At 36.9% G+C, this 144,179-nt stretch overlaps 3 long non-coding RNA genes across 3 annotated transcripts; all 3 read left to right on the forward strand.

The window, feature by feature from the left end:
- The first annotated feature begins 15,149 nt into the window (after positions 1-15,149).
- On the forward strand, positions 15,150-34,243 carry LOC130830298 (uncharacterized). Its single transcript, XR_009047776.1, has 4 exons — positions 15,150-15,213; positions 26,637-26,773; positions 31,703-31,791; positions 34,173-34,243. It is a non-coding gene; the product is annotated as an uncharacterized LOC130830298 (long non-coding RNA).
- An 800-nt stretch (positions 34,244-35,043) lies between these two features.
- LOC130830297 (uncharacterized) lies at positions 35,044-67,646 on the forward strand. Its single transcript, XR_009047775.1, has 4 exons — positions 35,044-35,103; positions 61,759-61,903; positions 63,070-63,241; positions 67,451-67,646. It is a non-coding gene; the product is annotated as an uncharacterized LOC130830297 (long non-coding RNA).
- Positions 67,647-92,382: 24,736 nt separating this feature from the next.
- LOC130830408 (uncharacterized) lies at positions 92,383-101,629 on the forward strand. Its single transcript, XR_009047789.1, has 3 exons — positions 92,383-92,571; positions 98,178-98,298; positions 100,839-101,629. It is a non-coding gene; the product is annotated as an uncharacterized LOC130830408 (long non-coding RNA).
- Positions 101,630-144,179: the final 42,550 nt, after the last annotated feature.

Genomic DNA, 144,179 nt, shown 5'->3' on the forward strand with positions numbered 1-144,179 from the left:
ATTATACATAATCTAGAGATGATTTAAAGAAGGTACATAGGTTACATGCAAATATATGTCATTTTTGAGCATCTCAGATTTTGGCATCCCTTGGGGTCCTGGAACCAATTCCCTGCAAATGCTGAGGGGGGACTGTGTGCTGCACACAGGGTGAGAGAATAGGCCTGGATTCTTTAATGCTGTAAATCCTGCAAGGGAGGAGTTAAGGTTCCTGCCCCTCTTCCCATCACTTTTTTTGTTTTCCATCAAGTGGATGAAATACAAATCTGATGGGCTGAATTTGCTTATTACGTAAGTGTGTCTCATAGGTTTCCAGAGATGGTTGGACAAGAAAGCCAGCAGATATCCTTTTTCTCTTCTTTGCTCTGTATGTAAACACTGGTTGCTTTAGTTTCTCGTGGAAAGATTCATTCTTGAGGGAAGAATAGGTTCCACTTGGGTCTAGTTTAAACCATCTGCTCAGTTCACTTTACCAAGTAACTGGGTTTTGTGGTTTAGCTTAGTTAATAATTAATGACATTTTGATTTCCCTTTTTATTTGTATCCCTTAGTTATCCCATCAGAGGAGGGATGGCTGGGCCATGACTAGACTCAGGTGTCCTTTGCAACTCTGGACAAAATCATATCTTATTGCCCTTAAGAGAATCTCTATAGCTTTATACACTCCCCAATCAATGGGGAGTAATAAAAAAATACTTGGTTGTAGATTTACACACATTGGTGTAATTACATAATCAAGACAACTATACACATTCTATTTTTCAAATTGTTTCATGTTACATGTGACTGATTTGATCATAATTAGCAATTTATATGGGATTTTTCTCCCTTCTCCACCACAATAGACTAACACACATGACTATGTAAACTGCATGGAGACCAGGCCATTGGTCCCAGAGATCTCACTTGTCATAAGACAGAACCATTCATCTGAAAGGCTTTTAAGGCATTCAAAGAATGGGAATCAATTATTTCTCTTCAGGGAGAAACTGGTAAAAGTTGGAGCAACTATTTTATTATATATAACAAAAGTTCTTGAATAGAGCTATTGTTAGACTGCAGGGATGATTATAAAGGGAAATGCTAAGCTTTCTTCATTGAAGACGTGCAGAAATTATCTTGCTTAGACAGAGTTCTTCCTGAAATAAACAGCACTACTTTTATGTAATTCTGTTTCCTTTCAATACCAAAATACTATGCCACATTAATACTTCTATGATTATATTTGATAACCTCATTTACCATAAAAAATTATAACTTAAAAAACCTGTTTTCTCCAATGTATACAGTGATACAGAGTCTGTAACCTATGCACTCCTTCCTGGGTACAGTTAATGATGACTTCATTACCCAAAGTGCTCAATAAACCAACTGTTTCATTATGCTGATGACTTGATCAACAAAACTGCTAACTTCACAAAATACAAAGGTTTGTACATAAATGAAAAGAGACTGTGGATTCTAGATGTTTTAGCCTCTTTACCTCAATTAAGAAAAATCCTCACAACCCCATGCATTTCCTGAGAAAAAAATTGTGTGTGTGTGTATCTGTGTGTGTGTGTGTGTGTGTGTGTTTGAGGGGAGGGGGAAGGGCAAAAGGATGACAGTAATTAATTTCCACAAGTCATTTATACTGTTTCAAAAATAAGAGGTCATTTTGTTTCCATAATACAAATGTGCAAAACACACACTTGCATTTTATCTTTGTTTTGCTGGAAAAGAATATACCTGCCTTAATTTTCCTTTCATCTTTGAAGTCCCTTTTTTCAGATAGTTGATCACACTTCATGATTGTGTGGTGGCTCTGCAAATTTGCATGTGGTTATTTCAAATTGTATACTTCATTTCAGTCCCAAACCTCAAATAATACATAATTCCTTGGGTTATTATTATTCAGCAATTTAGCATTTTCTAAAGATTTGCTGCTTTACAACTGTATGGGCACATAACATCATGACAAAACATTTTCAATAAGTTAGATAAGAATATGAATGGCATTAACACAACTTGCTCTCTGAACCTTTGTCGATTTTATGAAGTCCTTTGGTGTTCATAAATAAAACACGATTGTGCCTATCAAAGATTCAGTCCTCTTTTTCTGTATTCTCTTTAGCAAAAATCGAAACGCTATTCATTGAGGGTACATAAGTTTTTCTTACTTAATGTAATATTGCCCAAATAGAAAGTCTTTGAACTTCAAATATTATATTACAATTGATATGACTGATAAATAAATATAAATAATTCATATGCATGCATATATATGTATACATGTGATAAACTTACAAAATGACATGAGAAATATGGAGATTCTTTGTGCCAATCTGATGACTGGACATACAGACAGAGAAATGATTTAAGATAATATCTTTCCTAACACAATGAAAACTCCAAAATGTACCCAAATCCAGATGAAGTATTTAGAATGTTGGAAGGAAAAATGGTCATTTGTTGTCTTACACTTGTACTCTATCCAGTTCAAGATGGGAAGCAAAAATTATAAACTACGGGGAAATTGCTATGTTGGGCCATGGGGTCTACCCCCAAATTACAGACTGTCTTTATCCTGATCATCGTCCCCTATTTTCTAACTCAATTACTTCCAGAAGCCAAATCATTCTTCAGTAGTAAATTAGGCACTTAGGAAGATATATGCAATGTTTAGAATCCCTGAAAGAATCCCGTGGCCTGTGTGGGGGTATTTTACTCTGCTTTGCCGTATTGAGGGTCCTCACCAGACATCCTGGATGCATCCACTCAGCTGGAAGGGCAGTCATAGCCCTGGTTCTGGACATACTCAATAATGGAGTCTCTCCAGTTTTCAGTCCTGCGATACGGAGAGAATCTTGTGAATCTTACGGTGTAGTCCCCACATTGTGCTCTGTGCCACACCGGGGTGTAGTAACAAGGCTGTCTCTCATGACCCTTTCCAAGTCACGATGATAAACCAGTTCTGCATCCTGGGTCTCTAAAAATAAAGGACAAGAGAACATATTTTCCAAAGAGGAAATATGGTTTCTGTGTGGCAAAGTTTCTCTCAATATACACTTTTAGATAACTGTACAAATGCTGTGTATTTGGATTAAAATAAGAAATATTCATTTAACCAACAGATTCCAGATGTTCACTTGCTGTCACGTAGACCTCTCCAAAAGTGAGGTTTTAATAAGAAAGACAGTTTTGAGGCACAGTATCATCTTCCTTTTTCTACCTTATTTTTCTCTGCATGTTAAAGTTTCATGGGTTTTGAGATAGAGATACATGGAGAGTTCTATGAAGATTTTGACTGTGGTGTCATATGATAACATATTTTTCCTTTCAAATATTATTTTTTACTTTGATTGAAAAAGTACAGGCTAGCATCCTTATGGTCTTTGCTTTCCCTCTTGTTTCTCTCTACCTCCCATCATCCATCAACTTGGAACATGCCCAAAGTAGAAGAAATTGACATTAAGGTTTTTATTTTGTTCCAAGAATGCCTTTCTTTTTTTTCCCTTCCTCTCTTTCTTCTTCCCTTTTTAACTCCTTTCTGCCTTTACTCCCTCCCTTTCTCTTTTTCTGTTTCTCTTTTTTGTTTAATTTAATGTTCACAGGAGTAGAAAACAAGTTATCATATCAGTATATAGAATTCACATATTCAAATGTTGTGCTTAGGAAGTAAACTGAACTTGTAAGGGTTAGGCAAAGCTAAGTTTGAGTGCTTAAAATGTGTGAAAATGAAGAGTGTTAATTAATTCCATTCAGATGTGTATGTGTGGAAAATGGCTTTATAGAATCCAGCCTGTTTGCTGGGGTTTTTGTTTGTTTTATTTTTTTCTTGCACGTCAGTGTGATGGTTTCAAAAGCTCTTTGGCACCAATCAGTAACAGGCCACAACCGTAAAATGAACCTTTTGTTTGCTTCATTTGACTCTGCCCCATGTGCCCTCCCTCAGATCCCGACAACACGAAGGATGAAATAGCCAACGCTGGATCAAAACATACAGAGTAGTTCCTGTAACAAAGAGAACCATTCCAGTGCCCAGTCTGACCCCTCTAACTTCTGTTTTCTCTGGATCCACTCTAGCATTTTCTAGTGATAAAAAGGCAGTTCTCGTTAGGTTCTTATCATTGGTGCATGCAGAGTCAAGAGGAGAGAAAGAGGAATGCACTTCAGGTGCCTCCGGAGTACTGCAGTCTTGGAGTAAGGTTGCAGGTTACCAAGAGCCCGAGTGGAACACCTTGCTTTACCCTTTTCAGAAAATGCTTTCTTTATGTAGCTTAACTGCTGAGCCCTCAGGGCAGCCAGCTGGTGCACCTTGGTTGAGCAAAGGTCATGAAGGGGTGAGTGGAGCATAGGGAAACCTTTTAATACATATTTTATATACTTCAGATAACTAATGGGAGCTACACAAACATCAATTTGAATATCTACCCCTGAGGCTATATTTCTGTTATGAGTTTTCTGGTAAGAGCAGGGATCAAAAAACTAAGACTGTTGTTTTAAATACAGCTGACTAATGGAAAAATGCGTAAGTATTGCACACTGGTTTTGTATATTTTAAGTTAGACAAAGAAAAAAATAACCTTGGTTCCATGTATGTCGTCAAGAGAGTAAACAAATTATCAAAAAAATAAAAAGCAACAGAGAAAAGTTGTTTAAGAAGGAAAGAAATGCTACATATCGACAATCTTCTCTTTATTTTTGTGGCATATATGCCTTCTTATGACATTATTTTGAAGCTTCAGATTATGTCAAAGCCACTATATTCAAAAAATAAAAATAAAAAATTCCTTAACGTGGCCACTTTTTAAAAAACCTAAGCATATTCTGATACTTCAATAAAATCTCAATACTTTAATATGTCCCCCAATTTTTACACATGTTATTTTCTGTGATTATTATACTATCTTGCTGGGGAATTCTTGTCAGTTTCCATTTTACATAGGAGAAAGCAATGTCTCACAGAGGTTTTAGTATTTGGTCCTGGTGACAGAGTTAATGAAGAGTAGACATAGGGCTGAGGTCGTTCTTTTTATATCTCTGAAACTCTTTTGTATGTTTGAAATTTATTTTTTTAATTTTATTACAAACATTTTTTCCTTGCAGTTTTACTGAGATGCAATTGACATACAGCACTGTATAAGTTTAAGGGGAACAACATAATGATATGACTTATCTACATCATGAGGTGATTCCCACAATAAGTTCAGCAAACATCCATCGTCTCATATAGATACAAAAGAAAAGAAAGACAAATTTTTTCTTTGTGATGAGAATCCTTAGGATTTACTCTTTTAACTTTTATATATAACTAACAATATAACACAGCAGTGTTGTTAAGTAATACATTTAAAGATTTAAAACTATTTACATGTATCTTTCTTAAAGATAAACTATATCATGTTGTACATTACATCCCCAGAGCTTATTTATCTAACTGGAAGTTTGTACCTTTTGACTGCCTTCTTTCAATTCCCCACCCCCACCTCTGCCCACTTATTTCCCTCATCCCCACCACCTCCCTCCCCTCTGGCAACCACCTGTTGGTTCTCTGTATCTCTGACACTGTTTCTATTTTGTTACGCTTGTTCATTTGTTTTGTTTAGATTTCCACACATAAGTGAGATCACATGATATTTCTCCTCGACATATTTTACTTAGTCTGTGTGTAGAATTTGTTGGTGAATTAAATTGTCCTTCTTTTCTTTTTGCTGTAACATTGCCACAGTGACCACAAAAGAAACAGATTGACTCAGAGCAGTTTCCTCTAAGACTTTCTTCCTGACTGCTGACGTATCTGCATATCTCTGAGCTACCTCCACAGTGAGCTCCAGCAGCTCACCAAATTGAAAGGATTATGTAGTGCTGTATCTGTGAAGGAGCATCAATTAGCTGCAACATGCCAATAACGAGCCAGTGCTTTTCTGACTCTGCCAGCATCTACAGCCTCTCATGCCCAGCAGAGGTTTGTTAGACACATTGAACTTGGCTCCCAGCCCTTCTGCTCAGTTGGAAGCAAATTATAACAGAGAGACACACACTGTGAGACGTATGACCTTCTACAGCAAGATGGTAAACTTAAAGGAGAGAAGTACTCTCGGCAGCTCATGCCTTTCAAATGAATGCACACTTTCTTTCCGGTGAGAAAGAAGATGCCTATACACAGTAGCTTCTTTAAAAAAACAGGAGTGCATGCGTGTACAACAATACGGGAAGAAAACACAATGCATAACAAAACTTAAGAAACTTTGATGCTTTTTTAATTCAAATTCACCCAATGACTCTAGTAAAAATATGATTGAATTGGTAATGGAGTAGAAATTAAAACTCATAACTAATGCTTTGTGCATTTTGCTAAGTTCACCAAATATCAATGACTTTTTGGATTGAACCATTTTGTCCCTTATACTGCAAATTCTTGAATTACAAAAACTCTTGCATTTTGGTACTATGTAACCATACTGGAAATGATAAGAGGCAAAAATGAAAGAAAACAAAAATAATGACAAATTCAAAGGTTATATTTTATTATATCATCTTCAAAGGAAATTCCAAAAAGTAGAAGCTAAAGAGAAATTTCTCCCCATTGTATTCATATCTGTGCATAATATTCTAAATAAAGCATGTTAAAACTGGCATATACTATTTTCAAGAAGAATGAGACAGAAACAAGGTGAGTGGTTTAAACAAAATGAGAAGACTTGGCCTCTAGTAAAACCACCCTTCCTTGAGAGATAAAGTGTTGTAATGCAAGCAGCACGGTTTACCCTCTAAGCCATGGGATCTATAAGCTCTGCCTCTTTCTAAGTGACTTGGGGCAAATCACTAAACTTCTTTGAACTTTGTTTTCAATATACATTAAAAAGGGGGAATAATACACGTGAGAGTGCAGACTGTGAGGCAGGTTACTGGTGTGTGGTTCTATTATTATTGTTTATCAATAGATATCTGCACTCCCATATTCCAATGACCAAAAAATCTAAGGCATTGAAGCCCTGGTGTTATGGTGATTAGCATCTTAAAACAACTGGTAACAATATTCTTGTCCCTTAACACAAACTTCTTGCTCCGTTCCTGTAGCGCAGTGAAGTTTGGAGTTATTCTTGGCACCTTCTTGGAGGTATTTTCTAAAAGTCACTGAGTGGAAAATGCTCTGAGGAAACTGCCCAACCTCACCCCATAACCCTTCTCCAGGAAAGCAGCAGAACGCCTACAGCTTTCCCATATTCACTCACACTCCCACAACCCACACCTGTTACATCTGTGGTCACTGGAGAAGGCTTTGCCTTCTGGACCATCTGAGATCCCCACCACATTATTCACTTCACTATCTGGCCTAATATGGGATTTTGATGTAGTTCTTTTTCAACAATCCAGACTTCAGATAATAGAGATTTCCCAAGGGCCACTCTACTTAGCTCCTACTGCTGTGCATATTCCAAACAGCAAAATTACTTCAGCGTAAATACCAGACATTCTTCTAGTATGCGTGTGTGTGTGTGTGTGTGTGTTGTGTGTGTGACACATTAGAAATGCAAAAGAGAATGGTCAGAGTTTTTAAAAAGCAACTAAAATGAAGAAACAATATTAAAGTCTGGTTGGAATTATGAAATAGACCTACAGAGGAAATTCTAATTCAAAGGGCTGCTCAGCCCCATTCTTAGAATCCTGGAAATGCACACTTTTCGTGATGCCTCTGAATGTGCGTTCCCCTCCCGCTTCCTCATCCCCCTCCCCCTTCCTCGTCCTCTCCCCCACCCCCAGTCTGATAGAGCTTGACCTGCAGCTGCTGACTCAATTCTAAACTGGCTGCACATGGTTAGAGGAATGTTAATTATTGCCTGTAATCTGCACATTATCCTGGAGAAAATAACAAGGGTAACTACCCTTGTTGAAGAAATATAGACATTTAGAGAGGTAAGTGCCGCACTCAAGGGTATGGGCGTTTTGTGGGCACATATTTGGGCAGGAATGTAAACCCTTCCCTCCTACCCCCTATATGGGCACCTGAGACAGAGATTCACTGAGCCAGAGAATGTCAAGGCTATGTTCCAATGCTGAGGGGATCTTAGCAAGTATCTATTCCTTTCATAGGTAAGGAATCTGAGGCTCAGAGAGACTTAAGTCATTTGCCCAGTTAACAGACATACTAAAAGTTTAATGGAGGAGCAAAAGAAAATAAAAGTTATGAATTTTTACCTTAAGGAGAGATCTTCCTTAAAATTTGTCATTAGTTTTAATACTTTCCATTGACATTAACATACATTCATGCTTTTCTGCTGTTTTGTTGGGATCTGCAACACAGATAGGATTCTATTCTCTGTATCTTGTAGGTTCTGAAATGCAGCTCCCTGGGTGCATTCTTCACTCTCAGGCGATGGCTGATCCTGTCCTTGTTGTCCTGAACTTTTTAGCTTTCCTTAAGATGTGATAAATTAGGGAACAAAAGGAACGCCTTCTATACGACAGCAGCACTTTGGGGAGGCTGAACATGTGCCTCTGACTCAAGGCTGAGTTATTGTAAGAAAAACAGAAAAGGAAGGAAGAAGGTTTTAATTTCCCACTGTTGAAGACAGTTTGTCAGGATGAGAGGCAGACACACGAACGTGCACAGACTTGCACTTCTGTTCAGCGACGGATAGGGCAAGGATTTACCCATGTTGTCTTCAAAGCATTGCCTGGAATACAAAATGACATGGTGTTTCTGGAATACAATTCTGTTTGAAAGGCCAAGAAAAGGTGACAGGTTTTTTAATGCATGTTTGAGTGTTTTCAAGCTTTCCTTCTATAACCAGAATGGAGATGTTCCTGAAAAGCTGTCTACAGAAAAAAGCAATCTGGTTAAAATTCCATTATATATTTCTTTGGCTTGCATTGTATAATTGAAGATGTCTTCAAAACAGAAACAGATCGTTGCTTTGTGTGGGGGAAGAAAAAAACATACATCAGATTGCAGAGAAACAGAGAGAAACAGAAGCGCCTTGCCCCTCCCCTGCTAAGGAGCACGTCACTTTTACCTGCAAGTTCCCACTGCCTGTGCCTATGCCTCCTTCACGAAACCAATTCTTCTGTCTTTCTGCCACCAGAGACATCTTCCTAAATTGGTCTGACCTTGTATCTATTCTCAAAATCCTTTGGGTTGCTTTTTTCTTTTTCTTTTTTCTTTTTTTGAAATGTCCCAAACAAAATCAGATTTAATGGGAAAAATTAAAATATTACATACAGCACTTTTATGAATAACAGAGATACATCATGAAATGAAATAAACATGAATAACAAGTCACAAAACCAGTGGTATTATTGTTGTGGAAACTGGGGTCAAAGAAAGTAGCCTTGATGTGCTGTAAAAAATGGACATTTGTAAAACAGTTTTCTTTACTAATAGAATGTTCTCGCCACACACACAATAAAAGAAAACACTATGTGAGATGATGGCTATGTTAATTAGCTTGATTGTATACATATAGCAAACCATCAAGTTGTACACTTTAAATATATACAATTTTTATTTGTCAATTATACCTCAACAAGGCTGGAAAAAAAAATCCTCAGTGTGTTCCACTAAATACCTTAGCTTAATAATGTGTGATATAACTCCTTTTCATCACTGAAGAATGACTAAAAAGAGTTATTTATTTATTTATTTTTAAGAACTTTCATTGAGATACAATTGACATACAATAAACTGCATATGTTTAAAGTGTACAACCTGATATTTTTTTTCTTATTAGTCATGTGGATTGCTTTTTTCTTAATAGAAACTTCAGACTTAGTTCTACTATCTCCCCATCTCCCTTCCCTTCCTAGTGTCGCATCACTTTTCCCCAATAACTATCATTTTTTAAAAAAACTTTTTAATTCCATGGGGGCTTGACACAGATTTCCTCTTTTTCCCGGACGGTTTTACCCATTCTTCAAAGTTCTTTCCATTCCTCAAGGTCTAGCTGAGCTGCTAGATCTTTCAACAAATAGATCTCTAATTTTCTGGCATGAAATGAATATACCCATCCACTTAGGACCAGATGCATGGATGTGGGGCACACACAGCCACACAGGGCACCACGCTCAGAAGTGGCCAGTGCTTGGCTTAATGCTCTGCTCTTGCTATCTTGAAATTTGAAAAAGGGCCTCTGCATTCTCATTTTGCACTGGACTGGAATATTATACAGCCAGACTTTATTCCTGTACTCCTAATGTTAACAATTTTATACTTCTGCTCTAACAATTACACTGTGGTTTTGAAGCTATTTTTGTGCATATTTACCCCCACTAGAGAGGAAGCTCTGGAAAGTCACAGATCTCCGTTGTTGTGTTTCCACAAGTACCTGGAAGAACAGTTTTCACCGTGTAAAGGTGCTGAGGAGAAGGCAAGAATACTGCTCAGAACTTTCCAGGGAAGAACTGAATAAAACCAACATTGACAGAGAATAAAGCTAAAAAGGTAAAAAGTTTTGCAAACTTAATATGCACCAATCACTTGTGCTTTGTACAGCATAAGGAAACCCAATGTAATCCTCACAACATGAGGAATAGGTACTATTACGGTGTCATTTTCCAGATGAGGAAAGTAGGGCTTAAAGAGGGAAGGTGGCAGAGGTCACATAAGAAGTGGTGGAATCAAGAGTCAGAGTCAGGTCTGGCTCCTATAAAATCAATGAGTCTATGTTCTTAACTCCTAGAGGACTGTGAAATTTTCAAGCAAATGAAAAAAAAAAAAAATCTAAGTAATTCTATCTAGAACCAAGGCCAAAGCAACAAAATTGGCCCCTCTAGCAGTCCCAACCATGAGTTTATAAGATCTGCCTACACACCCAGACTTAAGTTGTTGAAGCAATTTCTAGTAAAAAAGCATTTTTTAGTTTACACAAACATTTTGCTACTGCCTGCAGCCCCCCAAACCATTCCTTCAACAAACATACTCTCGCTGTACTTTAAAGTTTCCTTTTAGTAATAAGATTCCATATGTAGAGAGAAAAAGTATTTCAGGTCACGAAAGGTAGAAAATCTAAGGAGAAAGGAATATTACAAAATTAGTTGAGCAAGGAAATCCAGCGAGAAGGCAAACCCCTGTCAGTTCTCTGTGCCAAGGAAGCCCATGGTCTTCCAGCCCTTTCCAGGCATTCGTAGGCACAGAGGAGACTGACTACTAAGGGTTAGTGTGAAAAGACATTTTACTGAGTTGAGTCCATTAGCAGTTTTTACTCACTGATTGTTAAATGACATGCTTCATATAATGAACAAAGCAGGCCTTCTGTTTCGCTGCTTAATCCAAATTTACACCATGGATGAGATGCACACAATGCCTTGAGTATGTTCCTTTAAGAATCTGCACTAAACACATCAAGATATTTCCAAACACAACATACATATGCCATAGCCTTGGATACGTATTAATTTCTTTAGCACAAGAAAAGATTTTTCAATAAAAACTTCATTGAGTTTGTCTTTCACATTTTTAAGGCAGTAAAATGTTCAAAAACTTGAGTCTTTGTGCAATTGTTATCCACCTCAATCATTTTCAGTAAAAGATACAGCTTTTGCTGCCTCATCCTGGAGGCACAATTATTACCATGTCCTTGAACTTCCTGGGGTTTTGAGTTGTTTTCATTGTTACTTCTTAAATTTTTTAAATAAATTGCTTTTCCTCCTCCCACCCCCCAAAAGACGTAATATAAAGAAACAAGAGGTTTGGTTTTCTACTTTGACAAAAGAATAAGGATACTGATACAGCCTGCATCCACTTTTGTAACTTCGCTGTAAGCTATCTAGATGCATACTTATTTTCAATCTATGAAAATCAAAGTTCCCTTTACATAATATTTCCTAAGAAACTCTAAGGGCAAGATATCCTTGCGTGTCATGTTCCCATTTGGTCCTTGTTGGATATCTTTTTAATCCTAATTTTGGAAACTTAGAGCCATGTATATAATGACAATTGGTCAAGATGTGATTTTTTTTTTTTTTTTGGCGACGCTGTGTGGTATGCAAGGATCTTAGTTCCCTAACCAGGAATCCAGCCTGTGCCCCCTGCAGTGGAAGTGCAGAATCTTAACCACGGGACCACCAGGAAAGTCCCAAGATGTGATTTTTATATCACATAAATGTTGATTTTGCTTGCGATGGAGAATTTATGAGGCATCAACTCTCTCTTACCCGTCTTAAGTTAGGAGGTTTATAGTTTTCCTAGCTGACTAATCTTTTGGAAAGAAAGACTTTTTTTTTACCACAAAAATGAAATTTATTGGACTTCAACCTGAGATAGTAAACAGGTCACAAGGCACCAGTAAAAACTGCCATCTAGAGCAACTATAAGTATTGTATATATTTTTTATTAATGCCAAACCAGTTGTAACCCAATCTACACCCACATTTTAAGGTGACAGTAAGAAGTTCAGAGATCTATTTCCAAATTAAACACTGAGTAACTCCTCTATCACCTTGCCAATGCATTATCCAAAAGAAATCTATTGTAGCAAATGAGAATGAAACTTGAGATTCTTGAGACCTAGAAATGGAAAAAAAAAATTTGAAAAACTGTACATATGTTGTAAAAGCCATTCCGAGAAAGACAGAAGCTTTCATTTTACTTAACATCCACCAGGTGTTCTTCTAGGTGCTGCAGATGACAAAGAATTTAACCTTTACCGAACTAATAGGCAGGAACTCTTTATTCTCTTGGCAGATAGAGAAACTGAGACTGAAGTTAAGTTACTTCCCTAAGACAGGACAGTTAAGTCTGGTTTATCTAATTCCAAAACAACTTCTTTTCACCACACAGTGGCAAGGACAATTTTGATCTTAAAATTGCTTAAAGTTTTTTAGTATGTTGATCTTTACCTTCGTAAGTAAATGAGAAATGTCATATTCTATACATATGTGATAAATAGAAATGTGATATTCTATTCATACACAAATTAAAACCTTTTATTATATGCCATGTAGTGATTAACATGGCATATAATAAAAGGTTTTAATTTGTCTATGAATTCCTTAATAGCAGAGTTTATAATAGTAGTCTGGACATAATGAGGGATAACTCTTTGTAGCTCTTCCTGCAAAAATTCAGACAACTATTTCCCTTCCATTTGTAATTCTTCATCTATAGGTGATGTTTAAATTGAAGTCATCAGTAGATCACACTGGGAATCAGTTGGTGCCACAAGGCAAAATCAATTGACCGTATTAGAAGAAAGGTTAATAGTCATCTTCACGAACCCCAGCTTTTGTACCAGGTTTATTATCACCTTTGAAATATAACCTGCACGATCAATTCCAAATATCAGAGCATAACACACACTCTACAGGGAACCCGTAAAAGAAAGCAGAGGAGGCAATAGCTCTACAGTTAGGAAAAAAACACAATTTTGATCATGGGTGGAAAGCATCAAATTAAACCTGGTACTTGGTATTGACTCAGCATACCAGCTTCTCCCAACATGCTGGCTGAAGTTTAATCTTCTGCTAACTCCCTGGAGCGAGGCCTTTACTCCTGTGGCACCCTTGCTGGCAATACAGAATTGAACAGGTGCCAGCTTCAGGGGAAGCTTATGATTAGTTTCTTCAAATGTGTAAAATAATGCTTATAGGAGAGTACTCATAAACAGCTTATAATTTGAAAAAAATCAAGAAGAATGAGTTTCACAAAATTTCTTCTTTTCCCACTAATGGATCTCAGGTTTGATGAAAAGTTCGTTTTAGAAAGATTTTTTTCTCTGTTCCCAGCTTGGTCTTCAGTCCTCTGTCAAAGACTTCTTCTCATCTGCTTCCTTATCCCTTTCATTTCTGCACAGCTTTGTATTACTCAGACCACAGTGGTCTGCTTGCATGACACCCAAGTTGAGCCCATGATAGATTTCTCTGTATGTGCAGAAAGGTTGGAACCATAGAAGTTAATGTTGAAAGGGTCAAAGTTATCAGAGTGGGTTAGAAAAGGTGACCAACTTGCTTACCACTGACAGACCCCAGGTATACCCTGGAAATCTGGGAGATAATATCATTGCACAGGTGCCAAGAAATAGTGCATTGTAATACCACAGTGGCAGACCAGCAATTTAGGGTCATTATTTCATCATGTGGTTAGTGCCAGGAATGTGTATTTTAGGTGGATAAGGTCGTCACAGTTCTATAATGTTTGAGGACTTGTTGAATGAATGAAAAGATGAGAAAGAGATACGAATTCCATATACAAAGTCAGGCATCTACAGAAAGCACTGAGAGATAATCTACCACTATAAAAAAAAAAAAAAAAAGCTCAGTGAAGCCTAAGCAACCAAGTAGAGCTGGCATTTCCTAATTACTGTGTGCTTACCACCTTGCCAGGTACTTTACATGTATGACTTATCTAAATGCCAGCCACCATCTTGCCAAGTATCTACTGGTGGCCAGACTTGAAGATGATCCCCTATGATCCTCGCCTCCTGGTGTTTGTGCCTTTGTGTACTCTCCTCTTACAGTGAACAGGGCTGACCAGTTTAACTAGTAGGATATTGTAGAAAGGATGGTGTGTGATTTCCAAGGCTAGATCACATAAGCCATGTGGCTTCTGCCTTGCTTACTCTTGGGTCATTCCCTCGGGAAGTCAGCTCCATGTCATTAGGACACTCAGGCAGTTCTTTCAAAAGGACCACAAATTGAAGAACTGAGGCTTCCTATCAACAGCCTGCATTAACTTGCCTGTGAACCACCCAAGAAATAATCCTTCAGCCCCAGTTAAGCCTCCGATGACTGCAGCTCTAGCCAGTTTCCTGACTGCAACTACATGAGAGACCTTGACTAGTAGACCCTGGTTCTAGGAACCCACCTAAGCCACTCCCAGATTCCTGGCCCATAAAAATTATGTGAAATAATACATTCTATTGTAATTGTTTTAAGCCACTAAATTTGGGGGTCATTTATTACACAGCAGTACGTAAGTAATGAAATCTTTATTATCCTCATCTTACAGGGGAAGAAACAAAGGCTATGAGAGCTAAACGTAAAAAAGACTAGTTCTCCCTTCCCTTTGTTCAGCATCTGCCAGTGAAGACTTAGACCACAGAAACTGGATAAAGTATGACACGGGATCCAAGGAGGAGAGCAGCCAGGTGTGGACCAAGAGGCGAAGTCCACTTATTTATTTACTCGTTCAACAGATAAATTCTTGAGAATCTACTGTGTGCCAGGCACTGTTCTGAGGTATCACCAACATGGATAAAATTTCCTGCCTTCTTGGAGCTTACATTCTAGTGATGGGTAAGTGATAATGAAAGAACACACAAAAAGGTAAATTATAAAATATAATAGAAGTTGAAGGAGAAGCAGGTCTAGGGAAGAACGAGACCGTGAGAAAGGCAGCCTGCCTTTGTTTCCGTCCTGCACTGTGGATTCTTATGACAAAGCCCTTTATCTGAGGTTGCCTGAATGCGCTGCTCTGCTCTGCAACATGACACATATTAGATGAGGGTCATTTTTCTCTTTCGTATGTACACTCATGTATCTCGTGTGCCTAGAGCTAAGCCTGGCACATAACAGGTGTTTAGTAAATATTGATTGCAATGATTTGATGTCTCAGAAGAATGAAATTTTTAGAAAATTTAGCTGCCCAAGAAGCTCAACATTTTTGGCTCTTTTAGTGTGAGCATGTTATTTAAGACAGAGTGAATGCTGCCAGTGTAACTCCTCTACCATTTCCAACAGAACAAAACTCATTGTGTAATAAATACGATTTTCTTCTCAACAGCCATGCCACAAATTAAGTTGAGTGTGCAAGATCTTACATTCTAAAACCAATGTAGTCAACATGCAGTCAGGATTCTAGGATACTCCTAGGATCAAAATGTAAGGTACGGCTGTATGATTTCTCAGAATGTGAACCTATATTTAGAGGTGAACCAGGATGCGTGGTGTATGCCTATATTGAAGGGAGACAGGGGACTCAGACTTTGACATACAGGTACAACCATAACCTTCTTATCACAGTTAGACATCACTGGGATTAGAATGGCTTCAGTCCAGGAAGCAACATGGGAGGGGATTCAGTAACAGTGACTAAAAGGTGAACCCTTGGAAATCAGGATGAAAAAGCTTTCCCTCCCTCAGATAGGATTGATTCAGAAACCTGATTAGGTGTGTAGGTGTGTGCTTGGAAGTGGATTTGTATTGTACAAATGTGATTATATGCTTTTGTTTTTTGAAAAGAGAGTTTTCTGGTCAACCCCTCATTAGAACAAGTAGGTTCATAAAGTATGACATAGGAGCCAAAGCAAAAACCAGGGAAGTGAAGCAGAGGAGCTTAGATTTACTTTTGTGTATATAACACATGACTTGTTTTATTTAGGGATATTTATCACTATGCCTGTACATTTATTATAAAAAGTGATATTTATTTGTATACATAGGTTATATACATGCTCAAATATACGTCATTTATAGATCTTTAAATATGTCTAATCTATGAGTGAAAATGTTGGATTACTAAATATTTGTACCTCTAACTGTATTAGAGTGGGGTATATCTGTTCATGTTTGTGGTTGGCAGAACAATGGCCGCTAAAAAATGTCTATGTTCTAATCCCAGCAACCTTTGAATATGTTAAATTACATGGCAAATGGGAATTAAGGTAGCAGATAAAATTATATTTGCTAATCTGCTGATTTTAAGATAGAAAGATTATCCTGGATTACCTAGATGAGCTCATTGTAACCACTAAGGTCCTTAAATGCTAAAGAGGAAAGCAGAAGAGTCAGTGTCAGAGGAATAGTATGTGGCTTGACTGGCCGTTGCTTGCTTTGAAAAGCCAAGGTATAAGGGAAGCTTCTAGAAGCTGGAAAAGGCAAGGAGCCAGATTCTCCTCCAGAGCCTCCAGAAAGGAATGAAAATCCTCCCAACATGTTATCTTTAGCCCAGAGATACCATTTCAGACTTCTGACCTGTAGAACTCTAAGATAATACATTCGGATTATTTAAACCACTGAGTTCACGGTAACTTTCTACAGCAGCAGTAGAAAAGTAACGTAATGTTATATGCATTTGTAAATTTTATGAAAACAAATGATTTCTAAAAGTGAAAGATTCAGGAGATGCTTTAGCTCACAGGCTGAAAAGTTCCATCTGGAAGTCAGATCGCAGGAACAGTCCTTTTCACTCCACCCAACATCATGATCAATAATACTTATGTTACCTCCTGTGTACTTGTTGACAGCCTTACAAAGCTGCCCACCTGTGCCATATATTTCCTAAAGAGCAGCAATTAGAGCAATTGTTTCCATTTAAATGCTACTTTCTACAGCCATTTGTTTTTTTTTTCTTTCCTTAATGCATTTTAATTAAAGGTAAGAAGAGAATAAAAAAGAGATAAGAAAACTAAGGCAGCTGTAATGTGTAGGTGTAAGATATTGCAGCCTGAAGCCTTATGCTCAGTTTGAAGGTAGAAGGAAACACAATGATTATAGATGTATTTCTAAGTGAAATTCTACATAAATCCTAGCTTTGAACATGAGACTTTATGGAAGTCAAAACAACATTGATTCTTTGTGAGTGCACACTGATTTTTCTTGATGTTTAATTAATTCTAATGATGGAAGTCTATGTCACAAGTATTCATTCAACAGGAAGACATCTTATTTAAAAAAAAATAAATAATTGCACAAATAATTGTTGGGTAAATCCTTGCAGTTACTAATAACACTGCCAATTTCAAACACAGCATTTTAATACACAGAATTACTTGCCCTTGTCAGGCATTGAGAAAAACTGCAAATTCAACAGTCAATGTGAGAATTTAAAACTATACAAAGAAGAGTTAATTTAAATATGACTTCCTTCAGGGACTCTGCTGTATTTAGACCAGCTGAAATGTACTCAAAAAAAGCAAACTCACTTTAACCTTAGCATAAGGAAAACAAGTCTGCCTCAAAAACATTCTACTGTGAAAGGTCTCTGGGTCACCCACTGTCTTAGGTATATGTTGGTATTTCTTATCGCCATTTAGATTATCACAAGTGATCCTAAAATCTAAGACACTTTACTAGTAAAACGTAGGAGCCAATAGCAAAACTAGAAAAAATATTATCTTGTTTCCTACATCATTAAGCTAACAGAAAAGACAATTTGTAGGAATCTCAGTAACTGCTGGCGTATTACTGTAATCCATTATTAATAGTAATAATTTTCTTGCTGTATAACCCGTAGCTGGCTTTGTATTTTAAAATACAAGTCCCACAGCTCCCTATCTACTCCATATTCAACTCTACGAGTTCCTAATGTCGCAGCCTCTTTCTGTTGTAAATTCTGCTTAAGCCTTTCAATAGCTTTATGAAAATTAAATCTTACCGAATAGAGTTGAGGGAGTTTTTATTTATACAATACATTTGTACACATATAAAGCTGAAGCAAACATACCCACTTCAGTTAAATTATTTAACAGTCAGGGGGGAATTAATACATGAACTTAATATTAAGAATGAAACTATTTAGAGCGAGAGAAACCTGAATTTCAATCCTGCTCCCTACTTATTATATTTGAACCTCAGGGTTTTGTTGTCATTGCTGCTGTTGTTAAAAAAATTAAAATCTTCCCCTATCTTATAGGTTTGTTGTATTACATATGTTCATCTCAAATAGATACAGTATATCGCCTATTCAAAATATCCAACCTCTGACCCTCTTCTTTCTCACCAGAACCCTGGTTTGGTTCACGTACTTTGATCTTGGGGTACAGAGGTATGTTCTAGAAGTAGGCATGACCTCCACCGGGCAATGAGATAAAACAGGCAGACTTCTAGGGCCTCCCTACAAAGATAAGAGGGACAAGGAGACTCTGTCTTCCATGCTGTCACCTGCTTTGTGCCTTTGCACACTACTGTATGAAAATATGGGGCGTAGGCTTGCTCACCTGTCTAGTGACTGAGAAGGCAATGTCAGGAGAGATCCCAGCAGCTGTCCACTTCTGGAACTGCTGTTTGTGGAAGGAAGCTCCTCTTGTTTCAGGACCGCTGGTAGGGCATTCTGGTGTTTTCAGATGAACACTGTACCTAGTAGAGATTTAGGGACTGTAAATGCACATTTTGGGATTGTTGATATTGTTTCAATAAAGATTGCCACAAGAAGTCTTGATAATATGTTTTGATAAGTTCCCAGATGGAAGAGAGAGTTGCAGTTGAGAAAATTATACAAGACTTTATGGTGGCGAGATCAATCCCATTGGACTTTGGTGGGTTTTCAGTCTTTGAGCATGGAGAGGTTGGAAAGAGTGGGTGACAGAATTCCATTTGGAGGTAGCTGGGTTATCTAGGGACTTCTACTTAATAAAGCATAGGTTTAGTCTGGCTTCATTCTGAACAATATTTTGATAACCAGTAGTTTTAGAACATATATGGTTTTGCTTCTCCTTGAATTATTTTCTGGTTTTATTATTCTTTAAGGAAAAAATCCTTAATTTAGTTTGTAAGTTGGTAAAGCATATATATTGGTCAGGGTTTATTTTTCTGTCCAGCAACGTATTATGATTCATGTCAATGTGCACAGCCAGGTTTTAAAAAAATCAATGAGTCTTAGAGCTTATACAGCTCGGTTTCAATACCAACACTAAGCAACACTCAGTGTGGATGTGACAGAGGGTCAATGATCAGAGAAGGAATGGAGTCTGTGATTATCCACAGCATAGGCTGGGCATAGCTGCTCTCTAGGTACCACGGTCCAGGCTTCAGCACAGAATGTCCTCTGTGGCTGCTGGGTTGACCAGACAATCGAAAGCATCCCAATGCCAAGATGAGCCCCCACCCACCACGTTACAAGCTAGCCTGACACTGACTAGGGCACATCCAGTTTCTCTAAGTAACAAGAGACATATCAAAGGACCTTCAGGCCCAGCAACAGAGGTGGGGAATGTAAGATCACGTGAGCTGTTGATTCCCTCATGTTCCCTGGCTGGCCCTGAACAAAGCCAGAAATAGAAAAGATGGGACTTACTGTCACCTAGTATCTCATCATCATGTCATCTATTTTGGAACATTTCAACTCTTCATCTTTTCCAAAATGTTTATCTTTTTAGGTTTTCTCCCCATCCACATTTTTAGAATTCTTCTGTTTTTTGTGGAAGTCTGTTTTTGAAAAAAGCACATCTTTGATTACCTTGAATAATTAGAAATAAAAATAACGTTGAAAAGAAATTACAGAATACCTAAAAATAGACAAGGACTGTGGCAGCTATTAAATATTATGACGATAGGTAGTACTATGATTTTGTTAGGGGATGTTATGAGGAGATAATATTAGATCCTATTATTTTGCAAATGGAAAATTTGCTCAGAATTACATGTTAGTAACAGGTGGTTAGGATATACCTTAGTTCTGCCCTTTTTTTCTATATCATGCAACTCTACTATAGCTCAGTACTTTAGCATAAACTCTATTATAGCTCAGTCCTTACCTCACTGGGTGGAGGATAGAGAAAATAACAACAGAGAAAATAACAATAACTACAGTTTAAATCCAATCGAATATCTGATTTTTAATCCAAGAGAGTCAAAAGAGGTCAAGTACAGAGGAATCATTTGATTGCTGCCAAAATAATTGATCATATTTTTTGTGTTTCTTAAGGCTGTGCATGTTAAACACCTAGTGAAAAAGAAGTTTAGTGCTATTCTGAAATGAAAACAGAACATATTCCAGACCTAATATATTTACCTTTAAATAGAAAACATAGGCAACGATTACTGGTTGCATGTCTGCTATGATCCAGGCATATTGTTACACAAAGGGATAAAGATGTGGTGCTTGCCTTTACTTGAATATATTATGTCCTTACACTGTGAAGTGTAATTTTTCACAGTATTTTGAAATAGGTGAAATAGCTATTAATTTAAGACCAGAAAATGTATATTTGGGATCAAGTCTCACTTTGTAACACTGACAATTAAGGCATGAGATAATTAACGACTTTAGAAGAATAATCAATGTTTAGTTTAAAAGGGTTTTCAAATAAAAACTATTTTAGGCTTTAAAAATTATTGTTTAAATTAAATAAATGTGAATGGTGTGCTTACCCTTTTAGTTTGTGGATGATGTGATTTTTGAAGAGCCTCATTAATCAAAAATCAACTTTAATTGATTTTAAATATTTGTCATACTTTTTAGACAGTGTACACCTAATTGTATTCACCCATGATTAAATTTGTGGTGAGTTCCTTCTTGTTGATGTAAATGGAACAAATTAGTGTCCTAAATAGAAGGGGAAATAGAATTAGAGGAAATAACACAAATAACCTAGATTATCTGGGCTGTTTTTAAATGCTTTCTTCTCTTTAATTAAGTGAAGATCTCCTTTTTATAATTGAATTTAAAATGGTTGTACCTAAATAATTAAATTTCCCCCAATATATATGTTTCTTTGGTAACATCTAAATGTTACAGTGTAATATATATAGTCAAAAGTGAAAGTCTTTTAGAGCAAGTGGGATTTTATGCTTTTAAACCCCATCAGATTCTGTTGTAACAATATGAAAGTAGAATTTCAGATTACTCTAATTTTTTACACTGTACTTTTTCTACTTATGGACGATGAATTTGTATAATTTTTCTTTGTTGCATTCTGAACATTTTAAACATCAAAATATACACGTCATTTGTAATCAGAAAGAAAAAAGCTCTTCAATTTTGAAAACAATCATTTTATTATTAAAACCCTATCAGAGTGAGGTAGAAACCTTATCACTTTAATATTCAGACACATTATTCACTGAGGATGACTCGTTAGGAAAAATTGAGTCCATTAGGGTTAATCATGGTGTTGTATTAGGTGTATTAGTGGATAAGCTCATAGACCCTGGCATGGAAGCTCTTGAGTTTAGACGCCAGCTCTGCTGCCTGTTATCTGTTTTACCTGGGGCAAAACAGATACTCATTGTTTTTTCTCCTTAGCTTCCTCTTCTGTAAATGGTTATGAAAATAGTAGCTACTTCATAGGGACAGTGTGAGGATTCAGTGCATTAATCTACACAAAGCCCTTGGAACAAAACCTGACATCGTATCATGCTATATTCAGTGTTATTATGAGCCATAATAGAGTGTGAAACAGCTCTAGAAAAACTGAGTTTAGAAAAAGGAAATTGTAGAAATGTTAAGAATAATCCAAATCACGCAGTGGCATTTTCCCAGGCCTTTTTACTGTGGGATCCCACTGCTTCAGAAGAGAGGGCAAATGAGTGTCTGCCCTAAGGACGGAGGTGGGTGATGCCCACAGATCCAAGAGCACCAGGCACACACAGATAATTTAGAGGAAAGAAATACAAATGGCCAATTAACAATGAAAAGTCTTCAACCTTACTAATAATCAAGGAATTGCAAATTCAAATAAGGACAAGATATGAGTCACTTATCAAATTAGCAAAGATTATCAAATAAAGTCTACAATCCAAGGTTTCAAGGGTCAGAAGCACATGTTTATATGCTGCTGAAGGAAGTGGAAATTAATCAGACCTTTGAGACCAATTTAGCAATATACAGAGGAAACATTTAAATGCTCATAGCCTTTGAGTTAGCAACTCTCTTTTTGGGGAGTTATGCTGAGGAAATAAGGAGAAAGATATTCATAGCAGCAATACGTATAACACTGAAAACTTGAAATAATCTAAATTTCTAACCAGATGTGATTAGCTTAAGAAATTGGAGTACAACCACATGATGAATATGGTACAACTATTACAGTGATATTCATAAGAAGTTTGTAAAGACTAAAATTAGGCAGGGAGTACTACTTAATCACTACTGATTAAGTTCCCTCTAGGTGTAGGGAACTCCATGGTTATTGCCTCCTGGGTTTACTCTGCCCTGTTACTCATGTCCCTGGTATAACTGGTAAATTTTGGATGCAAAACTGGACGTGATTTGCTCTACCCTTTTTTCCTTTGGGTATCTGGCTGCTGGAAGAAGACTTCTTTCTGTTTCTCCTCAGTAACAGAATCTTCCTCTAGAATCTGTTCTTTCCAGCCTCATGAGAAAGGCTGTTTCATCCAGTGCTACCCAAGATAAGGTTCTAAGTCCGCCTACCTCTAAGATTCAGTTAGAAAGATTATTCGGCTATCACGCTAAGCCACATACCGAAGCTTAGCTTTTATTAATAAGAAAGGTATATTCATTTCCCATCTCCCAGACCTCTTTCATATCTCTTTTTCAAAAACTTGGTGGGAAAGAAAAGTGTTACATTCCAGAGGACTCTCCACCCTCTCCAGTATTTGAAATTGCCCATTCATAAAAGCTACGTAACAGCTTACTCTAAAATGTAGAATTTATTTTAAATCAACAAACATTTTTAAATCTCATAGTTTCTGTGGATCAGGAATCCAGGCATGGTTTATCTGAATGCCACTGCTTCAAGTTCTCTCACAAGGTTGCGATCCATCTGGACTGTGCCTGTGGTCTCACGTGATGGTTCAACAGGGGAGAGTTCATTTCCAAGCTCATTTATGTTCTTGTGAGAATTCAGTTTCTTACTGGCTGTTGGCAGCTCCTTGCCACCAGGAACCTCTTCATAGTACAGCTCACATGTGACAGCAGGCTTCCCTCGGAGTTTAAGGAGGAAGCAAGAGAGGGTGTACCAGACAGAAGCCACAGTCTTTTTGTGTTTCTGTTTCCAGTTCTCAGAAGTGACATCCCTATTACTTTTGCCATATTCTGTTCTCTGGCAGTGAGTCACTAGTCGTTTCTCCAGCATTGAGTCACAGTCCGAACTCAAAGGGAGGGGATTACACAAGGATGCAAATGCCCAGAGGCTAGGATTATTGTGGACCATTTTAGAGCCTGCACACCCCCAAAGCTAACATTCACTTACCAGGCACATAGATTATCTCGCTTAATCTTTGTAACAACCCAGCGAGGCAGTTATGTGATTAGTCTATTTTTAAAATCAGGAAGCTGAGGCTCAAAGCTGTTAAGTATGTGACTTAAGAGCTCACGAGACAGTAAGTGGCTGATCAGGGATTGAATTGGAACTGTGGCTGTTTGCTTTCAGACTGTGTTCACTTTACTTGGAAATTATTAAGGAAAAAAAAATTAAATTGCAGTTCTGTGAGTACAATTCATGCTCTTAGTTATGTTAAAAAAATACATAGAAAAAGGTGAAAGAAAACATGTTAAAATGTTAAAAAAAATTTACACCTTTGGATGCAAGGATTATGAGAAGCTATTTTTGTCTATTTTTAAAAGTTTAATATCTATTTTCCAAAATGCTTATATTGACCTTTCACTTATCTAATGTGGGAAAGAGCCAAAAAAAAAAACCCCAAAAAAACCCAGTAGCTATCTCTGTTCAGTGGGATTTACACTGATGCACTAAGGGTGTAGCAGCGGGAGTGATCTATCGTGAATGCAGGTAATAAAGGGTACCCTGTCTGTAGAGAATTAAAAAAAAACAAAACACCAAAAGTCAGTCATTTTTTAATATCACTCAATTCTAAAAAATGTCAGTGATAAAATACTCTTCCTTCCTGGGGCATACTGCTGCCACCATCCCCTCCTCCTTCACCATTTGATTAGTGCGGGGATATAGAAAATAAATACACACACACACACATAATTATGTCAGACTGCTAAGTTCTACAAAAAATAAGGCAGGATCTAAGGAGAGAGCAGATCATGGGGAAGGGTGCTTTTTTAGCTAGTGCAATCAATGAAGACCTCCCCAAAATGTGACATATAAATAGAGACCGGAATACACTGAGGGAACATGCATTGTTTTTATAATCAGAGAAATAGAGAAAACACCGGGGGTGTCTCACTATAGCCTCTGATCCGTGAAAATTGTACCATTCATCTATTTCTACATTTGGTCCCTTAATCGTTCAGTTAATCCATTTTTATTGAGTGCCCATTATGTGACAAGAACTCTGCTAGGCATTGGGAGTTTAAGAGTGAGTAAAACAGACATGGTTTCTTCTCCCACGAGTTTTGGACTAGAATGGGGAGCACAGTTGTTCATCAATGGGTGACTGACCGATATAATTGCAAACTGAGGCAGGTATTACAAGGGGATTCTCTCTACTAGGCTGCTGTGGGAGAGAAGAAAACATCTACGGGGGTCACTGAGCTCTGCCACAGAGGTTATTGCAACTGTAGCCTCAAATGACACCTGTTTGGGAGAGACTATATGATAAAAATAGAATCAGGTTAAGGAAAGAAGCTTGATGAACTCCAAACATTAGTAGTCAAGTGTAGAGGAGGAGCTGCAAGGCTCACAGAGGGGAGCAGAACTGGCAGAGAGGTGGAGACGGGGGAGGATGGACCACAGGGAAGAGAGCATGTCCAGAAGAGGAGGGGGCAGCGGTGTTGGATACGTGACAGGTCGGGTGAGCTGCGGAGTGAAAAACCCCCTCAGTGGTTAGTGACGTGAGTGTTGGGAAACCCAGGGACAGACTGCAGATTGAAGAGGATTGACATACTAATAGAATAAGAGGAAACGGGGACCATGTGTATGAGTAACTTTTGAAATATATTTAGCTGTAAAGGAGAAAACATAGGTGGTAGCTGAAGAGGAGAGTGAAGTCAAAGAAGGGTTTGGGATGCAGCTTAAATTTTTTTAAACATGGGAGAAACTATAGTTATTGACATTATAATGATTTTTATCTTGTGGAGGGGATGGAGCCTGGCCGGTGATGGGGCATTAGGAAGAAAAGTGCCAGTGCCCGAGAAGGAAGAGGTTGAGGAAGGAACCCAGAGAAGTCTAGCAGAGACTGAGCTTCCTCTAAGGTCCCAACCAAAGTCCTATTCCTGTGGTTCTTCTCTCTCTTTCTTGGAGGCAAAGGGAAGATTTCAAATGTTTAAAAAACATAGACGCTTAGAATTTGGGAGCCATAAAACGCAAACATCACACCCAAAAATATTTTTATTACTCATCTCACTTTTTAAAGCACTTGTATATGATTTCATTATTTTTATCCCCACGACAGCCTGGTGAGGTTGTCAGGACCTTTGTGGATCAATTCCTGTGACTTATCTGTGGCAACACAGTGCCAATCATGCTATTTATAAAGTATCAAGAAACCCAGATCTCTTGACTGTGATGCCAGTGCTTTTTTAAAACCACACTACATCTCCTTACTCTCCTAAATCCATTAGGTATAATGATAATGTTCATAGCTTGAAAATGCAAGTTGAAGATAGTGAAAAAACACCAAAGAGATTTGGCTCTCTTACATCTTGAGACCCAGTTAAATGTGTTCTCTCCATTCATCAGAAGGAAAGTAATTTAAATATAATATACAAAGTATGCTTGTGAAGCACACATGCACTGTCTTTACATGAATTGAAGCACACTATAAATAACTGTCTGCTCCTGGACGTTTCTCACAGGTCCTCATTCTCAGTACAATTTCCCTAAACCAGCTCTGGGTGACAGAAGCTTCTGGAAATCCGATTCCTCCTGGCTGTGAATAGACCTCTGAGGCCCCCTCTGCCTCTTGCTCAGTTTAGACAGTCTCTGCAGTTTGATGAAATTATATATGTTTTTACTAGATGTAGAGAATATTCTGAAAAAAAATTCTGAAAAAATTCTGAAAATATTCTGAAAAAATATTCTGAAAAAAAAAGTGCCAAGCTATATGGAGGTAAGTGATCACACAAATAAAATTAAATAAATAACATTAATGCCTACTGAGTTCCTACTATTTTCTATTTTCAACAGGTTGAGATGATCTCGTTCTAGTGCTTTTACTTTGTTTTTACTGCTTAGTCAAGAACACAGCACTAATTCTATTATATTATCAGACAAACACTGTGGCTGATCTGTATGTACAGACCAGGATTTCCTTGGAAGCACAGGTAAGCTTTTTCCAACATGTGATGAGGGTCCTAGAAAATAACTGATCTTGCTTCCAGCTCACCACTTTGCTCTAAGACGCTTTAAGAAGTGCAGTCAGTTCTTCCTCATCCTCTTCTTCAAAATCATGCTGAACTGTGCCACGCTCGCTTTTAACCCCCGGCATTTGTAAATCCTGTTTGTACTCCTTGGAACGCTCTTCCCCTCTGCTCTGGCCCCCAAACCCCCTCTTGACCTCCATTAATCTGGCTAATTCCATTTCACCCCTCAGGTCTTTCTTCAGAAAGCTTCCTCTGACTACTTCTCCTCCCAGCTCCAAGGCTGCATGAAGAATCTCAGATGGTTTCCCATAGCACTCTTTGTCTCCATACCACCCCTCAGCCAGAAGCCAAAGGACTAGATGCTTCTTAAGGACAAAAATTATGTCTTGTCACTGTTCAATGTCCAGGGCCTAGAACAGTACCAGACACATTTAGCATTTGAATCCAGAACTGTTGTTGGTCCTTGTGCCATTGTTTGCTCCATCTCACACGTAATTCCATTTCCCTTTAAGATGAACTAATAGTATCTATTTTTCAAGGCCCTCTAAAAATTAGATAGTGGTCATTAAGCACCAACTTATCATCATTTTATTTGAAAACTCTTTTATTTAAACCAGTGGTTCTCAGCCAGGACAGGGGCCTTTTGGCTATGCCTGAAGACGTTTTTGATTGTCACAAGAGGGGGCTATTGGCAGCTAATGGGTGAAGGCCAGGGATGCTATTAAATATCCCATAGTGCATAGGACAACGGCCCACAACAAAAAATGTTAATAGTGACCCAAAGTGTTAATAACGTAGAGATTGAGGAACCCTACTTTAAGACTATTCTCAGTCTTTCTTAATGTGAGGCTGCCATTTTTTTCTTTGCCGTAACTCACCAGCTCTTTATGGCATGCATTGGCCTTATTTCACATTGCACCTACATGGCTTGCTAGGGTAACGGGCCAAGTGTGGTTGGCAGTGGGATTTTAGTGCATAAGAATGATCCTTTCAACCCTTCGAACTGAGGCTGTAGAATCAGGCATTTTTTATGGATGGAGTAGTTCTTAAACACAAGTGTTCTAAAAATGATCACATACAAAATGTTCTGGAAACTTATTGGAATAAACTGATGATCTATAAGAGTTAAATTAATTCTTTTCAGTTACCTTGGATTGTGTAGGAAACAGAAAAGGAGCAGAAATAATAAGATTCAGTTTATACCTTCTTTCTATGCAGGTTGTAGGGCTAGGATTTACTTCTCAGTGCTGCTGCTGTGCTAAAATTTCCCAACAAGCATGAGGATGACTTCTCACAGCACTTGAAAAATATATTTTATTTGACCTCCAGTCGTATAAGGAATTCAGCAAAACCTCATGCACAAGAGAATAGGTCACTCTGTCGTAGATGTTTGAATTCTGCCTTAAAAAGATTTGGCTCCTAATCATGTTGTAGTGATTTTATAGTTATTCTTGAATTTTTTCTTTTCCATTCTATGAACTGTATGGAACTTCTTTTTACAGAAGGCAGCACTCTGCCTTTGAAGATTGGTTATTCCATTTCAGTCTTCTCCTTGAGATTTATCTGTTATCATTTTTCTCTCCCCCCTGATTCTTTTTTATCCTACAACTAAATATAAGCAAATGCCTGGTGGTTCAAACCAGGTTGAGTGTTTACCTAATTACAAAACTACTGGTGGTTTGGTTAATTCCACCAGGCCACTCCAGTATCTGAGTGTACTTATTATAATTAATCTAATTTAAGTAACTGACCATACTGGTCAAAACAGCAGCTCTATTAGCCAGTGCTTACTGGGGAATAAATTAAATACAAATCCCAGAATCTGGATTCTGTGTCCTATTTTCACACTTATAATTAATGGTTTTCAAATATAAATAATGGAAAGTAGGGAGAAAACTGAGTTAAGGGAAAATTCAGTTATAATGGAAAGCCTGTATGAGACACAGCTTCAGGGCTGGTTTGATTCAGCAGCAGATCATTCTGTACAAAGGAACTGGTTCTTTCTATCTCTCCTCTTTTCCTTCTATTATGTTAGACTTTTGTAAGACTCACTGCCTTCTTGATAGCAAAATGCTGCAGTTCCAGGCTTTTATGGATGGATGCATGACACAGACTGGAAGAGGAAATGTTTCTCTTGAAAGCTCTAAAAGAGTAAGATGTCTTTCTCAGAAATCCCAGGCAATCTCTCCTTGTGTCTCATTGGCCCTAAAATGTGTCCTATGCCCTTTTCTAAAGCAAGGTCTGATCAGGGTAATGTCAAAACATATTGACTTAGGCCTGGATAATAGAATCAGTTTTAAGAACGAGAGGATGGGATTACTCTGATTGACTTGACCAGTCAGTTTTTGTCCCTGGAAGTGGGGGTGTACCTCTTTATCCATGTTCTATTACCATTGCCTATTTTGTATATCAATCTAATTAACTAGAATGTGAACTCATAAGATGGGGGCTCCTGACTTATTTCTCTTCATATTTCCAGATTGTTGTACATGTCCTTTTGCATCATAGGCATTCAAAATGTTTGATTATTGTGAATAAAATAGCAGTTTTCCATATAAGCTGCTATTAGGCGTGTTCCCTTTCATCAATTCCAAGATCACTCACTTAGCACCTACATGGTACCAGGTGTATGGCGGTCCCCTGGGAATAAACAGATGATCAATGACCCAGTCTCTGCCCTTAAGGAATATACAGTCTTAAAGAGAAAAAAAAGATAAATATATAAACAATTTCAATACAATACAACAATGCCACTGCAGAGTGGAGCAGAGCACACAGTTGAGGCACCTACCAGACTTCTTTGGAAATGAGGAGGCATCCTTGAGAAAGTCACATCTATATAGCGATCAGGAACACTTGATGGAATTTCTCCAGGAGAAGAGGGACTGAGGGAGGCGCAGGAAGAAGAATGTTCACTTTGAAAAAGGATATGACAAGATGTGTTATGATACTTATCATTTACTTTACAAAACCTCCCTGGAGCTGGTGAGATACTATCCATGTTACGTGGGGACGGCCAGTTGCTCTAATCAGGAACACACACCTCAGGGGCTGCTAGGCTGGTGAGGAAGATAATTCTTCAGAAGCAGCTCCTACAAATGTTTCAGCTTGGTTATCTCCCATCAACAACTGAAGGACCTGTTACTTAGCATAATTAACCTTAGAAATGAGTTTTCACTGGTGAAATCAGAGGTGTGTAGGATAACATAGTGAGTGTTAGAGAAAAGCTTGCCTAGGTGAAATTAGTGGTGTTCAGGAAGTGTGGATAGGCAAATGTACGTTGGAGACATTCCCATCCTTATAAGAACATGGTGTAAGTATGATTATTATCTGATCCCTTAGGGATGATGCCTGAGGCCTGACTCAGGGATGATTCTGTGTCCGACTATTATTTAAGAGGATATGAACTATAATGTGAACTGGATCTTACCTATAACATGTGGTCACTTTCCTGCTGGTGAACCTTTCACCAATACTATAGTGACATCAAGCAGGATTGGAAACTGGGAATTAGCTTACACAATACATAGCAAGGATTGTTTTGAACCTGTTTTCCAACTGTCACTCACCTATCTCTATCTAGTGACAATAATTGTTATTAATAATAAAAGTCTCAAAAAAATTTTTGTGAATCAGTTGACTTAGAACATTTTTAATGAGCCCATAGTCAAGGAAGAATATAGCATGATCAGATACAATAGGGTTTTAGAGTGGGAAGAGCATAGTATGTGAGATTAGAAGAAAATGAGGATGGCATGGCAGGGAACCCAAGGGAAGGGGGAATTACAAAGATGAAGGGTCAAATGCCGCAGAAAAGTTTGAAAACACACAGACTGAAATATGTGCATTAGGTTTAGCAACATGAGGATCGCCGAAGACCTGGGGGGTGGAGGGCAGTGAGGTGAGTAGAAATAATGGTTCATAGTGCATAACTGATAATTGTTATTTGCTATGTCTGGCACGTATCAAAGTGCTTTAGCTGTATCAACTCCTTTATTAAGATAAGTATGACTCTATCCTCCAGTCGCCAGATGAGGAAGCTGCAGCACAGAGGAGTTGAGTCACTTGTCTAAGGCAGCAGAAATAATAAGAGAGATGCTGAATCTCAACCCCAGCTGTCTGGCTCCGGAGCTACCATAGCAGACACAATGGGTGGAGCGGTTCCCTTCAGAAAGCCTGGCTTTGTCCTAAGATCAAGAAAGAGTGTAACAGTTGGAGGGATGTAGGGGGCTAGGGATACTTTTTTTCTAATTAGAGAAATTTGAGAATGTTTACAAACTAATGAGAAGAAACTGGTATATACATAGAAACAAAAAAAAGAGATAGTTGAACAGAAGTTTTGCAGGATGCAGAAGGGGATGAGATCCAGGTGAAAGGGGAAAACTTTGTAACAAGAAGAAAGAAGGAAAATATTAGAATGGAAGAATCTGGGGAAACTGCAGGGTAGGAGTGGCAGGATACTGAGAGAATTTGGGGCTGATGTAATCATTTTCTTTATGAAATGTGACTAGAGTGAAGGAGGGGCTAGAGTAAGAAGTTTGAGGAGAATGGAGTTTTGGAAAATAATTCATGGAGAATGGAGTGGAAGGCTGATAATGAAACTAAAAAGGATTATCTGATAGAGATGAGGGCCCAGGTGGGTTTGGGGAGCAGAAATGTGGCAGTGGTGTGCTGGTAAATTGGCTCTTTGGAAAAAAATCAAATGCCCTGATTTGTGGCATTTGCCAATTTTATTGGCATAAACATTCCCAACATGGGTGATGTCAATGGTCTAAAAATTGTCTTGCAAGATTTCTGAATATTTAATCATGAGCTTTCAGGAAAAGTATGATCTGCTCTGGTGTATTACTATACTGCACCTGTTTGATTGTGTGGTTTCCTGCCCTGCAGGTATGAGAACAGAAGGAAAATTCTTGGGTTCATCCAAGGTTGTGATTTGGTCCCAGTGAATGGTACAAAAGGAAAAAGGAACAAAAAAGGTAAAAATATTGCTAAGTGAATTTTTGATGTTATGTGATCACAGGGGAACTAGACTGGATAAGACAGCAGAGGTGTTGAGAGACTAAATTCTTGCTGAAATTGAAAAACAAATGTACTGGGAATAATAGGTGTTAATATGGGGGAAGGAGATATTACTTGCTTAAGGAATGAAAGTAACCTTTAGGTGATCAAGATCAAGTGTAAAAAAAATCCCACCAAAACCCTCAAAGTCTCCTACTGCAGTTTTTAAAAATTTTGGACTTTTATCATTTCTTTGGATAATTTCATTTCTTTAAATTTTTTTTCTGTTTTCTTTTGTATCTTTGAATCTTGCTGTCTTTAAGCTTTTTAGTTTTTTAAATCCTTCCCTTGAGTCATTTACTTTAGCTATTATATATCTTTTATTCTCCATTTCTTTTTTGTAATATCTTGTTTTGTTCCAAGGATATATTTTATTGTAAAATTTGTCTAAGAATAGGAATCCAATTTTTGTAGTTGTTTTTTCTGGGTATCTTCTTCTCTTCTCTAAATTAGCTGTCTTTACTCTAGTACCAGCTGTTCTTTGATGTTATTTTTCAAATTTATTTTACTTTTATGTATAAGAGTAAAAGTAATACACAAGTCTTTTCATATATATCTCTGAATAGGACACATTTCATTCAGAAAAAGAGAAACAGGAAGTAATTGAACACAGGAAATTAGGGGTTTACAAAACCATAGGAAGCACTGGGTGTATGTTTTACATCCAGGAAGTTGTTCCTGGTCTTCAGAAAATCAGCAAGTACAAGGACCAGAGCAGTGAGTGACTCACAAGAGGACCTGTGAGGGGTGTTGGCAAACACTCACCTCCGCTGTCTGCGGAAGCCATGCCTTGTCTTGTTCTCTTCCGCCTTCCAGATCTTGTGCAGGTGCCTCCCACTGAGTCAGCCTAGGAAATGTACTTTCCAGGCTTTCCCCCTGTGCATAAAGAGAAGCAGAGATGTTGCTGGGATGCTCCAAGCAGCTCCACAAGACTGCTGTTGAATTCACATTCAAACAGACAGGTGGGAATCTGGTGGGAATTGCACTTGCTGCTCTTTTCTAGCCAGGTCTGCTGCCCGACTGAAAAATATGACTGGGGCTGTATGAACAGAGGTGATGTCATGCTGATTAGTAAACCGTCTTTCCAGTAAGTGGACAAGGAGTTAGCTGTCAGACTCCAAATCCCCCAATAGCAGGACAAACAAAGATTTATTCTGGAATGCCAATATCCGTGTTGGGAGCAGCAGCTTTCCCCAAACATTTTCTTTTTCTCTAGAGAAGAACGTCTCGGGTTTGGCACTAGAGTAATGTCAGTTTTTAGTTGCTTTCCATTTTGGATACGGATGGAGGGATGTAAGTGCTGATTCAGTTCATCTCATTCTCTCTCTTCAGCTGCACAACCACAACCTCAGCCTCCAGCAGTCCCTGCACACCGGAGCCCGGGGCCCCATCAGAGCCTCACGTGTGGACAGGCCCCTCCCCTGCTCTCTAGCCTCTCAGCAGCACAGCAGTAGAGCAGGCTATGCACGCCCTGCCCCTCAACAATTTTCAGAAATCTGTTGCGATCACTCATTATGGTTGACCCTCAATTGCATCACTGTTTTTCAGAGTTTAGGTTTATTCCTCATTATACTTCTGGGCTTTCATATCGAGGCCCTCGTGCAACAGAGGGCAAATGCAGATGTCTAAACTTCTGTATAATGTAGAAAGTTTCTCCTGCTTTGGAAGGCATATTTGGGTCTTTGATATGGACCTCTCTCTGATCCTCGTAACCTGATTCTCCATAACTATATAGTGCATGTGCAAAAGCCTGTTTCTCCAATAGAACTCGGATTATCTTCCAAGAGGAGATGCTCACTTTGACTCCATTTCTTTGTGGACTTCAAAAACTCCTCCCTACTTTCTTCCTCTGTGTATGTGAACAGTCCACCAAGGCCAAATAAATTCTTATTTCCTTCATCGAGGCGAATCCAGCTAATTGTGGCTTTCTCCCTTTTTTGAATAATTGAACTATTATTACATGATAAAGACATGTCTATACAAGATGATGTGGCACTAAATATATTTTTTATATATAACTATTTCTAGGCTCTGATTAATTAACTAATACCCTAGTTGATTCCAGAAGTTATTTAGGGCAAACCATATCCTCACTACGACTAGATTTAATCTGCTGAAATCAGTGCCTTTTTTTAGGGCATAGCATGGTGCTGCAGATACTGTAAAATATCAATACACATATGGTCAATTTATTAATTACATAAAATTTACCCTGTACCCAACTTCTGTCTCTCCTACAATACTTTCTTTTTAATTATCTTGCTCATCTTTTTTTTTTTTCCTTTTCTAAATCTTCCAGGGAATATAGCTGAAGATGTCAAAGAAATCAGAAAAGATGGAAAAGAAAGTGGAAACAGAATTTTAAAAGGTATTAATAATTGATACCCAGCTAGTCCCTCTCCTCTTCCTTATTACTTTCATAAATTACATTTATCTTTGCTTGTGTAACAAAGAGCGTTCGCCTCCTCCTACGGTAGGTTGGTGTGCAGTAGTTGAATGAGCATTCTTATAACCCTTAGGCACTTTCATAACCTGTTTCGTTAAATTAGCATAACTTTAGTGAGCTTTACAATTTGAACATGTTCTGTGTCCTGTTTTTAATTTTTATAACCAAGAACTGTCCACTGGGAAATAGTGAAGGGAAACTCTTTTTGATTTGATGACTGGGGAAAGAGATGGGAGTAGTATTTCAACTGTTAGACAGAGTACCTCTCTCTGGCCAGACACCAAAGGACATTGCTGTGGGGTTTTGACAGACTTGTTACATTATTAAAGTCCATCTCTTTCCTAGGAGCACACACCATTACAACAATAATCTCTGTAGGAAAGCCCTTCTTCCTGTTTTGGCTGGAGGTACCCCTGCATCTTTGAACCCATTATTTTGTTAGTCAGAAGCTCCCTAAAGAGCCAGCAGCTTTCCCTATGGTGTCTGAGCTTTGACCTTGAGCAATTTTTATGACATATTATTTAATAATCTTTAAAGGCATACTTTGTTCATTTTTCTTATCTAATATTCACATTGAAACTAAAACCTAGAAATGAATGACAGGAAGGGGAAATTTAAATGAGGGCCCGAAATTAGGTCTTTTCACTCGGTTTAAATACTTTACTTTTCGTTAGCAGGGGTGTTATTTTGTATGAATTTTCTTAAGTTTTCCCTTCCTCTTTCCAGGTTGGATTAAAACTTTATACAAAAATTAAAGTGCAACTTGAATTAATGAACAATAATGGTAAGCCATTAATTTAAAAATTATACATATAATTTTAAGCCATGTAACACTACCATATAAACTAGGTGTATTTTATCCTTATATCCACCAACCATTTATATATAACACAAATAAAAAGAGACCATATATAATGTTTCACATGTTACTATATTTTATTTACTAGGAAATTTAGAATTCGATCTGCATGTTTTCAGAAAGCTACCTAAATCCCTAATTGAAGTGAACACTCTAAGCAATGTAAGGATTATCTAAGGATTATCACTCCATGGTACACAGGCTGGTTATGTGACAGAAACCATGCAAATTATTGAAATAAGTGGAAAAAGCAATGGAATATATGGCTGCTAGGTGTACGTCCACTTGATCCAGAGCTCAGAGAACCAGAACTGAAGAAACGGAGGAATTGGGTGTAGGAGGGCATCTGGATATTTAGTATCTTATGCAAAAACATTTAGATCCTTTATTTCCCCTTTTCTTTTGGCTTTTGTTTTAGAGAGTCCTAAAATCAATTCTTTGGAATACGTAAGTGGCCCACATTCACATTCTTTTCAAACAATCTATTTTTTTAACTTTAAATTCTAACTTTTAATGCTATAGACCAGCACTGTCCAATAGAACTTTCTGCAATAACAGAAGTCCTCTATATCCAAACTGCCTAATAAGGTAACCACTAGCCGCATGTTGTTATTGAACACCAGAAACGTGACTAGTGTGACTGAGGAACTGAATTTTCATTTCTATCTAGTTTGGATTCATTTAAATTTAATAGCCACATGTGGCTAATAGCCACCATATTAGCATAGCTGTAGACTATTCAAAGGATCAATTTGCCAGTGTTTAAGAGTAGTTGAAGTGTAAGATGTTTCTTAATTATACAAGGATCATTTTTTGAAAAAAAAATATTAACATTTTGTCATATGTGCGTTGGACTAATTTTAAAGTACTTTTAGAGTAGCATATATAAATATATATTGAATATATGTATTCAGGCATACATATATATTTATATACATAAATCAGAGAGAGTTTATGGGACTTGGTTATTCAGTAATAGTATACAAACCTGAAGAAGGGGCTATAAAGTTGCATGGCTAAAAAATACATGTGGTCAGTGAGTACTGGTACATATCTAGCAATGAAACACGACAAATTTAATTTAAAACTAAGTCCCACCATGCATGCAATACCAAAAAGCACAGGTGGTACTGAATTTTAATGAATCTTGCTAACTAAAGAGTAAGGCACTGTAAAATAAATTCAATTGAATTCCTCTGAAGGTAACCGTAATTCTTGAAGATGGTTCCCCAAAAAGCAGTAATAACTATACATAAAATAGTTATTTTGAAAAAATTCAATGTCATGCTCTGGCATTCAGAAAAGTAAGTGTATCACTGATTACTATTGATATCATATACCTACTAACAGGAGAACAAGAGTAATAACTAGATGATCAAAAATGTTAATAAAATAAATCAAATTTTATCTCTGATCAGCCTTGTGAAATAAGATTTATTGTTCAGTTTTAAGAAAATTAAATGATGAATAAGCTCTGAAATTCCTGTTTTTGAAGTGATGGTATGTGGTATTTCTTGCTGTCACTGAGAATAGCATATCCTCTCACCTTTTATCTTTGATGTTGAGCCTTCCCTTGTTAATATCTGCTCTTCAGATACATAATAATTTGGGGAGAAATAGATCTTATTCTCTGGGAAATATATAAATGTATAGATCTTTCACAAGTACCTAACGCTTCAACCAAGGTCTAAACATTACTGTAGGTTTGCATGTGTATGTGTGTGAGGGGTACATTTGGGAAAAGGAAGGCAGAAAATGCTTAATCCGCTAGAGTCATGAGTAAAATGATGCAGGTCTGAATCCAGTTACAAATGCTATTGTAATGAGGAGCAAGGTCCAAGACAGTGTGATGGGCTGTATTTAAAAATTATTAATTAAACCAAGTGGAATATTAAGCTACATTTGGAACAGGGAGATGCTAGTTCCTGTAGCTCGGAATACATTTCTTGATTGCTGCTAAATCTGTAACTGTAGTTTGAAAGGATGGTAAAGAATTATGTGTTTGTTCTTTCAACCAGTAGTTTAAAATTTCTTTGCAAGTGTGTGCATTGAAAAGAAACACAAATCAAGTAGTCAGGAGATCGTGTTAATTTTTTTTTGGCTCTTTCCCCTTTATATCTCTATGATCTACAACAAAGAGTGTTATTGGGTCTCAGTTTCCATATCCAGAAAATGAGAAAATTATATAGATGTTCTCTATGACACATTTAATTAAGAAATAATTCTCTGCAATGAAAGAGACAAAGCATTATACAAGCAGTACCATTTCCAGAAAAGGCATCTGTATTAGTTTGCTAGGGCTGAGCTAGCCAACTACCACAAACTAGGTGGTTTATTCTCGCATATAGTTCTAAGGCTGGGAATTGGAAATAAAGATGTAGGCAGGGCAATGCTCTCTCTGAAAGTTCTAGGGGAGGACCCTTCCATGCCTCTCCCTAATTTCTGATGATTGGCAGCAATCCTTGGTGTTCTGTGGCTTGTAGATGCATCGTTCCAATCTCTGTCTCTGTAATCTTCTCCCCTGGGTGTCAGTGTCTGTGTCCAAATTTCTCTCTTATAAGAATACCGTTCTAATCCAGCATGACTTTTTCTTAACTTGATCACATCTGCAAAGACCCTATTTGTAAATAAGGTTGTCTTCACAGGTATTGAACATATCTTTGGGGGTCACAATTAAACCCACAGGAACACCTGAAGGTACAGTCCATTTCTGTTAAGAAGGCACAAATCTCAAAGTAGTGATAATATAATGAGATCCAGGCACACGGAAGGAAGAAAAATGGACACACAATGTGAATATATTTTATATCTTTCAATACAGAAGTATGCACACATACATACACTGGCATTCATCGTGAATGCTGGGGATAATAGTAAAACAGAAAACCCCATTTTAGTTTTAAATAAAATCAACTCATTTGCTTGGAAAGACATGAAGGAGGTCTCAACAGGAGAAGCTGGCTTAAAGAGCCCCGGAGCCTCCACAAGATTACCTTTGATTTAGATTCACCACAGGCCTATGTCTGCCTTCAGCCTTGAATTCTCAGAGACTGAGATCTTATTAGTATTTCAGAATTGTTGGGGCTCATGTGTGCAACCTCAGGTTAGTGCGATTTAAGAGAAGTGAACATAGCAATACAGCATCCCTGTTCCCTTCCAGTAACATCCCTCACAGCCAAGCTGACCAGAACTCACAGTGGTTGTTTAGATAGTCTCATCCTGTAGTTAGCTACGTGGCAGCCAGACAAAGTATCTGAGTCACCCATTCAAATGTTTAAGGACAGTGGGTTTTGCCGGACACGTGCATTTATCTCCACAATAGGTAAACATTCGTTTAAGTGGTCTAGATACTTGAGTCAACCTGACCTATCTTTAGCAAATTCAGTGATTTGGACCAAATAACCACATAGAATATAGTTTCAGAATTAGAATAAACATCGTTTTCTCGGTGCTTTCTGAAGTTATGCCTGTGGGTGAGAGGGGATAAGTTAGTTTGCGGGGGGAGGTGGGGGGAAGGCCGAATACGTTATATCAAAGTCCCCAACGAGGGACCAAGACTAAGCACGTACATTTCATTCCTCACAGCTTATGCACAGCCAATCATTTCTCTCAGTGGATGTCAGAGAGGTTAAGGTTCCTGAAGCAAAATAGACATACAGATTTGCACAACCCTCATTATTCATGGATTCAGTTTTTTCGAAGTCTCCTAAAATGTATTTGTAATCCCTACATCAGTGTGTGTGGTGCTCTCGTGGTCACTTGCAGATACATGCAGAGCCGCAGGACATTTGAGTCAATCTGTGCACATGTTCCCAAGTATAGTGGAACAAGGTGACACTCTGCCTCCGTGTTTCTGCTCTCTTACTGAACACAAGTGTCCTTTGCATGGTTTATTTAGTGCCACCTTTTCCTCATTTTTTATGTTTTTCTTGTTGGTGATTTTGCTGTTTAGAAATGGCCCCCAAACATTGTGCTGAAGTGCATTCTGGTATGTCTAAGAGCAGGGCTGTGTTGTCTCATAGAGAAAATCAGTATGTTAGATGAGCTTCGTTCAGGCCTGAGTCATAGTGCTGTTGGCTCTGAGCTCAGTGTTAATAAATCAACAATGCATACTGAATAGGGTGTCTTTAAACAGAAACACACGTAATACAAGGTTATGTATTGATTAGTTGACAAAAATGTGACCACAGGCTCTCGGGAGACCAACCTTGTATTTCTCTTAGAGCAATGGTTCAGTATTCCCTAATTCAGTGTTTAAAATGACTGTATAGTACAAAACTTCCATGAATAATGAGAATCGATGGCATATAGTGAATGCCGCATGCAAAAAGTGAAGCAGAGCTCCTACTTTACACCATATACAAAAATTAGTTCAAAATGGATCAAAAACCTAAATGGAAGAGCTAAAACTATAAAACTCTTAGGATAAAACTTAGGGGAAAATCTTCACAACGTTGAATTTAGCAATGATTTCTTGGATATGACACCAAAAGCACAGGCAAAAAAAAAATGAGAAATAGATAATTGGGCTGCATCAAAATTTAAAAACTGTGCATCAAAGAACACAGTCAATAGAATGAAAAGACAATGCATGGAATGGGAGAAAATATTTGCAAGTCACATATTTGATAGGGGTTAATATCCAGAATATACAAAGTATTCCCATGCTCAACAACAAAAAATAAACAACCTAGATTTTAAAATGGGCAAAGAACTTGAGTAGATATTTCTCCAAAGATATACATATGGCCAATAAGCACATGAGAAGATGCTCAACAACAGTAAGGGAAACATCATAAAAGGAAAATGAAAATCAAATCACAATGAGACACCATTAGGATGGTTATAATTAAAAAAAAAAGCAGAAAATAACCGATGATGAGGATACAGAAAATCTGAACACTTGTGCACTGTTGGTGAGAATGTAAAATGGTGCAATCACTGTGATATGGCAGTTCCTGAAAAAATTAAGGAGAATTATCATATAATTCAGCAATTCTATCTCTTGGCATGTAAAGAAGTGAAAGCAGAATCTTGAAGAGATGCCTGTACACCCATGATTATATCACCATTATGCACAATAGCCGAAGGAAGCCACTCAAGTGTCCCTCAGCAAGTGAACGGGTAAAATGTGGCATATACATACCATGGACTATTATTCAGCCTTAAAAAGAAAGTCTGACACAGGCTGCAACATGGATGAAGCTTGAGGACATTATGCTAGGTGAAATAATCCATCCGAAAAGATAAATATTGCATAATTCCACTTATATGAGCCATCTAGAGTAGTCAGATTCATAGAGACAGAAAGTAGAATGGTGGTTTCTAGGGAGTGAAGAGAGGGGGAAATAGGGCATTATTGTTTAATAGGTACAGTTTCAGTTTTGAAAGACAAAAAGAGTTCTGGAGGTGGATAGTGGTGATTAAGTATAAAGTGAACGTACACAGTACTACTTCACTGTACACTCAAAAATGGGTAACACAGCACATTTTATGTTAGGGGTATTTTGCCACAATTAAAAAAAAAAACAAAACAAAACATGGCTTACTATAGTGGAATTTAACACTATAATACGTTCTTTTTTTACGTTTTTATTGGAGTATAGCTGATTTACAATGTTGTCTTACTTTCTGCTGTACAGCAAAATGAATCAGTTATACATATACATACATCCACTCTTTTTCAGATTCTTTTCCCACATAGGTCATCACAGAGTATTCATACCTTCTTATTCTGTCTTTTTAACCAATAAAACTGCCCAGTCAGTTTCAATGGCATGTAACTAATAAGAGCCTGGAAAGGAGAATTTTAAAAATCTAATAAATCTAATGTTTTATATAAACGTTTTCCAGAGGAAAATAAAATTATTTTGAAGGAAAAAACTCTTAAGAAGTTTGAAAGAAATGACACGTTTCTTTTTAAGAAGAAATGACACCAGCTTACTTTATTCCTAACACACTGGGTTCTGAGAATAAGAGTCAGTGTTTTAGGAAAGCTTAGGTGTTTGAGAAAAAAAATTTCTGCCATAATCTGCCATTCATAGAGAATTTTAAGAAAGGTACTACACTACTTCTTTCAAAACACACACATAAAATATTCATGCACACATTAAGAGTAGCTGTGAATTTCCTTGAGATGAAGAGATAAAACATGAATGTCCTAACACTTATTTTACAGTTCATGCCTGTATGGCCTCAATTTGCATTTGTATTTGCAAATGGCTTGTTTTTGGAAAAAAAGTGTATGTTCAACTATTTATTTTGCATATTTCAACTCATATTGGACGTGCATAGCAGCTAGTGCATGGTACGTGACTGTTACCCAGGAGCTGATACTTGCAAGTCTTATCTGTTAAAGGAATGTCCCTTTGGTCCACTGGTTACCTTTTTGCTCAGTCGTGAAACTCTGGTAACAGCAAAGGGGTGACCTCTGTGGATTGAGTTAAGAGTGGCGTGGGTATGGAATGCTTTCTTATCTTTAGTGATTGCAGGTGAAGTGCCTCTGGGAAGACTTTTTCTCAGGTTACAGACTACGCTTTAGTAGTTCATGGAATGATCTGAGGTGTGGGAGAAGAAAGCCAGCCCCAGCCTCTACAACTGTATTTATGCTAATGTATTACTTCACAGCTTCAATATGAGGCCCTGGAGGCACTTTTTCAGGAAAGCAGAGTGGAGTGGAAAGAACAGAGGCTTTGATGACTGACAGCTCAGGGTTTGAATTTGGATCCTTTAAAGACTTTGTGACCTTAGTTCAGCTAATTAACCTCACTGATCCTCAGCCTCTTTAAGTTGGAAATAACAAGAAAGATTATGGTTATAATCTTTATATTCTATATATATATATATAATCTTTCTATACGTGAAAGATTATGGTGTGAATTAAGAGAAATGATATATGAAAAGCAGGTAAAGTGTTTGGCATGCAGTATGTGCTCAATAAACGATAGCTGGTATCGCCATTTAAATTAGCTTCTTATTGAGTTTGAGAAGGGTATCTAGGGAAGGATAGCTCTCAAAGAGAGTTCAAAAAAGACCCCTCACCCGTGAGTGATGATAGAACCACAAAAGAGCCTTCAGCTCTTTACTTGCTATAGCCACCAAACAGATAGTCTGTTGATTTGGAGCTTTTAATTGCAATCTGATAGTTTCGGAAGCATGCAAAAAACAAGATGGACAAACTCAGAGACTACACTCTCTGACACTAGGTTCACCTCAAAGATGAAATATAAATTTCTGGAAGGCAGACCCAAGCCTATTGGTATCATTATTATTTTTATTCACAACTTAGCTATGTTGAGTAAAAAACACCCTGTTAATTGAACAGGCTTGAGTTTCTGGGGAAACCTCAGAATGAATTACTCATGCTTTTGCTACTAGAGTTGCCTGGAGATATAAACTTACTGCTTTACATGAAACCTGCTAGAGAGATTTAAAATTTATCAATCCTCTTAGCTTTGCTGCTTTTAAGACCACAAAAAAATGGCCTGTCTTAGAGAAACTTGCATATTACAGTTCAGTTTTTAGACATGGCAGGAGCTCATTCACAGTGGAATTTATTTCACATTACATTTGGGGCATGCATGAGATTTAAAAGCAATGCTTTTTCTCTAAAGTACTCACTACAAAAGATACATCACACATACTGAGGCTACTTAAAACTCAGCAAGGGGAATATCAACAGATTTTTCTCCAAGAATGCTCTCTGATCAACTAGGGAAATAAAATCTTTCTTATGAAAAGCAACAAATTGAAACAATTCTGGTACATTAAAGCCTAGGGGTACCTGGCCTGTTTGGTTGGAATTTTTGGCAGCTTCAAACATAGAGGTAGTGTTTATATAGGTGTATGTGTATATGAATGTTATTTTTTCCTTTATAAATGGTTTTCTGACTTAGACAACTTCAGTGCTTTTACGAATATTTATGAGAGAACAAAATAACTTCAGTAATTTTTTTGGCTTGGGTTATTTATGTATCAATCAATAATCCCTCAATTGTAAGTAAATGAAATCAAACTAATGCTGTTTTTCTTAAAAAAGAAATGTATAGGCTCTTCAACTGGGACATTCCAGGGGTGACTAGCTTCAGATATGGCATGATCTGATTCAAAATTATCATCAAGAATGCCTTTTCTGCAGGGAATTCTTGTGCACTGTTGGTGGGAATGTAAACTGGTGCAGCCACTATGAAACACAGTATGGAGATTCCTCAAAAGATGAAAAATAGAACTGCCTTATGACCCAGCAATCCCACTCCTGGGTATATATCCAAAGAAGATTAAAAACAGGGGATACAGGAAGGTATCTGCACTCCCATGTTCATTGCAGCATTGTTCACAACAACTAAGGCATGGAAACAAGCTGTCTGTCAATGGATGAGTAGATAAAGAAGATGGGGGATATATATATATAATAATATAATATATATTATATTTATATAATATTCTATTATGTGATTATAAATATAATAATCACACAATGGAATAGTATTCAGCCATGAGAAAGAAGGACACCCTGCTATTTGTGTCAACATAGATGTACCTTGAAGACATTACGCTAAGTGAAATAAGCCAGATAGAGAAAGACAAATACTGCATGGGATCACTTACATGTGGAATCTAAAAAAGAAAAAAAAGTCAAATTCATAGAAACAAGAGAGTAGAAAAGTGGTTGCCAAGGGCTGGGGTGGGGGTGGAGAGGAGAGAGAGAAGAGGGAGATGAGAGATTTGTCACACTCCCCAGGGAACATTGGCAGTGTTTCCTATTTTCCAAATGCCACATTGTGTCATTCTTCCTTTCTTTGCCTATGTTTCACCTTCTGTTTGCCTTCACTTTTGTCTTGCTAGCTGCTATATAACCTTCAAAACTTATCTCCTCTGAAAAGCCTTTGCTGATTTGCAGGTCATAGTTTTTTCAGGTTTCGTGTTTCCACTGTACTCTGTGCATGCCCCTGTTACACCATTCTGCAAACATGAGCTCTCTGATTGCCCTCCTTGAAGACTAAGTAATTCCAGGGTAGGGACATGCTATCTCCAATGCCCAGCAAAGGCCTGACCTTTAGTTATTATTATTTTTTTGGATGAAGGAGTGAATGGAAGTAATGTACAATAGATCGTTTACTTATTCCCATATTCTTTGAAGGAACCAAGTTACATAAAATTTATCTGAATTGATTACTGTAATTCATTCATACACATCTAATTGTATTGTGGCTTAGAAACTCAGCACACAGGAAAATCTTCAATACTCTCTGAGTTCTAGACAGAATGACTGGACCAACAGATTTCTGAATCCAGTTCTCGGTAGTGATTTTTCTACTGAGGGGCTCAGTCACAGAAAACTGCCTTGTTATAACCAATCTTGTCTAAACTTGCTCTTCAGCATGATTTTTCCTTTTGGGGAGAAATAAAATGGTAATAAAAATATTATCTGAAGCCTATCAATAATAAAACCGGAAAAAGTAGACTAATTGGTTCCCTTAATTCAGTTTCTCAACTGTGAAATAGGCCTAAGCCAGCCATCAAATTAGCTACCAAGATATTACTTCTGCCTGTAGATCTATGACACTCTAGCTCTGAAGCGCTGATTCAGTGTCCTGTATTATTATTGTAACATCTTTTGGTCTCTATCTCTATATCTGTATCCCTAACTCAGCATCCTGTGTTATTACAACAACCCCCAATAGTCTGCCTTCCCCTGACCTAATGGTCCTCAAGTGTAAACTCCCCATTGCTTCCACCTTCGGCTTTCCAAAGCAGAGAACCAATCACGCGGTTCTCGTTTCATGGTATTTCATTCTTAAAATAAAATCCAAATATCTCTGAGATTCATCTAAGCTCTTCAGTCTGGCCCCGGTCAATGTCTCCACTCTTCACCTCTGTATTAGTTTCCTACTGCTTCTGTAACAAATTGCCACAGACTTAGTGGCTTACAACAACGCAGATTCGTTATTTTGCAGTTATATTGGTCAGAGTCTGATGTGGATCTCACTAGGCTAAAATCAAGGTGTCATCAGAGCTGCATTACACTCTGGAGGCTTGAGGAAGGGTTCGTTTCCTTGTCTTTTTTGGTTCTAGAGGCTTCCCATATTCCATGGCTTGTGTCTTCTTCCTCTATCTTCAAAGACAGCAATGCAGGTCAGGTGCTTCTCACACGCATCACTCTGATACGTTCTGCCTCCAGCTTCTTTTTTTAAGGATCCTTCCATGTATATTAGGCCCACCTAGATAATCCCTGATAGTCTCCCTATGCTAAGATCAGTTGGTTAGCAACCTTAATTCTCCTTTGCCATGACACGTAACATGTTCACAGATTCCAGGTATTAGGACATGGACGTCACTGGGAGCCATTATTCTGCCTGCCACAGTGGTACCTCTTGCTACCATCTACTCTGTGTTCTAGTGAAACCAGAGAACTTGCTATCACTCAAAGCATCCTTCATATTTACATTTGCATTTCGATCCTGCTGTTCTCTACGTCTGAATTATTCTTTTCTCCCATTCTATATAGGTACTCTTGGAGTCTCAACTCAAAGGTTATTTTCTCCAAAGCCTTTTTCCAGTGCCGCAGGCAGAGTCGTTGCTTCTTCCTCTATCTCCCTACCTACACCACTTCATTTAAACCACCCATTCGGGGTTGACTGCATTGTGTGCTTAGCTAGGTTTCCCATCACACTTTAATTCTCTGAAGTTACCTTAACTTAATCATTCATGCATCTTCTCTAACGTCCAGCAAAAAGTGTGGCCAGAGAAGGAGCTAGAAAATACGTGCAAAGTGGAAAGGAGTTTTAGATTTATGGTGTCTATGACAGAAAATTATGGTCTTCATAATTAAGCCTATTATGTGGTGAATTTTATTTATTGTTCAGAAGTTCTATGTTTCAGACAATTACATAAATTGATGTTACCTGTGGGGAACCATGGGAAGGAAATGAAGCTTTAGACACATTTTTTGGTCACTACTGAACTGCCTTATTTAATTCCTTCCAGAGACTGAAAGAGGAGACTCCATGTTGGCCTAGAGCACTCGAAGCCCCTTGCACACTACCTCTGGGTTTGAATTGTATTTAAACATTTATATAGTTACTGCTCTTATTTGGGGGAACTTAATCAATTATAGAGCAATGTATTTTTTTTTAGTGCCAGTCTTATATGTGGTAGTTTTCCAAGAGGAATTTTAAAAATTGCTCTATAATAATTGGTATATATTTTAAAAATGAATATATAATAGGCCAACCTTTATGATAACAGCTGTGAATAGCTTTTTATAATTTTTAGGAATCTATAATTTTCCAAAGACAGGATATTTTTCCACTTCTCAAAAATATGAAACATTAAACAAGAATTGTATCTACTGATACAAGGTCTTTAAATACACCAATTCATTTAAACATCCATTACCCTTCACTGGAGAGATGAAAATGATTCTCAAAACATCTGAAGGCCCTTTCCTTAGTCTCAGATCAAGTTAGCTGGGATTCAATCTCAGGTCTTTCCAGATAAAAAGCACCTGCTCTTTTAAGAATAACAGTCCTATGTTCTAACATCATATATAGAAAAGACTCTTAATTGGCCTTCAAAATTAGCACTTCTGAAAATTTATATTAAAAATTCTGATGTAATGAAGTACAAAAACATGTTGGGTGCTTAGAACATGGAGTTAGTAAGCTCTGGGCAAGTCATTTAACCTTTCTGAATTTCAGTCTATTGGAAACAGTAGAAAAAACAAAGCCTGCCTTGCTAATTTGTGAAGATTAAATGAGATAAAGTTAGTTTATTTCTTTGTTTCATTCCCTCTGGGAGTTTGGATGAACGGCACTCTGGTGCCGTAAAATCCACTTCTCAGAAGCATCACCCTCCATATAGTATATAGTTCAGGGCTACTGTCTCCCCAGTCACTGGTGTGCAGCTGTGAACGTGTTAACATCAGTTCATTTGTAACTGCAGTGTGAGCAAAAATGGGTGCCCCATTTGTGATTTGCATGAAAGAAGAGCAGCATGCAGTGATTCTTTTTTGTGGTCTGAGGGTATACCTGGTGGCATTATTTATAGGACTTTGTGCTCAGTATGGAGAACGTGTTTTGTTGTGAAGACGTGTGTATGAATGGATAGAGAAGTTCAAGGAAGTTGCACAAGTGTTAGCCATCAAGAAGGAGCTGGATGCCCGTCCACATCCATGGCTGATGACAACGTTGAGCATACACGTGACATGATTCTGTCGAATAGACGAGTGACAGTTTTCTGAGATTCTCAAGGGCCAGTACTGGAACATTATCAGGAAAAAGGTTCAACAATCAGCAGTCCTCATTACAGTGAGATACTTATTGAAGAGCTGAAGCCTAAACTTCGGATTAAATGCAGAGGACTGCTATCCAGGGGTGTTGTGATCTTACATCACAATGCACATCTGCACACTTTTGCCCACTCTGTTGACACTCTGCAAAAACTTTGTTTTGAGGTGTTAAAGCATCCTCCCTATAGTCCTGATCTTGCTCCATCGGACTTTCACTTGTTTGGTCCCCTGAAAGCAGGCCTACGATGATGAAGATTTACTTCTGATGAAGAAGTGAAGACAGCGGTGCATTTATGGCTCGCAGCTCAGCCTAAAACATTTTTTAACAAGAGAATACTAAAGCTTGATGACAGATGGACAAAGTATTGAAAAGCAAGGAGATTATGTCCAAAAATGATGTATTTGTCTTTTCTAAAAGTTAATTAAAATAAACTCTAGAGCCAGAGTGCGGATAACTTTTGACTTACCCTTGTACTAATGAGAATTCCTCTTGGGAACACCAGAAGTACTTCAGGGTATAAACAGCCACCAGTTGGAGGGTTAAAGGTTATTTTTCATATTCTCGTGGGCAAATTATTGTAATCACACGAATATCTCTAAATGGAATGACTTATATTGAACAAGGAGAGGGTAATTGGGAGCATGGGTTCCTGGTGGTGGGGGAACTGATTTCCGTGGGACTAACATCTGGGTGTTGGTCATGAAGAAGAGAGAATGAGAGAGAGGCTTTCATGGAGGAGGCTGAATAAGGCCAGGACAGAGCTCTGCCTGCATTGCATTTGTCTAGGGCTTGGGGGGTCACCAATACCATCAGCTGTGCACGCTGCCCTTCGCCCCCTCTCTGCGCAGCAGCCGCTGCCTGGTTGTGATGGCAGTGGAAGGAGGACGGGGGCTGTTCTCTCTCAATCTTGTCCTCCACGCAGACTGGTTCAGGGCACCTGCTGCCCACAGTCTCCATTTCCAATCAGTGTTTGCGTGTCTCCTCTCCTTTCCCCTTGCAGGATATTTGGTCCTGCCCAAAACATCTATAAGACACTTGGTCCATGCCAATAGGCCCTTGACATTTGGTCCTATCCAAAATGTCCATGAGACATTTTGATCCATTTGCCTGATTAATAGTGGTACCCCGAAACACTGTGGTTGTTTTGGCTGAAGTGTTCTCATGAAGGAAGCCAGACTCAATGTGATTAGGACATTTGTTTAGTCCTGTTCCTAGACCCATAGTGGTAACATCTGGAGGAGATCTCTAGTTCAACTCCCATTTTACAGGGAAGGAAACTCGACCATGGAATGAAATGAATGGTTCTGGACAGACAGGGCCAAAGTCCAGACCTGCTGGCCTTTCTCATACGCCAATGACCTTCCGTATATGATGTTGCTGTGTTGGTGGGGCTTCAGGACCAATAACTTGTCTGTCATGAAAATAGCCAGGTTGGGTATGCTGAAAGTTTATTTCAACTTCCATTTGGCAAGAGTTGTGAAGATCTTAACTGAAGTAATACTATTAAACAAGGCTCCAAGCCTCTCCATCCATCAAATTTGAAGCTATTTCATTAGGGCTACTACTGAACTTATTCAGGAAAACTAATCAGCAATGAAGAACCTGACTGATCAGTGGAATATGAATTTTACTGCTGTGTGGAGACATGGTTTTATGGTGCCGTCAGGGAAAATCAGATCTAATTGGGAAATGAGTGACTTATAATCCTCCCCACATCATTCCTGCTGTCCACTGGGGCGCTGAGCCAGAGACTGCTTCCTCTTAGACTCAATCTGATTTTTAAACTTTTCCTGGATTTCTTGTTCCTTTAGATCCTACATCCGATATAAACCTAATGCATCTAGCATAGTTTTTGGCTCCCTAACAGTTCCTGAGAAATTCCGTTCTTTTTTTTTTTTTTTTGGCTGAAGTTCGTGAAAAGACAAAAAATGGGGTGGGGAGAGACATTTAGACCATGTATTTTAGATTGCCAAGATTGCTAGGCTGGGTCCATACATGTAGATGAGACATCAATCAATAATTCAACACTAAAAACGTAAGCCTATTTCAATTACATGATGCTTCAGCCAGAGTAGATCTGACTCGTAGATGAGAACTCCAACTCTTCCTCGTTCTGAGAGCCTGGAAGTTGTTGATGCAGCCACCACGTATGTACATGGGGCATTGCTGCTGCAGCCATGAAAGGAGTGGGGGAAACTGACAGGAAAACAGATCCGTTTCCAGCACTCTGTCTATTGGGCTCACATCAAAGTGGGTCTCATATCAAACTGGATGTGCACCTGAGAAGGGCAGGATTATCACGATGTCCCTTTCCTCTGGCACGCTAGAGCCTCAGATGGCTTCTTTTGTGCTTCATCCAAATCCAGTCCCTCTCACACCAGTGGGTCAGAAAATTAGGCTCGTTTCTTTTGGAACCGGTTGTTTCCCACTGCGTTGACATATGCTACGTTATGTTGCATTTTACAGATTATTTTACATCAAGATATTTCTAAACATTAATGCCCTGATTCATATGTTGTGTGCTGGAAAAGTATGATGGCTGCATCATGTTGATGGAAATCATTGCTAAGGGGCACAAAACCTGATTTCAAATTTTGGACGATAAATCTGACCATTTAATTAGCCTCAGTCAATGCAAAAATCTTTGGGTAGAAAAGTAATGTTTTCTTCTGATGTGGAGCAGCTGAACATGTTTTTAAATCAAGTGGGAACAAAAGAGAGACTTCCAAGTGTGTCCAGAAAAGGAGCAGATTTGTTTTACACAATCAGACTCCAAGGAGAACCTCCAGGAACAGACATGGTCATCCCCAGAGATTTTGAAGTTACTCACAGCAGCCAAGTGGAAAACAGGGCTTCTGATTTGAGAAATGCACTTAAATATCTAATGTAATAAACAGGCCGGGACATTTCTCCCAACCTGACACGTACCTTTGGAAGTGGCAAAGGGACTTCTGCAAAATGCAGGCGATGGGACTCAAATCCGAATGAAATACCAAGTCTGGGAAGACAAAGCCAAGCACTGAGACCTTTAGTAAATGGAAAGTGCCCATGCAGACCCTTCATGAAGTTAGAATTGCTTATTAAAATTAAAGCTGAATGGAGATAAACCAGATGCTCTGTAAGAGTTTTGGTATCATGTGATTTTAAATTTTTTTAATGTTTTATATTACAGTATAAAGGCAACAATAAAAGCAATAAAAGAACATTTTCCTCCTTCTGTATAATCACACCAGATTTAAGAAAAAATAAAAATAAAAACTACTATCAAATTAAACTGCAAAACGAAGCAACTGGGATTGAGAGGTATCATCCTAGGAGGCAGAATTTTTAAGCTAGCCATCACTAGTATAAAAGGAAATAGGAAAATAAAACACCTGGTGCTGAAGAGCCCTTTCAGGGGGTTGGAGGAACTTAACTCCAGTTTCAGCTTTACTGAAGAAGCTATTTTATGATCTTTGTCATATCACTTAATCTTTTTAAGTCCAAGTTTCCTTATCTATAAAATTAGGGTATTAGACCCAGTGCCTTCCAGCTCTAGTATTTCTCTGAGTTTTGAGATGTTAAATCAAATACTCAAATTTGAGGAATCTGATATAAACCTTTTTAGGAGAATGGGGTAGGAAGGATGGCCTAAATAATTCAGAAATCTGCCTTCATATGACACATCATTTTTAAAGTGTAAATTAAAAACTCATGAAGAATAAGAAATTGTTAGAAATTAACTCACTAAATTCACATTAATTATGAATTAATTTGTTGTGTGCTGGTGCAAATGAACTACCAGCTGAGCAAATACCCCACATGTTTACAAATATTAAATAATGGAGATATTTCTTCAAATGGACGAAAGAGGAATCAAAAGAACATCTAAAACTAAGTAGACAATTCTGTTGTTTCTGCAGTCTCTCAGTGTAGAACCAAGGACTTACGGTGAGGAATGTGTCCTCAAAGACAGCCTAATTTTAAGTCAAATTTTACCAAAGAGATGGAGGAAGTAAAAAGCAAGATTTTTTTTAAGTACAGTAGAAATATCCTAATTATTAACTTCTCTGACACTGAGAGTATTCATGTCACCTCAAATCCTTGACTTTAGTATATGCTTGATTAGTACATACTAGAAACATTGATACTAAATGATTTTTCCACGCGAGACTTCTCATTCCCTCTTCAGTAAACCAGGCTGTAAGTATGTGGATGTGGGAACTGTTTTGCTAGCCTTTTGCTTCACCCTTTAACTCAGCAAATAAAGTTAAACTTTAGATGTGTCCTTACACATTTTTATTAAGCATATGAAAAACTTCCCGGCACAGTTTTCTGCCCAGGAGAAGCACTTTTCCTTTAATTGTGATTTTTTTTTTTTTTTTTTCCATTTGAAGGGAGGTTCATAGGTGTAGCAGCGCTGGATTTTCTCTACTCCCAGTGGAGCAACTTACCTGATTGGTGAGTTTGGAGAGATTTAGAATTTTCTCTTAAAAGGAAGCTTGGCTACAGAAGGCATACATTTACCTCTGTTCCTTCAAGCTTCTGGTGTTCTGGGGGCTGCCTGTGCCTGGATGGAGAAATCTATTTAAAACTGGAATTCAATTTTAGGAGACCCACTTTCCTCCTGAGTTAAGCCATATCCTTCAGCCTAAACTTTGTCCACAGTAAAGGAAAACATTTGGTCCCCACCTACCTTCCTCTTTTGTATTATTTCTTGGTTGATTAAGAAGACAGTAGATTTTTTTTTAATTGAATCTCCTTAATGATTCCTTAAAGTATCTGTATACTCCTTTGTGAAAAATTAGAAAATAGGAAAGATGAAGAAGTCTTATTAGATATCCAATTGTCTAACCTTTATGGCCATGCTGTGAATACAGACTAATCCTCCAGATGAACTATTACATTGCATGTTTTTAAGGATCAAGAAAGGACAATCTACTGCTCTTTTGATTTTCCTAGTATAACGCAATTTGGTAAATAGGAACTATGGAATCAGCCAGACCTGAGTTAAAATACTGACACTATAACTTAACAACTGTGCAGTGCTGCAGATTCCTCCTAATCTGAACTTCAATTTTTTTCCAACAGTGAAATGAGAAGAATAATAGCCAGTCCATAATTAAATGAATGCATATGAGGAGATCAATAAATATTAGTCTAAATTTCTCCTCCTACATATACTCCTTTTTGTCGAATAAATTGAATAAGATTTATTTATGAACTGTATGATCATATTTTGGCAAATATTTTCTAATGGAAGCATTCTTGGCAATGATATATGACAAATATAAAAAGAGGAAAATATTTATGTGAAGAGTATATTACAGAAAATAGAAGTTTGTCTAATTGAAGGAGTTATTATATTTTTTTGTAACATTTGCAAACAGCAAAAATAAAAGTCATCTCCAAACTTATTTCTTGCAGAAAAACGTTGATTGGCATAATGGTTTCAAGTGCACAGCTCTTTGATGTTCAAAGACTCCATACAATTAAAGAATGTCCTTTTTCCTTTCTGTAACCAGTGTTGTTCATTAGAATATCTTGAACTGATTTGGGTTCCCCTGAAAGGACTGAGATGATCTGGAACAATCCTAAAAAATCTCTAGTCCCTCAACCCTTCGAAGAGCTAGCTTCCTGTGGGAAACTTGATCCCTTCTATTCACCTAAATTCAGATGCTCAACTTTGCTGTGCATTAAAAACACTTATGAACATTTCTTCAAAATACATACCACCAGAGATTGTGATTCAGACATTCTGGGATGGGCTATAAGTATGGATAAATTTTTAAAAATTCTCTACAGAGAATTATGAGAAATAAAGTTTGAGAACCACTGCTGGAAGTTTTTCAGGTCCTGATGGGTAGATTCAGGTGAGTCCAGGAGAATCCCACAGTGATCATCAAACAGCATCCTGAATTCTTGGAGGAACCCAGAATTAATCTTAATTGACTAATTTCTATAGGGTATATGCCAAGGCTCACTGCCATCTCTGCAAATTACAGGGTACACCAGGCTAGATTTTCCCTATCAAGTATCCAAGAGACTAATCCAGAACTGATTTTTTTTTTCCTGGTATGTAAAGAGTAACACAACTATAGTTTGACTTGATTCACTTACTTGATTCCATCAGTCACCACTGCTATTAAATTTTTTTCCTGAAACTTCTCAGCAAAATGTTAAATGGAACTCAAGAATGCCATAAATGTTCCTTGATCACTCACCAATAATACTCTGTTCTTTCAGTTATAGTCAGGATTTAGGTTCTTTTATTCCCACCAGTCTACTTTGCACCTGGATAACATTTGGTTGGAGGTGGTGGAGGATTATTCAAAGTCTTTCTCCAGAGTGGATTTTTATTCTACAGGATTTAGACCTACAAAGAATTCACCAGAGTGGGAAAACAAGTAAGGATATAGCACATTTGGTGAGCTCAGGAAAGGGACCTGATACTGCCTGGCATTTCAGATTGAGGGAAAATGAGGAGGATTCACTTTTCAGGGTAAGATGTGGTTGTCCCATCGTGCTGCTGAATGCAGACACCCTTCTACGTGGTGGTTCTTAGGGAGGTGTGATTAACTGAGCAAGATTGTTGCTGCCGAATGCAGACACCCTTCTACGTGGTGGTTCTTCAGGGAGGTGTGATTAACTGAGCAAGATTGTTCCCTGTTGTGGTTTTGGAAGAACAACTGGGTATGGCCACTGTGTTTAAAGAACACATTTGTTTGGTCTAAATACCAGTGTCTGTCCGTAACTACACCCACAGTTTAGATCAGTAATTCATTTAATTTCTGATTTAAATGCATTCTCTGACTCTTAGAGAAAACTATGCCTGGGGAGAAGAAAATTACCAAAGCATCCACCCTCCCCCCAAACCTTTCGGCAACAGACGACTTCTACTTGTTTAGCACATGACTTTAGAGAAACCCCCAAAGCTTGAAAATACTAATTTTTTCATTAAAGTGCCAGAAAATTCAAGCCAAGGGTTTTAAACAGTGGTTTTCACATACTATTAAAAGCTCTATAATAAGCAACTTTTGGAATCAGGATGAAAGCTAATTATAGAAGTTCTTTGCCATAGCTGTTTCTATTTACATCTTCAAAACCACAGAAGCAAATATTGTAGACTTTCCTAACACATCAGCATCTTCTTGTCCTTAAGTTTCTGACTTCTTTGAAGCTGCTCTTAAATCTTTCCCTTGAAATCACATTGTGGTTGAATATTCTCAGTTTAAGGACAATTTCAGTTTATAGTTTGTGGTCCAAATGAAGTATTCTTTCCTTAAAATACTGAATCTCAAGACACTTACACTCAAAGTAGACAAAAGAGCAAAGCCTTTGTACCCAGGGTGCATATTATCCAGGCTATTTCGTGTGTATTTACTGTTTTTGTGATTGTTTGCTTTTTCAGTAGCAAAAAAACAGAGAGGAAACATAGTCAAGAACACGAAATATCTGTTATGTTGTGATCTTTCCCACCACCAAAATGCAAGGGTAACATTTGGGTTGATTTTTAAGAAAAATAAAATTTTGAAAGTGAAAGTAACTGTCCAGAGCAAAAATTTCAAAATATTGCAAAGTCTAGATGAATTGGATGTTTTGTTCCAGTCTTAGAAGGCTCTGTAACCAGTTTACCTGGTGGCAAGTGATTCAGTTGGCGTGGAGAGCTGACTGATTAGGAAAGTCACTCTCCCCAGTGCCCGGCCCCGCAAACACACCCAACTGACCCTGAATTAATCAATACCCACCTACACCATGATTCCCAGTCTTGGTTGCACATCGAGGTTTGGGAGGGGGCGGGGGGTGAAGGGGAAGCTGAGACAAATTGAGAGAGTAGCACAGACATATATATACTACCAACTGTAAAATAGATAGTCAGTGGGAAGTTGTTGTATAACAAAGGGAGTCCAACTCGAGGATGGAAGATGCCTTAGAGGACTGGGGCGGGAAGGGTGGGGGGGACTCGAGGTGGGGGGGAATCAAGGAAGGGAGGGAATACGGGGATATATGTATAAAAACAGATGATTGAACTTGGTGTACCCCCCCAAAAATAATAAATAAATAAATAAAAATTAAAAAAAAAAAAAAAGAATCACCTGGGGAGCTTTTAACACTCCCTATACCAGGTAATTAAATCAGACCAATTAAATTAGCATCTCTGAGGGGTGTGGTCCAGTCATGAGCATCTTTTAAAATTTCCCAGGTGATTACAGTGGGCAGCCAAGATTGTAAAACCACAGCTCCCTATCTAGAGAGCATCTGTCTAGGCGGCTCTGATTGCTTTGGCATTGCCATTTTTCATTTTCCCCAGAATGGGGTAATAGGCTGTCTACAGCTCCCAGAAAGTTTTCCATTTTTAAAAAATCCCTGATTTGGACAAATAGACACAGAAAATGAGAAAAAGACAAAACATATGTCTACCAAAGGTTTGTAATCTCATAAATCTCCGTTTTGTAATTGTGTGTTTTTCTAAAAGCAAATATTTTATGTACCAATTATATTATAGTAATAATTATAAAGAATTTAATTCCCAATTCCTTTGGGATTGTGGGAGAAAATATATTCTTTTTTAAAAAAATTTTTAATTGAAATATAGATGATTTGCAGTGTTGTGCTAGTTTCTGGTGTACAGCAAAGTGATTCAGTTATACATATATTTTTTTCATATGCTTTTTCATTATGGTTTATTACAGGATACTGAATATGGTTCCCTGAGCTATAAAGTAGGACCTTGTTTTTTATCTCTTTTGTATATAGTAGTTCGTATCTGCTAATCCCAAACTCTTAATTTATCCTCCCACCCCACCCCTCTTCCCATTTGGTAACCATAAGTTTGCTTTGTATGTTTGAGTCTGTTTCTATTTTGTAAATAAGTTCATTTGTATCATATTTTAGATTGCACGTATAAGTGATATATATGTCTTTTCTTACTTCACTTAGTATGAAAATCTCTAGATCCATCCATGTTGCTGCAAATGGCATTATTTCATTCTTTTTATGTCTGAGTAGTATTCTATTTTATATATATATATATATATATCCCATATCTTCTTTATCCATTCATCTGTTGATGGACATTTAGGTTGTTTCCATGTCTTTATTGTAAATAATGCTGTTATGAACATTGAGGTGTGTGTATCTTTTTGAATTAGAGTTTTCTACGGATATATGCCCAGGAGTGGGATTGCTGGGTCATGTGGTAGTTCTATTTTTAGTTTTTTAAGGAACCTCCATACTGTTTTCCATAGTGACTGCACCAATTTACATTCCGACCAACAATGTAGGAAGGTTCCTGAGAAAATATTCTTATGTAGTTCTAAGGGGAGTGAAAATTGGCAAACTTTAAAATTGACAGAAACTACTACTGCTGAGGAAAAGAGCTAATATTTAATGAGTGACAGTGAGCTGGGGACTGTTCTAAGTACCCCACATACATTAACTCATTCGGTCCTCACGACAATCAAGTGAGGAAAATAATATGATTATCTCCATTTTCAGCAAGGAGACTAAGGCACAGAGTCATTGAGTCACACGTCTAATAAGGTGATGAGACAGGGATGCACACACTGGCAATCTAGATCTGGAACCTGTATTCTTAGGCACTCATAGAAAGGAAGGGATATTTTACACTCTGCGCCCAAGTCTTAAATGGGACCCAATATATCAAAATTCTTCTTTCTGGAACTTGTCTTAAAAATTAACCAGATATAAGGAATATATCTGCCACTGGACTATCAGTGGTTAGGACTCCATGCTCTCAGTGCCACGGGTCTGAGTTCAATCCCTGGTTGGGGAACGAAGATCCCACATGCTACCATGCGGCGTAGCATGGCCGAAAGAAAGAAAGAAAGAAAGAAAGAAAGAAAATATTTAAAAAATAACCAGACATATGTATAACCATGTCCATTAGAAATAAAATAAAATATTGGGAAAAAAAAGAGAGGACAAGATGAAAACCTACGAATAGCAAGTTGGTTAACTTAACCATATTATAGCCATATAATGGGATCATATGTTCCCATTAAAAACCATGCTGTAAAACAATTCTTCCCAATCCTTTCACATCATGACACATGGAAGAAAATGACAGTATTTTTATAACATACTAGGGTAAACAGTTGAGTTGGCTCGACGTGACCGGTTCTGGAAGCTCGTGGTACATGCTCACTTAGCCACTGCACGGGCTAGGGGATCATCATCCTGGCGTGTTTATAGCTCATCACCAAAGGCCAGTTAGAAAGTTCTCATATATAGGAATATATTTTGCCATAGGAAAATGTTCATGAGATTTTGCTAAGTGAAGGAAACACAAACTATAATAAATTACTGTATTATATATCCTAGGCTAATACCTCCATCAGTACATACTGGTACACACGGCCATTACAGCCATACCAGCTGTGAAACTGTCAAAGGACCTCTGTGTCTGTTGGTAAGCAGCCACTGCACCAAGACCTCTGCCACCACCGCCATACACAGGGCTTCCCCCAAATATGGCAACCCTGGACCTCCTCAAGATAAAGCAACTATGAGGTAAAGCCTGGGACAGGGATTTGGAAGGAAGGTTCAAGATCCTTATTCACTATCAGCCAGCATTTGTTCTGATTGGTTGCTGAGCTATGCAGCTGTGCAGGTGGTGCAATGTTTTGAATATCACCTCTGTATATAAAAGCAACCTCGGTAGAGGAAAGTCTTTGGAAGAATACATATGACAGGTGTTAATGTTTATTTTCTCTGCACATTTCTGGATTTTCCACTCATTTCCTTGATCAAGTATAAGTTTATAAATAGAAAAAATAAAGATCAATATATAAATAATACTTTCAGAAGTGATCTTCTGATTATGGTTGAATCTGAGTCCTTCAATCCCGATATTTATTTACAAAAGTGTCTGGCCTTCAAAGCAATGAAAAGTTCCTAAGTTGCTACATGAAAGGTCCCACTGATTGGGACTAAGAGGATACTGGGTATCACATCCCCATGGTGACCTAAAGATAAGAGAGTCATTTCCCCAGTTTATAGATACCATAAGACATGCTCATATTCTTGTGGAACCTGGAGAAGGAGAGAGGCTCCCAGGAATAACTGAGATGGAGTTTCAAAGGCAAATTTATTTTGAATTAAAAACTATAAGGAACTATGGTCTAACTTCTGTTGCTGGGTGTGCAGACAAAAGTTTCACACAAGTACATCCCCAGAGAGAATTCTCCCCACACATTCAAATCACAGGGCTCTTCCAACCTCTCCAGGGGCTTGTGCTGCGGTGAACTGGGGCCACCATCATTTATGCCAAGAAGGGCACTGCTGCCTGAGCAGTGCAGTTCACGTCTAAGAGCGGCCCCAGGTCTGCAGTGATCTCCTCTGCCTGGAATGACGAAACACCGCCTTCTCCTCGGTGTCTTCCGCCTTCCCCTCGGTGTCTTCCGCCTTCCCCGTTACAACCTCAGCGTGACTGCAAAGGGACCCTTCAGTATTGTTATCAGCCCTTAACTCTAAGTCAACACACAAAACATTTTCTGGCTTCTCCTGGTCTTTTAAATAACAGGTGGAAACAAAAGCCAGGACTATCTTACTCTCCCTGCAGCAGAGCATGAGTGCCTCAGGCAGAATTCTGAGGTCCTCTGACTCTTATCTCTGTGGATACGTCTTTCAGGACTCCTCTTCTTTCCATGGTCCTGTCTCTCAGGGACCTGAAGGCTGCCCTGGGCTACCTTTCTCAGCAGCACCCCCAGCCCCAAATTTTCTGCAACTCACTTCTAAGAACCACTTTCTTTGCTGAGTCTAATTTCTTTAGGATTTTATCCTAGGACAGGAATAAAACTGAGGAGTAAAAAAGGGAAGAATCAAAAATCCTAAGGTTCCAAGGGAGGGAATATGGGGATATGTGTATAAAAACAGTTGATTGAACCTGGTGTACCCCCCAAAAAAATAAAATAAAAAAAAAAAAAAAAAAAAAAATCCTAAGGTTCCAAATGCCAGAAACACAACCTGAAATACTTCATTGTCTCATGGAATCCAAAGAATATGTTTATTAAAAATTAGAAGGAAGGGGATAAAATTAGGCTAGGACATCCCCCACCTCTTGCCTCTGCTTCAGTCTCTTGCAAATGAAAGTAGCTTTTTTCTTACAACAGAGACTTGGTCTTATGACCGCTAATAGCTTCCCAAATTAAAAGAGGAATGGATCTTTCAGTGTCAGTAAAATACACACACACACACACACACACACACAGAGAGAGAGAGAGAGAGAGAAAGGATTTCTAATTGGCTTGGTTTGGGTCACATATCCATTCATACACCAATTAATTGTGACCAGAGGAAAGAGAATTATAACTGGCCAGTTTGGATCATGATGGATCTTGTAGAACATGGACTCTCCCAGTTTAGCACATGGAAGTATTTTCTAGGAAAATAAGAGCTTGTAGATAAGAGCATAACGATCTGTAAGGTAATATTTTAGGGTGTCTAGTGAGCCAGACACTAGAACAGATATTTGCACATGTTATGACAAGGATCAGGAAAAGCCAGAAAATGTTTTGTGTGTTGACTTAGAGTTAAGGGCTGATAACAATACTGAAGGGTCCCTTTGCAGTCACGCTGAGGTTGTAACGGGGAAGGCGGAAGACACCGAGGAGAAGGCGGTGTTTCGTCATTCCAGGCAGAGGAGATCACTGCAGACCTGGGGCCGCTCTTAGACGTGAACTGCACTGCTCAGGCAGCAGTGCCCTTCTTGGCATAAATGATGGTGGCCCCAGTTCACCGCAGCACAAGCCCCTGGAGAGGTTGGAAGAGCCCTGTGATTTGAATGTGTGGGGAGAATTCTCTCTGGGGATGTACTTGTGTGAAACTTTTGTCTGCACACCCAGCAACAGAAGTTAGACCATAGTTCCTTATAGTTTTTAATTCAAAATAAATTTGCCTTTGAAACTCCATCTCAGTTATTCCTGGGAGCCTCTCTCCTTCTCCAGGTTCCACAAGAATATGAGCATGTCTTATGGTATCTATAAACTGGGGAAATGACTCTCTTATCTTTAGGTCACCATGGGGATGTGATACCCAGTATCCTCTTAATCTAATCAGTGGGAACTTTCATGTAGCCAATTTAGGAACTTTCTTGATGCTCCAAGACACAGTCCCTGGAGTTCATCCTCCTTTGGAGGACATGCAGCCATTGCTCTATGAAGTCTTTCCACCTTTCTCTTCTACCTCCTTGGGGTGAGGCCGAGGTCACTGTTGTTTGGGGAATCCAGCAACTTTTATGCCTCTCTGTAAGAGAATCTTCTCTCTTTCCTCTTAGCTGTTCAGACTATCCGCCCCCCCCCCCACCCCGCCCCATCCCACTTGCTCTCCTTAGCAAAGCACTGTATATAAGAGCTCAGGATTTTGAAACCCAAATTCCAGGAAAGGAGTTATTTTAACCACCTTCTGTTTTCTATCTGGAATCCAAACCTTCCCTGTGACAAGAGAGAACAGTGAGACCCACCTGCTTGTCATCGGGAAAGAAATATGGGAAGAGAACTAAAGTAAATTTCCATCTCAATAAATATCTTTTCAAATACTTTCAATTGTGAGCTGCTTTTCCAAAACTTTGGGGAAAAAAATTGTGTGCCATTACAGTTGCCTTAGATTTCTAATACCTTAAAGTCCAGAATTTCCTCCCTGCTCTGGGGAGATTGTGAGCTTCTGTCTGAAGCTAAACCTCGTGGCTAATTTGGCATGGAACTGACAGTGCTCTTTCCCTTTTTATTCAGATATTCATTATTGTGCACACACAGTCATATATAGCATTTATGTAAATGATATAGAAATTTAAAAATTTAGCCAATTAGAGAGTCTGGTATTAGGTAATTAAAAAGATCTCCAGGGCTTCCCTGGTGGCACAGTGGTTAAGAATCCGCCTGCCAATTCAGGGGACACAGGTTTGATCCCTGGGCTGGGAAGGTCCCACACTGTCGCAGAGCAACTAAGCCCGTGGGCCACAGCTAGTGAGCCTGTGCTCTAGAGCCTGCAAGCCACAACTACTGAAGCCCACGAGCCTAGAGCCAGTGCTCCACAACAAGAGAAGCCACCGCAATCAGAAGCCTTCACACTGCAACAAAGAGTAGCCCCACTCGCCACAACTAGAGAAAGCCCAAGCGCAGCAACCAAGACCCAATGCAGCCAAAATAAATAAATAAATAATAAAATAAATCTTTAAAAACAAATAAAAAGATCTCCAAAATAATGTATTAAATCCTATACTTTGGGTTTCTGCTTTCTCAGTAAGCATGTATCAACATCTTAATAATTCAGTTTCTCCTGTTTGTTTCAGGCAGACAGAATTTTGTACAAGAACCTACCTTTTTCAGGAGGCTTGGAGGAAGAGTGGACATCAGATGCATCCCAGGAGTTTAACTTAAAACCTGCCTCGCAGAAAAGGCAGAAGTGAGCAGAAATGTTCTAGTTGGGTCTCCAAGGTGCGTGCCTGAATAAATGGGGTGTGTGCATATGTATATATGTGTGTATTCACACACACACACACACGTCTATAGAGAGAGGTATGTGTATAACATTATAAATGGGCCGTAGTTCCACAACCATACTCATTTTTGGACCATCTCTAGGGTCATAAGTTCACATACTTTCTCAATATTTACCTTTGAATGAGTGTATTGAATGAATGGTCTCCAAGGATATATTTGAACAAGGGAAGTGTTCTTGCAATACCTCACTAATTTGGAAGTTGTTTGTCAGACAACTGAAGTAAATGGAGAGGAAAACAAAGCAGACGTCTCAGGACACTGCAGCACTAGGCACTTTATTTATGAAAGCATCATTCTAGTCTGTTTACCCTTATGCTACTTACAGTTCAAGTCAGCCAGGTTTTTTGGTTTCTTTGAAGACGGGACTTGAATTTTGGAGCCAGAAGGACTGGGAATTGAAGTCAAGTAAATTAACCCTTCTAAGGCTGAATGAGGCTCATTTTCTTCATCTGTAATGGCATTTAACCTTAAAGTTATGTTATGAGAATTAAGAACCTAACATATTTGTCCTTCTCTTTCTGACTTACTTCACTATGTATGACAGATTGTAGTTCTATCCACCTCATTACATATAGCTCCATCTCATCCCTTTTTATAGCTGAGTAAATATTGTATTTACTCAGGACAAATATTGTATGCTAACTCACATATACGGAATCTAAAAATGGTACTGATGAACTCAGTGACAAGAATAAGGATGCAGATACAGAGAATGGACTGGAGAACTCGAGGTGTGGGAGGGGGCGGGGGGTGAAGGGGAAACTGAGACGAAGCGAGAGAGTAGCACAGACATATATATACTACCAACTGTAAAATAGTCAGTGGGAAGTTGTTGTATAACAAAGGGAGTCCAACTCGAGGATGGAAGATGCCTTAGAGGACTGGGGCGGTGGGGGGGGGACTCGAGGTGGGGGAGTCAAGGAAGGGAGGGAATACGGGGATATGTGTATAAAAACAGATGATTGAACCTGGTGTACCCCCCAAAAAAAAATAAAAATAAAAATAAAAAAAAAGAACCTAACATATGAGAAGAATCTAATGCAACTTGATAGATACAAAGTATTCTTCAATAGTGATTTTTTTTCTCCTTCTTTTCCCAGCCCATGGGAGATGGAAAGCAGAAGAGAGGAGTTTTTAAAGATGCACAGAACAACAGCAAGAAATGAAAGATCCAGCCTGACCATCAGAGGAATAGTAGAAAAAGCAGCTCAAAAACACCATGATCCTTACTCACTTCTGAGGTTGTCAGTGAGTCCCAGGAACCAAGAAAAGGTGAAATTATACTTAGTACATGTTACAGAATTTGGTGAGACAGGCCAGAGACTGTAGATCTACTTCTCCCCAACATAAAGAAGATAAAGAGAAAATGTTGAGGGTAACAGGTAGACCATTGCTCAGGACAGACAAAAGCTGAGGTGTTTACATGACAAGAAATGGATGTATTTGAAGGGCTCAAATTAAACACCTTCTATGTAGCAGAGGCAGTGACCTCTTTCAGTAAAGGGCCAGATAGTAAGTATTTTCAACTTTGTGAACCACATAAAGTGTCAGTCACATCTTCTTCTTTTTTGTTTGTGTGTGTTTTGCCACACTTTAAAAATGTAAAAAACATCCTTAGCTCACATGATGTGTAAAAGCAAGCCACAGATTAGCATTGGCCCACGGACCATAGTCTGCTGGCACTGAGCAATGACGTACCGTGCAAGATTACAGTCAAGTGCCTTTTACAAAATTACATAAGTTTACATAAATTAATGGGTAAGATGTATATGTCTGCATTCAGATCATCCCACTAGAAACACAACTACATTGTCATTTTAAATCAGTGCATTCATTGGGGATTACTCATGTGAATTTGCCTCTACTTATAAACTGGATTTTTAACCAGCCAAAGTGATAAATGTTGAAAGTAGGCCTCATACACACATCTGAGAGAAGAGTAAAAGTGTATCACATAATAAGAGCTGGTATTTATTGTGAAATTACTACGTGCCAGGCACTGTATTTGTAGTTGCTCTGGACTGAATTGTGTCCTCCAAAAATTCACATGTTGAAGCCCTAAACCCCCCCTGTGACTGTATGTGGAGCAGGGCCACTAAGGAAGTAATTAAGGTCAAATGAGCTCGCAAGAATGAAGCCCTAGGTCAGTAAGACTGGTGTCCTTCTAAGAAGTGGAAGTCACCCCAGGAGTGTGTGTGCACAGAGAAGAGGCAGATGAGGTCACAGCAAGAAGGCTGCTGTCTACAAACCAGGAAGAAAGTCCTCCCCGGAAACCAGCTGTGCTAGCACATTGACCTTAGACTTCCAGACTCCAAAACTGTGAGAAAATAAGTGTCTGTTGTTTAAGCTACTGGTCTGTATTATTTTGTTGTGGCAGCCTAAGCAGACTACTACAGTACTTTTAAGTTGAATCCTAAGACATCCTTTAAGGAAGGCATTATTATTATCCTTACAGAGAAAATCTAGAGACAGAGAAAGGTTAAGTAACATACCCAATCTTGTCTAGTTAGTCAGTGGCAGAGTTGGAATTTGAACCCAAGCAACATAATCCAGGGCTTAGGTTCTTTCAACCAAGTGTCTTTCAACCAAGGTGAGCAGGTTACCTTGATGCTTTTCTCTGCTTTATATTAAGGATGGCTTCCCACTTAAGGAAACAAAGCCCATAGGAATAACTAATGTAGAACAGTGGTGCTTAAAGTACTTTAGCACATGACCACCTGAGGGCTTCTCTAAGTCTTAATCATACAAATTTCACTGCTTCCAAAAGGAGCAAAACAAAGCAGAGATCAAATTGCCTCTTGCTCAGCGGGGTGGTTGTTGGAATCTGCCCAAGGGAAGAAATAAGAAGCTGATTTTATTTCTCGCCTTATATAATATATACGGACTTATAATGTACACCGTGGCAACTTTGGTATAGACATTTTTATATAAACCATGTTTTGGCAAAATGTGATGCATACTAAAGATTAATTTTCCAAAATAAACTGGTCTTCCAGAATTTTATAGACGTGAAGGGGATAAAGCAGACATACCCACGTGAGCCAGCCTTTACTTTGGCAGTCCTTTCTCATCCTCCCTCTCTCTCCTCTGTTGCTCCTGATCTCTGAACTTAGAATCCAGCTTTGGCTAATCCTCAGCAGTGTTACACTGGAGAAATGCTCAGACTTTGAGATTAATCCTGAACTGAATTAAATTCTAACTGATTACGCAGTTGAAGATTGTTGCAGTGATGGGAAAACCATGGCTAACATGAGCAGGAATTATCATTAAAGGGTCCCCATGCTGTCAATTCTTGTGCTTACTTTGCTTGCCGTTTAATAATCAGAAATGTAACCTACATGGTCTCAGATGGGCTCATCTGAATATTCCAAATGAAAAATGCCAAACCAGAATGCCTCAGGAGAGTGAGCAAAGACTCCATGTAGCAAACTGGCCCTGTTTGGACCAGTGATAGATAAAATGACACTCATTTCATTGAGCCCCCAAGAGCTTGTAATTTTAGTCGTATAAAAATGGCTTTCTGAAATGTCTAAGCAGGCATTTTTTATTACTTTTCTATAGAACATGCACTGAATACTGATGATAAATATTCAGTTGGATTATAGTGGAAACAAAGCCTGAAATGTAAATATTAGAGTTCACCATTTATTAGAAAAGGAGAAAATTTTTGAGAAGCCTTAACTACATAAGCCTGACTGACTAACCCAGTACAAAAGTAATTAACTTTATCATTTTGTCTTCCATTCTTACCTTATAAGATTTATATTCAAAAATGTTAAATCTATGATGGGTGTCCTTTGTTTGATGCTGAAAAGAAATGGAGCTGTGTGACTGTTGTGTATGTGAGTAGAGATAAGTGTAGCTTGTGTTATTGGTAGTATCAACGATAATAGCCAATATTTTTTCATTCAACTACCAATCCTTAAGAAGCACCAAAAATGTGTCAAGCTATTTAGCAAGCTACTTATGATAACTAAGTAAATAAACCAAAGAACTCTGCTCTTGGGGAGCTTACATTCTACAGATGGGAAATAAAAAATGAGCAATGAGCATGACAAATAAGTAAATCCTATTGTATAAGAAGTTTTGGAGGAAGATTCTAGACAATTGAAAATGGCCCATGGCAAGGCTTGGTGTTTTGAGGAAAAATAAAGTGGTTGGTCTGATGCTGGAGTCCTATGAGCAGGGGGGAGTGGCAGGAAATGAAGTAGACGGTGAGATGGAAGAGGTGGCAGGACAGCTTAGGTAGCTCCTTGTAGGATGAGTTACAGCACGGGATTTGATTTTATTTGATTTATAGTGTGATGGGAGGAAGCTATTAAAGGGTGCTCGGTGACAAATGATGTAATGTAACACATTGTCACTGGATCACTCTGACTCCTTTGTGAGGAAGACCTTAAAGTGGCAATGGAGTGAAAAGGAGCTCATTTAGGGGGCTTTGCTGGGGTCCCAGGGGCTGGAGGGTGGAGATGTGGTCAATTTTGAATATAGTTTGGAGAGAAGCCAACAGGATTTTCTAATATGTGAGGGATAAAAGGAAGAAATATTACTCAGCCACCATTAGAAAAAGGAATCTGGACATTTTCAACAATCGGGTGGACCTAGAGTGTCGTGTTAATCATTTTGTGATGTATAAAACTATTACATCACTTTGTAGTAACCTGAACCTAATATAATGTTGTAGGTCAATTAATAAATAAAAGAAAAACAAAAAGAAAAAGATGCATTTATCTGTAATAAAAATTATCTTCCCTTTGGAAGGGTCATGGAGAAGAGAACTGTAGGAACCCTTCTCATCCATGTTAATTATAATCAGGACTACAAGCCCATGGAATTCTACATTCTTAGAAACGTTTGGCCAGCACTTTCGTATTATACTATTTTCAGGGACAGCCTCGTCTTTTTTGAATTCATAAAGAAATAGACCAAAAAGTCAGGGTGAGTAATAGCATTCAGTTTTGCCTTTTTCAAGGATAATAAAGTTTTAGATGCTTGACCCCCTAAAAATGTGTTGGTGGATGTGGGCCTGGAGTCTACATTCAGACTACAAGCCCATATTCTTTCAAAGGTGACACTATCCTAAAAGTACATTAACTTGAACACATGACACCTTTGGAGAACGGAAAATAGATTTTTGTGTTTGGCCTAGTAGGGGAGTGACACAAACGAAACTAGAAAGGTCAGTCAGAAGTTTTGCAGCTTTAAGACATGTAGTTTTAATGCCATGAGTGTTAGGTCACCAGAGGGTTTTAAACAGGGGAATACCATAGAGAGATCTGCTTTAGAACAATCCCTCTACTGAAATAACAGATTACATATTTATACCCATGCTTTTCTTTCTAAACTTTCTTGTAAGTGACGTCCTATCTACTAGATGATGAATGAAAGCTAATTGCCTACCAGAGGAGAGCTTGGGTTGGTATACCGAAAATGCAAAGAGACAAAAAAGTAAAATTTTGCATTTCTTTTTCTCCAAAATAGCTTTTGGAAGCTCACCAGCCCTTCCCAGGAATACTTTTGAAAGACAAAACAAGTTCCTTTGCAAAAGATGTATTTTATGGAAAGAAGATAAGATTCTTGACAATCAACAGCAGGACCTTATTAAAGCAAGGACAAAAGTTTATTTTAAAACTTTAAACTGGAGGAAGAGCAGGAGCACAGAACAAGAGTCACTTCCGCTGAGGTGAGTTACCCTAGGAGAGAAGACTTGGATGGATTACTATTTTGGAGGAGGGCAGGGCCCGCGAGGCGCCCGATTGTGGGAACGGGGCGGTTGCAGAGGTGATTGTTCGGGTGCCTGATCACGGGTATAGGGTGGTTATTGGGATGGGGGTGGGAAGGCTGGGGGGGTGGGTGGCCCCATGCAGACGCGTGGAGCTGGAGCAGAGAATCGGCACAGCTGTCTCCAGTTCCAGTAAGTGAAGACGGAGCCTGGGAACATCCACCCCAGGTACTGAGCAGCCAGCCCCCCCGTGTTGAGAAACCGTGTTGCCTGTTCCCGTTGCTCTTAGGAAGGCCATCCACGGGCATGGTGGTTACCTGGATCTACCTGTCTGTGGCTCACTGGAGCCAAAATTTGCCATTTCCACTGCGTTATCTGGACTGTTTCTTTCAAGAGGTTAAAATACTCACAGGCTCTTGGATACAGAGTATGGGATCCTTGAGGAATTAGTGGTGATGAGCAAGGGAAGCCTTCCCACCAACCCCAGCACCTGAACTATGGGTGAGTCGGGACAGTGACGTTCCCTCAGCACCACTCCCTTCCACAGCCACGGTGCTCCCTTTTGGCTGCAGTGTTGAAGAGGAGGAAGACTGAAAAGAAGGCAGTGATGGGGAGTCTGGTGAAGAGGTAACGAAGGCTTGAACTGAGGCACGGGAACCCCGGAGAGGCCACATTTTCAGAAAAACATGTTTCAGATTTGCAGTTTACCAATTTCATGAATTTTATCTTGAAGATTTTAAAACCTAGGCTGTTTTCTCCTACTATCCACGTAATGTGAAATAGCTTTTTCATTGACATGGGAATTAAAAAGAAAATTAGTCTAAGCAACACATAATGAGAAAGATAAACATCCTTCCTTCTTCAGCATATGATACATGCAAAAGCCTAAGAGAAAATATTTTGCAGTCTTTGCTATTTAGTATGAACTGTGTCACAGCTACCCATTCCCACCCCTCCCTCTGAGACCCATTAGAGCAGATAATTATGAGTTGACTAGATACAGGGAAGAGTCAAATTAAGCAGGGATATAACCAGCAAGAGCTACATGAATTCTTTCCCTCCCACTCAGCAGATGATTCTCCGATAGGCTCTTTTGTAAGCTGGTGGTTGGACAAGTTTTGGAAATGCAGTCAATTAATTGCTGTGAACCTAAGCAACTAAGTAGCTTAAGAAGAGGTCACCAGTAGCCTCCTCCTCTCTTCCTTTCTTCTTTCCCTCCAACTTTCTGTCTGGGGAGTCTGGCATTGTGTTAAGATGCTTGGCATTCTGATTCAAGTTTTAATTTCTGAAATCGTCCACATGGCCCACTGCTGGCACTAATGGAAAATCTCATATTGTAAGGCTTCAGTACAGACCACCAACACACTATTTCAGCTCACCTAACAGCATTCTGGTTGCATTCACAATAATTGCCTTATGTAAAACATTGTTCTCTCTCCATTGTGTAAGTATGCAGACTTCTCTTAGATATCTTCTTTACAAGTGAAAAAGTCAGAGAAAGCATGAGTAAAATTCCCAGCTATATATTTAAGCTTTCCATAATGAGTTAGTTCTTTTTAAAAAAATAATAATTTTAAGCATATTTAAGCCAACTTAAATTACATTTTCCCCCAAGCACATTTACATACAAAGCTAGTCCATCAAGAAAAATGACACAGCCTACATTTACAATTATTTTCTAGGATTGGGAATGAATGCATGTCAGTCCCACCCTTATTCCCTGCCAGATCCCACTTGTTGCAAAGCTCCCATTTGTTATCTGTTGGTTGAGGAAAGGGGGACTATTGCTGAAAAATAGAGAATTTCACTTATCTTAGCATAATGTTTTGTCATAATTTTTTGTCCATTTGAACCTAATAGCTTCATCAGTAGCATAACATATATGGTTTTTATTCACTTAATAAAAAAAATATAGTGAAGCATTTGAAACAACCTGAAGGCCCAATAAACAGACAACCTGTTAAAGTACCTTATGGCACGTCAACTTAGCAGCTTATTAGGCAATTATTATGTGAACATTATAATTATAAAATTATAAAGTTCTACAGAGACATAAACATGCTATAATGTTGGGAAAGGAAGCAGAATAAAAAATTATATCATTCTGTAATTACAAGTAGGACAAAATTATGGAAACATTCATAGAAAAAGAGAAACTAGCTTATTCATTGAGATGGTGGAATAGTTTTTAAAATGTTTCCAGTTATAGGTCTCCTGATATGATGCACTGAGGAGGGTATGACATCACTTATGTCCATACCCCTGCTAGAAATGCATAAACTGACTCTAATCATGAGAAAACATCAGACACACCCAAAATGAGGAGCAGTATACAAAATAAGTGACCTATACGCTTCAAAAATATCAAGCCATGAAAGACAAAGAAAGAATGAAGCCCCATTCTAGATTACAGAGACTAAAGGGACATTAAAAACTAAAAGCAATGAATGATTGTAGACCAGAAAAAAAAATGTAATAGGCTCTACTGGGACTGTTACACATTTGCCAACTTCAAACGAAACTCGTTTCTTAACAGAAATAATAGAAATTTTAGCTCACACCCATTTATAACAAAACATTTATGTAAAAAATAGTTCAATTAATGATCAGATATTTTATTGTAAACATTCAGTATTTAAATATAATATGCAACAGTTGGTGATATAATGGTAAACCTTTACATTTCAATAAGTATTTTTTAAACTATTTTATTCTAAAAGTTTAATTTTATTCTAACATTTTATTATATTTTTTCCTTTGCCTTTCTAATTTTTTATACTCAAAATTTCTTGAAATGAATTAAGTTGCTCTATGTTCTTTATATTTGTCATAAAGTTTAATAATTTTTATTGTCCCTGTCAATATTCTAGGAAAAGAGAATAGTAGTAGTCTCATAATGGCAAATACTTGGCCAGATTATTGCTTTTTCTTGGCTTAGTGATACTAAATTTGTAACATATTAAACTTTCAATGGCAACAAGCGATGTTCTTCTTTCTGAATAAAATGACTAGAATTTAACATTTTCCTATTACTTGATGAGAATAATCCAGTTGCAGTTTAGCTAAAAACAAAAGAAAAAAACAACAGCAACAACAAGAACAAAAACAAAGGAAACACACGTCATTATTATTACAATGTTACATGAAAGCAAAAGAGAAAAAGACTCATTATACTGTAACTCTTTTCCTGGATTGAAATTTTCTGTATAAATTGGGTTTGGGATCCAATTTATTCATCTAAATTATTCCTTATTTTGCCTTATAGTCAATAATGTAGCTTCCATTTTCGTTTTGTATACAACAACTGAGTCTATTTTACTTACCCTAACAGCAAATCTAATGGGTTAGAATTAGATTTTAACAAAGATATCACTTTGCTCTGGTGAATGTATTTTCAGCTTAATGGTAACAAAGAAAAATCCTACCCTAGTACCTTACTTAAAAGATTATTTAATGTTTTGTTTTGTTCTTTAGGATTAGTTATAATTGCAGAAAAGTCTTCATAGCTCAGAATGACAATTATTACAGCTGTGATTGATTCGACAAGTTTAAAACTGCACCCTCTTCTCATTCAGATCATCTTGAGACCAACAACTCAGATTTGCTGCTCAGAGTTAAGAGCTGGCCATGGTAAAGAGTGAAGATAATTTGATCGCCACAGGAATCCAGCTTCTGATTGGGGCCTTGCTGTGTTCTAATCAGTGAAACTAATGAACTATATACACCATAAGTTTATCTACTAGGAAGCCTTGGATTTTTCCCAGAGCCAGTGGTAATCAAGTTTGCCTTACCATTGCTCATACTTGATCATTAGAAAATCATGTCTATTCATGCCCTTATTTAAAAAAAAAAAAAAATCATTGATTCCGTGTATATGCCTGTCACTTGCTTGCTGAATTGCAAATGGACCCCACAGCGTTATATCACATTAACCTCCTTCAACACACAATGTAAAGTGCAAAACTTTCCCTGGAATCCTTCCTCTCTTTGGTGACATTTTTTTACAACTATATTTGTATTCATTCATGGTGGCATGAAGAAATTTATTACAACTAATATTTACACATAATTCAGTGTTTTAAAACATAATTACTAGTTTTCTTGCTTGAGAGTATTTGATTATTTTACTCAACAACTCTTTATTAAGAAGCTATTTTGTGCCAGGCATGGTGTCAGATACTAGAAGATAGCAAATGTGGGAATGGACAAAAGGGAAGATTGCAGAGGAAAGATGAATAACTTCATTCTCAACATGGACATTATATTGATTTCTCTTGTTGCTAGAGTTATAGATGTGGTAAATCTGACCTATAACCAGGAGAAGACAACAAATAAATATATACATACATTCTTGGTTTTATGAGTTAGCACCTAAAAATAAAGTATTGAAGCTGTTCCTTCTCTCTTGCTTCATAGAGACCACTCTATGAGATGGATTGAAACTCTAAGAAGGTACCAAGTAATCCCTCCTCAACTGTAGGTACTACAAGAAAGTCTAGCTCATGGACTTACTTATGTATATTTTTCCAGAGGACTACAATTAGAAAGGATAGGAAATTGTGGGCTGAATGAGGCTAGAAATAGAAAGTAGAGTAGATTTCAAAGTAGAAATTGAGGTTTTCGCACTTAAAATCTTGGAAGAGACTGTTATAGGGACAAAGCAGACAAAATCCTTGCTCTTGCAGATTTCGCATTTGTGGTTTAATATTACAATGTCTTTGCCATGAGACAGGGAGTAGTTTTGCAAATTGTTAGACATTCAGTAATACAATGGAAAATAATATAAAGCTTTTGCAAAGTGAAAGGGTGACTATTGTAAAAGATGCAATATTTCATGCAGTCAATAAAAGTGATATGAAAGAACTGCTCAGATCACAACAAACCCAATAACAAATGAAAGTCTATCCGTCTAGACCAGCTAATAACTGAAGAAAAGGAAAAGAAACAAAGTTGGTGAATAATACGTAAGTAAAATAGAATGACTTAACCATCAAAGAATTTAAAAAGATCATGGCAAAAATTGATGAAAACTAAGAATTCTTTTAAAAATAATAAATAGTTTAATTTAGCTTTTAAATAAAAAATGAAGTAGGAAATCCTATACCTCTATAACATATTATGAGAAAAAATAAAAGCCCAATCCATCCACTAACATTTGATTAATTTTATTCTTAGAACTAACACATTATAATCTTATTTTTATTAAAAGTAAAATTAACTTATTTTATAATTTACAACTTGCTGACTTTTACTGAAAAAGTCTCAGTAAAGCCTTTCCCCAGCCCACTCCCCAATATTTACTGTTACATCAGTCTCTGTTCTATGGATTTATTTTAAGTGGCTTTTATCAAATTCCAGTGATCAAGAGCCTTCTTTATCTGTGTGTGAACAGCCTTCTCTGCCTTCCAATTTTGAGGCCCACCTAAGACAAAGTTAATTTCCCTTTCATTTTGGATAAGCAGTTTGCAGAGTTGCCTACATTTTCAATGATCATATTCATTTCACTGGATCATAAGAATATCTTTTGTGTTTAGCATTCTCTAGGTTAAAAAAAAAGTAAACAGTTAAAATTCCTCAAACTTTAGTCTCCTCCATTTATCGCATTATCATATGTGTATTTTCTATCACTGTCTAAGAAATTAACACAAACTTAGCAACTTAACACAACATACATTTGTTATCTCACAGTGTCTATGGGTCAGAGTCCAGGCACAGCTTGTCCTAGTCCTTTATTCAGAGTTTCAAGGTGTTGACTGGCCTCATCTGGAGGCTTAACTAAGGAATAATCTGTTTCCAAGCTCACTCTGATTACTGACAGAATTTGTCTTCTTGAGGATGAATGACTGACTGGCATTCCTTGGCTTTTCCCTGGCTGTCAGTTGGAGGCTGCCCTTGGGTCCTAGATGCTGCCTACAGTTCCTTGTTATGTGGGCTTCTCCAACACAGCCACTTACTTCCTCAAGCCCGCTAGGATTAACTCTGGTCCAATCTATAATGACAGAGTTTTATATAATACAATATAACCATGAAAGTGAGATCCACCACCTTTGCCATATTTTATTGGTTAGAAGTCACAGGTCCTACCCACACTCAATGAGAGGGATTCCATGAAGTATAAATACCAGTAGGTGGAAATCACTGGGGCCATCTGGAAGCTGAGCAGTACCATTTCCCACTATCATAAACAAAAGTATATGACCCTAGAAATTAAAGTTCAGTGTTACATTAAATGCATCAGTTCCCAGTTATATCATTTTTGGATAATCAGAACAATTATATAAACTTACTAGAAATAAAAAAGTATCTTATTTAGAATGTAAAAATTCTTAGTATTCTATGTAACTTTTAAACTTGTCCTACTTAAATTTCTTGAAGACTTTGGATGTGTTTAGAGGTGACATAAAACATTAAAGTGTCACTTTTTCCTTCAAATAATCCTAAACCAAAGGACCTACAGATAAACATTTTATAGAAATCTTCGAAATGAACTACTTCAACCTAGTTGCCGGTAATATCTTTGAAAAATAAAACTTAAGTTTGTGTACTTGATTAAATTTATTTTAAAGTAGCAAGTAAGCATTTAGTATCTGCAGCCACAAGGATGAAGAAAAACGGTTAGTTAATAAATTAGCCTGGAATAAAAACTTGGTGAAGGGTATTCTGATTTATATATTTATTCTGAATTTTCTTAGATCAAAGCAAGAGAACCAATTAATAGGGAATATTGAAAGAGTGATTTATTTTTTATTTTCTTTACTAATAGTATATACAAAACTGTATACACGTTATTATAACTTACATATAAATTCTTATAGATATTAAGAATAGGAATCTGAAGAACTGAGATGCAGATCCCCTGTTTTCAAGGGCAAAACATTTCAGGCAGTAGTTGAATAATTTATTGCAAAGAATTCTTCCTTTGGGATTGTGGGAATACAGTTCTGTCCTCTGAACATACTTCCTATTTTATCTTATCTATACGTGCTCTGATACTATGCTGGATTTCTCCAATTATGAACAGTATTAGATAAAAGATGGCAATGGAATAATACTATCAAGGTACAGAAAGAAAGCAACTTTCAATCTAAAATTTTGTGTGCAGCTCAAATTGTCATTTGAATGTGAGGTGAAATAAAGATGATTGTATAAATAATATAAAGTTTGATGAAAGTTTAGGAAACAGATCCCCATTTGAAAAAAGTCTTACAGGAATATTCTTTAGCTAAAGAAAAAAGAAGTTTCTGGAAAAGAAATAAGTCCAAGAAAAAATTTATCAGATTTTATTTAGTAATTATAAATAAGTAATTACAGTTGATCCATGAACAACACAGGTTTGAACTGTTCAGTTCCACTTATATAAGGATTTTTTAAAACAGTAACTACTACAGGACTACACAGTCCACACTTAGTTGAATCCATGGGTTCGGAACTGAAGATACAGAGGAACCACGTATACAGAGTGCTGACTGTAAGTTATATCTGGATCTTCAACTGCACAGATGGTTGACTCCACTATATCCACATGTTGTTCAATGGTCAACTGTACTAAACAAAGACTTTAGGACCTAAACTCCAAAGGATATTGGAAGAGGAAGAGGGACAAGGGCGATCGGGGTGATAAGGTTGTTATCAACGGGAATATACAATATTGAGAAGTTTTAGGAATTTATTGGGTAAATATAGGCCTAAATCTGAAAAAACCCCAGAATAGTAAAAATAGAAAATAAACTTTTAAATCAGTAGAAGAAATCTCCATATATCAGATAGACACTAGGACAGAAGAAGTAAAGATAAAGAAAAAACTGTGTGTTTGTGCACATACACTTTTTTTTTAAGCTCTGTATTGGAGTATGATTGCTTTACACTGTTGTGCCAGTTTCTGCTGTACAACAAAGTGAATCAGCTGTATTTATTCATATATCCCCATATCCCCTCCCTCCCACGACTCCCTCCCACCCTCCCTATCCCAGCCCTTTAAGTCATCACCAATCATCGAGTTGATCTCCCTGTGTTATGCAGCAGCTTCCCACTAGCTAGCTATTTTACAGTTGGTAGTGTATATATGTCAATGCTACTCTCTCACTTCATCCCATCTTCCTCTTCGCACCCCCCCACCCCATGTCCTCAAGTCCTTTCTCTACATCTGCATCTTCATTCTTGCCCTGTCACTGGGTTCATCAGTACCATTTTTTTAGATTCCATGTACATGAGTTAGCATACAGTATTTGTTTTTCTCTTTCTGGCTTACTTTGCTCTGTATGACAGACTCTAGGTCCATCCACCTCACTACAAATAACTCAATTTCATTCCTTTTTATGGCTGAGTAATATTCCATTGTATATATGCGCCATATCTTCTTTATCCATTCATCTGTTGATGGGCATTTAGGTTGCTTCCATGTTCTGGCTATTGTAAATAGTGCTGCAGTGAATGTTATAGTTCATGTTTCTTTTTGGATTATGGTTTTCTCAGCCATATACCCAGTAGTGGGATTACTGGGTCATATGGTAGTTCTATTTTTAGTTTTTTAAGGAACCTCCATACTGTTTTCCATAGTGGCTGTACCAGTTTACATTCCCACCAACAGTGCAGGAGGGTTCCCTTTTCTCCACACCCTCTCCAGCATTTGTTTTTTCTAGATTTTTTGATGATGGCCATTCTCACTGGTGTGAGGTGATGATACCTCACTGTGGCTTTGACTTGCATTTCTCTAATGATTAGTGATGTTGAGCATTTTTTCATGTGTTTGTTAGCCATCTGCATGTCTTCTTTGGAGAAATGTCTACTTAGGTCTTCCGCCCATTTTTGGATTGGGTTATTTGCTTGTTTGATATTGAGCTTCACGAGCTGCTTGTATATTTTGGAGATTAATCCTTTTGTGTTTGTTGAAAAAGTGTCTTAATAGAATGGTATTTCGAATAAATATAAATGAGTTTAACATCAAATGATAATACTTTCATGTTAGATTTTAAAATTATTGATTGCACTATGTATTAAAAAATTTCTCTCATAAAAATATGAGATTAAAAATGGTATTTTTAAAAATGGTTTAAATTTTTTCTACATGTATTTGTACATATATATATACACACATACTATACATACAAAGGGATACGGAGAGAGAATTTATTGCCAATAAACACAAATACACATAGAATAAAAGAGCACATGTGAATATTCCTAAAATTGAGTACGTACTAAGCCAAAACAGAGCCTCCATAGAAAACAAAGAATCAACTTTGGGAATTCCCTGGCGGTCCAGTGGTTAGGACTCTGCACCTTCACTGCTGAGGGTGTGGGGGGTTGGATCCCTGGTTGGGAAACTAAGATTCTGCAAGCCACGCAGTGCAGCCGAAGGAAAAAAAAAGAATCAACTTTATGTACATTGTTTTCTCACAACAGTGAATTAAAATTAGATATAATTTACAAAATAATCGATTTTTAGCAAAATGGGTTATATATGCATTAAAGTTCTTGAAACCTTCATTTTCAAGCACTTTCTCACTACTTCTCCTCCTTCAAGTAAAACTAGGCCCAGAATGTTCTGTAAGTAAGCTTTACCAAAAATTCAAGAAATAGATGATCTGTATCCTACATGAGTTGTTTCAGAAAATACACAAGGACTGAAAACTACCCAATTCATTTCATGAAACCAGTATCATATTTTTAAAAATTCAGCTCTGCAGAAAAAAATGTTAATTTCATTTCTAAAGACGTTGCAAATATCCTAAATACAACTGTATGTAATTAAATCCAATAGAATAGTAAAAGATGATTTAATGAGATCAAGTTTGATATTTTTCTAAAATGTAAAGATTTTCATAATAAAAGAACCGTGAAAAGTAAAATTCCATAAAATGAATTAAGGAGGAAAAAAAATCCATGATTATTATAGTATTTGTTTAACAATATTATTAAAGAATTCATACTGCACCAGACACTGGTCTAGGGCTTTACACATATTAACTAATTTAATTTCTGTAATAATCTTACAATGTAGATAGTATTATCCACATTTTAAAGATGAAGAAACTGAAGGAAGTTAATTAGGTCAGTTAAGTTCATTCTGCTTAGAAGCAAAGCTAAGATTCAAATACAGGTAATCTGGATCCAGAGTCCAGGTCCAAGTTTTTAATCACTCTTCTATGCGGCCTCTTTTGTGATATATGCAGAAAAATCATTTGATAAAGTTAAACCTTTATTTATTATAAACTTCCTAGAACATTAGAACTAGAAGAAAATATTTTTTACATAAAAAGCTATGTTTACTAGAAATTTTCATATGTTAGATACATTTTTTTTAAATTTAAGGAATAGGAAAGAATATCCACTACCACTGCTCCAACATTTATTCACTCAACAGATACTTGTTTGTCACCCACTATACTCCAAGCGCTCTTCTAGGCACCAGGGATGCAGTCGGAAAGAAAACAGACAAAAAAATCCTGTCCTCATGGAACTTAAAATTCTAACAGAAGAAGTAGAGAATAAATAAAATAATTATGTATATTTGAGTCTAATGGTAAGCAATAGCGTTATGGAGAAAAATAACACAAAAATGGGGAAAGTTATTGGGTGGGAGTTACAAGTTTAAACAAATGGGTCAAAAGGTAATGTTTGAACTAGGAGTTGAAATAGGTAAGGTGGTGCTGGAGGTTCTGGCCAGTGCAAAAAATAAAAATACCTTTGAAAAAAAAGGGACCAAGAGAGATAAGGATAGAAGTGAAGAGATAAAAACTATTGTTAGAAGATGCTCTGGTCACTTACATAGAAAATCTGCACAGAAAATAATTCATGTTAATAAGAATTCAGCAAATTTCCAAGAATTACATCACCCTAAAACTCCATAGACCTGTTTACATCAGTAAAAACAAATGAAAACATAATAGAAAATTAAACTTCATTCCTGTGAATATCTTGAATTTAACTTAGAGAGTGCATAAGACTTTCAGACGCACATGCACACACACACACACATACTTTAAAAACTCTATTAAAGAACTTTAAAGGATCCCAAAATAAATGGAAAGAGACACCATTTTGTTGTCAATTCTCTCCAAATTAATAAAAACATTGATTATTCAATATTCCTAATAAAAATTCTAGCAAGATTTTACTAGAGAATTTGAAAAGCTGATTCTAGAAAATATACTGAAGATCAAAGGCTCACAATTAGGTAAGGCAATTTTGAAAAGAAGAAACCCAAGCTATTGTATTAAGACGTTACAAAGGTATATTAATTAAAAAAAGCCTGGCATTAGCGCAGAAAAAGATAAATAAACCAATTGAATTGAGAATAGATTTGTTCAGCAAATCCTTTTACGTATGAGAATTTTGTGTGCACTTGAGCTGGTAAGAAAAATCAGTAGTAAAGGATAGCATATTTGTTAAGTCATATGAGGAAAATTGACTATGTAGAGAAAAATGACTGTAAGCATACCTCACAGCGTATTACAAAATAAACTCCAAATGGTCTGTAGAGCTAAAATTGAAGAGCAAATCTATAATTTTAATGAGAGCTATGCCTTCTTATTTATCAGTTTTTGTAAAAAGATTTCTAAAAATGTCATCAGCCAACTAGTTTCAAAACCATCCAAGCTCTGAATTGCAGCTGTATATTTTTCTAGCTCATCTTGATATGTTTACATCTATGAGGAGGACAGAATTTCAAAAAGAGGGTGTTCAACTCTGTAAAAATAGGGAGAATTGGTTTAGAAGGGGCCATTAGATTTGGTATCCAGGAACTCCTCCGAAACTTTCGAGAAAAGTGTTTCACTAGCCAGTTGGGGATACAGCCTGAAAAGTTCCCAAAGCATTTTGGACGTTCTACAGGTGGACTCAGCTTGACTAAATATCTGGCAGCAAATAAGCACTATTCACCAACACACTGAGAAATACAGAACTCAAGTTTAATTTTGTTTTATTTAGAGCTGCAGACAAGCTCCTGTAGCCAAAGCAAAACTTGGAACCATTTCGGATTTTGGTCTCTGAGCTTAGGTTTATTCCTTTGTTTTATAAAAGATTCAACAGTACTTTTGACAATCAGTGGTTTTCCCCAATATCCTAACTCACATTATCTCCCTTCACAAAACAGACTCTCGCAGCTAGACTGTGGTAAATAATCCCTGAGAACACAGTATTCACTGCCACTCTCGGCGCCTCAATTACTGCACGGCCATGTTTTAAACATTCTGGAATGAAGGCTCTACAAATTCAAGCTATTTGGTTCCATAAGAGAATAGGTCATAAAGAAAAGATGTTTATAAAGCCAGTATTATTATTATTATTATTATTATTATTATTATTATGCCGAAGGAAGTGATTGTATTCTTTTCTCTCCACATGATTCATTCTTAATGGTAAGAGCTTTATTTTAGAAAGTATTTTTGAGGTCTTTGGAATTTAGGAGTAAATACACAAAACAATCCATCCAATGTTCCAAATCATGGGTCGGAGAGTATGAATTATTCTGTATGTGTGTCACCTTATAGAGATGAACCTGTAGGTAATTTACATAAGGAAAATAGAGTTTATCTCTAGCAGAAGAGGATGTTCTCACTGCCTGACAGCTCTGGGGACCAGTCCTCCTGGAGAGACGAACTGAAGGGCAGAAGAAGATCAGGTGTCCACTTAACATGTGAAAAATGAATTTGTAATAGAGATTTCAGAAGGAAAAATGGACTCTCTTTAGAGCAGTGAGTCCCGTGCAACTAGAGGTATTTAACTAAAAGATGGGTAGTTGTAAGAGAAAAAAACAAAACCTGTAAAAGCTTTCAGAGGGCCCAACTGCCTTTCCAATGCTGAGAGTCTATATTTCTGAAAATTCATTTGGGGGCTACAGTTGCCTATCTCCTCAGCACTTATGTGTAATTCTCAGACCTTGAGGGTCTGTGGATTGGGCGTAAACCTCAGTTTAAGTAGACAGCTTTGGGGGGACACGTGGAAGCTTTCCCATTTTCCTTGGCTGCATAGAGCCCTGTCAAGATGTAGAACTAGGAGGAAACACACGAGAAATGAAACGTGTAAACATGAAGGTGAGCAGTACTGGTATGGGGAACTTTTGTCTTCCCTACACAAAAAACATGTGACACAAGCACACAAGAATATTGGTCAGTTCTTCATCAGCAATTGTTTGTACCATTCTTCCTTGTTGGACTTCCTCTCCTCCCACCCCATCTCCACCCGTGGAAATTCAACCTGTGTTGTTGGGACAGTGTTCCTGTCCCAAATCAAATGGAACTTTCCCCCATAAAATAACTGCCTGATTCATAGAATAAAATGAATATAATAATTCCCCAATTCATGCTTCCCATATGTCTTTTCATCTATTCAGTTTTAGCACTTAACGGGTACTTCTCTTGCAGCCTTTAGCTTATTCTAAAAATATCCCTTCCTACCTACTGGAATCTAAATTTTTGAGGACAGAGAATGTGTCTAATACATCCTCACACCTAAAATGTGTAACGACACCTAAAATGTGTGATTCTCTACCTTACAGCTAGTACACTTCAATAGATATTAAAAGAATGGAAAAATGATTCGAACATTCCGAATAGAAGGAAAATGTCAAAGTTGCTTCTTTGCAGCAGGATGCCTCTCTCCTTCTCCTTTGATAGAACCTATATGTTCTTTTATTTCAGACTTTGGGCTGAAAAATGACAGGATCAAGAAAACATGAGGGGTACAAAGTTGGGAAGTCTGTCGAGGGCATACGCAACTCCATGAAATATCAGTTTCGAAGATCAAGGTACAATTTTTTTCCCCTTTCAGGTAAGGGAAACTGTGTGTGAGTGGAGTTAGAAAGAGGAAAAAGACCAAGTGAAGTTTAATCACGCGTCATGAGCGGTATTAAAATAGAACCATTGAGAAAATGACTTTGCTTCAAAAAGGTAAACGCTGTCAACAGCAGGAGGTAGAAACGCCAGTCAACAGCACTGAGTGAAAGGTAAGAAGATTTCAGGCAACTTAAATACAAAGAAACTTTTTAAGACATTAGTGACTCTTTTCCACATTTCCATTACGGTTCTATCCGTAAGGAAAATATTCCCTTCTATTCCACAGCAATATATCTTATTTTTTTAATATGCAGCAACTCCAGCCAACTAGAAGCTGAGGTGGAGACACTGAACAGCTACCTTGGCACTTGGTTCTTAATATATGTTCAGAGGGTGAACTTCTTCTGCAAAGCCAAGAGGATGACAGCCAGATACAACAGTCACAGTCCTCAGGGTGGAAAATAACGTTGCCAGGCCAGCCAAAATACAATTTCTCCTACGTCTTTTTCTCTCCAGGAAGGACTTCTGAAAAACACCTTTCCAGCACAATAGCCATTGAATCCAATTATATATTTTTAGACACCACTCACCATTCTTTTTTTATTTCTTCCATGTCAAGAAAATTCTCCACATCTGGAAAGAACAGCAATGAAGAACAGGAACTGGCGCATTCACGCTCGGCTCCTACCGGGCATGTTTCGTTTAATTTCCTCCGTTTTTATGACACTTTCCTACGCCGCCGCTCCAGACGTTTCAATAAAACACCTCACGGCCGAGAAACTGTAGGGGAAGGAAAATCTAAAGAAAGTCTGACAGAAGTTCTGAGTGTGAGATCACCCCAACCATCAGCAGAGGCAACAGAAGCATAGTTCAGGCTTCTCAGAACCACTTCTCTGAGGTCTCCCTTGGTCTCTGTATATAAACCGGAACCAGTTCTCTGGGGTCTCCCTTGGTCTCTGTGGAGCAGGGTCTGGTGGAGACAGGGAGGAATTAGAGATGAGATGAACAGGTCAAAAACCAATCCATGACATCCGCTTTAAGCACGATGGAGAAGCAAGGCAAGGTTGGTGCCTAGGGGAGCCATCTGTTTAGAAAAAGATGTGAGGTAGATAAAGAATATGTAGCACCTAGTCTCTGCATATTCATTATCTAAGAAAAAAAACTGGCTTTTGCGTATTTACAATGTGTGAATGAGTTTCAAATCCTTGTCTAATCAGTGGATGCAAGGTGAGGAGAGTCCATGAGGGTGCTAGGTGTCCACAATACGTGAGACAGAAAAGCACAAAATGGGGAGTGTTGACCTTAAACAAACAGACTGCCAGTTGTTTCTGCACCAAAAAAATGGGTTTATTTAGGATCAGCAAAGAATTGCAATGGTGAGCCACTCACAAGTCTCCCCAGAGCAAGGAGAGGAGAACTCTTCTAAAGAGGGGAAGAGGAAGCTGGGAGGGCTGTACTAAACAAAGAGTCCATTGGAGGAATTGAGAGTTCCAACTATAGTGGCTTTTCATGGGCTGAGTTGTGACAGTGTCTCATTGGTTGAGCTCTTGCCAGCAGGAAGAGGAAGTCTTTCTTCTTTCTGTTGGGATTTGCAATCCTTGTAGGGTAGAGAACTCCCCCCTTCTGGCTTCCTGACTCTATTTTAATTAAGATGTCTTTTTATTAATTTTTATAGGTGGTTGTGGACTCTGAAGCCAAATTGTGACAATTCTGTAAACTTTTCAGGGGACAACTCTTGGGCTATTTTAAATATCCTAAATTAACTTTTTCCTTGACTACTCTTTCTCCCTTACACAACCACACCGCCAGTTAACAAAAAGAAAAATTTCCCTGTCATATCTCTGTTGGGATAGGTGATAAATAAATCCCTTGATTTGTTTTTTTTTTTAATTTTTCTTATTCATCAAATATTTTTTACCTTGTGTTCAATCAGTACAGTTCTGTGCTAGATACTGAGATCAGAATAGTTCTATTTTTTAAATTTAATTTATAATCTTATTATGGAAATAACATTTAATATGAGATCTACCTCTTAAAATTGTACAATATGTTATTGTTGACTATAGGTACAATATTGTACAGCAACTATTTAGAGATTATTCATAGATACGTCATATAAATGGAATCAAGCCATACCTGTCTTCTGTAACTGGTTTATTTCATTTAGTTTGTCCTTAAGGTTCATTCATATGGTCATGTATTGCAGAATTCCTGTCTTTTTTAAGGCTAAGTAATATTCCATTAGGTGTATATACCATAGTTTCCTTATACGTTCATCTGTTAATGGACTTTTGTTTCCACAACTTGGCTGTTGTGAATAGTGCTGCCACGAACACAGGAGTACTAAAACTTTTCGGATCCTGATTTCAATTCTTTTGGATAAATTCTAGAAGTGGAATTACTGGATCTCAAGGTAATTCTACTTTTATTTATTTTTTTTTAAATAAAGATTGTATATATTTAAGGTGCACAACATGATGTTTATATATATGTATATATAGTGAAATTATCACTACAGTGAAGTTAATTAACATATCCATCTCTTCACATAGTTACATGTGGTTGTTGTAAGAGCACCTAAAATCCACTCTCTGAGCAAATTTCCAGTGTACAATACAGTAACTATAGTTACAATGCTGTAATTAGATCTCTAGATCTTACCCATTCTACATAACTGGAATATCATACCCTTTGACCAACATCTTCCCATTTCCTCCACCTCCCAGCCCCTGGTAAACACTGTTCTACTCTCTGCTTCTGTGTATTCAACTTTTTTAAGATTTCACATATACATGGGATCATGCAGTATTTTTCTTTCTGATTCTGGCTTATTTCATTTAGCATAATGCCCTCCATTTTCATGCATGTTTTTGCAAATGGCAGAATCTCCTTTTTTTAAAGCTGAGTAATATTCCATTGTGTGCACATACAAACATTTCTTTACCCAATCATTCATCCATGGACTCTTAGGTTGTTTCTGTATTTCAGCTATTGTAAACAGTGCTGCAGTGAATATGGGGCACAGATATCTTTTTGAGGTACTGATTTAATTCTCTTCGGGTAGATACCCAGAACAGGGATTTCTGGATCATAAGATGGTTCAATTTTTAATTATTTGAGGAACCTCCATACTGTTTTCCATAATTGCTGCACCAGTTTACAATCCCATCAACAGTATACGAGGGTCCCCTTTTCTCCACATCCTCACTAAAACTTGTTACCTTTTGTCATTTTGATAATGGTTATTTAACTGATGTGAGGTGATATCTCATTATGATCTTGATTTCCATTTCTCTGATGATTAGGGATGTTGAGCACCTTTCCATATATCTAATAGTAATTTGTATATCTCCTTTGGAAAAATGTCTGTTCAGCGGTTTTGCCCATTTTTAAATTGAATGTATTTTGCCATTGAGTTGTATGAGTTTCTTACATGTTTTGAATATCAGATATATGGTTTTCAGTTATATGATTTATTAGATTTATGGTTTTCAAATATTTTCTCCCATTCCATAGGTTGCCTTTTCATTTTGTTGATGGTTTCCTTTGCTGTGCAGAAACTTTTTAGTTTGACGTAGTTCTAATTGTTTACTTATGCTTTCATGGCCTAAGCTTTTGGTGTTGTATTCAAAAAAATCATTGCCAAGGTCAATGTCAGCGAGGTTCCCCCTATGTTTTCTCTTAGGAGTTTTATGGTTTCAGGTCTTGTGTTTAAGTTTTTAATCCATTTTAGTTGATTTTTATGTATACTGTAAGATAGGGGTCTATAAATCCCTGATTTAAAACAAAATCCTTCCTTTCCTTCTTTCTGTGCACCTTTTTCCCCCTTACTTCCTCATTTCCTCCATTCCTTTCTTCCTAATTTGGTCAACAAACTATTAGGTGAAGGTGTGAAAAACCTGTCATCCATACAGTGTTATGGGCAGTACCTAGGGCGGGGCTTTCAAAATTTTAGTGAGGTACCAGAGTGTCTGGGGGTGTGGGTGCACTAGTGGCAGCCTGACCTGGTTATTCAAGCATGAGACAGTTGAGGAAGGTGTCTGAAGGTGGACGGGAGCAGTGGCATCTAATGTGAAAGACTGGAGATTGAGTGGAGTGAATATGGCACCCATGAGGAGGAGTGGAGTGGTAGCTGCTGGTGTAGGGTATTCAGAAACCAAGCAGCTTAAGAAATTTGTCTGTACCAGTGGTGGGGAGATGGGGAGGGTGGAGAGGAGGGTGACGGGGGCTTTGATGTGAGTTGGGTACCTATGAAGATAAATAATCAAATAGTTATTTATACTGAGAAAAATTGAGTCCAGTTTATTGCTTCTAGAGAAGGGAGTTACAAATATGGGAAAAGAGAATACTAGAAAGAACCCTGTAATGTTAGATTAGATATGGAAATATTAATGCAAATTTATAGTTTTCAATAGACAGATAGATGATAAATAGAAAAAAAAAGGAAGGAAGGAAAGAATATATGAGGATAGATTATGTAATTGTATATAACATAGTTCATATATATCCTAGCTCTGTCCTGAGAGAGCCAGCAGCAGAGATACCACAATAGCAATGAGTATATCTTTCTCTCAGATCTTGCTTTATAAATACCATTCTCCACTAAAAGGAATCAGAGCTCCTTGAAGAAATTTCTGATTCCTGGGCTGGGGAAGGGAAAAAACAGATAAGCCAGGAACATTTTAATGTACCAGAAAATAAAGAAATGCTTCCCAAATAATGGAACAATGTCAATAGAATACACGAACAAGCTTGAGATCCCCACTGGTCAAATCTGGGACAATTCAAGCACTAAAGTAAGTAATCATGGCAACATATTATAATCAAGTGAATAAAACAGAAATCCACAAGTCCATGCAGATATGAATGCATGAGTGAATGGATGGATGAATACATCAATGAATGACTAAATAGCAGATGTGAAAGATTTTCATAACAGTGGAATGCCAACTGATAAATAGAAAAGGAAACTACAGAATAAGAAAATCATTTGGCAATAATCACAGTAATAAGTAACTCAGCCAAAACCATCAATGCATGTGAAACATTTTGATGAGCATTAAATGATGCACAAGATATTTCTATAAATTCAGAGAACTTCTGCACAAAATACTTATCAATTACAAAGGTGAAAGAGAAAATCTTTACTACTGGGGAAACCTGGAAGAAACTGCCTTAATCAAGTGCTTATGTTTAATACCCCCAGTAATGGCACCCATTGAATTTGCTTATAAGTCAATAGAATGCAGTGAGAATAATTTGGTATTACTTTTCTGATACTCCTGCCAAAAATACTTAACTTGAATCTAGTCATGAAGAAAAATCAGACAAACCCAAATTAAGGGACATACTATAAAATAACTGGCCTACAATTTTTAAAAGTGTCAAATCACGTTAAGTCAAATAAAGACAGAAGAGTAGATCCAATCTGAACGGGACTTAACAGACGTGCCAACTAAATAGAATTGGATCCTTTCCTAGAAAGGATATTATTGGAAAACAGTGAAACTTGAATAAAGTCTGTAGATTAGATGGTAATAATGTACCCATGTTAAATTCCTGATTTTGATGGTAATATCGCAGATATGTGGAACAGTGACCTTGTTTGTTGGATATTCATACTTATATATTTGGGATGGGGCATCAGGTTGGCAATTTAAAATGACTTCAGAAAAAGAAAAAATGCTCCTGGTATTATTCTTTTAGCTTTTTATAAGTTTAAAATTACTTTAAAATAAAATTTTAAATACACACATGCACTACACATACACAGTGATACAGATAAAACTGGGGAAATCTGCATAAGATCTGTGGATTCTATCAATGTTATATCCTGGCTGTGATAATGTACTACAGTTTTGCAAAATGTTTCCATTGAGGAAAGTTGATTAAAAGGTAAGGAGAAATATCTATATCATTTTTTACAACTCCATGTGAAACTATTATCTCAAAAATTTTTAATTAGAAAAAAAGCTTTAAAAAGTTAGATGAAGGAAAGTAATGTTTGCTGAACATAACCTCTTACTGAATCTTTTTTTTTACTTTATTTCATTTATTTTTTTTATTGAAGTATAGTTCATTTACAATATTATATTAGTTTCAGGTGTACAACATAATGATTCAATATTTTTACAGATTATACTCCATTTAAAGATAGTATAAAATATTGACTATATTCCTTGTGCTATACATTAGATCCTCGTATCTTATTTATTTTTTTCTAAGATTTAAAATTTTTTTTTTAATTTTTATTGGAGTGTAGTTGATTTAAAATGTTGTATTAGTTTCTGCTGTACAGCAAAGTGAATCAGTTTACATATACATATATCCACTCTTTTTTAGATTCTTTACCCACATAGGTCATTACAGAGTATTGAGTAGAGTTCCCTGTGCTATATAGTAAGTCCTTATTCATTATCTATTTTATATATAGTCATTGAATCTTTATAATGGCCTGTGACAGTGACATTGTGCTTATTATACAGATTAAAGAAACAAAGTAGGAGAGTTTAAGTAAGGTTCAAAAGTTGATTGTTAGTAAATAAAAGAAATGGGATTGGATTAGAATTTTGTCTGCTTTTACAGCTAGAAGAAAATATCACCAGAAAAAAATCCAGAAGAAAGATAACTAAATATACCATACCACTGTTACTGATGGAAACATTAATAAATGCATATTTTTTTGTCAAATATAGAGCTAAAATTTAAAAATTAGATTTTTAAACTTAACTCTATGGTCAGGCCATGAGGTAAATAATTTTGATTTCTATGATTCCACAAAATTCAAAGTTCAATATAAATCTACAAGTAATAGTTTCACAATTCAGCTGCAAAGAGAGTCTTAACATCCTAAATGGAACTCAAAGTGCAAAAGAAACGTCTGGTATTTTGGTGGCAGACATTACAATTTATAAACCAAACAGTAAATATGAAAGCACTTAAGAGGAGTATCTGAGTATAGGAATTGAAATGAGATATAGGAGTAACAGTACTGATTATCTGAGTAGGAGATTCTATTCTTTAAAATTAGCACATGTTTAGTGTTGGACTTATAGAATATATATTCTGAGGGAAGATAGATTCTTCTACAAAAGCTGGAGCATCACAAGGCAAATTAAGTTATTGCTGGCTATCTGTTCTCTGAAGAAAACACTTCCAACACAAGAGCGCCAGATGCAGCCCTTAGAAGTATGACTTTTTAATAGAACCATTGTAGAAGAAGAATGGCTATAAAATGGGGAAATATTCCATGTCCATATGTGGAACTAAACTGGGAGACCAATTACTATTTAGCAGTAATAAATAATATTAAAATATTAATTCAAGAGATTAGATCTTTTTTCCTGGTCACAGTGAACATATTTCTGACTCTATCTCTGGCCCAAATAATGAAAAAAATAGATTGTGACATCTGAATCCATCCAGGAAAGTTCAAGAATGTAATTACCTTTCTCCTCCAACCTAACATAGAGCTTAGAATATTATTCACTGAAAGTATGCTTCAAAGATGAGGAATCATAATCATAATAGCAGTGATTAGGTGGGCTTTCCTATGTTTTCTAAAGTTAGCAGCTGGCAAAACTGATCTCGCTGAAAATCTAGGAACAGTTTGGAGATTATATATATATATATATATATAATATTAGTGTATGTATATATATACACTAATATTTTAAAAATATTTTTATGTATTTTGTAGGTTACAACTCAAGGATTTTTAAAAAATTTATCTTCTGGGCATTATACTTCAAATGTCCATATTTATCTACCTGGTATGTGGAGATAGCTGAGCTAAGTCCTCATATTAACCTCCAGACTTTCCTATTAGCATGATTAACTGAGAGATTTAAACCAAAGCCCCTTTTCTACTCTTTTAAAACACCAAGAGTGCTTAACAGAGCTCTACTTAGTGTCTATGAGAATTACTATCTAGTGCATTTAAATACTATGCATTTAAATGAATAATATATAATTTAGGTCAGAATTTCTTTTTTACAAAGTTAAGTATATTAAATACATTTTCCTCTAATCTTCAATTATTATTCATGCTGATTTTTTCCTCATTCTTGAGTAAAATTAGCTCATCGCAAGTCTTTATTGGGTCACCCTGATTTTATGGTACTTGTCACTGGACCCTCATCTGGGAATTAAAATACCTTATTCAAGTATCAAAATTTTTATCGCCTTTTCCTCAATCTTCTGTAGACTTCCACTTCCCCTTAGTATCCCTCTATTAAAAGACATAATTAATTTCCTCTTAGAAACTGTCAGTGCAAAGTCATAACTTACCTTTCAAGTTCCAAGCTTCCTTCTGCTTGTCTACTTTCTTATGTTCCAACAAAAATCATGTAGCTGAGCAATAGAATGGTCTGGGAGAATGATGATAGTCTTTTAAATTTTTCATGTAAATGTTATTTACACATGTACTTGAAATTTTTCTGTAGGTGTCCTTCCCAGTCAGATACCTCACAAATTGTTTTCACCTCCCTCCCCCTACTCAGGTCTAAAAAATTTCTCAGATAACTTGGAGTGTGGGAAGACATTCGGGAACCTTTTTGATGTGGGCCAAGCAATGGGATTCTTGAGCAGTGGAGGAGCTGAGGGTGCGGGGCGTGGAGACTAATATCACCCTGTTTGGTCCTGAGGGATGGCTGGTTAGCCAAAGACGGGTAAGATTCCTCAGAGGAGGAACAACCTAAGACAGGCACAGTCGCAGAGGGGCCAACATGGGTGGGGCACAGACCCCCAATATCTGAGAGAGGTCTCCTGCCCCCAGGGCTGTTTTGCTCTCCACCCCCAGCTCAAATCCACACCTGCTCAGCTCGGACCCAGGAGGCAAACAAGGATCATTGCCCCAGTCATGTGAGGCCTTTGATTGTTTATGAGTGTAACCTGAGAATGTTAGCCCACGAACTCAATAAAAGCAACCTGGGATGAGTCAGCAGGGCTCTTGATCCTAGAGGTCTTGAGTCCCCCGGTCCCATCTTTCTCTTCAGTCTGTGTCTGTGTGTTCTTCAAGCTTGCGGCACCCGTCACTCACCTCAAGTCGCCGAGTTGATCCCGGCATTGGAGTATGTTAAGCAGCTATGAAACTCTTTTTAAACAAGTTTTTTTGAAAAAAAAAAAAAAGAGGGAAAGTAAGATGCTTAAAAGAAAAAAAAAACTTAGAGATGCTGCGAGGCCAGTATAGGCATTATTATGCAAATATTTGGAAAATAATTTTCAGCCTGGTAAACACTGACAATTCTTTTTCTCCCCTTATATCTTTCATTTCCTTAGGTTTTTAGACTGAGATGCTCGGAAGACAAGAGGCAAACTTTATTCAGAAGGTTGTGTCACCCAAAGAGAAATGAATAAATAACTATCACAGGACACAGATTCCAGGCTCATTAACAGAAAGAAACAAAAATAATGCTTCCTCCCATGAGATAAGCTTTCTTTTCTATTGATAAAGAGTATGCCAGGGAATTTTAATTATATATTTCCTAAGGTGCTTGAGAAACTTTATAGAAAAACAAAACACTTGTGAACAGGAAAAGCAAAAATATTTTGCATCCTATAAATTTCTATTTCAGTTCTTGCTAATATTCATGTATATATTTTACACATATAATTTGTTGAAACTTATACTCTTATTTTGACTTCTGTAATTCATAGAATATAAAATTTTATAAATAGATATCCCTAACAACTTACACTTTTTCATATGTACCTATACTTGGTAATCCTTTTTTTTTCTTCCATTGTAATATAGCTTTCAAAATCTATATGAAAATATATTATTTTAATAATGCCTGATAATTTCAACTGCATAAACATTTAAATGCACAACTTTTCAAGTCTGAGAATTTATAATTCTTTGATCATTTATCTTAATACTTAAGATTTCAAATATGTACTAAATCTATACAGTGATAATATACTCTCCTAACTGGGATCACTATTTCACTGGAAACTATCCACCAGAACAATCTGTTCGTTCGTTCTTTCTTTCTTTCTTTCTTTCTTTCTTTCTTTCTTTCTTTCTTTCTTTCTTTCTTTCTTTCTTTCTCTCTTTCCTTCTTCTCTCTTTCCTTTCTTCTTTCTTTCCTTCCTTCCCTCCTTCCTTCCTTCCTTCTTTTATTTCTTTTCTGTCTGCCTCTGTCTCTATCTCTCTAGATAGTCCTGGGGTAAATTTTAATTTTTACCATCTAGATTATTCTTTTAAAAAAGTTTTTCCCCATGCATTCAGCTGCTTAAGGTTACATAAGATGATTATTAAAATGCATATATCTAGACCCCAACCCCATCTCTGTGGTGGAGCCTTGGGTAAGTGAAGTCCTAACAAGTTCCCCAGGTGATACTTATATGTACTAAAAATGAAAACCAAGGTTGTAGAAGTTTTCTTTTTCTAATCTAATATCAATAAAGCCAAATATAGTGAGATTTGTTATACAGTTATCCAGCTTTACTCACATTATAGCAATGACCAACATGAGAAATGGTTTTATTTATTTGTTTGTTTACATATTGATTTTCTATCTCCTGCTTTTCAAATAACTGCTGCATGAAAGATGTGTGATCTCTTTCATTTCACCCCTGCATCCAGTGCTTAGAGCATGGCCAGGTACATAATTAGAACTGTCAAATGAAAATGTGTGCTGTTTGCTCTTAGGCTTTGGGCACTTCTGTATATGTCTGCTATTCTTCAATAACATTTATTAAAAATAGCAAATTAAGGAAACTCATATAACATATACTTAGGAAATATTTCCTTGTATATTACTATAGGTGAAGGAACTAACTTTCTTTGTTTCAAATGTCCGGACAGGATATCTAACAATTTCCAGGTTATGGATATGGAAAAATAACATAATCTCATCCTTAAATATTAATGATTTTTCTAATGTTCTTTAATTTTGGTAATACCTCTTACCATCACTTCATTCGCTGGTCCTATCTCTAGAACATGCTGAACTCACCCCTGCTTCAGGGCCTTTGAACTTGCTCTTTTTTGTGCCTGGAATGATCTTCTCTCAAGTTTGCACATGACTCTCTGCTTCTCGTTATTTGGTTCTCTTACTAAAATATCCTCAGAGGGGCCTTTCCTGACTACCCTAACAAAGGTAAGCACCTTCTTAGAAACCACTAGTCTGGGTTTCTTCACAAACTTCAGCTCCTAGAGCATTGTAAATAATTGCAAAACACTATTTTGTCGTTAGCCATTTTTCTTAACGGGATTTTTCTGCACTTTCTCCTATCTTTAACTTAACTATTATGAACTTCTATGAATTTTTTTCCTTTGGTGATTAAAGTTGGTGCAGATCCTTTATGCTACCTTAGGGTGCATAGTTTGAGCTTTCAGAACTGAGACAGGAGTCTCAGTTATAGGCACCGTCAAACAGACACATGTACTAGGTACCAACATTGTCCTAAGTGCCAGGAACGTAACAGTGAACAAAATAGGTAGATCTAGGGGAAACATAAACGTAAGGACCAGGACAACCTTCATAAGACAGGATATTGCAAATCAAATAAGGGCAAATATAAAGATATGCTTCCGAGGAGTAATAGACAAAAGTGGCAAGGAAAGTGAGACATGGGGAGTTTACAAAGTAGGTCCGGATGAATTCTTGAGGAGAGACTTATACTATGGTAGGGTTTCTTTTGAAAAAATATGTGCAAAATCTTGCTGCCGCTGTGGTAGCACTTGAATTGAATATCTGATATATTGACAGTGTTATTCCCTTCCTGTTACTGCCAGTGTGAGTTCTGGTCCTCTTGGCTTGGTAGTGATAAAAGGATGCCATTAGGTATAGAGGGATTTGTAGATGGAGCATGATTTCTCAGGTTTTCTATCCAGAACAATGCAATTTCCTAAACACTGCAGCTCGTCATGTTACAGCAAGACTTCAGTATTGCTCAGATGACAGATTTGTATTCCATTCTCAAGTGAGATGCTGAGTGTGATGTGGTTAGACTCAAAGGGATTAATGCAAAATAAGATACGGGTTCATTATAGAGTTAAAAGAAATTTGAGATGGAATGTAGTTGGTGAATGTTGTGCAAATTTCTGTTAGGTGGATGAAGCAAAAATGATGGCAAGGGAACCAGACTTGCCGGTTGGTATAGAGTCTTCCCTGGGAGCTTGTCATCAAGTGGAGGGTGGTTTTTATTCTAAGTTTACCTGTGTGAACGCGGTCAGGACAAGTTATTCAGCTCTTGACCAGGTGATCATATTTATTTTCCACATGATCCAGTCTCTGCAAAAAATCATGTTAAAAGGAAACGCAAATCTGATTCCACAAACATTGAGGCGTCATTTTTGCTTTTCACCTTCTTAACAAGTCCAGCAAGAGATTCTACTCTGCCCACGACACAGGAAGTTTACCATACATGCTTTCAAACATAATTTCCTCTTTTGATATTATACATTCATGAAAATCACACAAATACAAAACAAACGTAAAAATTTCCTGTTCCTTCCTGCCATTCTGCTCCTCTATTTCACTTGTTCCTCCCTACCTTTCAACCCTCACTCAACATACTCTCACGTACCATGTCCACCACGTCTCACTCTTACCAAACCCTCTACCCTGTGATACTACACCCTTCCCTTGCTCTAGGTACAGCTACTGGGAAAGTGCAGTCTCACAGACCGCCTGCTGATTGGACTTGGGGCTACAGAGAAGACGTCAATAGATGGCCTTTCAAACAAGAACCTTTGGAATTCAGGGGAGAAAGGCTGTGAATATTAGCATATTGATAATTTGGGGGCTTTTTCTATTGCATTGCTATTATGGAAATAACATTGTGCAGATAGCTTTGGGAATTGGAGGATGAAGCCATAAGGTGGCGGAAATAGAGTGTTCTTGGTATATATGGAATGAGAGTGCTATCATGAACTTTTTCAATGTGCAATAGAGTAGCCAGTTAATTTGTTCATTGGTTATATAGCACCAAATATTTTATTCAAGAGTTCACTTAAAATGTTGTCTTCATCTCATAAGGAGAGGTAAAAAATATGATACCTGTAATTTAGTATGAAAAAAGACTGACGGGAATATCCTAAAACTAGGAGAGTTAGAGTTAGATATTCTATGGTTAAAAAGCCATTAACTCCAGAGGATCTCTGAAGCTATGGTATGAAGAAGGTCTTCTTCCAAACAACGTTTACATTCACAGGAAGAACCTCATGGTCCGGGGATAGAAACTGATCTGTGAAGAAATGTGAGGATTAAGATGATCAGAGAGAGAGAGAGTGGTGCAGAGGTAGAGGAAAGAACTAAGCATGGGACAAAAATGGCTTCCAGATTCCTAATTCTGTCCTAATAGCAACATATACTTTGACCATTAAAAAAAAAAGCTTAGAAAAGCAGCGTGGACAAATGCAATTTTGTGTACTATAATTTCATTGAAAGCAATTTAGTTAAAAGCAAGTTGGTCAACAGGTCATTTTGGCTGAAATGATGATGGGGTTTAAATGAAAATTCCTGGACACTGCTTTTTTTTTTAGTATTAGTTATTTTTGGTGCACCATGGGGCACTTTGCAGACTTTGATGCATCATTACATATTCTTTTCCAATTTATAGGTATTTTTCTACATTTTTGTCTTTTAATATTTAATATCATTTCAGTCATGTTCTTTCATGTTTAACCAATCAATGTTCCTTATCTTTTTGTTTTTACATTTCTAATTCACATTAAAATTGTTCCTGCATACTCTGTTTAAGATAAGAAGATGTTGGAATAAAATAAATTTCTAGCAGTTAGTAGATTGCCTTAATAAATCATTGTAGGTTATAAAATAATGATATAATCCCATTTCTGCTGACAAGTAAGACACAAATATTTATATAATATATAATAAAGATACTTTGTATTTTAGAAAAGAATCTGTACAGATAATTAAAAGGTTAGTAGATAGTTTGGAGAGGTAAAATCCTAGGGTTTTTTGTGCCTTTTTTTTTGTATTTTTCTATTTTAAAATATTAAAAAATTTGTATTTTCTATTTTTAAAATAAAACATGCATTTCTTTTAAAATATGGAAAAAAAGAAAAAAGAATAATAATGAATCATTAATAAAAAAAGTACTGAAATTTGAAGGATGCGATTTTTCTACTTTAAAAATAACACTTTAAAGACAATTATGCCTATTCTGCTTATCTATGTTTTCCTTTTTGTACAAGGGGAAAAAATAAGCAGTTTTTTTTTTAACTAAGCCACTTTTGTTTGATATTTGGGTTAATCTAATGTTTCTCTATGAAAACTGAAAGAGTGGGCATAGTTATATATGAATGGATCAGAAATACAGGCAAAAAAATAGTGAAATAAGCAGATAATGGCTGATAATTGGTACTACAAAATTAGAGAAAGATTTTACCTAGAAAAGTCTAACATATAGCAAAAATTCAAACTTTCCACAACATGAAACAAAACAGCCTAAATAAATTAGGGTAAATTTTTTAAAATGCTGTATCATTTCTACTGACAAAATGTAAATATTTATATATTATACACACTGCATTTTAGGAAATGGTCTGTACGAATATTAAAAAGGTTAATAGGTGGTTGCACAATATTTAACAAAAGAATACTTGAAAAATCAGTTCCTATATGTATTCATTTTTAGCAAAGTTCTCATATGTATTAATTTTTGAATAAATTGTTGAATTGAATAGCTGGGTTTCAGCTAAACTGCATTCAGCCACATTTAAGTAATTTTTTCCTACCAGCTACATTATTGATTATATCACATATTAGGCAATCCTGGGATACTAAATATCATAGCTAATCTAGAGAACAAATCTTACAGAATCTGATAGAGGTAATTGGTATGGACAAAGATAGAGTACATGGGCGTGAGAATTTACTAGGGGGACATATGGAGAAACACATAACTGAATTTAAAGAATCTCCTGGGTGTGTTCTGTAGATTGAGGAAGGATGTATATAATTTCTAGGCCCTTGAATCTCTGATTCTGCTAATGTAAGAATGTATAGGTGGGGAGGTCTTGGTAGGATTTTTTTTCCCTTTGGGAAAATATAATGTCCAAATATCTTTAGTACATTCTTGTTCACTTCTGTAAAAGGAAGCATATATAAGGATATTCACACCAGGATGATCTAAAATACATACATAGATAGGGCTTCCTAGGTGGAGCAGTGGTTGAGAATCTGCCTGCCAATGCAGGGGACAAGGGTTCAATCCCTGCTCCAGGACTATCCCACATACCGTGGAGCAACTAAGCCCGTGTGCCACAACTATTGAGCCTGTGTGCTGCAACTACTGAAGCCCACGTGCCTAGAGCCTGTGCGCCACAACAAGAGAAGCCACGGCAATGAGAAGCCCGCACACCACAACGAAGAGTAGCCCCCACTCACCGCAACTAAAAAGAAAGCCCGCGCACAGCAAAAAAGACCCAACACAGCCAATAAAATAAATTAATTTATAAAAAAATAAAATAAAATATATACATAGATAGATATAAATATTATAAATTTTCACCAATAGGTGAATGCATTGATTATTAATAAATTGTTTCTGTATTACTAGCAGATGTAACAAGTATAGAAGACTTGAGTAGCTCAAATAAATAAAGAAATAAATGGAAGGACATTTAATATTTTAAATCTTTTAAATACCTAACATCTAATTGTCTTCAAATTGTTACCTCCTCTGAAAGATATAACTTCCCTACTCCCCTCACTCCCACCACAGGGAGGAAAGGAGAAGGAAAGGGAGAAGGTAACAATTTTGAAATTCTAAACACATGTTCAGGAATTTCTTATGCTTACAAGGATTTGCTTCTTGTAAGAGGTAGAGCCAGGAATTTTATCCCTGGAACTATTTGGGTTGAGGTAGGATAAATATTACCATAGTATTTCCATGTTTTAGACATGAATAGAAAAATATTAGAATTTTCACTGAGTCAGAAAAAGAATTCTCATAAGCATTTCCTTTGTATGACTTTTCCCTAGAAAGTGTTGAGTGATGACCATAGCCAATGAATTAGGATGTAATGGCTAGCTAGTTGAAGTTTTCTTTCAACGATGAATACATTTAAGTACCTCAGGTTGATGAATTCTTGTCTGCATATGCAAGATGGATTAGGCAATTATCCAATAAATCAGGGTGATAAACCTATTACAGAGTAAAGATGAGGGTGCGGGTTATTTCTGTTTCTAAGATTGATGGCTTATATTAGTTAAATTTACTGTCTTCTTAATTTTTCCTAGCACAGGATAACCAAACAAATACTTTTCTTAATGGGTCAGGATTTTGCCTGTAGAAGGCCCTTGATGAATAATTGTTGCAAAAAATTGAACTTGATGTAGGGATGTTTTCAAAACACTTTGTATTCATCAAAAATGCTATCATTTTGTCCTCTTTTTAACATTTGTTCCATGTAATACTGTATTTAATATGCTCTCTAAAAGGTAAAAAATTCATTTTTAATGAACTAATCAACAATTAATTTTTGAACCAGAAGATAGCAGAGAGTAACAAACCTATGGAGGAAGTCTTTGAATAGTTTGATTCAAACTTGAACAATGAATAGGCAACTAAAAAGAAATTCACCCAGACATCTTCTACACAAGCTCTTCAGAGACTTCCCAGTTTGAGGGTGCCTGGGTGGCTTGTGCATTGTTCACATTCTTCTCTATATCAGTGTTATATAGCTTATCACATGCATCTCAGCTCTGAAGTGAATGTTCATTTCTCCCAGCCTTTTCCAGGGTGCACTACTACACCATCCTTATCTTAAAGGAAAGAGAAAACGCAAGGTAATCCACAAATCACTGAGATAATAAGGTGATTGAACAGAGTTGCTGGATAGAAGATTCAAGGTACTAAAGTCCATTTTATTTTTATATACCAGCAAATAATATTTAGAATTTGTTAAATAAAAGACACTACATACAAGGGCAGCAAAAATGTGTCATAGGAATAAAACTAAAAGCATGTACCAGTCTCTTATGAAGAATAGTATGACATTAGCTGAAAGACATCAAAGAAGACCTAAATAAATGGAAAGTCAGACCACGTATATTGATAGAAGGGCTCAGTATCACAAATTTGTCAGTTTCCCCCAAAATTGATCCAGAGATTCTTGGTATTGCCAGTAAAATTTTCAAAATAGTTTTTCATGGAACCAGTATGATTTAACCATACATATAGTTGTCTGCAGAGCAAAGGGTCATAATGATCAATCACACCTGCAGAGGAAGATTGGGTCAGGAATACCTGCCCTACCATATGTAATTCTTATTAAAAAGCTACTATTATGAATACAGTGGATATTAATGCAGGAAAAGGCAGATAGATGCATGCAATGACTAAGAATCTGGAAGCAGAGCCATATGTATATGGAAATAGTAAAGTATGACAGAAATGGGGTTGTTGATCAGTGGATTGGTTTTGGAAGTTAGCTAAAAATCAGTTCCAGATTGATCAAAAAATTTTAAATTGACGATAATATAGGGTAATGTATTTGTCACTTAGTGGTGGCAACATAACTGTTGAATAAAAACAATTATAGACAGATAAGGAAAGATGGCTAAATGGTACCATGTTCAAATTAAGAACTTCTGTTCTTCATAAAACACGATAAAGAGAGTTAGAAAACAAGCAAACTAGGACACAATATCAGCCACACATAACACTGTAACTGATAAAGTTAGTGTATAGAACATACAAAATTAAATATATAAAAAAATTAACAAACAACTCAATAGAAAAATGTGCAAAAATGTGAACAGGCAGTTCAGGACAGAAGAATCATTAATGGCTAATACTGTATGAAAAAACTGTTAAACTCAATTAGGAACCAGAGAAATAAAGATAAAATTACAATTAGTTGCCATTTGACACATAACCTTCTGGGAAAATTTTTATATCTAAGGCTGGAGGTGTTTAGAAGATTAGGATTCTCATTAATCAGTGGTTCTTTGGGGAAAAAGTTTGGCTTTACCTAGTTAGGGTAAACATGTACGTTACCTAAAACAGCAGTTCCACTCCTTGGAATATACTGTAAAGAAATTCTTGGCTATATGCACCAGGAGGTATGTACAATAATGTTCACAGCTGCATTTGCACAAAAGCAATAACCTGGAAGCAGCTCTTTTTCTTCTAAGACCAGAATAAACAAATTAGATTCACACATTTATACATGCATGCATCTGAAAAAGTTAACATTGAGCAATAAGAGAAAATCTCATGCACACAAAGCTACACATATATGTGGTGTGATTCCATCATTATAAACGTGTAGTTAGGACAAATCAAAAAACACATTGTTTAGTAATATTAATATTTTTACATAACTGTAAATAAATTCAACATAATGGAATTAAAAATTATTGATAATGTACAATGGTAGCTAAATGGGTATTTGTCATCATTCTTTAGATATCGTATATATTTTGGGCATATATTTAAAAATAATAATTGAAATAATGTGATGAAAACAAAATTAATGAAGCTACAGCATGAATTCTTTTATTGGCAAGTTACAATGAGAGAGCTGAGGAATCTTCTCTCTCTCTCTAATGTTAAATGTTAAATATAGACTCATTCAGTTTTGGTTAAATTACTTAAACATTGTTTTCAACAAGTTTCCATGCTTCCTTGATTGCTTGTTGTTAAAAAATAACTCACGAAATTCTATTTTGTTATGTCATTTCAGTGTCTATATACTAGCATATTCCAAAAACACAGAGTTACTGTTGGATTTATACTTGGTTTTCCTTTTTAAAAAAAAAAATTTTTTTATTTAAAAAAGCATACCGTAGTGCAAAATCAAGTCGTTAGACACAGGTGAGAGGCATGTGGTGCATTAGTGGCTGGACCCCCTTGGGTATGAGCAGGTCTAGTGTACGTTAGGCGAAGATGCTGTTTACAGAGGAAAACTGTGAGGTGTGCTGCTTCCCTGTTACTCCTTGAAACAGTGAGGAAGACCAGCTGAGGGGGGCCCAGGGTGGTGGGGAGCAGGATGGCAAGTGGACCATCAGCCAGATGGACACTGTTTAGTACAAACTGAGCCATTGACTTGGGGTACCACTCTGAAGGGGCCATTTCCCTGCCTGGTATTTCAATGTATCCAGCCAAGGAGGGAGGGCAAAGCAGAATCTAATTGAAAAACAGACACTGTATCTAAACTGAGATCTCTGAGGGTAAATCCTTCTTAATGTGGAGAATTAGTAGTTGGGTGAAGCCACACTCTAAAGCCTGGGTCACTGAACATCAGTAAGTTTATTTTTAAATCATTATTTTTTTTACTGTGACACCTCTGGAAATCATTGCCTTGGAAGAAAAGCAAGTCACATATTGAGCTACAAGTAAAATATGCTAATCTTTATTTTTTTATTTTTTTTACTATTTCATAAAGAATTCCACAGCAGAAGAAGCTAATATCACTGATTTGGAGGAAGAATGATAGAGAAAACACTTATGTTGTGGACTCACTAATTTTGACAGCCTTTTAAAAGCAAGCAGAAGGCATTATTGCTGAGACAGCTTCAAGGAGCTCTTTATCATTTAAAGAAAGCATGCAAGAACTAAAAGCGGTTGGGCTAAGACTTGGGAGAACCAAGGAATTATGAGAATAAAAAAGAAAAACAGCTAAAAAGTCTCTCCTATTTCATCTGAGAAGCTCAGAATGAAACACCTTCTCTTAGATAATGGGAGAACGCAGTTTGATGCAGACAGAAAATGGTACTAAGTGCTCATTACTTTTAACTGCGCAATTTAAATGCTCAAGTGCATCAATGGAAGGAAGATTTAAATAGCAAGCTTCATTGCTATTTGCTCCTAAAAGAAAACGATCCCTACAGATGACCACATTTCGTTAAAGTCAACATGGGGATGAATAGCAATTTTGCAGCTTGAGAAGAGGGGCATCTGGGAAAACTGAAATGTGAACAAAACAACAGTTGGGCTTTCTTTTATTGTTTATTGGTGCTTTGGGGATTCCCTGCAGCTTTGTCTTTCATGGTTGCTTAATAAATAAAAATACAGTGCATAGCCGACACGTTTGGACGGTGATTCACAGAATGGCACTAACTCACCTAAGGGACCCTGCCTGGCTTAGTCCAGGGAGCACAGGTTCCAAACATCTGGAACCACGCTGGCAATTTTCCCAAAGGCCAAGGGCTTTAGTTATTTCGCTAATCATTTACATAGACCGGCTTAAATTATGCAGCCATCTGTATTCTTATGCACTGAGATTGAGTAAAATGAATTTACAAGCTTGAAAGCATTCATCTTTGATATCCCCTTCATGTTGATTTTTATCCTTTTCAGACAACTGTGGAGTCTGGGACACACTTAACACTGCTCATCCAGAAAGCCCATCCATCCTCATTTGCTTTGCTGCCCAGCATCCTGTCTTCTCGGTATTGTCCATGCAAACGCCTGTGGGCACTTTGTAATATTGCTGGGCGAGCAGGCTCTGGAGTGAGGCTGCCTGGGTTAAAATCTCCACTCTGCTGTTTGCTGGTGTGTAATGTTGGGCAAATGACTTCCTTTCTCTGTGCTCAATTCCTCACTTTGGAAACATAAGAAACTAGAACTAGGAGGCCACAGTGTTTCCCAGAGATGGGAGGTAATCTACAGGAGAGTTGCAAAATATGGAAACTCTTTAAATGGCATTCATGACATTGAAATCATGGTAATGTCACACGAATACCAGGTGATAGTTAACTGAAGCTAGAGTGGGAGACAAGCAAAGGATGGAAATTAAAGACAGATGACTCAAAAGTGTGTATTACCTCAAAGGGCAACTTCAGGTAGAAGACCCATTGATGTTTTAGGAACATGGGGGTTTTGGTAGCAAGGGCTGGAAGGCAGCATGTCCCAGGGTGAAAGGACCTCTGACTTTGACAGAAGGGGAGTCAGTACTATATGAAGAAAGACAGTTGAGCCCTTAGGTGATTTAGGGTCATGAGGAAAAATCACTCAACTAAAATATATTTTGCAAATAAAATTTATAAAAATTCTAGAGATAGTTCAATTGTGGGCATCAGCTAATGAAATGGCTGAGGCAAGACAACTGGAATTTTTTAATGATGTTTTGAGGAAGATTTGAAGATTTGATTACTGGAAATTAAATTTGTTAATAAAAGATATTGCCTGGCCTGAGACATATATGCTATTCTCTCTATATATATATTTTTAAAGACTTTCATTAGGTTTTGCACACTAATAGAAATTTTAAATAAAAATTAAATATTCTACAATTATGCAGGAAGAGTTTTCCGTTCAATGTTGTTGCCTATTATTGTCATCATCCTCCCTCCAGGATATTTGTCTTTGTGTAACTTACAGTCCCAAGACAGCAGAGGAACTACGGGAGAAGTTGGCCTTCCCTTCCACTTTGGTGCAGTTAAAAGTTGTTTACATAATGTGATATGAGAGAAAACCTCGTCCCCAATATTTCACCTGCCCATTGACTCTAATGCATCCAGATAGACCTTTATTTGATAGAACTAGACCTTGCCCTTCTAGGTATTTAGAAGCTTCTTTGAAAATGCAGTTCACTAGGCAGGCAATGGAAGTTGGCGAAATTATTTAGGAACAAGTACTATAGTGAATATTGATTTAAGAGAACACTTTCCTTTTGACAGGCAGGGCTGGACAAGCATTGTGGATGAGAAGCCAACCCCAAAGGGGGGGGGAGAATGAAGAGCAATGGTGTTTTGATCATGCAGCCTGAATAAAGTAAGACATGTATATATTCGGTTTCTGACTTTGACACTTCTCAGTTGTGTAAATGGCCTTGGGGAACTTAATTGAACAAACTAAGCTTCCTATTTTTCCCATATGAAAAATGAGGATTTCAGTTCTTGTTGTGAGCATCATGAAATAAATAATTAGCAATCATCATTATTAAATAAATAAGGTATTAATAACATGGCTGACTTTGCAAGAAGTACTATAGGGACTTCCCTGGTGGCACCGTGGTTAGAATCCGCCTGCCAATGCAGGAAACACAGGTTCGATCCCTGGTCTGGGAAGATCTCACATGCTTCGGAGCAACTAAGCCCATGCGCCACAACTACTAAGCCCACATGCCACAACTACTGAAGCCTGCACGCCTAGAGCCCATGCTCCACAACAACAGAAGCCACTGCAATGAAAAGACCACATACCTCAATGAAGAGCAGCCCCTGCTCACCACATCTAGAAAAAGCCTGCACGCAGCAACAAAGACCCAACACAGCCAATAAGTAGATAAATAAATATACAAATAAATAAAAATTTTTTTAAAAAAGTGCTATAGACTACAATAGGTTGACAGTATGTAGAACATGGAAAAAAACATTGATAATGTGAAAATAATGGAGAGGACATATAAATTCAAATTTCATAGCAGTAGTAAAATAATATCTATCATAGGAAGAAGTATAAGCAGTCCCCATGCAGACCTGTAGTTTTCTAGACTGACTTCATGCTGCTTAATAGTCTTAATTGGCTACATCTTGGTCCTGGCTAAGGTGTGCTCAGCTCCCTTGGTCTATGTTGTAGCTTCACAGGATGCAGAGGACCCGTGTGCTCCATTAGTATTTGACTAATTTTATATTTCTCCTAGAAATTTTTCTGAATTAATAATTGGTGTCTAACAAAAGTCCATTGGATTTCTTTATGTATTTGTTTCTGGTGAGGCTATGAATAAGCACATTTTCAGGCTTTTAAATATATATAAAAAGCGAAGGAAAAAATTATAGAAAGAGATTAAAAGTCTACCTTAATCTTCTTTTAATCTTCTTGCCTTTTGCGAGTCTTCTTCCTACTCTCCCCTCTCATCTTCAGTTAACAAATCACTTATCAATTTATTTATCAGTATGTTGAACATTTTAAATGAACAAACATATTCTCTGAGTCACAGTACTTGGATAACCAAATGTCCTTTTTATAGTCACGTTAGCCATAGCTTTGGATTTAATTGTACTGGAAAATTCTATCCCACTGAATTAAATATCACACTTCAATATCAACCCTGCAATGAAAGCTCTGACATTGAATTGGTGTAATTTTAACCTTCAGAGAGAATTGGTTGGAGTGGAGTTTCTAACCAGTCAGTACATGCTTTGACTTTAAGAAACCTTCTTTGAAGAGTGTCTGATTACTTTCAGGGGTTAGGTCTGTCCTTTTGTCCTGACAAAGCTCACTTTTCCATTCTTGCTGCCAAAACTTTTTGCCATTGTGGGATTTTCCAAACTATTGCTTGGAATTTAAATTAAAGGTCTTAGGCAATTTCAGCTTTACAATGCCATGTAACAGATAGAATGGAGGTTGAGACCAAATTCTACCAATCAGCAAGTTAGGTCAGATCCACAGAGCCATGGGTGAATATGGATAAAACTGAAACCTTTGGGTTTTTCACTTCACTATTACTTTCTAAGACAGTCTGCAAAAAAAAGCAGAATCTGTCTTTCTGTTGCTGGAGGAAAAGTTATTCTAGGATTTTTTAATAGATTCACAGATCCTCAGAGTTTCTAGTAAATACAGTGGATGTTTAATTACTTTGTGAGTCTAAAACTTGAATCACATTATTTCCTTCTTTATACACTGAGTGGAAGTACTTCTCCTGTAGGGCCAATCGAAACTTCCTTTATAATTCTTGCTTCCTCAATGTCTCATCTCAAAATGTCTTTTTACAATTCTTTTCTCCCTACTCAAAGGCTGAGTTGGCTGATGACTAGGACAAGGTGGGAATAAGATTACGGATGGTTTAATTATTTTCCTCCTGCCCTGTCCCCCCGCCCTACAGCCCTATTTACCTACTCATGAAGAGAATTGTTAGAGTTCAACCTCTGAATTCTGAAAAGCTACAGAAGGACTAAGCAAGCAGAAGAGAGGAGAATTACAAGTCAGAGATCCCTACTAATGAACAGAGGGAGGAGTAGAACAAGGGAAGGAAGGCTCCAGAAAATCTGATAACATGCAAAGTGGAGAGAGCGTTCTTCAAACAACTTCCAGACTCAGAGAATGAAACCTGCCCTCCGATACAAGAAGGATTTTCCTGATCTTTTTTCCTACTCTCCAATCTTTCCTGCCCCAAACCTGGAAGGGCAGAAGTAGCAGCTACTGAGAAAGGAAGAAGGAAGGGGAGAAGGAAAGAGGCTGACATTTCCCTTACCTTAGCTGTATGACAGAGGAGAAAGAATATCTTTGAATGAAGATCAAAGTGTTGATTATTTCATGGAGCTAAACATTCTAACATTCTATTTTTAAAAAATTTGTTTGTATTTTTGTGTCTTAAAAGTCAATACAGGACTCTGTGTTACATAAGAATATTCAGAAAATAATGGGCCTTTTTTTTTTCTTTTTCTTAATCCAAAAGTAGGATAAAATAGGGTCCTGGAAAACTTAATAAAAATAAGAATTCAAGTAAGTGTGCTTGGTGATGAGCATCTCACACATCAGGTTTGTTCAGTGAACAAGTTAGAGAGAACATCATGGAATCTGGAAACACCAAGAATCCTAGAAATCTAGTCTTCCCATGAAATACTACAAAGTATAGGAAATCCAAACTGTTTGGAATAGCTTATCTTCAGGGAGCAGTATCTGATCGCCTATAATACATTGGTCAACAATCAACAGGTGATGAGTAAGGCTTGAAAGAGAGTTAGCAAAAGTATAACACACGGGCTGAATCTTCACTATTTTATGGTGTGTCTCAAATGGTGTCACCTTTCATCTTTCGTCAGAAACACTTGTAAATCCTGATGAAGTTACAAAAGGCCTTTGTGGCATCTTGCTGCTGAATCTTGACTATGGTACAACTTCTCAATATTGTAGTTGCTTGGACATTCAAGATCACTTGATACACAAGGTAATAGGTCATGTTACAACTCTTGAGCTTTGCTTCTAAATAACATGCTTCTCCTTACTGATTCTGTATCTAACATCCTTAAATCAGGAAGAAGTGTGTGGGTGATTATTTTCACACCTTAAAGCATCACAAGCCTTCCAGTCTGTGATTACAGTTCTTTCCCAAGAAAAGTCCAATTCCAGTATAATTTAGAGAAAAAGTGGTTGTCACCATGAAAGAGGATCAAAAATTATTTCAAGCATGTGTCATGTAGGGTATAGGTGCCACTGAGCCAAATAGAAAGATAAGAAGTAAAAAAGTATCCTGGCATTTAAGTTCATCTTTAAGTGAAAATAACACTAGTTTTGAACTGTAATGTTGATTAGGCAGTTGGAGATATTTGGAGCTTGGAGGAAACAACCATGTTTGAAATTAAAATTTAGAAATGGTGAACGTAAATATAATTTGAGTTGAAGTTATAAGATGCATACTTTGAGGTTAGCCACAAGATGCCATTTCCAAAGCTGGAGTTACAAGTACAAGAGAAAGATAGAAAACCTCAAAGTTAAGAAAAGGAAAGAAAACTTTCCTTATTTTGATAACCTGAAATCTTAGGAACTCCCCCCAAAAATCTTTTGAAAATTCATAATTGCTGAAAAACTTTCATCATTAGCACAAATATTGGTCTTTATATTACTTCTTTTTAAGTTAAAGCTAAGTAAAAGTATTTGAAAATAGTGATGGAACAATTTCACATTTGGGGGAAATATAGTTTAGTTAATTGTTCATAAACTGTAAATAAACATATTTAATTTAGAGAATGTCAATCATCTTTGTAAAATATTAGAATGTTAAAACCAGAAAATATTTCTCTTATCTTATCCCTGAGATAAAGTATTTACCGTCATAGCCTCAACTTCTTCTAAAAGTAAATTTTATCCAGAAGGGTTGAAATAATTTTAATCATCTCACAGCAAAAATCAGAAAATTTTCATGATATCCTTGCCTAGTTACAATTAAGCTTATATTTAACCTTTGAACATGTGTAAAATAATTAATAAAAATATTCAAAAGTGGGTATTCCTTTCTTCCTTCCCTCCCTTTCCCTGTCCCTCCACCCTTTCCTTCAACAAATATGTGTGTTTCTATGTTCAATGTACTATACTAGGTGCTTTGGCTGATGACAGGGAGATACAGTAATGTAAAACATGTACAAAGATAACTATAACACAAGTGAGAATATTTCCTGGTTCATTAGATATGAATTATTGAATGGTGGTTATAAATGTGGAGTGAACAGATTCTCTGTTCATTTCTGATTGATTATGTCTTGGTAGTAATGAAAGACAAATTAGGATGGAATGATGGTTAATTTCAAAAAAAAATCACAATGCTATAATTTAAAAAAGGATGTATAAAAACTGATGATTGAACTTGGTGTACCCCCCAAAAAATAATAAATAAATAAATAAAATTTTAAAAAAAAGGTAAGTAGGTATATTAGGAAGCAAATAAGCTTGCTTTGCACTTTTGAATTTCAGTTGATTTAGTTTCCTGCAGAATATTTGCAGCAATGTAATTAGTTTTGAATGTTTAGATAATGTTATTGTCAGGCCATACAGACTTAATTCATAGTAAGCTCTTAGAAGCGAGAAGTACATAAAATCCAAGCTGTTGACTATTAGTTTCAGTAAGTGCATTAGGGCATTTTTAAACAAGTGCTCTTTAGGTAATTCAGATTTTCAGGCTTGATTATGAACCTTTCAAGAGCATTTCTAGGCCAACTAAAATATAAATATAAATAGGAAAATTTGTAGGCCAGTATGTCAATAAAGTCTAGTTTGGCATGTTAAAGAAAAATATAAACATTTGTTGAGGTTTTAAAAGTTAAAACATTGCTTACAATGCACTAGTCATAATTGAAAAGAATTTCCTAAAGATTATGAATTCACTTAGCAGTGCACACGCATCTTAATTACATAATTACTTGAAGCAACAACTCTAATCCATCTTGTTCCTTTTACACTGTATAAAGGAAACAAACTAATTATGGCTTTTATTCAAGAAAAACACAAACCAGTACCACATTTACTGGATTCATTCAGTCTCGTATGTTCTGCTGCTTAGGCAGGAAATAGAGAAAAAAAAAACAGTGGTCATTATGCTGCTGGCTATAACAGCATTCTTAAATTTGAACCAACCCTCATGGAAGGTGGAAGGCACGCTGGTTTTCTTCCACTTTGGAAACTGGCAGTAACAAAGTTGATCAGGGAGCCACACTGGAGGAGAATAACTTGAAATGGGCTAATTTGAACAGGGTGAAGATTTACGTGCAGTGATAGAAGAATGAAGGAATTGTTAGCACAAGGCACAGGCTAGCCTGATGACAAGTGAAACATTAGTGTGTTAACATTCAGGCATGTGGCATGATTTACCAACAAGGAGCACAACAGAGAGGAAATATTCGAACATCTACTTATGCAGGCTCATTCTAAAGAAGGGCAAGTTTGCCTCTACAAAGGCTTTCAATTGAACTGCAATGACCTGGTATATGGTCCCTTAAACATATGCTTGGAAAGGAATAGGCAAATCAGGAGCACAGGAACCAAAGGAAACAGAGTTTGGAATTTTTAAAGCCTTGAAACCATGGATACAGTCCTGGATGACAGCGTGTTGCTCAGGTGGCCCAAAAGGTTCAATCCAGACTGAAGCCCACCAGATGTGGTCTTGGGTCAAGTTCATGCCAGATTAGTGACTGGCGTACCACTCAAACAATGTACAGCAACTCTATGGCGGCTCCTAAAAATGCCTCTCTTATTTAGGGTCCCTATGTGAGATGCCAACCTAGGAAAGATAAGACCTTGACATTATCGGGGAAGGCAGGGCTCAATTTGTGCCTGAGGTGAGAGGTGAGGGCCCTTCATGAGCAGAAGGAAGCTGGGAAGTGAGATCATTGCCTGTTCCACAATTGTGAGCACAGCTCCTGTGTGAGTCATGTGCGTGGTAATGGCATTTTACAAACCTGACAAGTTAATAGTAAAAATATTGGAGTTATTTCAATCACTCAATTAGATGTTACAGGGGAATGTGTGCCAAATTTTATTTCTAGTTAGCAATACCATACTTTTAAACTACCATTGGTTATAGATTTACATCATAAAATCTGAAGTGAGCTGTCATTTGAGGGCATAAACATATGATGTTTATTTTAGTCAATTACATATTTTATCTAAAAGAAAGCTGGCTTTCTGGATCACACAATTAATTTTCACATTTGCTACACATTTGTCACAAAGGCAAACCAATGTCCGATATGTACTATACCATCTTTCAATGGTTGATTTTAGATTGAGGAAGCTGCTGCTCTAATTATAAAGTTCTCCCCTGACTGTTTTCAATTGTTTCTAGTGCATTCCTCTCTTGGAATAAGCTAGGGATAAAATGGCCACTATTTCCTTTTGAAATTTGATGTTTTCTGAATTTGTACATTGACAATATTTCTCCCACCATTACATGCCAGTAATCAGTTCATATTACACTCAGAAATTCTCAGTGAGAACATTTATCATGAAATCTGTTGATCGCTCTTAATTTAATTGGACTTCTATGACTATGATTAAATATAACCAACCCATACTGATCAACAAATACAAATCTGGTGTACACATCTTTTGAGTGAGAATCTTCCATGTGACTTTCATTTGTACGTCTTGTGAGCAGAGGCACTGACTGCTATTATTCTTGTGCTATTTTTTTTAAGGATTTTTTAAATAGCAAACAGCCTTGGAAGATAGAGATAGTGTTTCTAGAGCAAAAGGCAGATTTGCTTAATATAATAATAATAATAATAAATATACTATACTATACTGTATTCCTCTAGAACAAATGGGAAGGTAAGTTTACTGCCCATTATAAAAGACTTGCATTCCCTAAGCCCAGTTTTCTTCTCCTCTAATAATCCACTGCAGGTACAAATATCACCTGAGCCTCTTTGAGTCGCCCTTTGGGAATTCGACTTGTGGAACCAGAGCAGGAAAGTGCTCATATTCTGACTACTGCTATTTCCTGAATAACAAAGTCGTTTGTCACTGACCGGTGAGACTCATGACTTTTGACAGAATCCATGGTACTTCGGTGAGCTAACTAATTAGCTTCTAGTCAGGATAAAATCTCAGACCCTTCATTGTTCTTGACAACGTCGTGAAAAAGACAAAAAACAATGGAACGTCTTTAGGAGGAGAAAAAGGAGACACGGCTTGCACTCCGTGCACACTTTCTGGATTTCCACTTTTGGTATAAATGACTGTATGTGCATTAAGTTAAATTAATATGATTTCCTTAGTTTGTCATAGTCTCGTGTGTGTGTGTGTGTGTGTGTGTGTGTGTGTGTGTGTGTTTCTAAGAGAACAGGCTCCTGACAGTTGTTGCAAGGATTCAGGAGCTTAGCTTTTAGAAACAGCTGGTTGATACCCCCCCAACCACTACCTTGGCTAAGCGAAATCAGAGAATCTACCAGGTGGAAAAAAATATATCATTTTTAACTTTAGGTCTATAGAATATTGAGGGATATTGAAATACATTTAACAGATTTCTGAACTAATCTATAAAATGAACAACTGCAGGCAGTTCATTTAATGAACCAGGTCAAACTTTCTCTCAAATTCTCTTTGTCTAGCATGAGCCTGATGGGTGGCATATAGGTGGTATGACTTCTGAAAGGGGGGGATTAGCCCCAAACACATGGTGGGCTTTTAGGAGCTCTGGGAAAAAGTCCTCCTGAAATAACTTCCATTTGCTCCCAGATGCCTGAAATTCTTTATCACCAAAAGGAAATCCTTTCATCCAATGTTTGTAGTAAAGGATTAAAATGCACATACACTGAGAAAGGTGACTCCTTGCTTAAACTGACACAATGGCATACAGGAATAAGAGATTTCCTGAAAGCAGGCTTTCTGTCTTAAACTGGTAGTGGGGTTTAACTTTACAGAGAAGAGAGAAAAGGGGTCATAATGATTTTTGAAGATAATTATCACTAACCAATTCCAAGCTGGCAAGTAGATTGTATCTTGATGCAAACTCTACTTAATTGTCAGTGGCTTCCTAGAGAGCTGTTCATGAAGAATTCTAGGGCACATCCAGGTTTAGTAAAATTCTGTTGTCGGCTAGTCATGGCTGCCAAACGTGTGGAGGGAGAGTTGACACACATGCTAGATATTTGGTACCTCTGACCTACGTTCTTAGTTGCAAATGGCTTTCTACGAGTAAATGTGTCTATTTAGGATATAATAATATCTATCGGCCAGGAACTGATGTTAAAAATTGATGCCACTTTTTCATTTCTTCCCTTTTAGCTTCCCCTTCTAGGGCACATACACGTTGTTCTTGCTTCTGAGTTTAATATCCAGGTTCTAGCTAAACCAGAAGGTCATAAACACAGGTGACTGATACACTGCAGTGTATCAAATAAGCCAGCAAGAATCTTCTAGTGACTTGTTACGCTGGCTAGCTCTACTGCTGTTAGAAATATTTTGCCACAAGTGACAGAAATTCAACTTTAACCACATTAACCCAAAGGAGGAAATTAATGGCTCCCATTACCAAGAGGGGCAGGGCGTGGCCTCAGAGATTGCGAGAACCATGGATTTGAATACCATCAGGATGCCCTTGCTTTCTTACTGCTGTCAGTTTTTACTTTTCTCCATAACTTTCATAAACAGACATTCTCTATGACACTGGCACCAATGAAATCAGTGACTTTTGGATTACATTATCTTTTTGGTTTTACCATCAAACAGAAAGAGGATCTCATTTCTTAGTCCCAATTAGAGAGATAAATAAACGGTGACAAAGGACCAAAGACTTTGGACAGTGTCACGGTTACTATGATTGACTTTACTTGGCTCAAGGATATCCCTTGGATATACCTGTGGCCAGGAGGTGTGTCTGTAAGATTATGTCACTTCTCTCTTGAACCACGAAGTTAAAGAAATCTTTCCCAGAAAGTGGAAGAGTTCTGTTCTTCCTACTGATTCAATTGACAAGCAATCAAAACCAGTTAAGTGTCTTATTAGTTCCTAGATTCCATAGACAGTTTCAATCAGAGATGGAAATCTTATCTAAAAGAGTTTTTTATTTCCATAAAACAAAAAGGAGTATGCTAATTCTCTTAAGAAAAACCTTAATAGCCTTCTGTCAAATACAAAGAAATGTATCTTTTTTTAAAGCACGGCCTAAAGGGTTTTAACCAGTCTTATTCTCTACCTGTCTTTTTAGTCTTATTTTCTACCATTCTTTATCACGCCAAATATCTTTCCTCCTGTAAGCCTATCTATCCTCCTGCTACTCAATCACTCATCAGATAAACTATGGTTTTTCCTGTGTTCATGCTTTACACTCTCTGTCTAACATAACTGTTCTCAACTTAGAGAATTTCTACTTTTTCTTCAAGATCTAGCTTTAAAGTTTCCTCTAGGAAACCTCGAATATTCCATTTCCTCCCTTACCCTACCACAAAAAAGAATTACTTATTCTCTTTTCCATCCTTCAGGAGTACTTTACTTTTTATTTTTATTTTATAACATATTACCCTGTATTTTAATATCTTTGTTAATAACATGATCTATATACTATAACATTTATCTATTTAAATGTACAATTCAGTCATTTCAGTATATTCACAGAATTGTACAACTATATCATCTAGTTTTAGAACATTTTTATTACCCCAAAATCTTAGTGCCCATTATCAGTGACTCTCATCCTCTCTTCCACCTCTACCTACCTCTTCCTCCCCCCAGAAACCCACTAATCTACTTTTTTTCTCTATAGATTTGCCTTTTCTGGGCATTTCATATAAATAAATAAATACAAGTGGTCTTTTGTCACCAGCTTCTTTCAATTAGAATGTTTTTGAGGTTCATCTACGTTGTAGCATGTATCAGTAATGTATTCGTTTCTTGATGAATAATATTCTATTGTGTGAAAATAACACAATTTATTCATTTATCAGGAGATGGACATTTGGATTGTTTCCATTTTCAGCCATTATGAATAAAGCTGCTATGAATATTTGTGCTCAAGTTTTTGCGTAGATATAAGTTTTCATTTCTCTTGGGTGATACCCAGGAGTGGAATCGCTGGATAATGTGGTAATTCTATGTTTCAGATTTTGAGAAACTGCCAAAATCTTTTCCAAACTGGCTGCACCGTTTTATATTCTCACCAGCAATGTATGAGGACTACAGTTTCTACATATCATAGCTTGTATCTTATCATTCACATATATCTCTTCCAACAGACTGAAGGACGGACTCTAGTATGAGCTGGTTTTTCCTTCATCTTTATATCGTCAGGATTCTCTAAAAATGTATAAAAAATTGAGGAGAGAAGAAAGACTGAGTTTGGATATAACTTGATAATTTAAATTAATCAAAGATTTTTTGTTGTTTTCCATTAACTAATTTTTCCTGACATTCTTTTTTTTTTTTTCCTGACATTCTTAGCAGGTGGGTTTTAATGTGCTATTTAGCCAGATTGCCACACATATTATTACTGGTATTTAATATCTTAAAATAATAACTTTGTCAATATTTTCTCAGGATTATGACCAAGGTGCCATGAGAATGTGAAGTTGCAATATCATTTCTGGACTTTTTTTTTTGAAGTAAGTTATATTCAAATGACTATGTCCTTAGCAGTGATTTCATTAAGGGAAAGGCAAATTTATGTTCAGCAATGATCGTGAGAAAGAAACACAGGAAAACTTAGAAAATATAAATAGTTTAAGCTCAAAATCATTTAAACTAAAAATAATACTATAAAATGATTGACCTTTTTCTCAACTAAAAGCTATTAAATAATATTCTCTTGCACAATATACATTGAACTTAGCCATGACCTTGTCTGTTTTGTAGAGAATTTTCAGAATTTACAAGGATGGTATAAATAACACACAATTTCAGAGGGTGACTTTATAATATGTATACGATTCCATACTGCAACCTTCATCTTGCAAGAATGCATGGGTGACTTAGAAACTCGTCTGTCCAGGACCAATCAATCAATCAACATTTATTGATCACTTTCCAAAGTATTAGTGCTCCTTATAAGCATTTTCGGGTAAATAACTAAAAAAAAACACACAAAAAAACAAAAAACTTAGTGCAGTGAAAAAGAGGCTCAGAAATTGTTCTGACTACAAATTTGGATTTTAAAAATATTTCAAAATGCTTTTACATTGTAATGACTATTATTAAGAATCTCCAGTCAGCTATACTAGATCTATGAGTTCTCCATGTTGTTTTGCAATAAATTCTTCTAATTTGTGTCATTGATTTTAACAAATTGACATTTAATTGTTATAGTGTTAATATTTTCCCAAACCTTCAGCTATGTAAGAACGTGCTCCTGATAGCAAATCTTCAATGTGATCATATGGAATTCCAGCACAGGTATGTCAGATTTTCAGAATCAATTTTTCTCAGAGGTCTGACTCAAAAGATATCACAGTATATAAAGAGAATCAATTATTCTTACAGAGAAAAAAAAGATTCTAGGTTAGCAAATCCACATTTCCCCACACATTTATATATTTATGTTTCATAGTAAAATAAACCCTGATTCTGATATTTCCTTATTATATTTTTATCTAATTTTCTTTTTTTTTGAGTAATCATATAGCTCTTCATCCCTGGGATTTAATGTAAAACAAAAATTTTCCCAGTGGCAAGACCAAGGAAAGGTGTATAGTTTACAAAACATAATTTTTATATACTACTTCTCTTCACACAGAATGACTTCAGACAGTTTTGCTCTGTCCAAAATATATGAAAATGCCTATTGTGAACATGCAACTGATTGTTTCTAGTTTGCTACCTAAAGTTCTGCTTTATAGCAGATCTGACACTTAAAAATAGGGAGAAAAATAGTGTTGTAGGCAAGTATTCTTGAAACATAAGTTGATCAAAATCCTTTCAAATGATCATTTCCTTTAGTTATATTATGGTTTTGAATCATATAATAATTTATCACATTTTTTAACAGCAAAAAGAGGATTAGCCATGAAAAGTACTTTGAGTCATGCAACTCAGATTTTGATTTTATGGCTAAGAAAATACCATTCATTTTTTAAGGTCTTCTTTTCAATGAGAATTCAAAATCAAATTGTGGGGCTTGCTAGGTGGCGCAGTGGTTAAGAATCTGCGTGCCAATGCAGGGGACACGGGTTTGATCCCTGCTCCAGGAAGATCCCACATGCCACCGAGCAACTAAGCCCGTGTGCCTCAGCTATTGAGCCTGCGCTTTAGAGCCCGTGAGCCACAACTATTGAGCCCATGTGCTGCAACTACTAAAGCCCACTTGCCTAGAGCCCGTGCTTCACAACAAAGAGAAGCCCCGGCAATGAGGAGCCCACGCACCACAACAAAGAGTAGCTCCCACTTGCCGCAACTAAAGAAAGCCCACGCACAGCAGAAAAAGACACAACATGGCCAATAAAATAAATAAATAAATAAATTTATATAAAAAAATCAAATTATGCAACAGCATTTAGCACAATTAGAACATAGATTAAAATGAATAATTCCTGTTGTTTTGTATTATACTGCCAGATTTGTTTTTCATAGGTGACCTACCTATGAGGGAACTAGGTTATGAATTTTCATTGCTACCCTCTACTTTCATTAATTTATAATTGCTATATTTCATGAGTTTACAGTGTGGATAGAGTTAGTGTATCTCAATCTGCAAATTCATTAAAAAACAACAACAGGTAATGATTCGAATTCAATTATTTAGAAATTTAACTTTGAGCCAGTTGTCACATGAAGAAGCCATTTTCCTTCACTGTAATACTGTGCATTTGCCACTGCTATTTGCGTGGGTTTTTTGGCATATTCTCCACACTTATATAAGATGGCTATTAAACGTAAAATTTCAGGAAGATTAATACAGGTCTGAAAATTCAAGTGTGTAATAAGTACTGCCTGGTAAACTACGTGTACTTCTATGTAAAATTAGTCTTGCGCTTGGTTTGCGATTGGTCACCCTTTTATTTCTATATAATCCTTTCCTTTACAACAAAAACATGAGTATTTCATTTGTTCATTCGTTCACCGATCGGATATTCATGAGTACCTACTATATGCCAAGCATGAGTCTAGGCACTGGAAGTAGTGTGGTGAATCAGGGAGGCAAGTTCTCAGCTCTCATGGAGTCTACAGGCTACTGGGAGGGACAGCCAGCCAATAACAAAAGAACAATAAATAAAGATCAAAATGCTATTAAAAAAACTGAACAAGCTAACATGGAAAAGGGAGTTTGGGGTGCTTCGTGAAATGGGAGAGTTAAGAATGACCATTCTCAGTAGATGGCATCTGAACAGAACCCTCAATAATGAAAAGCAAGAAAGCAGGCAAAGATCTTAGAAAATTTCCTTCCAGACAGAGGAAATAGCAGAGCAAAGATTCTGTGCCTGTGATTTACCATCATTTGCATTTACTTACCTAAGGCTCTTTGCATAATCATTTTACTCATGCTAATAGAGCATGATTGTGTCTGTAATTATTAATTTGACTCAGAGGATTGTGTAGTTTGGAGGAAAGATTGATGATCTTGATGTATATGTATTTGCAAGGATAACATTACTGTGTTTTACTGGTGCAAGTAGCAGTTAGGATTGAACTTTCCTGAGTTTTCAAACTAGATCCCCTCTTGAGATTTGTGGTGCTGAGAGTCAACATACAGAGAGCAGTGGGGAAAATAGCTTTGTTTTATTTTTTTTATTTTTTATTTTTTTTTAATTTTATTTATTTATTTATTATTTTTGGGGGGGTACACCAAGTTCAATCATCTGTGGGAAAATAGCTTTGAAGAAGAGAAATCAGAAGAAATGCCAGCCTCTGGTGGAAAACAACAACAGCAAAACTCTGTCATGTTTTAGTTTTTGTTTTGTAAGGAAAATCAACGAGTGTATTTTATTTTCTGAACTTTCGCTGTTATCAGGCTGAATTGCCATGCTCATTTCTGTCCTTAGAGGCATGAAGATGCATAAATGAATCCTTAAAAAATAGAAATTTGTGACTACTCTTCCAAGGATTTTCAAATTAGCCTTTATACTTGGTCAAAGTACAAGAAACAATGTGCTTATTATGAAGCTACACATCCATTATATATTATATATACACACTTATATGAACACATAATACATGTACATAGATACATGTATATTTATGTCAGAATTACTGAAATCATCTAACACCATTGAATAAAACAGAACAACAAAGTTAAAGTGATACACCCCAAAGAAGTCAAAGCCATCAGGTATCTGATTAGCCATACCCAGATGTTTGAGCACATATATTCAGCACAAGCAATCACACACATCCTCCCCTCTGAAAAAGGAAAGGCTGGTGAGATCAAAGCTTGGCTGAACACACACGGAATCATAGTGGTTGGTCTGAGAGCAGAACCTAAGACTTTGGGCAGTCAATTCAGTTCAGAGCTTCCTCCCAGGGAAAATGACAGGCCAGCTTGGAAGGTACCTACACAGACAATGGCTTTATTCTTTCTTTATTCTCCTAATTTGATGATTTTTTTCTTGCCATAGTAGTTAAGTAGGATATTTTGGCAGGCACTTAAAAAGTAGGGTGCCAACTAAAAATGAGCGAGTCAGTGGGTGATTCTGCTGCAGGACTGAGGAGGAAGAAAGTATTGACCGTGTTTAGAGGCAGAAAGTGCGTCATGAGTGTCTAGTGTTGCTGATAACCCTGACCTTCTTGTTTCTCTGTTGGAAAAAAATTACAGGGCTGAATTGCTCTTAACCATGTTCTAAGGGGGGGAAAAAGAGTTTGTGTTTGAAGCACTGTACTTATTTTTTTTTTTTTTGCTGTATTTTATTTTTTTAAATTCTTATTGGTACAGCCTTTTACATCATGGTTGTGAAAATTGCTCCATATTGTCCAGCTTCTCTATGTTTTCTTATCTTGAAAAATGACAATTTTTTTCCGTTTCCTTATCACTCTATTACAACCAATTATATCTAATCACAAACCACTCTTTTTAATACATAATTTTGAATAGTGTTAGTCTTAAACGAGATATCTTGTTCCATAGCTGGAGCTGTAGGGACTGTTTTGAAACATTTCTTACAATTTAAATAAGGCTAGCCAACACCATTGTTCCATCAAGGCTGCCTTATGTTGAGGTTCCTTTGTCAGCCTCCTGGACTTCAATATCGCTGGTAACTGGCAGAATCTAAGAGGTATAAAAATATGTGTGTGCTCTGTATGAAGGGCCTGAGAGGATTATGCATGCATTTGCAAACTTTATATCCTGTAAAGCATTTCTTTGTCATAGGGTTTCTTACTCTAGGGGATTATTTATTAAGCTGGGACAGTGTAAACTCCTGGAGAAAGGGGCTGTGGGTTACTCACCTTTCAATGCCCAATGGACAGCCCAGATCCTGGCCCAATGGCAGATTCTTCAGCAGTGTTTATGTGATTCATGATCATACATGTTCTATCATCTTCTTACAGAACAACGTTCATCAACGTAGATATATCTTTGTAAGTGAAGTATCTCATAAAATCAATTATCTGATGCATACTTTTATGTGTGTATTCCTCTTTGTAGCTGAATTGTTGCATGTGAGAAACACTGAGGTCACTGAAATGATGTTAGATAATGATTTTCTCAATGTTTCGGTTATATAGTCTCCAATACATGCAGCTTTATTTACAATACCATTCACAGGTTTTATAATAATTGGCAAAAGACAGCAAATATGGTTCCCATCACCCTGAATATCTTCCAGAACGCACCTTGTGAGTGAGATCTTAAACCTGGATCCTTCTCTGCCTTTTGGCCACCAGCCAGAGACCTCTGGGTTTCACTCACACTAATTTTACAAAACAAAAAACAAAAAACAAAAAATAAACAAAAAACCTCAGAATCAATTGGCAAGTGATTACAAGTCATTAGCTTCTTGCTGGGTTAATTAGAGGTCGTTAACTTTAAGGGTTAAGACACACAGAGTACCCTTGCCTTGAGTTTCTGAACTCAATTTGAAGCTATACATGAAAGAGAACATCTTACTATCCTTACAAGAATATATTTAAAAAGCAATATGAGCTTAAATCCTGAAAAGTCCTAGTGGAGTCTCAGAATAAATAAATAAACATACAAAACTAAAAACTCACGTTTGAAAAATGTGACCTCCTATTGAGTTGGATGCTAGCCAAGAAGCCTGTTGGCTCAATTCCTGTTAACCAAGGTAGTTTTCCCAGGGGCAATCAGGTACAAAAGTTCCAGCTCCTTTGTCCTAGAAATGTCTTGGCTACTGGAACACCTGCAGTATCATCCAACATTGCCTGCAGAACACACACGCAAACACACACACACAGGCACACACACACACTCACACATTCATACTCACACGAGTACCCATACACACCTAATTTCTTTACTTGATAACATGAAAATAAAAGACAGAAAAGAGCTAAAGATGGAAAGACAAGCTTTACAAAGTATTTTCCTTATTCTAAGTAATTAAGTCTGTACTTAGCTTTTGATAACTTATATACTCATTCCTCATATAGTTAAGCTAACTTTGTAAAGCATTCGCATTATTATATTTAATAGCTCTGTAATAGTATTAATGTCTGTATGCTAAGAAATTTATTCATTTAAAGAAGTAGTTTGTATGAAAATCTGATAAAGAGGTTTGAAACTGTAATGATTGTAGACATTAAAACCACATTATGAAAATTTACAATTTTGGTTCAAAGCTTACCTACACTTAGAATTTTGAATCTCATTCTCACTCAGCGTACGTATCTGTCTCAAAAAAAAGTATGTATTAAACACATGCTGTGTTTTCATTAATTGCAAATAAAAATATTATAGATTATTGATTAAAATAAACTAGGGAATTGGACAATCCTGGATTGGAAGAATCTCCCAAGCAAGCATTAGATTTTCTACATATACAATCTTGACATGATTTAAGTTTGCTTTCTTTCCAATCATTATGACTTTCATTTATTTTTCTTGCTTAAGTGAACTAGATGACGCCTCTGGTACAATGCTAACTGGTAGTGATATTAATGAACCTCTTAGTCTTAGTCCCAAATTCACGGAGAAAGCGTTCAAATTTTCTCCGGTAAAAATGACGTTACCATAGTTTTTTGTAGATGATCTTTTCAGATGATTAAAAAGTAACTAGAAGTTGTCAGAGTGTGTTGCTATTGGTGTAGTACTGTTTTGTAAGTTCTCTTTCATTTTCTATATATACCTAAGTAAGTATAAACACACACACACATATTGGGTTTTTGGCTTTAAAAGAGTTTGAAAGCTATGGCCCTAGAAAAACTCAATTCATAAGAATTATCTTTGTAACCGTGCTGTTGTTGCTCTTTCTTGACAATTCATCATTGTACCTACACCTTCTGTTCTACCAAACTGCATGTTTAATAAGCTGCTTCTTGTATCAAAGCACAGTATGCTTATATACAAACATACAAACCAGAGAAGAGGACTCAAAGACCATTCATGTTAAACACTTCCGTAACTTTTGTTTGGGTCAAAAATATTAGACATGTCCTTTTTGCTCCTTCCCGGTCTCTGATAGTCTTCCCAAATAACCACTATGCTAACCTCTAACATCTTTGGTTACTTTTGCCTGTTTTGATCGTCATATAAATTTATATAAATAAATGCTCTTGTATGCCTGATTCTGTCTTTAGCTCAACACTATGTTTAAGAGACCCATCATGTTATAGTGGGTAGCATTTTCATCCTCAGATGCTATTTATTCTTTTGTATAACTATCTGTGAATCTAATTATCTATTATACTATTGATGTGCATCTGGGTTGATTACATTTTTGGTTATTATAAATAATGTTACTATAAATATTCTTGTGCATATCTGTTAATAAACTTGTGTACATTTTTCTTAGGCATAAATTAGTGGAATTTCTGAGTTTTAGGGGTTTCACTAATATTAGCTTTAACAGACCCTGCCAAATGGCTCCTCACAGTGGTATCACTAATTTACTCTCCTTTCAAAAAATATGTGAGAGTCTTCATTGCTACATAACTTGATAACACTACTATAATTTTTATATTACATTTAAATAAATTATGTTTATCCTGATGGGTGTTTAGTCCTATCTCTATCCTTAACTGTGGCAAACCAAACCAAAACAAAATAAAACAAAAAACCAAAAACTAAACACAATATTCACTCTGTAGTTTGACTTTTATTAGTGTTATTTGATTTATTGGTGTTGAACAGAATATTATAATTGTAATGTAATTTAATTTTAAAATATTTTCCTTAATCTTTAATGCTTTTTGTGTTCAGTTTAAGTAGTTTGCCAAGACCAAGATCGTTCAAATATTCTCCTGTGTTTACTTCAAGAAACTCAATTATTTTATAATTACCATCTAGATCTATAATTCATCTAAATTGATTCTTGCATATAATGTGAATTAGGTGTACAGAATATATATATATACACACGCACACTTCCAATTCCCCATATCAGCTTTTGAAAGGTCTGTACATTTTCCTCTGAGATGAAGTGCCATCTTTGTCATAAATTTAGTTGTGTCTACATGCATCTATTCTGGACTCTCTTTCATTCCATTTGTGTATTTTTTTTTCACCTTACATCAAGCCATATTGTCTTTTTTTTTAAGAACTTTTATTGAGATACAGTTAACATACAATACTGCATATATTTAGCATGTACTATTTGGTATCCCAATCTGCCAATTCATTCCCCCCCAACCCTCCCCGCTTTCCCCACTTGGTGTCCATATGTTTGTTCCCTACATCTGTGTCTCTATTTCTGCCTTGCAAACTGGTTGATTTGTACCATTTTTCTATAGTCCACATATGTGTGTTAATATATGATATTTGTTTTTCTCTTTCTGACTCACTTCACTCTGTATGACAGTCTCTAGGTTCATCCATGTCTCTAAAATTGTCCCAGTTTCATTGCTTTTTACAGCTGAGTAATATTCCATTGTATATATGTACCACATCTTCTTTATCCATTCATCTGGTGATGGGCATTTACATTGCTTCCATGTCCTGGCTATTGTAAATAGTGCTGCAATGAACATTGGGGTGCATATGTCTTTTTGAATTACAGTGTTCTCCGGGTGTATGCCCAGCAGTGGAATTGCTGGGTCATATGGTAGTTCTATTTCTAGTTTTGCAAGAAACCTCCATACTGTTCTCCATAGTGGCTGTATCAATTAACATTCCCACCAGCAGTGCAAGAGAGTTCCCTTTTCTCCACACCCTCTCCAGCATTTACTGTTTGTAGATTTTCTGATGATGCCCATTCTAACCGGTGTGAGGTGATACTTCATTGTAGTTTTGATGTGCGTTTCTCTAATAATTAGTGATGTTGAGCAGCTTTTCATGTGCCTCTTGGCCATACGTATGTCATCTTTGGAGAAATGCCTATTTAGGTCTTCTGCCCATTTTTTGATTGGGTTTTTTGTTTCTTTGATATTAAGCTGCATGAACTGTTTATATATTTTGGAGATTAATCCTTTGTCTGTTGATTCGTTTGCAAATATTTTCTCCCATTCTGAGGGTTGTCTTTTCATCTTGCTTATAGCTTCCTTTGCTGTGCAGAAGCTTTGAAGTTTCATTAGGTCCCACTTATTTATTTTTGTTTTTATTTCCATTACTCTAGGGTGTGGATCAGAAAAGATCTTGCTGTTATTTACATCGAAGAGTGTTCTTCCTATGTTTTCCTCTAGGAGTTTTATAGTGTCTGGCCTTACATGTAGGTCTTTAATCCATTTTGAGTTTATTTTTGTGTATGGTGTTAAAGAGTGTTCTAAATTCATTCCTTTACATGTAGCTGACCAATTTTCCCAGCACCACTTATTGAAGAGGCTGCCTTTTCTCCATTGTATATCCTTGTCTCCTTTGTCATAGATTAGTTGACCATAGTTTATCTCTGGGCTTTCTATCCTGTTCCATTGATCTACATTTCTGTTTTTGTGCCAGTACCATACTGTCTTGATCACTGTAGCCTTGTAGTATAGCCTGAAGTCAGGAAGCCTGATTCCACCAAGTCTGTCTTTCCTTCTCAAGATTGCTTTGGCTATTCGGGGTCTTTTGCATTTCCATACAAATTGTAAGATTTCTTGTCTAGTTCTGTGAAAAATGCCATTGGTAATTTGATCGGGATTGCATTGAATCTGCAAATTGCTTTTGGTAATATAGTCATTTTCACAATGTTGATTCTTCCAGTCCAAGAACATGGGATGTCCCTCCATCTGTTTGTGTCTTCTTTGATTTCTTTCATTAGTGTCTTATAGTTTTCTGAGTACAGGTCTTTTACCTCCTTGGTTAGGTTTATTCCTAGGTATTTTATTCTATTTGTTGCAATGGTGAATGAGATTGTTTCCTTAATTTCTCTTTCTGATCTTTCATTGTTGGTGTATAGAAATGCAAGAGATTTCTGTGTGTTAATTTTGTATCTTGCAACTTTACCAAATTCATTGATTAGCTCAAGTAGTTTCCTGGTGACATCTTTAGGATTTTCTGTGTATAGTATCATGTCATCTGCAAACAGTGACAGTTTTACTTCTTCGTTTCCAATTTGGATTCCTTTGATTCTTTTTCTTCTCTGATTGCTGTGGCAAGGACTTCCAAAACTATGTTGAATAGTAATGGCGAGAGTGGACATCCTTGTCTTGCTCCTGATCTTAGAGGGAATGCTTGCAGTTTTTCACCATTGAGAATGATGTTTACTGTGGGTTTGTCACATATGGCCTTTATTATGTTGAGGTAGGTTCCCTCTATGCCCACCTTCTGGAGAGTTTTTATCATAAATGGGTGTTGATTTTGTCAAAAGCTTTTTCTGCATCTATTGAGATGATCATGTGGTTTTTATCCTTCAGTTTGTTAATATGGTATATCACAGTGATTGATTTGCATATATTGAAGAATCCTTGCATTCCAGGGATAAACCCCACTTGATCATGGTGTATGATCCTTTTAATGTGTTGTTGGATTCTGTTGGCTAATATTTTGTTGAGGGTTTTTGCATCTAAATTCATCAGTGATGTTGGTCTGTAATTTTCTTTTTTTGCAGTATCTTTGGTTTTGGTGTCAGGGTGATGGTGGCCTCATAGAATGAGTTTGGGAGTGTTCTTTCCTCTGCAATGTTTTGGAAGAGTTTGAGAAGGATGGGTGTTAGCTCTTCTCTAAATGTTTGGTAAAATTCACCTGTGATTCCATCTGGTCCTGGACTTTTGTTTGTTGGGAGATTTTTAATCAGTTTCAACTTCATTACTTGTGATCAGTCTGTTTATATTTTCTACGTCTTCCTGATTCAGTCTTGGAAGGTTATACCTTTCTAAGAATCTGTCCATTTCATCCAGGTTGTCCATTTTATTGGCATATAGTTGCTTGTAGTAGTCTCTTATGGTGCTTTTTATTTCTGTGGTGTCCATTGTAACTTCTTCTGTTTCATTTCTAATTTTATTGATTTGAGTCCTCTCCCTCTTTTTCTTGATGAGTCTTGCTAGAGGTTTATGGATTTATTTATCTTCTCAAAGAACCAGCTTTTAGATTTATTGACTTTTGCTATTGTTTTCTTTGTTTCTATTTCATTTATTTCTGCTCTGATCTTTATGATTTCTCTCTGTCTACTAACTTTGGGTTTGGTTTCCTCTTCTTTCTCTAGTTTCTTTAGGTGAAAGGTTAGATGGTTTATTTGGGATTTTTCTTGTTTCTTGAGGTAGGATTGTATTGCTATAAACTTCACTCTTAAAACTGCCTTTGCTGCATCTCATAGGTTTTGGATCATTGTGTTTTCATTGTCATTTGTCTCTAGGTATTTTTTTATTTCCTCTTTGATTTCTTCAGTGATCTCTTGGTTATTTAGTAGCATATTGTTTAGCCTCCATGTGTTTGTGTTTTTTACTGTTTTTTTTCCTGTAATTGATTTCTAATCTCATAGCATTGTGGTCAGAAAAGATGCTTGATATGATTTCAATTTTCTTGAATTTACCAAGGCTTGATTTATGACCCAAAATGTGATCTATCCTGGAGAATGTTCCATGTGCACTTGAGAAGAACATGTAATCTGCTGTTTTTGGATGTAATGTCCTATACATATCTATTAAATCCAGCTGATTTATTGTGTCATTTAAAGCTTGTGTTTCCTTATTAATTTTCTGTCTGGATGATCTGTCCATTGGTGTAAGTGGGGTGTTAAAGTCCCCCACTATGATTGTGTTCCTGTCAATTTCCTCTTTCATAGTTGCTAGCATTTGCCTTATGTATTGAGGTGCTCCTATATTGGGTGCATATATATTTATAATTGTTATCTCTTCTTCTGGGATTGATCCCTCAATCTTTATGTAGTGTCCTTTCTTGTCTTTTGTAACATTTTTTATTTTAAGTCTATTTTATCTGATATGAGTATCAGTACTCCAGTTTTCTTTTGATTTCCATTTGCATGGAATATCTTTTTCCATCCCTTCACTTACCGTCTGTATGTGTCCCTAGGTCTGAAGTGAGTCTCTTGTAGATAGCATATATATGGGTCTTGTTTTTGTATCCATTCAGCCAGTCTGTGTCTTTTGGTTGGTGTGTTTAGTCCATTTACATTCATGGTAATTATCAAGATGTATGTTCCTATTACCATTTTCTTAATTGTTTTGTTTTTGTTTTTGTAGGTCCTTTTCTTCTCTTATGTTTCCCACTTAGAAAAGTTCCTTTAGCATTTGTTGTAGGGCTGGTTTGGTGATGCTGAATTCTCTTAGCTATTGCTTGTCTGTAAAGCTTTTGATTTCTCCGTCGAATCTGAATGAGATCCTTGCTGGGTAGAGTATTCTTGGTTGTAGGTTCTTCCCTGTCATCACTTTAAATATATCATGCCACTCCCTTCTGGCATGCAGAGTTTCTGCTGAGAAATCAGCTGTTAACCTTATGGCAGTTCCCTTGTATGTTATTTGTCATGTCCCCCTTGTTGCTTTTAATAACTTTTCTCTGTCTTTAATTTTTGTCAGTTTGACTACTATATGTCTTGTCATGTTTCTCCTTCTGTTTATCCTGCCTGGGACTCTCTGCGCTTCCTGGACTTGGGTAGCTATTTCCTTTCCCATGTCAGGGAAGTTTTCATCTATAATCTCTTCCAATATTTTCTCAGGTCCTTTCTCTCTCTCTTCTCCTTCTGGGACCCCTATAATGCGAATGTTGGTGCATTTAATGTTGTCCCAGAGGTCTCTTAGGCTGTCTTCAGTTCTTTTCATTCTTTTTCCTTTATTCTTTTCTGCATCAGTGATGATCACCATTCTGTTTTCCAGGTCACTTATTCGTCCTTCTGCCTCAGTTAATCTGCTATTAGTTCCTTCTAGTGTATTTTTCATTTCACTTATTGTGTTGCATATCTCTGTTTGTTTGTTCTTTAATTCTTCTAGGTCTTTGGTAAACTTTTCTTGCAACTTTTCGATCTTTGCATCCAGTCTTTTTTCAAAATCCTGGATTATCTTCACCATCATTATTCTGAATTCTTTTTCTGGAAGGGTGCCTATCTCCTCTTCATTTAGTTGTTTTTCTGGTGTTTTATCTTGTCCCTTCATCTGGTACAAAGTCTTTTGCCTTTTCATTTTCTCTGTCTTTCTGTGGCTGTGGTTTTCAGTTCCACAAGAAGAAATACTGCTGATACTGCTTGATTCTGCTGTCTGCCCTCTTGTGGAGGAAGCTATCTAGGAGGCTTGTGGGTGCTTCCTGATGGGAGGGACTGATGGTGGGTTGGACTGGGTGGGCAGAGCTCAGTAAAACTTTAATCCGATTTGGTGGGTGGAGCTCAGTGACACTTTAATCTGCTTGTCTGCCAATGGGTGGGGCTGTGTTCCCATCCTGTTGGATGTTTGGCCTGCGGCTACCCAGCACTGGAGCTTACAGGCTCTTTGGTGGAGCTAATGGCAGACTCTGGGAGGGCTCATGCCAATGAGCTCTTCCCAGAACTCCTGCTGCCAGTGCCCCTGTCTCCTCGGTGAGCCATAGCTGCCCCCCACCTCTGCAGGCAACCCTCCAACACCAGCAGGTCAGTCTGGTTCAATCTTCTATGGGGTCACTGCTCCTTCCGCCTGGGTCCTGGTGAGCACACTCTTTTGTGTGCCCTCCAAGAGTGGAGTCTCCATTTCCCCCAGTCCTGTGGAGGTCCTGCAATCAAATCCTGCTGGCTTTCAAAGTCTGATTCTCTGGGGTTTCCTTCTCCCATTGCTGGAGCCCCAGGTTAGGAAGCCTGACGTGGGGCTCAGAACCCTCACTTTAGTGGGTGGACTTCTGTGGTATAACTGTTCTCCAGCTTTTGAGTCACCCACCCAGCATTTATGGGGATTTTAACACGATTGCACCCCTCCTACCACCTCATTGCAGCTTCTCCTTTGTCTCTTGATGTGGGATTTTTTTTTTTGGTGAGTTCCAGTGTCTTTCTGTTGATGATTGTTCAGCAGTTAGTTGTAATTCTGGTGCTCTTGCAAGAGGGAGTGAGTGCACGTCCTCCTACTCCTCCATTTTCCCCAGTTTCTTGCATATTGTTTTAATTGCTATAACTTCATAATGTCTTGAAACATAGAGTTAAGTTCTTTAGCTTTGCTTTTCACCTTAAGGGTTGCTTGGCTGACTTACTGTTTCAGCCATGACTGAGTAGCTTATAAGACTAACCCTCCTGCTGACAACAAGATGAAACCTCGACAAAGTATAAAAAACAACTCTTTGAATACATTGTAGAGCAAGGTCACAGAGAGTACTTGAGAAAAAGATATCAGAGAACTACCTTGGTTTATTCCCTCAGGGCAATTGCCCAAGCAGGTAAGAAGAGATTCACTATGCTCTGAAGGCAAAGGTAGGTAACCAAAAGTATTAAAACCTGAGGGGCAGAGACAGAGAAAACCACAACAGTGAGCCCCTGAATTTGAAGACAAATTTCTCTTAAATCTTTTGTGTTTACCCACATATTTATCATTTCAGGTATTTGCTTTTCTTTCCTTTCAAGTTTTCCTTAGGTGTTATTTCTCTTTATTCTGAAGAATTTCGTTACTCTTTCTTGTAGTGAAAAGATTTACTGGCAATGGATTCTCTCATTTTGTTTATTTGAATCTCTATGTAACATATTTTGAAGGATACTTTTATGAGAAAAAAGAATATTATGATTCTGGTAGCTTTTTTCTTTTTTTCTTTTTTTTTAACCTTTTAAAGATGCCATTCCATTATCTTTGAGACTTTATTGTTTTTGTTGAGAAGTAAACTCTCAATTAAATCATCATTCCTCTGTATAAAAATTGTCTTTTTCTCCGGCTGCTTTTAAGATATTTTGTTTATTTTTGATTTTCAGCTGTTTGATTAGATGTGCCTAGATGTGGTTGTCTTTGCATTAATCTTGTTCTGGGTTTGCTGCAATTCTTGGATTGGGTTGGTTTTTCACTAAACATGAAGAAAATTTGAGCTATCATTTTTTTCAAACATTTTTTGCCTGTTCTCTCTGGCACAAAACATACATGAATATTATGCTGCTTAATACCCTTCCACAAGTAACTACACTTTTTAAAAAAATTCTATTCTCTGTTCTTCAGATTGGATAATTTCTAATTTTTTGTCTTTAATTTCATTGTCCTTTCTTCTATGGTCTCCAGTCTGCTGTAAAGTTCATCTGATCAATTTTTATCTCAGATAGTGTACTTTTCAGTTCTAGACTTTTCCATTTGATTCTTTATAATAGGTTTAATTGCTGTGCTGAAACTCCTTATCTATTTACTTATTATGTCAACTTTTCCTTTAAATTCTTAAAAATATTTATTATACTTGTTTTAAAATTGTCTGCTAATTTCAGTATTTCATATTAAATATTACTCACCTTCTGTCTATGAAAGGACTGGCTATTATTTACATTTGTTTTGTGCATTCATGACATTTTTCTTATTTTTTTTTCAATATTTCTAGGCCACAGATTTCATCTGAGAGTTTTTTTCAAATTGTCACAAATCTCAAAAAAAATTTCCAATATATTTATTGTAAAAAATCTGTATATAAGTGGACTTGCACAGTTCAAACCCATGTTATTCAAGGGTTGACTGTACACTAAAAGTAAACATATTGACTTTTGGTATACTTAGAATCCTTGCTTCTCACTGAAAATATTCATAAAAGCACCCAGGTCATCAAATGAAAATGGAAAGCAATGTTCTAGAGCTTTGTTAATAAATTCCAAGTGTTTTCCTCTTCATAAATAATGATTAGAGGTGATTTAGAGATGATTGAGAGAACAGGCAGACAATAAATGCCCAAAACAAAAACTAATCTGGTGTTATAAAAATATAATTGAGCTGTGGATCAGAAGTTTTGGGTTCTACTAAAAATGAGCTATAATCCTCTAGCCTTCAGTTTTCTTATCTACAAAGTGAATGGATTAGATGAAACCATTTTTAAGCTCTAATTCAGACCTAAAATACTATGATTCTATAATAATTATATTTTCATTTTTTAAAGTTGGGTCTAAAGATAGATGAAAAATAGGAAGGAATCACCAGAAGCAAGAATGGAGATCTTACAATGAGTTTCGTAAGCCAGAGTAGATCCTGCAACCCATAGATACTTTTTCTCGCCTAAAGGTATTGAGGTGTGGATGAATCAGAACAGGCTATCTTCATTCCTAATTTATACTGAATACAGGATCTGTGAATGGAACCATAGATACTGTTTCTCGTGTAGTTTCTGTGGTTGCCTCATGATTAGGGGCATGTGTGGATTAGCATAAAGGGATTTCGTTTTTTGAAAGCTTGAAGACATTATGTGATTATTTAATACTTCTCTGATTGATGCTGAAACCAGATAATAGTAACCTGGTATTTGTCACTATTCAGATTTTACTTCAAGTGCTCAGTATAATCCTCGTAATCTTAGCAAAGAGTTACAATAAAGATCAAGCTAACACCTGACAACTGTTCAACATTTCATTTGTTTTTAAAATACAAGGCAAACATTCAGATTGAATTATTGCCTTAATCCACGTGGATCACTTTAGTCATGGGCAAACTAGATGAAAGTCAGCAAGACTCAATACTATAGCTCTAAAAAGATTTTGCCCCTCTAATATTTAATAATATAACTTCAGACTGCATACTTTTTCTTTTTTTTAAGCACAAGCTTTGAAAAAAGCCACTGCTAACATGTGGACCCTTTAGTCATTCTGTAAAGGTAACTGGGAAGAATGTATCAGACAGAGATTAAGTATTGGTCCTAGAGTCTCAGCTAGCTGCACTTAGCCCTAAGTAGGCCAGTTAATTGTCATGACCCAGAAGGGAGCATGGAAAGGGAAATATTAGAAAGCAAACCCCTCAATTTTCACATCCTAATCACAGCAGTCTGATCTCTAGAAAGACTTTTATAAAAGCAGTTTTGTATTTCTCCAGATCCTTTCAGGCAAATAACCCCAGGGCTCTGATTTCTGTATCCATTTTCTGCAGCCGCTGTGGAATGCATAGTCTTTAACAAGCCCAAGTAGAGCTGCACTGTTTTTTTATGAAGCAAACTTTCATTTGTAAAACAAAATACCCTCTTAGAAATGGGGAGTTTGCAGGACACCCAGATCAAAGCCCTCCAACTCTCCCCCATAGTGGAGATTTTTCTGTGGTTGTATACAAGCACCTATCTGAAACAAGAAGTAACATTTCATTTTCCTCTGTGACACCAGGTCCTGGAGTTACTTTAATGTGCTCTGAGAATGGAAGGAAAGAAATTAGAGCCTCTTTCTTCTTTCTATCTACTCCTGTGGGCTGGACTCATGGTACAGTGAACTGGGCCTTGGAATATTGTTCAAATAACTTCAGGATCAAAAGGATCACGGTATTAAGCATGTCTATGAAAATGGCATGTGGCAAAAAGGCATATAGGTTGGTTATAAGTGTTGTAAGTGGACTGTATTGTAGAAGTCAAATATTTCCAGAGAGAGTGGCCTGACTTGTTGACTTCCCCATTATTCTCTGGGCTTATCAGAACTGTAAAAGCCCATGCTAGTGTATGAGATAATTTATTTGTCGTATAGACTGACAATTTTTTAAAAAGACTTTCTTTTTCTTTCTTCTTCTTTTTTATTATTTATTTATTTATTTTTGGCTGTATCAGGTCTTAGTTGCAGCACACAGGGTCTTCATTGCAGCGCATGGGCTTCTCTCTAGTTGTGGTGTGTGGATTTTCTCTTCTCTAATTGTGGCACGTGCTCTCCAGGGCACGTGGGCTCTGTAACTGTGGCACGTGGGGTCAATAGTTGTGGTGCACAGGCTCTAAAGTGCAGGCTCAGTAGTCATGGAACATGGACTTAGTTGCCCCGTGGCATGTGGGATCTTAGTACCCCAATCAGGGATTGAACCCGAGTCCCCTGCATTGCAGGGTGGATTGTTTTCCACTGGACCACCAGGGAAGTCCATGACATTAATTTTAGATAAAGAAAAGTCTCTATCTACAATTATTTCAATCGCGTTAAAACTTTTCAGAGAGATTATTCTTAAGGCTCTATTCCTTTTCTTCTTTTGTTTGCTGGAACTTGCTAGATTTAGTTTTCTCTCAAAATATGGATTTATACTAATCAAAATGTATTTAATGTTATGTAGTGACTCATAGTGAATTAATGATTAAATTTTTGGCAGGAGAAACTGTAAGTTGATCAGCATAGATTGGCATTTTTAATCAATTAAAGCATATATATTAGCCTGGGTTAGTCCACCGTATAACGGAATTACTCACAAATTTATGAAGTAGAAGGCTGTCAAAATTTACGCTCCCCCAGTAAGGCAAGCTGGCCCTGAGCATATGTTTTCTTTTAATTATCACTTAATAGTAATTCTGGGCTTTGCTTTTAAAGAGCATTGGCAACATAACTTGGCATAGAAGTTGACATATTTTGTTTATTGGCAAGTTCCATCTAGCTTCTTTCCTGTATTGCTGTGTTTCTTTAAACAAATCTGTCAATATTCACAGAATTAGATAGATAAAATTAAATGGATAAAAAATTAGATTAATTGGAAAAATCTCCATGGGTGATTGAGACTTTCCTCTGACTCATGGCAGGTTACTGCCTACAGATTTTTTTTCTTATTGTTTGGCTTGCTTTTACGACAACATCAAGAGTAATGTATGTGACATCACTTTCCTTTTTCAATACTCATGTCTCTCCAGGATTCCCTAGTTAAGTAATGACTACTTTTAATGTTTCTGTTTTGTTTCTCATTACGTATTTTTCCAAATTGGATTCTGTTAAAATTACATTTAATAACTTTGTTTGCTTTTCAGTTTCTAAGTTTTTAGATTCCACCCAAGAAATTGCATAAGGTAGTGTTGCTGGAGACCCCATCCAACTTACAGGCTTATGGAAAGATCTACAGGATCATTTTATTGCAGATTATTTAGTTACCAGAATTTCTTTCTAGAGCAAAGCAGAATAGAAATGCATAAACAGATGAAACTTTTTTATCTGCACAGTGAACCAAAGTTTCAGGATTGATCTTTCCACTCGGCCGTCCTTGCTTTCCTCGTGGGTCCTCCACCCACACCTATACTGATGTCACAGTGAAATTCATGCTGAGGGACCCAGACCTCCTCTCTCAAGTTTCCATGGCTTTGCACATTCCTTTCTCTCTTCCTGAGATGGTCTTCCCTTTATTTTTTAAAAATATTTTATTTATTCATCTTTAACAGTGTATTGAGGTACCTATCATTGGTACACAATAAACTGCACATATTCAATGTGCAATTTGATGAGTTTTTATTTTCCAATTTTATTGATATATAATTGACATGTAACATTGTGTAAGTTTAAGATGTACAAGCACAATAATTTGATATATATATATATATATATATATATATATCACAAAATGGTTACCACAATAAGGTTAGTTAACACATCCATAACCTCACATAATTGCAACTTTTTTTCTGGTGAGGAATTTTGAGATTTACTCTTTAGTCTCTTAGCAACTTTCAAATATACAATACAGTATTGTTAACTATAGTTACTATGCTATACATTACCTCCCTAAAGTTTATCTAATAACTAGAAGTTTGTGCCCTTTGACTACTTTTTACCCAATGCTCCCACCTCCCTTCCTGCCTCTGGTAACCACCAAACTGTTCATTTTCTCTGTGAGTTTTGCTTTTTTAGATTCCATATATTCCATATATAAGGGAGATCATACACTATTTGTCTTTCTTTCTGACTTATTTCACTTAGCATAATGCCCTTTAGTTTCATCTATGTTGTCTCAAATGGCAGGATTTCCTTATTTTTTATGGCTGAGTAGTATTCCATTAGATTTTCTTTATCAATTTGTTCATCAATGAACACTGGACAGGTTCTTTCCATGTCTTGGCTATTGTAAATAATGCTGCAGTGAACTTGGAGGTGCAGATAACTCTTCAAGATGGTGATTTCATTTCCTTCAAATATATACCCAGAAGTGAGATTGCTGGATCATATGTAATTTTATCTTTAGTTTTTTTTTTTGAGGACCCTCCATACTGTTTTCTATAGTGACAGCACCAGTTTACGTTCCCACCAACAGCATGTAAGGGTTCCCATTTCTCTACATCCTCATCAGTACTTTTTACCTCTTGTCTTCTTGATAATAACCATTCTAACAGTTATGAAGTGATAGCTCATTGTGACTTCGATTTGCATTTCCCTGATGATTAGTGATACTGAGCATCTTTTCATATAGCTGTTGGTCATTTGAATATCTTCTTTGGAAAAATGTCTACAAAAGTCCTTTGGTCATTTTTTAATCTTATTATTTGTAGGCTTTTTGTTTGTTTTATTTTTGTTTGGTTTTTTGTTTTTGTTTTTGTTTTGGGTTTTTTTTGTTTGTTTGTTTTAAGCTCTTTATTGGAATATAATTGTTTTGTGGTTTTTTTTGCCATTGAGAAGTATGATTTCCTTACCCATTTTGGATATTAGCCTGTTATTAGACATATAGTCTGCAAATATTGATATTTTCTTCTCTTTTGTAGGTTGCCTTTTCATTTAGTTGATTGTTTCTTTTGTTGTGTAGAAGCTTTTTAGTTCGATGTAATCCTACTTGTTTACTTTTGCTTTTGGTGTCATATCTTTGCAAGGAGTAATATCAAGGAGATTTCTCCTATGTTTTCTTCTAGGAGTTTTATGGTTTCAGACCTTACATTTAAGTCTTTGATCCATTTTGAGTTAATTTTTGTGAATGGTGTAAGGTAAGGGTCTAGTTTCATTCTTTTGCATGTTAAGATGTAGTTTTCCCAGCATCATTTATTGAAGAGACTATTGTTTTCCCATAGAGTATTTTTGGCTTCCTTGTCAAATATTAATTGACCATATATGCATGGGTTTGTCTCTGGGCTCTCAATTCTGTTCTTTTGGTCTATGTGTCTGTTTTTATGCTAGAATTATACTGTTTTGATTACATTTATCTCTCCCTACTAGACTCTAAGCACCCTGTGAGCAGGGACTGCTCAATCTTTGATGCTTATCACAATGCTGGACAGTTAGCGAGGAATCAATAAACATTTAGCTAAACTGAGAGACAGGCCCAGGGAAAAAGCATGCAAATCATGCTGACGGACTCGCTGAATGGAACTGAACTGAGGAAATTAGTACTGATTCTAGAATTAGACTCACCTCTTCTCACTCTGCCATGGAGTTAGGTCTTAAATTATGGTTATTTTGAAAAATTTTAAAAGGTGCTACTTCAGTTTATTAGGTAGTAGATTTTCTGGATTAGAACCATGTTTTTCATATTATTCCTGTATGAAAATATTTTCCAGTTGATAATGTCATTGGGCATAATCCAACTAAATTCTTTGTTCTTTCTAAAAAATTTTTTGTGGTTGTTGTTAGTTAATACTGCAGTGCTATTTTTCAGTGTTATTCCTGAGCATTTAAGTTTATATCAAATGAATAATTTTTCATATACAACCAGTATGATATTTCAAAAAAAGAAATGTTTGTGGTTGAATACGTCATGCCTTCAAGAGCAGACTTGCAGCTGTGTTCAACCACCCTTATGGGAGGAATGTTTCACGGTGGTGAGAATCCTGATACAAACTTGTGAAGAAGGACTGACATTGGCTGCTTTAGATTCTGCTACGTTTTTCTGTTCTCCCCTGTGGTTAAAAGGATAATTCAGTTTCAACAAGTGTTTTCCTTTTCTGGACCCCACTGTAAAGCCGCTCCTTTGCTATATAGTAAGAAAACATTTTTTTTTTTTTTTACAAAGACTTTATCAGTTATCCAGCCTCTCTCTCTGTACCTTGTGTACTCTCAGGGCCTCTGAAAGGAAACAGAACAAATGTACCTTGAGGAAGAAGAGGATGTGATATAATGTGAGTTCCTTCTAAATCAGAAGACAAAAAAAGAGGGGACATCTGCTCCTTAAATGATGGTGAAATGATGAAGAGGAAAAGGAGAAGAAAAGTAGATATGTTTCTCTTTCAATTCACTCTTCTAGAATGAAAACTAAGGGAAGGTGGGGGGCTCTTAGATCATGTGAAGGGGAAACAAATCAAAGGGGCTTATGCTCCTTTTTCTAACTGGAACTTTGGGAGAAGACGGCTCACAGGCAGGGCCCATCTTACCAATGGAGACCGAGGAGGAACGGCCAGCAGCGTAAGAAAAAGCCTGGAGCCCCACAGCCCATCAGCCAAGGGACAGCTACAGCAAGACCACCGAGCAGCAGCATCGACGGAGGCAGAAGGTGGCCCTGAGTGAGCATGTTCAAGCTTCTGGGTGTCATGGAAAGGATCCAGAAGCAGGAGGTCCCTGAGCGAAGGTGCCACGAGTCTGCCAATGAACCACCGTGGTGAGAGATCCACGGCTGGGTGGAGGCCCGTGGGGTGCGGGGGTCAGACCCAGAGGCACGAACAGCACCCGTCACCGAGGACGGGCCACAGTCCTCCCAGAGTAATTAGAACAAGCGACAGTTTCACCTGGTACTCTGGAACAAAGACAAGCGAAGATGCAAATAAACGTCTGTTGACTGAAGTCCCTTTATCCCCTTTGCTAAAAGGGCATCCGATTTCATCTTCATTCACCTGGACGGCATCCTGTGGAGGAGCTGTGGGTATGTATCTATGTGCACGTGTAGTTCCTATGTGTGTGCACATGTGTGTGCTGTGTACATGCATGTGGGAGGGTGGCATGAGCTGCAGTCGAAAAGCCTTTATCTGAAGTAGGTGCGGTTAGGGCAGTTCCTCTTTAAATACTAGAAGAATGACACGCACTCTTCATGAACAAGGGAAAGCTTTCTTGTCTTCTACTTCCCTGTTGAATGGTGTGGAAGAAATATGAGACCTATTATAGAAAAAAAACTTTTTTACTTGCAAACGTGCATGACTGTGGTTGTCACTCTGCAACCCTGAGATTAAATATACAACGTATTTGGGGAAAGAAGAGTAAAATTATATTAAAAAATTTAATGTGTTTTTTCTATGGAATCCATTACTATGGCCACGTCCATCCAATTTTCTGTCCAGATATTCCTGTTCTTTGTATAGAAATAGTCCTCAGGGTCTGAGAAGGAGAAGAGGAAGGGCGTTTCTCTGATGTGATTTTGTTTTCTGCGGGCTGTGCTTCTGTGAACCCAGTTTATCTTGCCGCCTCTGGTCCTCCTTCGGGATCTGTTGCACCTTGAAGGAGACAAGTTGAATAAGACAGGGTCCTTGTGCTCAAGAACTGTATGCCTTATTAAAGGAAATAAGACAGACACAGACAAATCTATAGAATCAGGAAGCAAGGCAGTGTGTGACAAGTGCCAGAGAACGGAGCAAATGGAGTAGATGCCTCAAGCAGAGGAGACCGAGTCTTCCTGAATTTATTTTCACTTGTTATATCCCAAGCACTCTACCTGTATATCGTGAGGAGAAAAATAAATGATAAAGGAAGATTTCTAAGACCATATGATATAACAGACCCTTTAAAAGAATTAGAAAAAAATGTATTTTGGTTCACAGCAATAGCTGAATAGCAAAACTAAGGTTTTCCCAGTTTTTCTATATTCGATTTTACATGCTCCAGAATAAACGGTTTTCTTTTGACTTCACTTTGATCTTCTTCTCTATTCTTTCCACTCCTGCTGACCTATGCAAACACCCCTTCATTCTATCTGATCCACAAGGGCTCTGGGTCACCTCTGAAAAAGACTGGCGTTTAGAGCAGCATGGAAGTCACTGGCTTCCCTTGAAGGAGAGGAAGCAAGCTGGCATAGGACTACGGTCCCCAGTGGTGAGATTTTTGACCCTGGGATTCCCATAGTCATAAAATTCTTATTTTTGGAATACTACGTAGCTATTTCAAGCGCAGGCTGAGTTCTTTCTAGGAGTTGTAATACACAGCATTACTTTTTCCGTGAGAAAGTAAGCTAAGCCCCTCAGGGAAGCTGTGGGAATAATAGCCACAGTGTTATAACTAATCTACTTTAAAAGTCAAATTCTTAAAAGATGCATTTTACAATTTTTAAGTCATATTATTTTCACAGTTGAAGTACTCAGGGTAAAGGGGCATCCAGGGTATTTTGAAAAGATTATACACTGTATTTTGTCAGAACATTTTTTCCCTATGATTTCATAGCCTCTCCTTCATAGAAAGGAAAAAAAAATTCTTTTCCCCTCCCTTTTGTTGCTCTTGTAACTGTACTCGGAGGTCTTGGGGAGAGGAAAGAGTTTAAAGATGCTCCAACAATTTGCGGGTCTATAGTTACATTTTGTTTTTCCTATTTGAAGTGTATAGCACTTTGTAACCAAACTGATATCTGGGCTGCATGCCCAGTGGAAGTTTCAGGAACAGAGGACAGTGTGTCTCTGTACGTTGTTTCAAATAACCCTCCTCGCTTCTTTTGGGAAATATAATAGGCATTCACATTAGGCCAGAAGGTTATTAGATCTCCACGAGGCTCCGTCCGGCTACATGCCATGAATATTACTCTGTCAACACAAACGTCATTAGAATCTGCTAAAATTGAATCACTCTTAGCAGCTTTACAGCTGTCTCACAACATTTGACAACTACCAAGAAACCCATCGTGGCATCAATGAGAATTCTTCACCGGGCCGATTTATATCTAAAAACTGTGGGAAATGAAGTGGAATAGTGGTATCACTGTTTCAGTGTATAATGTTTACAGAATAAGTATTGAGTTTTTTCTCTCCAAGGCTGGGATTGATTTTTCTACGCCACCCACACCCCTCTCCCAGCACCTTTATAGCCCTGGCGACTATAAATAAGTTGCAGGAAAATTACTTCTCCACTGTTTCACAATGCTTTTCTTATCTGACTGCCACAGCTGTCAGGTATCCAAATGCTCTTATTTAAGATGTCTGTGGCTGGAAACATTATTGCTGTGTTCTTCAGTGCAGAAGAACATTATCATAGTATTTGGTGAATTTAATTCATTTCTTCTCTTTTGCTGCACTACGCTTTTAACGTCTGGTTCTCTCTCAAACATACTAACATAGATGATGTTCAGTCTTCTTCATCTGGTTCCTCCATCCACTGTTAATATTTATCCCAAAGAAAAATTGAATTTCAGATTTTAAAAGAATCTGTGAATTCACAATTTTCCCTTAGTGTTCAGTATTCATAACGTGGACCCACAAATAATGCTGGTCCTTTTCACTGTTAGCAATAAATCCTCAAGGTCATTGTTCCAACTCCTAAGATGTTCAGCAGGAAACATTTCTATACGTTCTTCTCCACGTAGTTCTGTTTGCTTTGTTCAAAATTAGATGCCCTTAAAATGCACGTAGAACGTGAAATGTTGCAGAGAATGAAGCATAATGGTATCCACTTGAAAATTCATAGGATTAAAGAATTTGCACGCAGTTAAATTCTGTATACTTATATTTCCTTTAAAAATTACTACAGTTCTTCAAGGATGCAGATACAGAGAATGGACTGGAGAACTCGAGGTACGGGAGGGGGCGGGGGGTGAAGGGGAAACTGAGAGGAAGCGAGAGAGTAGCACAGACATATATATACTACCAACTGTAAAATAGTCAGTGGGAAGTTGTTGTGTAACAAAGGGAGCCCAACTCGAGGATGGAAGATGCCTTAGAGGACTGGGGCGGGGAGGGTGGGGGGGACTCGAGGCGGGGGGAGTCAAGGAAGGGAGGGAATACGGGGATATGTGTATAAAAACAGATGATTGAACCTGGTGTACCCCCCCAAAAAAAATTACTACAGTTCTTCCTTTAGTTAATATTATTTATTCCATCTGAGGGTTCTTGTTGTCTAAACTATACATTCTGAGATTAAATAAAACAGAATGCAGTCAAAGTATCGCATAGAAGACTTTAAGTTAGTATTTTTTAGTATGTTGTTCAAGCTCTAAAAGGATGTATACCTGTACAAATTTCATTACATATTCTTGCCTAGTATATGTAATCAACTCTGTTCTCGTTATTTTGAAAATGTGACTCTTGGGTATCTAGCATACTTTGATAACATTCTCAAGTAAATTAAAATCATTTTTAACATCATTTTATCTTGTTATTGAGTCTTAGAATGAGGTAAAAAGTAGTTTAGATTTGTCACAAGAATCAGGGCCAACTATGAGTGAAGGTTATGGAAATAAGAGAACTTTACATGGAGCACTGCAAGGTTTCTGCTTCATAAAATTTCCCCCAAAATTATTTGTGTGAGAAATAGATCATCTATTAAGTAAGTGATAAATACTGGGAGAGGGTCAAAGTTATTACAGAAAGAAAACATTCAAAGCCATGGTGAAAAACACTGCAAACCTTATAACAGGCAAGAATGCATTACAAAATGATTTCCCACAATGTTTCAAAGACTGCAAAAAAGCCCACGGTGTCAGGTAGAAAGAAATAGAGAACCCAGCCATTATTTTGAGGACTTGATCAAACTAGACACTCAACTGGGAGAATATTAGCCAAATTCCTCTCACTTTCTCCACTGTAGAACTACTCTTTAGTTAAGTTCCTTTCCCTGAGTTGTCAGAATAACTGTTTTAACTCAAGGCTTTCCCTTTTCCAGCTCAACAGTGGATTATTCCTAATTCTAAGTATTTGGTTGTCATGTTGTGATCGGTTTAAAAGAAGTTTCTATTCACAACATCTATGCCAAACAGCATAAAAATATGATCAACTGTCTTTCAAAATATATAATTGCTGGTATTACTAGAGAAGACTGTTAATTTTGGAGGAAAATGTTGGATTAGTTCTGAAAGTGAGGAAGTAATCAAAGGAACTGACTTTGGGGTTGGAGTGTCAGAGAATGAAATTTTTCTTTATTTGGAGGGTGGAGTCTTGGCTTACAAGTAATAATAGCGATTATAGGGACATAGAACAAAAGATTGGGAGTACCAAATTCAATTAGATTTCATACTGCAGGTTAACTGGAAGCTACCAGAAGGTCTACAGTAAAACAAGAGAAAGGAAATGTAAAGAGATGGTTTTTATAGGACAAATAAAAAATATGTAGCACTTAGAAGTTTTTCAAAATATAAGTATTCACATTAGAATGACTTTGGAACATGCTATGTACTCTGTTTATTCTTAGGGGTACGTTCTAAGGTTTAAAATGCTGGGGAATCTCAAAATTATCTCAGTTGTTTTGTTTTCATAGTAACTGTTGTATTGTTTAAGACCCAAGAGTTGCAATAAAATAGAAAAGAGATATATGTATAAAAATTTTCAAGTTAAATAAAATCATGTAATGTTAAAAGTTGAAAATACCAAATAAAAATATAACTTTACAAGACAAATTTTCTAGCTCTCTCCATCGAAAAAAATCCAGAAACAATGATGTTCCTTTTGGAAATCAGCACTCCTTAAACCCAGATTTCAGTTTTTAATTATTATTCACACAAAGAATCAGAGACCCTTAGGAAATGGCTGATTCTAAAGGGGGAAGCAAAGAAGTGGGAAGGAATAGTGACAGCCGAGCATTTAACACTGTGAGCACCTTCCATATTCTGAGAAAGAAAGTATTCAAGGATGAATAGATTGTGTTAAAATGACACAGTTGCCAGCCTGAAGTGACTCCTCCTGATACAAATTGGGAGAGTTCAAACATGAATAATAATAATAACATAAACTATAATTCATTGGAATCCGTTACATAAATACATATTATTGAGTTAACAGTGATACTAAGAAAAGAGACTATAAATCAAACTCATTTATCACCACTGGAAATGAATAATATACCAATTTCTTACTTTGAAAAATGGTAATTAAAAGATGAGAATAAAATATGATATCCTGTTTTTTCAGTAAGAACTGTAGATTCAAGGATTTTTTAAAAAAGTGACCCTAGTTGATTAAAAAAGCTTTTACTTATTTACAGAATAATAATAATAAATGTAAAAAAAAGTAGAATTAGAAAATCACTGTTTGGTAATCTTAATGAAATAGCTAAGGGAAGAAACTTCAATGGATATTAACACTTTTTGGTGAAATGTTAGTAAACAAAATATTCACATAATGCTAAGTATCTCTCTGCAGATGATTTATTAATTGCAAAGGAGAAAGCATACATTTATGGTGGAAAGATCTGACTAATGAAATTAATGCAGTGGCACCACTGAATCGTGGAAAATCTCAGACCTTTTGTAAATGAAATGCAACAGGAAAGACCGATTTTTCTCCATGAACTGTTTTACAAAAAAGTATTTAACTTGTATTTAATCATGATGTTAGTTTTAAATTTCAGTTTATAGAAAATACAGGTGATAGAGAAACATGAATTATATGATGAAAACACACTCAGACAAATGCAGAATGTAACACATTCTGTAAAACATCTGGTCTGATGTCTTAAAAAAGTTAATAGCTTGGGGGACAAAAAAGTAGGTAGAAACTACTTGATTTAGAAAGACTTAAGAGACAAAATAAATGTATTGAGTACTTTTTGATTGAACCGTGGTGAACAGACATCTGGGAAAATTGGAATATAGACTGGGTATCTGATGTTATTAGGGAATTATCGTTGATTTTGTTAGGTATATAATCATACTGGGAGAGCATCTCTCCTCATACTATTTAGGAGACGGACTTCCTAGGTGGCACAGTGGTTAAGGATTCACCTGCCAATGCAGGGCACACGGGTTCGATTCCTGCTCCAGGAAGATCCCACATGCCGCGGAGCAACAAAGCCCGTGCACCACAACTACTGAGCCTGTGCTCTAGAGCCCGTGAATCACAACTATTGAGCCCATGTGCCATAACTACTGAAGTCCATATGCCTAGAACTCATGCTCCCCAACAAGAGAAGCCACCCCAATGAGGAGTCCCTGCTTGCCACAACTAGAGAAAGCTCATGTACAGCAACAAAGACCCAATGCAGCCAATAAATAAATAAATAAATAGAATTTAGGGGAAAGAATCAAGATATCTGTAAATTATTTTAAATGATATAGCCAAAAAGATAAACATAACTAATGATACAAGCACAGATTTACATAGAGAGTTCATCTAGATTAACAGAAAAGGCAAAATGTTAACAGGTGTTGAATCTAGATAGTAAGTATATGTATTTTTTTATGGTAGTTTTTCTGTTTTTCTGTATGTTTTAAAATTTTTATGATACAAAGGTTTTTATTTTTTTAAGAATGTATATAATCATAAAGCCCCAGAAGTTACAATAAAAGGTACAGTAGCTCCATTCTCTCAAAGCCTTTGCATTAGAAATTAGAATAGTTTGCTTCCAGGATTGAAGTTCAGAGAGATAACCATTTGACTTGGGAAAATCAGTAACTCTAAAGGGAGCTCTGTTACTGGAAACATTGGAATGCATACCTGTAAAATGAACAGTATGTAATTGCTTCAACACTTATCTTTAGGCATTTAGAATATCCTGGAGGATTCTTGACTCTAGTTCTCTGGGTGTAGTTTAATAGTAGAATGGCCCCAAAGGAGTCGATATCTGCTTCTTGAGCCTTCCTGGAGCCAAGCTCTCCTGGTGCAATTCCTCCAGGTCAGCACATGTGGGATTCTACCTCCCAACCCAGATATTCCTAAACCAAAGGAAAAGCACTAGCTGTCTTGGAATTTGCTTTTGCTTCCAGGAGAGCGGGAGGAGAGCTCCTATAAAGGTCTCACAGCCAGGCTACCAGGTGACCTCACATCAAAATTCCCTGGGATATCAGGTCCGTCAGATTCTTCAGCTCAATAACACTTGGCTAGCCTGTAAATGCCCTGTTACTGGGAAAATGCATGGCAGAAAGTGTCTTGTCCATAGACTTTCACCTCGAGTCCAAGCACTATAAATCAATTGTGCCTTCAGCAGCCTCTTTTTGACTATTCCAGTCTTAGGACTGATTCTCTGCTTCCTAGTTCTTTGAATAGTAATTTCAGTGAGAGTCAATTATTTTATTGGGGAACATGTTTTTCACTAGACAGAAAATTCTTTTTTATCTTACTAAAGGTAGAGCATAATAGTTTAGACATTTCCATTCTCTAAAACATAGACCATCTAGCGCATGGCTGTTACACTAACTACTAAATAAAAATGCTCTTCTAAGGTGGAATGTATTAGTACTTAGAAAACTCACTAGGTCAGAGAGTATTCACTAACCTCCTACAGCCTAAAAAGCACAGTGTTGGTCACTTAAGGGAATTGTCATTACTAGCCTGACTCCATGTCCTCGGGGAGTTACAAGTATTTGCGAGAAAGAAAGTAATCAATCTAATAAGTCTTTCTTGAATTTATCCATAAAATATCAGTTTTGCTCATATAGATTTTATGTTTGGTTTCTTTTCTTTCTTTTAAATATTTATTTATTTGTTTATTTCACTGTGTCGGGCCTTCGTTGAGGCACACAGGATTTCCTTGCGGTGCGCAGGCTTCTCTTTAGCTGTGGCTCGCGGGGTTCTAGAGCTCGCAGG

The sequence above is a fragment of the Hippopotamus amphibius genome, chromosome 10 (genome assembly GCF_030028045.1).
Source record: "Hippopotamus amphibius kiboko isolate mHipAmp2 chromosome 10, mHipAmp2.hap2, whole genome shotgun sequence".
Lineage (NCBI taxonomy): Eukaryota > Metazoa > Chordata > Mammalia > Artiodactyla > Hippopotamidae > Hippopotamus > Hippopotamus amphibius.